General features: G+C 40.3%; 2 protein-coding genes and 2 long non-coding RNA genes across 5 annotated transcripts in view; 3 read left to right on the plus strand and 1 right to left on the minus strand.

Annotated features, from left to right (window-relative positions):
• The first annotated feature begins 1,386 nt into the window (after window positions 1-1,386).
• On the plus strand, window positions 1,387-54,414 carry LOC146304909 (uncharacterized). Its single transcript, XR_014769291.1, has 3 exons — window positions 1,387-1,488; window positions 37,695-37,805; window positions 54,035-54,414. It is a non-coding gene; the product is annotated as an uncharacterized LOC146304909 (long non-coding RNA).
• Window positions 2,108-5,618, plus strand: LOC146304910 (uncharacterized). Of its 2 annotated transcripts, XR_014769307.1 has the most exons (4): window positions 2,108-2,562; window positions 4,038-4,101; window positions 5,238-5,299; window positions 5,498-5,618. It is a non-coding gene; the product is annotated as an uncharacterized LOC146304910 (long non-coding RNA). The 2 variants fall into 2 exon arrangements; XR_014769306.1 differs by lacking the exon at window positions 2,108-2,562 and having other exon boundaries at window positions 3,944-4,101.
• A 3,704-nt stretch (window positions 54,415-58,118) lies between the features above and the next one.
• sox1b (SRY-box transcription factor 1b) lies at window positions 58,119-61,241 on the plus strand. Its single transcript, XM_084713563.1, has one exon. It carries the CDS (start codon window positions 58,508-58,510, stop codon window positions 59,582-59,584), a length of 1,077 nt encoding a protein of 358 aa, XP_084569689.1. The 5' UTR covers window positions 58,119-58,507; the 3' UTR covers window positions 59,585-61,241.
• Window positions 61,242-102,331: 41,090 nt separating this feature from the next.
• Window positions 102,332-144,179, minus strand: part of atp11a (ATPase phospholipid transporting 11A) — a 46,803-nt gene continuing 4,955 nt past the window's right edge. The window contains exons 2-31 of the mRNA XM_084713455.1: window positions 123,960-124,082; window positions 123,402-123,491; window positions 122,778-122,858; window positions 122,488-122,595; window positions 121,526-121,654; window positions 120,718-120,821; window positions 120,552-120,599; window positions 120,379-120,443; window positions 119,628-119,709; window positions 118,173-118,323; window positions 117,889-118,086; window positions 117,690-117,803; window positions 117,538-117,597; window positions 117,279-117,445; window positions 117,125-117,196; window positions 116,138-116,211; window positions 115,868-115,971; window positions 114,197-114,378; window positions 113,565-113,816; window positions 113,270-113,447; window positions 113,067-113,169; window positions 112,158-112,303; window positions 111,875-111,934; window positions 111,629-111,756; window positions 110,824-110,959; window positions 109,303-109,326; window positions 106,465-106,530; window positions 106,212-106,315; window positions 105,954-106,119; window positions 102,332-103,090 (exon numbers count right to left, since the gene is read on the minus strand). Of these exons, the coding sequence (XP_084569581.1) occupies window positions 102,812-103,090; window positions 105,954-106,119; window positions 106,212-106,315; window positions 106,465-106,530; window positions 109,303-109,326; window positions 110,824-110,959; window positions 111,629-111,756; window positions 111,875-111,934; window positions 112,158-112,303; window positions 113,067-113,169; window positions 113,270-113,447; window positions 113,565-113,816; window positions 114,197-114,378; window positions 115,868-115,971; window positions 116,138-116,211; window positions 117,125-117,196; window positions 117,279-117,445; window positions 117,538-117,597; window positions 117,690-117,803; window positions 117,889-118,086; window positions 118,173-118,323; window positions 119,628-119,709; window positions 120,379-120,443; window positions 120,552-120,599; window positions 120,718-120,821; window positions 121,526-121,654; window positions 122,488-122,595; window positions 122,778-122,858; window positions 123,402-123,491; window positions 123,960-124,082 (3,594 nt within the window). The 3' untranslated portion in view covers window positions 102,332-102,811. The remainder of the gene's footprint in view (window positions 103,091-105,953; window positions 106,120-106,211; window positions 106,316-106,464; window positions 106,531-109,302; window positions 109,327-110,823; window positions 110,960-111,628; window positions 111,757-111,874; window positions 111,935-112,157; window positions 112,304-113,066; window positions 113,170-113,269; window positions 113,448-113,564; window positions 113,817-114,196; window positions 114,379-115,867; window positions 115,972-116,137; window positions 116,212-117,124; window positions 117,197-117,278; window positions 117,446-117,537; window positions 117,598-117,689; window positions 117,804-117,888; window positions 118,087-118,172; window positions 118,324-119,627; window positions 119,710-120,378; window positions 120,444-120,551; window positions 120,600-120,717; window positions 120,822-121,525; window positions 121,655-122,487; window positions 122,596-122,777; window positions 122,859-123,401; window positions 123,492-123,959; window positions 124,083-144,179) is intronic.

The following is a 144,179-nucleotide window of genomic DNA, read 5'->3' on the forward strand; positions in this document are numbered from 1 at the left end:
GCCCTGGAGCATTGTGGGAATTCCCTCCTGTCATACACGTTTTTTTTCCCATCTGCATTAGTGTCTGAATAACACTGTTCAGTCTGAATTACAATTGTTTTCTGAGAAAAAGCAGCATTGGACACAGGCTGCTCTTGTGTATGTACAGTACTGTGTGTGTGTGTGTGTGTGTGCGCGCGCACATGTGTGTCAAAAGAACTTTAACAAACAGCTCCCCTGTTTACCATGGCGACGCCGTGGCCTGTGTTCTCCCGTCTCTACGGTAACCGAGGCCCTGAGCTCTCTTATTGGCTCAGCCATTGAACTCCCAGCTAGAGACAAAAGAGAAGGACCCGGCGCTGGTAATTTCTTATCACCAAATCCCATTAGGCTCAGGGTTTTTCACTTTTTTTTTTTTTTTTTCATTAACCCACACAAAAGTAAAGTGGAAATCACCATAGCCAGTCAGCTCAGCCCCTACTGTGAGCCCCCAACAACATGGCTGTGCTCCACGGCGCCGCATTCACACAAGACAGACCTGCAAAAAGTACATTTATAGAAACAATCCAACCTGGAAAATAAAAAGCATTTTAGTTCATCATCACATTAAGCCTGATAGCTTTGTTTCTGCAGATAGATAAGAGTGTTTTAAAGGGAACGTGCAGTGTTACAGCACCTAAATCACACAAAACAATCACAAAATAAATAAGAAATTTAGCTTGAAACTGAAACAAAGCTAAAAATGAGGACAACACTCTAAACTTACTTTTGTTTTCTTTCTGGAGAGGATAAACAGGATTTTCCCACCAGTCTTTCATCTGGTACAGACCCACCACGAGAGTGTACTGGGGGGGGTGGGGGGGGGGCACAGGTCCGCAGCACGCTGGTTGGTCCCTGCAAACAAGTTATTGGAAAGGTTTTAGGTACATGTGCTACAAAAAAGAAACACATGTACATTTTAATTAACAGTCTCTTTGTGTTTAATGACCTCCAGCTCCAGAGCCCATGGACGTGGACGACCCGGAGAGGACAGGCTACATGAAGACGGAGCTCATATCGCTCTCAGAAGTGTTTTTTTGTACTTTTGGTCCAGACATCCGTCCAGACTTCAGGACATGATGCCACTGTCTCCTGATGACTACAAGGCTCTGGCGCAGTACGTCAGTCCCAGAGACATCGACGCTGTGGTGAGAAACACTTAATACTGAGACACTGCTGCTGTCCACAGTCACTGGATTTCTGGATTTGACGACTTTGGCATCGAGGTAGACGCAACTTTAACCCGTTGCTCTGCACTGAATAATTCACCACATCTGTTGCACTTCATTTTTAATAAACGTAGCTGCTTTTCCTCCTCAAACATCGTCATATGAATCAATTAATCTTTTTCTTCTTCTCTTCATGAGTGCAGAGTTTGAGAACCAAAACTGAGGACGATGAGTTTCTTCACTTCATCCACGTCTTCACACTGTACTTTGTTTCAGAGCTTTTCTTTCTACATAGGATCATGTAAGACGCTCTTGAAACTCTCAGATTATGGGATCAGGGACCCTTTTAAGTTTGGACACAGGTCAGAACAGCAACAATGGAGAGACTGAATCCCCATTTGGAGTGGAGGGATGTCCATCACAATCAAACCGCGGACGACCACTGTGCTGCCTTCAAAATCCCTAGAAATAAATATGAAAAAAAAAAAACTTCAATTAAATTTGATTATGTTTAATGATGGTTTTTGGGGTTATGAGATAAATTAATCGATTAGTTGAATTTTGAACATAGATATGATGATTTTGTGGTAAATCAACTTTTATTTTACATATGACCAACAAGAAACAGAAGGGGGAAAATAAAATCCAATCCTAAAATAATTTTGAATACTTTCCATGAAATAACACATATCAGTTGTAGTTTTGCATATTGATAGGGGGAAATAATCCGTGCAACAGTGTGGCCATAACAGTTATGCAAATATTATATGCATTTATTTTCATTTTGCATTTGTGTTATAATTCTTTTTAGAATTAATTAATCTAAGATTCCATTTAAATGAATATTGAAAGCTCTAATTACTATATTTGTTTGTTTTTTAAATAAAAAAATATACATGATGAAACGATTCTCGAAGATCATACAATTTTCTCCAGTTCCTTTGAAGATTGATAAACTTTTCATATTTTGATGCGTCTGTCAACCTGCTGGCAGAGACGGAAGTTGGAGACTCTTATTTTGAAGGCGACACAGTGAAAACTATTTTTAAGTTATATATTGATTTATTGATTGTATATCGGTTCTGCGGCGAAAACCAAATATTATTTAATCATTTCTGTCATTCTCAGGTTCAGTCAAAAAATTAAACGGCGAAAAAGTTCCCTGGCACCCAGACACCCCCTCCCTCCCTCCCCGGGGGGGTCGTGTTGCTCAGGGGGGGCGCAGCGTCGCTCGGTGTCGGCGAAGTGATCAGAGGAAACATCCGAAAATGTTGAAAATTCACCGGATAAAACCTGTTTAATGAAGACGTGTGGAGCACGAGAGGGGAAATGAGACCAAAAGGACGGAAACAACAACAAATACGGATGTTTTGAGGTAAGTCGGAAGCTGAAACACAAACATAAACACAAACAGTGTCGCTGCTAGGTGGCTAACAGCTAAGCTAACAACACCTGTGTGTACATTCAGTTTGAGGCGGATAAACAAACCGCACAGCGGCCATTCCACCCGAATAAATGAAGGAAAGTTAACATTAAAAATGAAGGGGAACTTGTGAGATTATTGTGTGAAGTCACATGTCGTTTTATATCGCTTTTGTCGAGTTTTTCTTGTGTTATTGTCACAGTAATCAACGCCACCTGTGTATGAGTACTGAGCGAAAGCCATGTCCAGCGGAACCTCGGAGCCGCGACAGATCTCGCGAGAGTGACAAACCATAAATTTCCCTTAACGCTAACCAAGTATATTAAACCATAAACCCAGACGAGTTTGTTTTTCTTTTTTAACCACAGCGTTGTCGCCTTATAAAACCACAATATGAAGCATAATTCGTTTATAGAACGTACTCAATAAGGAAACGACATATGCAATTCTCGCGAGAATTACGTAAACGAAGCATTTCCTGTAACGGCGGATGATAAACACCAGTAAAAACAATATCCCTATAGTAAGTCGTAATTATGAGTTTAAATCATAATAACGTATCGTTGATTATTACATTTTCTGATTATTTGGGCCTTTATGTCAGAATTGGCTTTGTAACTAATAATGTGACTTTTTATAATCGTTCTATCTATATCTATGTGTGTGTGTGTGTGTGTGTGTGTGTGTGTGTGTGTGTGTGTGTGTGTGTGTGAAGACATTATATAAGCTGTAGTTTATATATACCTGAGGGTAATGATGGATGATTTAATATTTCACAGCTCTGACAAAATCAAATGTAATAAAAACAAACAGCGCTCAGAATAATAAACAATATTACAAATTTACCATCATGGGCTGCAAAATTTATCATGGTTCTCTAGAAACAAATCATTTAAAAAAGGAAGTCGAGCTTTAAAGAGTCAGAAAAAGTTATTGAATTCTGCCCATTCATAATCCATCAGAAAATTATTATCCTTCTTCTTCTTCTTATTATTATTATTATTATTATTAGTATTAGTAGTAGTATATTGTTTATAGTCTTACATGTGACTTTATATTATGTAAATTATACTACAACATACTAAATAAATATAAATATATATAAAGAAATATAAATATACTACAACTATTTTGTATTTTTGACTTTACTTCTCATTTTTTAAGCACACATTTTTCAGATACTTAAATTACTTCACGTTAAAAATATTACTTTTAGGTTTTTCCTGTGGGAAAATAGATGTAGAAATATTTAAAAAACAGACGTGGTTAACGAGGTCTGTTCTGAAAGATAAAAAAAACTGGAACATGAAACATGAAAGAAAATTGATGAGTACAAATATCCAGTTTTTCTTGTATATACTGAGGTTGGTTTCAATGTGTACAACTCTGAATTCTGCTGACTTCATTTATTTTCTCTTTGATTGTAGATCCTTCCAGGTGGACCGCTCTGCTCTTCACACTGTCTGAGGGAAACTATGGACCAGTCTTCAGGTTAGTCCACTTTCTACTCTTCATTCTCATTATACATACAAGTGGAAATACAGCGGTACAACGGCCCCCACTTCTGACAAGCTCACTTGCTCAGCAGCCTGAAAGCTCAGCAATGTACTGCTGTGAACAGAGTCAGCAATCAAACGGATTTTCAAATCTTCTTCTCCACATCAAAAAAACTTTGTTTGGTACAGACCTCAACAAATACCACATCATCATGATTATAAAAGGTTTATTTACAGGTTTTAAAGCAGTGCTGACTGAGGGGTCAAAGGTCACACACATTGAATGTCACCTCTTACATGCAGACATTTCTCTCAATTCTCTAAATCTCTTTTTTCACTCCGTTTGCAAGATGTCATATGATTAGTGGAAATGATGAGTTTTACATCACAGTTTTCATGTTCGCTGAAGAAAAAAAGTGATGATGTGATATTTATTGATCTGAACCAAACAAACATGTTTTCTTTGACCTGGAGAAGATTTTTACATCAGATCTGACATCAATTTATTCAATTATTTTAAAAGGAAATTTTGCACTTGGACACAAAAGTCTGTCTGCTGTGTCACTGACCCTGATAGAAATACAGGGCTGCAACTAACTCATTACAAATACTCTAATTACTCTAATTAACTCCTTTTTGGCCTACTTGTACTTTTATCAGTAGATTAAGTTAAGACTTTACAAAAAAAAAAAAGAAAATGTGCTTTGTATCATATAAATTGATTAACAATCATTTTCAACTATGATTAAAGGAAAATGCACAAAATCTGTGACCCTTTCTAGAGGTGACTGACATCAACGTTTAGAAATAACTAACACTCTGAGAAGTAGTTTTTTTAAAAAACATTTTATTTACAACTTTTTCCAAATAGACAAAGTTACAGTAAATAAGGCGACTACAAAGACAGATAAAAACAATGAAAAATGATAATACATTAAAAAAAAAACAAGTAAAAACACAAAACTGTCCACAACAGTCCTCTGTTTAGTCTCTGTGCTGCTGTCCCTCACTGCTTCTAGGAAGTGTGCTGTACTCAACACCATCTACTGTAGGAAACACACTGACTCTGGATCAGTCGCTCACACAACCACACTTCAAATAACCTCACTTTTATTTATCTCACACTTGCAGATACGCAGCCTCCATGGACCGCATCTTGGAGGACGACCCAGTGAGACCACGTCTTCACTCTGGTGAGATATTTATTCTCAGTATGACCCACTGTCCCATTATGTTGGACAGAAGGCAGACGTCTCTACGGCTGGTATCTCTCGCCAAAAATATTTACATGGATAAACAGCACTACGGACCAGAGGGAAGAAATGTGTTTTTGACTGTGGGTGAACTGGCCCTTTAAGATTTGCTTTTCACTCCTGTTTGAAATTTTTCAGGCAGACGCCCCCTAGTGGTCCAGTGTCAGAGAACATGTCCATGCAGCAGCTTCTTACATCTTATTAAATCTTCTTACATCTTATTAAATCTTCTTACATCTTAGTTAATCTTCTCAGTGACTCTGTCCTCTGTTGTCGTCTCTCGTCTGGCAGGAATGCACCACTGGGGTGACTTGGAGAATCAAAAATTTTCAACATTTCAAGCTTGCAATAAAGAACAAATAAGTAAAACCCCCTGTTTGTATCTCTGCGGAAACGCAGGAGGAGACACTGTCCCCTCCTGCTGACCCACACCGCCCTCCGCGCCAGGATCCAAATGGACGCCATGGGGGTTCGAACCAGGCAGCGAACTGCCTGCTGGCTCCGTAGCCACAATGAACCTCCACAACGCCACCTGAATCCCTTTGCACTTATACCTTTTCTCCGGGCGCTTTTATCTTTTTACTTTGGCTGTTGGACTTCAAAATTCAGTGAGGGAGATAAGGATCGAACACACGACCTCCAACTCCCAAACCGCCTTCTTACGACCTGAGCTATCGTCTCAGGTGATGAACTTCTCCTCCTCAGAGGTTTTCACTTTCTTCTTTGGACTTTGCTCTTCAAAAGTCAATTAGTCTTGTGAGGATCGAACCCGCAACCTTCAGCTCCCAAACTGTCCTCTTTAAACGTGAGCTATTCGAACGGACAGAGCGGCGCCGCTTCTCACGGGTCTTCATCAATGGTTATGTTTGATGATTGAACCCATGGCCTCAAAACATCTAAACAGGTGTCTTACTCCTTGAACCATCCCACCAAAATAACATTTTTCAAGCCTTTTCTTTAGATGTTGTGATCAACTTCAAAATTAAGTTCCTGTAAGAATTGAACTCACAACCTCAGACACACCAACCAGATCTCTATCCTCCTGAGCTACATCATCTGATGGGTGTGGCCTCTTTCTGAGAGACTTTGACTCTTCTTCTGGCTGCTGGGCTTCAAAACTAATTGTTTTGCTTGACGATTGAACCCATGGTCTCAAAACATCTAAACAAGTGTCTTACTCCTTGAACCAACCCACCAAAATAAAATTTTTCAAGCCTTTTCTTTAGATGTTGTGATCAACTTCAAAATTAAGTTCCTATAAGAATTGAACTCACAACCTCAAAAGTTCTGGACTGTTCCTTTACTCCTTGAGCTATTGTGCTGAACACCCCTGAGCTTCATTTTTCAAGCATTTCACTCTTTTCTTAAGCTGTCAGACCTTAAAATTCATCGAGTCTTATAAGGATTGAACCAGCAACCCCAGATCTGTAAAGCAGCGCTTTAACCTGCTACGCCAGCAGTCAGACAGCTTCAGGTTCTTCCTCAGAGGTTGTGAGTCTTCCTCTGGCTGCTGGGCTTCAAAACTAATCGTTCTGTTTGACGATTGAACCCATGGCCTCAAAACATCTAAACAGGTGTCTTACTCCTTGAGTCATAACACTAAAATAATATTTTTCAAGCCTTTTCTTTAGATGTTGTGATCAACTTCAAAATTAAGTTCCTGTAACAATTGAACTCACAACCTCAGACACACCAACCGGATCTCTATCCTCCTGAGCTACATCATCTGATGGGTGTGGCCTCTTTCTGAGAGACTTTGACTCTTCTTCTGGCTGCTGGGCTTCAAAACTAATCGTTATGTTTGATGATTTAACCCACGGTCTCAAAACATCTAAACAGGTGTCTTACTCCTTCAGTCATAACACCAAAATAATATTTTTCAAGCCTTTTCCTATAAGAATTGAACTCACAACCTCAGACACACCAAGCGGGTGTCTATCCTCCTGAGCTACATCATCAGATGGGTGTGGCCTGTTTCTGAGGGACTTTGAGTCTTCCTCAGGTTGTTGCACTTCTGAACTCATGACACATGTTGAGGATCAAACCCAAAACCTTCTTAACTGTGTACTTGTTCCTTGAGCCGTTCAGTCTGACATGTTCAAGAGCTTTTGGGCTGTTTTGCTTTCTAATGTTTGTAATTCTTGTTGAGCTGAACTGCAGTCGAGATCCTTTATTTTATTTCTTGATTTAAATTATCCAAGACCTGTGTGTCGTCCGCAGACGTTAAAGAGGCCTTCAGACCGAACCAGACGGTTCAGGAAGTGTTGTTAACCACTTCCTGTAGTCCAAGTCCCGCCCCCTCCTCTATAAATCCAATTGGAACCTTCCACTTCCTGTTTGACACTCCGCTCTTCCACCTGGAGTCGACAACAAGTGGAGCACATGGAGCCAGGTCAGTGTGTCTTTTGATCATTTGATTTACCTCCAGAAACGGTTATTTAAAAACACAAAACCAGTATTTGTTTGATTTTCATGTTAAAATACAAGAATTAAAGGCGCATTAAGATTCTGAAGGAAGACGGTTGATCATTGAGTCAAACAATCAACGAGCTTTGACCGGAAGTGATCACTGAAATACAAGGTGTTTTTGTTTGTCGTGGTCGAACAGGAATGAGCACAATTTTAAAGAATGGTTTGATTTTCATTTTCTATCATAGTATCACCAAAAAAAAGAGAGACACATTTGATGCTCTTGTCTTCTTGTGTTGTTAAATTATGGAAGACTGTAACTGTCAAAAAAATTTAATTTAATTTAGTTAATTAATTTAGTTTAGGTTAAATTATTGAATAAATAAATTAACAGCTGAACTGGGTGTTTATGGAAGACTAACTGCCAAAATCAAAAATAAATTAAGTGACTTTAAATGAAAAAAAGGCTAAATTAAGTTCAAAATATGATAAATATGATGAGAAAAATAATCAATTCAGTTAATTAAATTAAGTTAATGAATTTAATTTAAATTAAGTTACATTAGTTGATTTGCAGTTTTATAAGGTTTTATCAGTAATATTTACAGAAGAAAAGCAAAAATAAATGAATAAATTAAAAACAGGCAGGTAACTGAAGAGACATTGATACAGGAAAGATCATTAATGACAATAAAATTGTATAATAGTGTATTAAACCTTCAGATTTTTGTCACAGGGTTAGGGTTACCTGTATTTATTTTAATGTTTAATGAACATTAAAATGTAGACATCCAAAATGAAATGTAAAAAAGATAAGACAGAAATAAATGACTTTGGGGAAAAAATAAATGGGGGGAAATACAAAAAGGAATTACATTTTAAAAAGTCAATAAATAAAATGAAACTTTAAAGGGGAAGATAAATAAATAGGAGAATGAATACAAATGTAATACAGAAGCTGATTAAAATAATCAATTTATGCCACATTTCATCAGTTCATGCGTAAATTTATTTTTAATATTTTTGGTGCATTTAATGGCATATTAATTTATTTATGGTGGAATCCTCCATAGTTATGGATCATAACTGACAAAAATGGATAATATTTTAACTTGATTTAACCTAATTATTAAGTCATTGAACTTCATTTTAATTCAATTCATGAACATAATTTAATTATTTTTTTTAACTTTTTTATTTAACTTAGTCTATTTATTAAGTGATTTAACTTGACTAAGTACTTTAATTATAACTTAAAACTTTAAATAACTTAATTACTTTATTATTTAAGTCATAAATACAGAAGCAAACTAAAACATAAATATCAATTTATGTCACATTTTAAAAAATAGTTAACGTCTAAATTTATTTTTTAGTATTTTTGGTGCATTGAATGGCATATTAATATATTTATTTAGATTTATTTATTTTCCTCCATATGTCCCCAGTGTGGAAGTTAAAGTTAAATTATTTAATAAATAAAATTACAGTCAGACCCACTTTTGACAGTTAAAGTCCTCCATAATTTACAGGACAGGAGGACTGAATGTTCCAGTGTTGTTTTAGCTCAAATCTTCTCTGTGACTTCAGACATATTTATTATAATAAACAGAAAATGATCAAACCATTTTTTTTTTTTACATTTGACAAAGAAAAACAGTTTGTATTTCAGTTTTAAAGTTGGAAGCTGTAGAGAAAATAACTGATCGCTGAATCACTTAATGCGCTTTTAATTTTTGTATTTTAAAATGAAAATGAAATAACTGCTTGTTTTTTTGTTTTTAAATATCTGTTTCTGAAAGGTAAATCAAATGATCAAAAGATGCACTGACTTGGCTCCATGTGTTCCACTTGTTGTCGGCTCCAGGTGGAGGAGCGGAGGACACTGAACGAACATAAAGGGGATGCACTAGAGGGACACGTGTAATTAAAAAACGCAGCGTAAAATTTCCCATAACCCCCTGCTGGTATCTCTCCAGAGGTTCGGGAGGAGACACGGTCTCCCCCCAGCCCCTCTGCAGTGAGGCTTGTGCTCCAGGAACTGGCACCGTGTCAGAATCGAACCAGGCACTACCGGCTCTAGCACGCCCAACCGACGCTAACGACCCCTCTCCGCCACCAGCGTCCCTTCACACTGAGACTAGTTCTCCGGGCGCTTTTATTTCTTCACTCTGGGGCGTTAGAGTTCAAAATTCACCGAGGACGATAAGGATCGAACACACGACCTCCAAGTCCCAATCCGTCTTCTTCCAGCTTGAGCTATTGGATCAGACACTACTGTTAGCTTTCTCTGAGGTTTTCACTTTCATCTTTGGACCATAACTTCAAAAGTCACCGCGTCTCATGAGGATTGAACCCACAACCTCGGAATGACAAGTCAGTCCTCTATCATCCTGAGCTACTCAGTCAGACGGTTGAGGTTTCTTTCTCGGAGGGTTTGAGTCTTCCTCTGGGTGTTGCACTTCAAAACTCAAAGCACTGGTTGAGGATTGAACTCACAACCTCAAAAGTTCTTGACTGTTCCTTTACTCCTTGAGCTATTGTGCTGAACACACCTGAACTTCATTTTTCAAGCATTTCACTCTTTTCTTAAGCTGTCAGCCTTCAAAATTCATTGAGTCTTATAAGGATTGAACCCCCAACCTCAGGTCTGTGAAGCAGCGCTTTAACCTGCTACGCCAGCAGTCAGACAGCTTCAGGTTCTTCCTCAGAGGTTGTGAGTCTTCCTCTGGCTGCTGGGTTTCAAAACTAATCGTTATGTTTGATGATTGAACCCATGGCCTCAAAACATCTAAACAGGTGTCTTACTCCTTGAACCAACCCACCAAAATAAAATTTTTCAAGCCTTTTCTTTAGATGTTGTGATCAACTTCAAAATTAAGTTCCTGTAAGAATTGAACTCACAACCTCAGACACACCAAGCAGGTGTCTATCTTTCTGAGCTACATCATCTGATGGGTGTGGCCTCTTTCTGAGAGACTTCGACTCTTCTTCTGGCTGCTGGGCTTCAAAACTAATTGTTTTGCTTGACGACTGAACCCACGGTCTCAAAACATCTAAACAGGTGTCTTACTCCTTGAACCAACCCACCAAAATAAAAGTTTTCAAGCCTTTTCTTTAGATGTTGTGATCAACTTCAAAATTAAGTTCCTATAAGAATTGAACTCACAACCTCAAAAGTTCTGGACTGTTCCTTTACTCCTTGAGCTATTGTGCTGAACACAGCTGAACTTCATTTTTCAAGCATTTCACTCTTTTCTTAAGCTGTCAGACTTCAAAATTCATTGAGTCTTATAAGGATTGAACCCCCAACCTCAGGTCTGTAAAGCAGCGCTTTAACCTGCTACGCCAGCAGTCAGACAGCTTCAGGTTCTTCCTCAGAGGTTGTGAGTCTTCCTCTGGCTGCTGGGTTTCAAAACTAATCGTTCTGTTTGACGATTGAACCCATGGCCTCAAAGCATCTAAACAGGTGTCTTACTCCTTGAGTCATAACACTAAAATAATATTTTTCAAGCCTTTTCTTTAGATGTTGTGATCAACTTCAAAATTAAGTTCCTGTAAGAATTGAACTCACAACCTCAGACACACCAAGCGGGTGTCTATCTTTCTGAGCTACATCATCTGATGGGTGTGGCCTCTTTCTGAGAGACTTTGACTCTTCTTCTGGCTGCTGGGCTTCAAAACTAATCGTTATGTTTGATGATTGAACCCATGGCCCCAAAACATCTAAACAGGTGTCTTACTCCTTCAGTCATAACACCAAAATAATATTTTTCAAGCCTTTTCCTATAAGAATTGAACTCACAACCTCAGACACACCAAGCGGGTGTCTATCCTCCTGAGCTACATCATCAGATGGGTGTGGCCTGTTTCTGAGGGACTTTGAGTCTTCCTCAGGTTGTTGCACTTCTGAACTCATGACACATGTTGAGGATCAAACCCTAAACCTTCTTAACTGTGTACTTGTTCCTTGAGCCGTTCAGTCTGACATGTTCAAGAGCTTTTGGGCTGTTTTGCTTTCTAATGTTTGTAATTCTTGTTGAGCTGAACTGCAGTCGAGATCCTTTATTTTATTTCTTGATTTAAATTATCCAAGACCTGTGTGTCGTCCGCAGACGTTAAAGACGCCTTCAGACTGAACCAGACGGTTCAGGAAGTGTTGTTAACCACTTCCTGTAGTCCAAGTCCCGCCCCCTCCTCTATAAATCCAATTGGAACCTTCCACTTCCTGTTTGACACTCCGCTCTTCCACCTGGAGTCGACAACAAGTGGAGCACATGGAGCCAGGTCAGTGTGTCTTTTGATCATTTGATTTACCTCCAGAAACGGTTATTTAAAAACACAAAACCAGTATTTGTTTGATTTTCATGTTAAAATACAAGAATTAAAGGCGCATTAAGATTCTGAAGGAAGACGGTTGATTGTTGAGTCAAACATTAACGAGCTTTGACCGGAAGTGATCACTGAAATACAAGGTGTTTTTGTTTGTCGTGGTCGAACAGGAATGAGCACAATTTTAAAGAATGGTTTGATTTTCATTTTCTATCATAGTATCACCAAAAGAAAGAGAGACACATTTGATGCTCTTGTCTTCTTGTGTTGTTAAATTATGGAAAACTGTAACTGTCAAAAAATTTTAATTTAATTTAGTTAATTAATTTAGTTTAGGTTAAATTATTGAATAAATAAATTAACAGCTGAACTGGGTGTTTATGGAAGACTAACTGCCAAAATCCAAAATAAATTAAGTGACTTTAAATGAAAAAAAGGCTAAATTAAGTTCAAAATATGATAAATATGATGAGAAAAATAATCAATTCAGTTAATTAAATTAAGTTAATGAATTTAATTTAAATTAAGTTACATTAGTTGATTTGCAGTTTTATAAGGTTTTATCAGTAATATTTACAGAAGAAAAGCAAAAATAAATGAATAAATTAAAAACAGGCAGGTAAGTGAAGAGACATTGATACAGGAAAGATCATTAATGACAATAAAATTGTATAATAGTGTATTAAACCTTCAGATTTTTGTCACAGGGTTAGGGTTACCTGTATTTATTTTAATGTTTAATGAACATTAAAATGTAGACATCCAAAATGAAATGTAAAAAAGATAAGACAGAAATAAATGACTTTGGGGAAAAAATAAATGGGGGGAAATACAAAAAGGAATTACATTTTAAAAAGTCAATAAATAAAATGAAACTTTAAAGGGGAAGATAAATAAATAGGAGAATGAATACAAATGTAATACAGAAGCTGATTAAAATAATCAATTTATGCCACATTTCATCAGTTCATGCGTAAATTTATTTTTAATATTTTTGGTGCATTTAATGGCATATTAATTTATTTATGGTGGAATCCTCCATAGTTATGGATCATAACTGACAAAAATGGATAATATTTTAACTTGATTTAACCTAATTATTAAGTCATTGAACTTCATTTTAATTCAATTCATGAACATAATTTAATTAACTTATTTTTAACTTAACTTTTTTATTCAACTTAGTCTATTTATTAAGTGATTTAACTTAATGAAGTACTTTAATTATAACTTAAAACTTAAATAACTTAATTACTTTATTATTTAAGTCATAAATACAGAAGCAAACTAAAACATAAATATCAATTTATGTCACATTTAAAAAAATAGTTAACGTCTAAATTTATTTGTAGTATTTTTGGTGCATTGAATGGCATATTAATATATTTATTTAGATTTATTTATTTTCCTCCATATGTCCCCAGTGTGGAAGTTAAAGTTAAATTACTTAATAAATAAAATTACAGTCAGACCCACTTTTGACAGTTAAAGTCCTCCATAATTTACAGGACAGGAGGACTGAATGTTCCAGTGTTGTTTTAGCTAAAATCTTCTCTGTGACTTCAGACATATTTATTATAATAAACAGAAAATGATCAAACCATTTTTTTTTTACATTTGACAAAGAAAAACAGTTTGTATTTCAGTTTTAAAGTTGGAAGCTGTGGAGAAAATAACTGATCGCTGAATCACTTAATGCGCTTTTAATTTTTATATTTTAAAATGAAAATGAAATAACTGCTTGTTTTTTTGTTTTTAAATATCTGTTTCTGAAAGGTAAATCAAATGATCAAAAGATGCACTGACTTGGCTCCATGTGTTCCACTTGTTGTCGGCTCCAGGTGGAGGAGCGGAGGACACTGAACGAACATAAAGGGGATGCACTAGAGGGACACGTGTAATTAAAAAACGCAGCGTAAAATTTCCCATAACCCCCTGCTGGTATCTCTCCAGAGGTTCGGGAGGAGACACGGTCTCCCCCCAGCCCCTCTGCAGTGAGGCTTGTGCTCCAGGAACTGGCACCGTGTCAGAATCGAACCAGGCACTACCGGCTCTAGCACGCCCAACCGACGCTAACGACCCCTCTCCGCCACCAGCGTCCCTTCACACTGAGACTAGTTCTCCGGGCGCTTTTATTTCTTCACTCTGGGGCGTTAGAGTTCAAAATTCACCGAGGACGATAAGGATCGAACACACGACCTCCAAGTCCCAATCCGTCTTCTTCCAGTTTGAGCTATTGGATCAGACACTACTGTCAGCTTTCTCTGAGGTTTTCACTTTCATCTTTGGACCATAACTTCAAAAGTCACCGCATCTCATGAGGATTGAACCCACAACCTCAGAATGACAAGTCAGTCCTCTATCATCCTGAGCTACTCAGTCAGACGGTTGAGGTTTCTTTCTCGGAGGGTTTGAGTCTTCCTCTGGGTGTTGCACTTCAAAACTCAAAGCACTGGTTGAGGATTGAACTCACAACCTCAAAAGTTCTGGACTGTTCCTTTACTCCTTGAGCTATTGTGCTGAACACACCTGAGCTTCATTTTTCAAGCATTTCACTCTTTTCTTAAGCTGTCAGACTTCAAAATTCATTGAGTCTTATAAGGATTGAACCCCCAACCTCAGGTCTGTGAAGCAGCGCTTTAACCTCCTACGCCAGCAGTCAGACAGCTTCAGGTTCTTCCTCAGAGGTTGTGAGTCTTCCTCTGGCTGCTGGGTTTCAAAATTAATCGTTATGTTTGATGATTGAACCCATGGCCTCAAAACATCTAAACAGGTGTCTTACTCCTTGAGTCATAACACCAAAATATCATTTTTCAAGCCTTTTCTTTAGATGTTGTGATCAACTTCAAAATTAAGTTCCTGTAAGAATTGAACTCACAACCTCAGACACACCAACCAGATCTCTATCCTCCTGAGCTACATCATCTGATGGGTGTGGCCTCTTTCTGAGAGACTTTGACTCTTCTTCTGGCTGCTGGGCTTCAAAACTAATCGTTCTGTTTGACGATTGAACCCACGGTCTCAAAACATCTAAACAAGTGTCTTACTCCTTGAACCAACCCACCAAAATAAAATTTTTCAAGCCTTTTCTTTAGATGTTGTGATCAACTTCAAAATTAAGTTCCTATAAGAATTGAACTCACAACCTCAAAAGTTCTGGACTGTCCCTTTACTCCTTGAGCTATTGTGCTGAACACAGCTGAACTTCATTTTTCAAGCATTTCACTCTTTTCTTAAGCTGTCAGACCTTAAAATTCATCGAGTCTTATAAGGATTGAACCAGCAACCCCAGATCTGTAAAGCAGCACTTTAACCTGCTACGCCAGCAGTCAGACAGCTTCAGGTTCTTCCTCAGAGGTTGTGAGTCTTCCTCTGGCTGCTGGGCTTCAAAACTAATCGTTCTGTTTGACGATTGAACCCATGGCCTCAAAACATCTAAACAGGTGTCTTACTCCTTGAGTCATAACACTAAAATAATATTTTTCAAGCCTTTTCTTTAGATGTTGTGATCAACTTCAAAATTAAGTTCCTGTAAGAATTGAACTCACAACCTCAGACACACCAACCAGATCTCTATCCTCCTGAGCTACATCATCTGATGGGTGTGGCCTCTTTCTGAGGGACTTTGACTCTTCCTCAGGTTGTTGCACTTCTGAACTCATGACACATGTTGAGGATCAAACCCAAAACCTTCTTAACTGTGTACTTGTTCCTTGAGCCGTTCAGTCTGACATGTTCAAGAGCTTTTGGGCTGTTTTGCTTTCTAATGTTTGTAATGAGGCTTGAATCCACAACCTCATAAGTGTCCAGCAATCATCTGTCATGTTGAGCTACAGAGTTTCTGTGTCTGCTTCTGAGGTTTCAGGTCCACCTCTGGGTGTTGCACTTCAAAAATGATCACATTGCTTGAGGCTCAAACACACAACCTCCAATCTTCTCAAGACTTTTTTTTTTTTACTCCTTGAACTGTTTAGTCCAATACGCAATAATCTTTCAAGCTTTTGATTATTTTCTTTATACGTCAGACTTGCTAAGTTTTGGGGCTGTTAGGCAAAAAGCCCAAATAATAATAATAATAAAATAAGTTTCCAAAACCAAAAAACTGACAAGCAGGTATTTAACAGGCAGAGCTATTTAATCAAACCTTTAGACTTCCTCTCTCGGGGCTCTTGACTGTTTCTTCTGGGTGTGGGTCTTCAAAAAGCACCTTCTTGCCTGCAGATTGAACCCTGTTGTGCCTCAACAAGGACTGAATCACAAATGACATCTCTAGCAGGCTTTTACATTTAGATTTAGCAAAAAAGCATTAATCATTTAATCATTTGTCAGGTTATGTTTGGGTTTTTGTGAGTGAATATTAAGTTTTGATCAGGCTAAAACGAATTGTACCATTAGTGCAACTAAACTAAAAGTTACAACAAGATACTGGACCATTAAAGGTTTTATCAGCCAAACCTGTGACTGTCCTGATGTTGTTGATGCTCTCAGGTCCTGATCAGACAGTATGAGGCCGCGTGATTCATGTGTGAGTTCATACACGTCTGTAAAGTCACATAAATGTCCTGACTGACTGAGTCAAAGCAGTGACTGGCAGCCAAGTTAAAATGTTCCTTGCAGAATTAAGTGCTGGTTACACAAACAAGAAAAAAAAATCTCATTGGCAGAGAACAACTCCATTACTAAGGGCCAAAAAACAAACAGCAGCTTCCCAAAGAAAATTAAAAACATTTCTTACCAAAACAAAAAAGCAGGCAGCAGGATGGCAGCAGGTACAACACTTCATTCTGTGAGGAACCTGAGGAAGACTCAAAGTCTCTCAGAAAGAGGCCACACCCATCAGATGATGTAGCTCAGGAGGATAGAGATCTGGTTGGTGTGTCTGAGGTTGTGAGTTCAATTCTTACAGGAACTTAATTTTGACGTTGATCACAACATCTAAAGAAAAGGCTTGAAAAATATTATTTTGGTGGGACGGTTCAAGGAGTAAGACACCTGTTTAGATGTTTTGAGGCCATGGGTTAAATCATCAAACATAACGATTAATTTTGAAACCCAGCAGCCAGAAGAAGAGTCAAACCCTCTGAGGAAGAACCTGAAGCTGTCTGACTGCTGGCGTAGCAGGTTAAAGCGCTGTTTTACAGATCTGGGGTTGCTGGTTCAATCCTTATAAGACTCAATGAATTTTGAAGTCTGACAGCTTAAGAAAAGAGTGAAATGCTTGAAAAATGAAGCTCAGGTGTGTTCAGCACAATAGCTCAAGGAGTAAAGGAACAAACCAGAACTTTTGAGGTTGTGAGTTCAATTCTTACAGGAACTTAATTTTGAAGTTGATCACAACATCTAAAGAAAAGGCTTGAAAAATGTTATTTTGGTGGGTTGGTTCAAGGAGTAAGACACCTGTTTAGATGTTTTGAGACCATGGGTTCAATCGTCAAGCAAAACAATTAGTTTTGAAGCCGAGCAGCCAGAAGAAGAGTCAAAGTCTCTCAGAAAGAGGCCACACCCATCAGATGATGTAGCTCAGAAAGATAGACACCCGCTTGGTGTGTCTGAGGTTGTGAGTTCAATTCTTACAGGAACTTAATTTTGAAGTTGATCACAACATCTAAAGAAAAGGCTTGAAAAATGTTATTTTGGTGGGACGGTTCAAGGAGTAAGACACCTGTTTAGATGTTTTGAGGCCATGGGTTCAATCATCAAACATAACGATTAATTTTGAAACCCAGCAGCCAGAGGAAGACTCACAACCTCTGAGGAAGAACCTGAAGCTGTCTGACTGCTGGCGTAGCAGGTTAAAGCGCTGCTTCACAGACCTGAGGTTGGGGGTTCAATCCTTATAAGACTCAATGAATTTTGAAGTCTGACAGCTTAAGAAAAGAGTGAAATGCTTGAAAAATGAAGCTCAGGTGTGTTCAGCACAATAGCTCAAGGAGTAAAGGAACAGTCCAGAACTTTTGAGGTTGTGAGTTCAATCCTCAACCAGTGCTTTGAGTTTTGAAGTGCAACACCCAGAGGAAGACTCAAACCCTCCGAGAAAGAAACCTCAACCGTCTGACTGAGTAGCTCAGGATGATAGAGGACTGACTTGTCATTCTGAGGTTGTGGGTTCAATCCTCATGAGATGCGGTGACTTTTGAAGTTATGGTCCAAAGATGAAAGTGAAAACCTCGGAGAAAGCTGACAGTAGTGTCTGATCCAATAGCTCAAGCTGGAAGAAGACGGATTGGGACTTGGAGATCGTGTGTTCGATCCTTATCGTCCTCGGTGAATTTTGAACTCTAACGCCCCAGAGTAAAGAAATAAAAGCGCCCGGAGAACTAGTCTCAGTGTGAAGGGACGCTGGTGGCGGAGAGGGGTCGTTAGCGTCGGTTGGGCGTGCTAGAGCCGGTAGTGCCTGGTTCGATTCTGACACGGTGCCAGTTCCTGGAGCACAAGCCTCACTGCAGAGGGGCTGGGGGGAGACCGTGTCTCCTCCCGAACCTCTGGAGAGATACCAGCAGGGGGTTATGGGAAATTTTACGCTGCGTTTTTTAATTACACGTGTCCCTCTAGTGCATCCCCTTTATGTTCGTTCAGTGTCCTCCGCTCCTCCACCTGGAGCCGACAACAAGTGGAACACATGGAGCCAAGTCAGTGCATCTTTTGATCATTTGATTTACCTTTCAGAAACAGATATTTAAAAACAAAAAAACAAGCAGTTATTTCATTTTCATTTTAAAATACAAAAATTAAAAGCGCATTAAGTGATTCAGCGATCAGTTATTTTCTCCACAGCTTCCAACTTTAAAACTGAAATACAAACTGTTTTTCTTTGTCAAATGTAAAAAAAAAATGGTTTGATCATTTTCTGTTTATTATAATAAATATGTCTGAAGTCACAGAGAAGATTTTAGCTAAAACAACACTGGAACATTCAGTCCTCCTGTCCTGTAAATTATGGAGGACTTTAACTGTCAAAAGTGGGTCTGACTGTAATTTTTATTTATTAAGTAATTTAACTTTAACTTCCACACTGGGGACATATGGAGGAAAATAAATAAATCTAAATAAATATATTAATATGCCATTCAATGCACCAAAAATACTACAAATAAATTTAGACATTAACTATTTTTTTAAATGTGACATAAATTGATATTTATGTTTTAGTTTGCTTCTGTATTTATGACTTAAATAATAAAGTAATTAAGTTATTTAAGTTTTAAGTTATAATTAAAGTATTTAATGAAGTTAAATCACTTAATAAATAGACTAAGTTAAATAAAAAAGTAAAAAATTGAATTAAAATGAAGTTCAATTACTTAATAATTAGGTTAAATCAAGTTAAATTATTACCCATTTTTGTCAGTTATGATCCATAACTATGGAGGATTCCACCATAAATAAATTAATATGCCATTAAATGCACCAAAAATATTAAAAATACATTTATTTATCTTCCCCTTTAAAGTTTCATTTTATTTATTGACTTTTTAAAATGTAATTCCTTTTTGTATTTCCCCCCATTTATTTTTTCCCCAAAGTCATTTATTTCCGTCTTATCTTTTTTACATTTCATTTTGCATGTCTACATTTTAATGTTCATTAAACATTAAAATAAATACAGGTAACCCTAACCCTGTGACAAAAATCTGAAGGTTTAATACACTATTATACAATTTTATTGTCATTAATGATCTTTCCTGTATCAATGTCTCTTCACTTACCTGCCTGTTTTTAATTTATTCATTTATTTTTGCTTTTCTTCTGTAAATATTATTGATAAAATCTTATAAAACTGCAAATCAACTAATGTAACTTAATTTAAATTAAATTCATTAACTTGATTTAACTTTTTTTATTTAAAGTCATTTAATTTATTTTTGATTTTGGCAGTTAGTCTTCCATAAACACCCAGTTCAGCTGTTAATTTATTTATTCAATAATTTAACCTAAACTAAATTAATTAACTAAATTAAATTAAATTTTTTTGACAGTTACAGTCTTCCATAATTCAACAACACAAGAAGACAAGAGCATCAAATGTGTCTCTTTTTTTTTTTTTGTGATACTATGATAGAAAATGAAAATCAAACCATTCTTTAAAATTGTGCTCATTCCTGTTCGACCACGACAAACAAAAACACCTTGTATTTCAGTGATCACTTCCGGTCAAAGCTCGTTGATTGTTTGACTCAACAATCAACCGTCTTCCTTCAGAATCTTAATGCGCCTTTAATTCTTGTATTTTAAAATGAAAATCAAACAAATACTGGTTTTGTGTTTTTAAATAACCGTTTCTGGAGGTAAATCAAATGATCAAAAGACACACTGACCTGGCTCCATGTGCTCCACTTGTTGTCGACTCCAGGTGGAAGAGCGGAGTGTCAAACAGGAAGTGGAAGGTTCCAATTGGATTTATAGAGGAGGGGGCGGGACTTGGACTACAGGAAGTGGTTAACAACACTTCCTGAACCGTCTGGTTCAGTCTGAAGGCCTCTTTAACGTCTGCGGACGACACACAGGTCTTGGATATTTAAATCAAGAAACAAAATAAAGGATCTCGACTGCAGTTCAGCTCAACAAGAATTACAAACATTAGAAAGCAAAACAGCCCAAAAGCTCTTGAACATGTCAGACTGAACGGCTCAAGGAACAAGTACACAGTTAAGAAGGTTTAGGGTTTGATCCTCAACATGTGTCATGAGTTCAGAAGTGCAACAACCTGAGGAAGACTCAAAGTCTCTCAGAAACAGGCCACACCCATCTGATGATGTAGCTCAGGAGGATAGACACCTGGTTGGTGTGTCTGAGGTTGTGAGTTCAATTCTTATAGGAAAAGGCTTGAAAAATATTATTTTGGTGGGATGGTTCAAGGAGTAAGACACCTGTTTAGATGTTTTGAGGCCATGGGTTCAATCGTCAAACAGAACGATTAGTTTTGAAGCCCAGCAGCCAGAAGAAGAGTCAAAGTCTCTCAGAAAGAGGCCACACCCATCAGATGATGTAGCTCAGAAAGATAGACACCTGCTTGGTGTGTCTGAGGTTGTGAGTTCAATTCTTACAGGAACTTAATTTTGAAGTTGATCACAACATCTAAAGAAAAGGCTTGAAAAATATTATTTTAGTGTTATGACTCAAGGAGTAAGACACCTGTTTAGATGCTTTGAGGCCATGGGTTCAATCGTCAAACAGAACGATTAGTTTTGAAACCCAGCAGCCAGAGGAAGACTCACAACCTCTGAGGAAGAACCTGAAGCTGTCTGACTGCTGGCGTAGCAGGTTAAAGCGCTGTTTTACAGATCTGGGGTTGCTGGTTCAATCCTTATAAGACTCGATGAATTTTGAAGTCTGACAGCTTAAGAAAAGAGTGAAATGCTTGAAAAATGAAGCTCAGGTGTGTTCAGCACAATAGCTCAAGGAGTAAAGGGACAGTCCAGAACTTTTGAGGTTGTGAGTTCAATTCTTACAGGAACTTAATTTTGAAGTTGATCACAACATCTAAAGAAAAGGCTTGAAAAATGTTATTTTGGTGGGATGGTTCAAGGAGTAAGACACCTGTTTAGATGTTTTGAGACCGTGGGTTCAGTCGTCAAGCAAAACAATTAGTTTTGAAGCCCAGCAGCCAGAAGAAGAGTCAAAGTCTCTCAGAAAGAGGCCACACCCATCTGATGATGTAGCTCAGAAAGATAGACACCCGCTTGGTGTGTCTGAGGTTGTGAGTTCAATTCTTACAGGAACTTAATTTTGAAGTTGATCACAACATCTAAAGAAAAGGCTTGAAAAATTTTATTTTGGTGGGACGGTTCAAGGAGTAAGACACCTGTTTAGATGTTTTGAGGCCATGGGTTCAATCGTAAAACATAACGATTAGTTTTGAAACCCAGCAGCCAGAGGAAGACTCACAACCTCTGAGGAAGAACCTGAAGCTGTCTGACTGCTGGCGTAGGAGGTTAAAGCGCTGCTTCACAGACCTGAGGTTGGGGGTTCAATCCTTATAAGACTCAATGAATTTTGAAGTCTGACAGCTTAAGAAAAGAGTGAAATGCTTGAAAAATGAAGCTCAGGTGTGTTCAGCACAATAGCTCAAGGAGTAAAGGGACAGTCCAGAACTTTTGAGGTTGTGAGTTCAATCATCAACCAGTGCTTTGAGTTTTGAAGTGCAACACCCAGAGGAAGACTCAAACCCTCCGAGAAAGAAACTTCAACTGTCTGACTGAGTAGCTCAGGATGATAGAGGACTGACTTGTCATTCTGAGGTTGTGGGTTCAATCCTCATGAGACGCGGTGACTTTTGAAGTTTGTGGTCCAAAGATGAAAGTGAAAACCTCAGAGAAAGCTGACAGTAGTGTCTGATCCAATAGCTCAAGCTGGAAGAAGACGGATTGGGACTTGGAGGTCGTGTGTTCGATCCTTATCGTCCTCGGTGAATTTTGAACTCTAACGCCCCAGAGTGAAGAAATAAAAGCGCCCGGAGAACTAGTCTCAGTGTGAAGGGACGCTGGTGGCGGAGAGGGGTCGTTAGCGTCGGTTGGGCGTGCTAGAGCCGGTAGTGCCTGGTTCGATTCTGACACGGTGCCAGTTCCTGGAGCACAAGCCTCACTGCAGAGGGGCTGGGGGGAGACCGTGTCTCCTCCCGAACCTCTGGAGAGATACCAGCAGGGGGTTATGGGAAATTTTACGCTGCGTTTTTTAATTACACGTGTCCCTCTAGTGCATCCCCTTTATGTTCGTTCAGTGTCCTCCGCTCCTCCACCTGGAGCCGACAACAAGTGGAACACATGGAGCCAAGTCAGTGCATCTTTTGATCATTTGATTTACCTTTCAGAAACAGATATTTAAAAACAAAAAAACAAGCAGTTATTTCATTTTCATTTTAAAATACAAAAATTAAAAGCGCATTAAGTGATTCAGCGATCAGTTATTTTCTCCACAGCTTCCAGCTTTAAAACTGAAATACAAACTGTTTTTCTTTGTCAAATGTAAAAAAAAAAAATGGTTTGATCATTTTCTGTTTATTATAATAAATATGTCTGAAGTCACAGAGAAGATTTGAGCTAAAACAACACTGGAACATTCAGTCCTCCTGTCCTGTAAATTATGGAGGACTTTAACTGTCAAAAGTGGGTCTGACTGTAATTTTATTTATTAAATAATTTAACTTTAACTTCCACACTGGGGACATATGGAGGAAAATAAATAAATCTAAATAAATATATTAATATGCCATTCAATGCACTAAAAATACTACAAATAAATTTAGACATTAACTATTTTTTTAAATGTGACATAAATTGATATTTATGTTTTAGTTTGCTTCTGTATTTATGACTTAAATAATAAAGTAATTAAGTTATTTAAGTTTTAAGTTATAATTAAAGTATTTAATGAAGTTAAATCACTTAATAAATAGACTAAGTTAAATAAAAAAGTAAAAAATTGAATTAAAATGAAGTTCAATGACTTAATAATTAGGTTAAATCAAGTTAAAATATTACCCATTTTTGTCAGTTATGATCCATAACTATGGAGGATTCCACCATAAATAAATTAATATGCCATTAAATGCACCAAAAATATTAAAAATAAATTTACGCATGAACTGATGAAATGTGGCATAAATTGATTATTTTAATCAGCTTCTGTATTACATTTGTATTCATTCTCCTATTTATTTATCTTCCCCTTTAAAGTTTCATTTTATTTATTGACTTTTTAAAATGTAATTCCTTTTTGTATTTCCCCCCATTTATTTTTTCCCCAAAGTCATTTATTTCTGTCTTACCTTTTTTTACATTTCATTTTGGATGTCTACATTTTAATGTTCATTAAACATTAAAATAAATACAGGTAACCCTAACCCTGTGACAAAAATCTGAAGGTTTAATACACTATTATACAATTTTATTGTCATTAATGATCTTTCCTGTATCAATGTCTCTTCAGTTACCTGCCTGTTTTTAATTTATTCATTTATTTTTGCTTTTCTGCTGCAAATATTACTAATAAAATCTTATAAAAACTGCAAATCAACTAATGTAACTTAATTTAAATTAAATTCATTAACTTGATTTAACTTTTTTTATTTAAAGTCATTGAATTTAATTTTTATTTTTTTTTATTTTTTAATTTATTTTTTTTATTTAAATTAAATTCATTTATTTAATTAACTGAATTGATTATTTTTCTCATTATATTTATCATATTCTGAACTTAATTTAGCCTTTTTTTCATTTAAAGTCACTTAATTTATTTTGGATTTTGGCAGTTAGTCTTCCATAAACACCTAGTTCAGCTGTTAATTTATTTATTCAATAATTTAACCTAAACTAAATTAATTAACTAAATTAAATTAAAAATTTTTGACAGTTACAGTCTTCCATAATTTAACAACACAAGAAGACAAGAGCATCAAATGTGTCTCCTTTTTTTTTGGTGATACTATGATAGAAAATGAAAATCAAACCATTCTTTAAAATTGTGCTCATTCCTGTTCGACCACGACAAACAAAAACACCTTGTATTTCAGTGATCACTTCCGGTCAAAGCTCGTTGATTGTTTGACTCAACGATCAACCGTCTTCCTTCAGAATCTTAATGCGCCTTTAATTCTTGTATTTTAACATGAAAATCAAACAAATACTGGTTTTGTGTTTTTAAATAACCGTTTCTGGAGGTAAATCAAATGATCAAAAGACACACTGACCTGGCTCCATGTGCTCCACTTGTTGTCGACTCCAGGTGGAAGAGCGGAGTGTCAAACAGGAAGTGGAAGGTTCCAATTGGATTTATAGAGGAGGGGGCGGGACTTGGACTACAGGAAGTGGTTAACAACACTTCCTGAACCGTCTGGTTCAGTCTGAAGGCCTCTTTAACGTCTGCGGACGACACACAGGTCTTGGATAATTTAAATCAAGAAATAAAATAAAGGATCTCGACTGCAGTTCAGCTCAACAAGAATTACAAACATTAGAAAGCAAAACAGCCCAAAAGCTCTTGAACATGTCAGACTGAACGGCTCAAGGAACAAGTACACAGTTAAGAAGGTTTTGGGTTTGATCCTCAACATGTGTCATGAGTTCAGAAGTGCAACAACCTGAGGAAGACTCAAAGTCCCTCAGAAACAGGCCACACCCATCTGATGATGTAGCTCAGGAGGATAGACACCTGGTTGGTGTGTCTGAGGTTGTGAGTTCAATTCTTATAGGAAAAGGCTTGAAAAATATTATTTTGGTGGGATGGTTCAAGGAGTAAGACACCTGTTTAGATGTTTTGAGGCCATGGGTTCAATTGTCAAACAGAACGATTAGTTTTGAAGCCCAGCAGCCAGAAGAAGAGTCAAAGTCTCTCAGAAAGAGGCCACACCCATCAGATGATGTAGCTCAGAAAGATAGACACCCGCTTGGTGTGTCTGAGGTTGTGAGTTCAATTCTTACAGGAACTTAATTTTGAAGTTGATCACAACATCTAAAGAAAAGGCTTGAAAAATATTATTTTGGTGTTATGACTCATGGAGTAAGACACCTGTTTAGATGTTTTGAGGTCATGGGTTCAATCGTCAAACAGAACGATTAGTTTTGAAGCCCAGCAGCCAGAGGAAGACTCAAACCCTCTGAGGAAGAACCTGAAGCTGTCTGACTGCTGGCGTAGCAGGTTAAAGTGCTGCTTTACAGATCTGGGGTTGCTGGTTCAATCCTTATAAGACTCAATGAATTTTGAAGTCTGACAGCTTAAGAAAAGAGTGAAATGCTTGAAAAATGAAGCTCAGCTGTGTTCAGCACAATAGCTCAAGGAGTAAAGGAACAGTCAAGAACTTTTGAGGTTGTGAGTTCAATTCTTACAGGAACTTAATTTTGAAGTTGATCACAACATCTAAAGAAAAAGCTTGAAAAATGTTATTTTGGTGGGTTGGTTCAAGGAGTAAGACACCTGTTTAGATGTTTTGAGGCCATGGGTTCAATCATCAAACATAACCATTGATGAAGACCCGTGAGAAGCAGCGTCGCTCTGTCCGTTCGGATAGCTCACGTTTTAAGAGGACGGTTTGGGAGCTGAAGGTTGTGGGTTCGATCCTCACAAGACTCATTGACTTTTGAAGAGCAAAGTCCAAAGAAGAAAGTGAAAACTTCTGAGGAGGAAAAGTTCATCACCTGAGACGATAGCTCAGGTTGTAAGAAGGCGGTTTGGGAGTTGGAGGTCGTGGGTTCGATCCTCACAAGGCTCAGTGACTTTTGAAGACCAAAGTTCAAAAACAAAAGTGAAAACCACTGAGGAGGAGGACTTCATCACCTGAGACTATAGCTCAGATCATAAGAAGGTGGTTTTGGAGTTGGAGGTCGTGTGTTCGATCCTTATCTCCCTCACTGAATTTTGAAGTCCAACAGCCAAAGTGAAAAGATAAAAGCGCCCGGAGAAAAGGTATAAGTGCAAAGGGATTCAGGTGGCGTTGTGGAGGTTCATTGTGGCTACGGAGCCAGCAGGCAGTTCGCTGCCTGGTTCGAACCCCCGTGGCGTCCATTTGGATCCTGGCGCGGAGGGCGGTGCGGGTCAGCAGGAGGGGACAGTGTCTCCTCCTGCGTTTCCGCAGAGATACAAACAGGGCGTTTTATTTATTTGTTCTTTATTGCAAGCTTGAAATTTTGAAAATTTTTGATTCTCCAAGTCACCCCAGTGGTGCATTCCTGCCAGACGAGAGACGACAACAGAGGACAGAGTCACTGAGAAGATTAACTAAGATGTAAGAAGATTTAATAAGATGTAAGAAGATTTAATAAGATGTAAGACGATTTAATAAGATGTGAGAAGATGTAAGAAGCTGCTGCATGGACATGTTCTCTGACACTGGACCACTAGGGGGCGTCTGCCTGAAAAATTTCAAACAGGAGTGAAAAGCAAATCTTAAAGGGCCAGTTCACCCACAGTCAAAAACACATTTCTTCCCTCTGGTCCGTAGTGCTGTTTATCCATGTAAATATTTTTGGCGAGAGATACGAGCCGTAGAGACGTCTGCCTTCTGTCCAACATAATGGGACTAAATGTCACTGGGACTGTGGTCCTTAAAGCACCAAAAAGTAGATTCTAAAAAAGAAAAATGAGTGTTTCTCTCCAAAAATCAGGAGGCAGTTACTACTATAAAAGAGTAGTTCTTAGATGAAAGTGCTCACAACAAGGTGTGTGTATTATTATTTTGTTTTTGAAATGTTGAAATGTATTTTTTGGTGCTTTGAGCGCTGAAAGCTAAGTATCATTTAGTCCCATTATAATGAAGAGAAGGCAGAAATTGCTAGGAGCGGTATCCCCAAAACTCTGCAAGTTACAGCAAAAGACTGTAGATGGATAAAAAGCACTACATGCCAGTGTAAGAAATGTATTTTTGATTTAGGGGGTGAACTGTCCCTTTAAGCAAGACTTTTAGTTAACAGAAGGATTGGCTTGAGTGTAAATTGTGTAAACTTTTCACATATGACAAGTTTAAAGGATGAGAATGTAAAATATGTCCACGTGTCGTCCTCAGAGTCACTGCCGACTGCTGACTTGAAGTAAATGTGGTTATTGAATATTGTAAAAACAAAGGTGATAAAGCCGATAATGTTTGTGGATTTGTTGCACGGTTTAATTTTAAATTGTGGCCATATTTTACAGATTGCTCCTTTAAGAAAGAGGCGTCTTAATTGAAAGCATTTTGTGTGCAGCAGTGGGTCATACTGAGAATAAATATCTCACCAGAGTGAAGACGTGGCCTCACTGGGTCGTCCTCCAAGATGCGGTCCATGGAGGCTGCGTATCTGCAAGTGTGAGATAAATAAAAGTCAGGTTATTTGAAGTGTGGTTGTGTGAGCGACTGATCCAGAGTCAGTGTGTTTCCTACAGTAGATGGTGTTGAGTACAGCACACTTCCTAGAAGCAGTGAGGGACAGCAGCACAGAGACTAAACAGAGGACTGTTGTGGACAGTTTTGTGTTTTTACTTGTTCTTTTTAATGTATTATCATTTTTCATTGTTTTTATCTGTCTTTGTAGTCGCCTTATTTCTGTAACTTTGCCTATTTGGAAAAAGTTGAAAATAAAATGTTAAAAAAACAACTTCTCAGAGTGTTAGTTATTTCTAAAGGTTGATCACCTGATTGGCTTCTAAAATTCAGATGAAAGGTTTGGATATGAAGTGAAATCAAACTCAGTACTCACAAAGATTTTAAAAGTAACTAAGTAGATTACATGTTGTAATGCCTACTTAAGTGTGAGTAAAAGTACAGACTTGAAAATGTACTGATAAAAGTACAAGTAGGCCAAAAAGGAGTTAATTAGAGTAATTAGAGTATTTGTAATGAGTTAGTTGCAGCCCTGTATTTCTATCAGGGTCAGTGACACAGCAGACAGACTTTTGTGTCCAAGTGCAAAATTTGCTTTTAAAATAATTGAATGAACTGATGTCAGATCTGATGTAAAAATCTTCTCCAGGTCAAAGAAAACATGTTTGTTTGGTTCAGACCTCAATAAATATCACATCATCACTTTTTTTCTTCAGCGAACATGAAAACTGTGATGTAAAACTCATCATTTCCACTAATCATATGACATCTTGCAAACTGAGTGAAAAAAGAGATTTAGAGAATTGAGAGAAATGTCTGCATGTAAGAGGTGACATTCAATGTGTGTGACCTTTGACCCCTCAGTCAGCACTGCTTTAAAACCTGTAAATAAACCTTTTATAATCATGATGATGTGGTATTTGTTGTGGTCTGTACCAAACAAAGTTTTTTTGATGTGGAGAAGAAGATTTGAAAATCCGTTTGATTGCTGACTCTGTTCACAGCAGTACATTGCTGAGCTTTCAGGCTGCTGAGCAAGTGAGCTTGTCAGAAGTGGGGGCCGTTGTACCGCTGTATTTCCACTTGTATGTATAATGAGAATGAAGAGTAGAAAGTGGACTAACCTGAAGACTGGTCCATAGTTTCCCTCAGACAGTGTGAAGAGCAGAGCGGTCCACCTGGAAGCATCTACAATCAAAGAGAAAATAAATGAAGTCAGCACAATTCAGAGTTGTACACATTAAAACCAACCTCAGTATATATATACAAGAAAAACTGGATATTTGTACTCATCAATTATCTTTCATTCCAATGCGTTCCAGTTTTTTTAATCTTTCAGAAGAGACCTCGTTAACCACGTCTGTTTTTATATATATATATATATATATATATATATATATATATACATATATTTCTGCATCTATTTTTTCATAAGAAAAACCTAAAAGTAATGTTTTTAATCTGAAGTAATCTGAGTATCTGAAAAATCTGTGCTGAAAAACTAAGAAGTAAATAATACAAAATACATTATATTTTTTTAAATGATTTGTTTCTAGAGAACCATGATAAATTTTGCAGCCCATGATGGTAAATTTGTAATATTGTTTATTATTCTGACAGTGAAATTACAGCTGATAAACAGATAAAGTGATACTGAATTGACTGATTGTGTCGGGGCTTATGAACTGTTTGGCAAAATCTTCTATAAAAGCCAAAATATGTTTGTGAAGTTTTTTGATAAACTTTACAAGACAAAATATAAATGAATCCGAATTGCTGTTTGTTTTTGTTAGATTTGTTTTTTGTCAGAGCTGTGAAATATTAAATCATCCATCATTATCCTCAGGTATATATAAACTACAGCTTATATAATGTCTTCACACACACACACACACACACACACACACATAGATATAGATAGAAAGATGATAAAAAGTCACATTATTAGTTTCAAAGCCAAATTCTGAGATAAAGGCCCAAATAATCAGAAAATGTCATAATCAACGATACGTTATTATGATTTAAACTCATAATTACGACTTATTATAGGGATATTGTTTTTACTGGTGTTTATCATCCGCCGTTACAGGAAATGCTTCGTTTACGTAATTCTCGCGAGAATTGCATATGTCGTTTCCTTATTGAGTACATTCTATAAACGAATTATGTTTCATATTGTGGTTTTATAAGGCGACAACGCTGTGGTTAAAAAAGAAAAACAAACTCGTCTGGGTTTATGGTTTAATATACTTGGTTAGCGTTAAGGGAAATGTATGTTTGTCTGTCACTGTCGCGAGATCTGTCGCTGCTCCGAGGTTCCGTTGGATGTGGCTTTCGCTCAGTACTCATACACAGGTGGCAATGATTACTGTGACAATAACACAAGAAAAACTCGACAAAAGCGATATAAAACGACATGTGACTTCACACAATAATCTCACAAGTTCCCCTTCATTTTTAATGTTAACTTTCCTTCATTTATTCGGGTGGAATGGCCGCTGTGCGGTTTGTTTATCCGCCTCAAACTGAATGTACACACAGGTGTTGTTAGCTTAGCTGTTAGCCACCTAGCAGCGACACTGTTTGTGTTTATGTTTGTGTTTCAGCTTCCGACTTACCTCAAAACATCCGTATTTGTTGTTGTTTCCGTCCTTTTGGTCTCATTTCCCCTCTCGTACTCCCCACGTCTTCATTAAACAAGTTTTATCCGGTGAATTTTCAACATTTTCGGATGTTTCCTCTGATGACTTCGCCGACACCGAGCGACGCTGCGCCCCCCCTGAGCAACACGACCCCCCCGGGGAGGGAGGGAGGGAGGGAGGGGGTGTCTGGGTGCCAGGGAACTTTTTCGCCGTTTAATTTTTTGACTGAACCTGAGAATGACAGAAATGATTAAATTATATTTTGTTTTCGCTGCAGAACCGATATACAATCAATAAATCAATATATAACTTAAAAATAGTTTTCACTGTGTCGCCTTCAAAATAAGAGTCTCCAACTTCCGTCTCTGCCAGCAGGTTGACAGTCGCATCACAATATGAAAAGTTTATTAATCTTCAAAGGAACTGGAGAAAATTGTATGATCTTCGAGAATCGTTTCATTATGTATATTTATTTATTTTTAAAAAAACAAATATAGTAATTAGAGCTTTCAATATTCATTTAAATGGAATTTTAGATTAATTAATTCTAAAAAGAATTATAACACAAATGCAAAATGAAAATAAATGCATATAATATCTGCATAACTGTTATGGCCACACTGTTGCACGGATTATTTCCCCTTATCAATATGCAAAAGTACAATTGATATGTGTTATTTCATGGAAAGTATTAAAAATTATTTTAGGATTGGATTTTATTTTCCCCCTTCTGTTTCTTGTTGGTCATATGTAAAATAAAAGTTGATTTACCACAAAATCATCATATCTATGTTCAAAATTCAACTAATCGATTAATTGATCTTATAACCCCAAAAACCATCATTAAACATAATCAAATTTAATTAAAGATTTTTTTTTTCATATTTATTTTTAGGGATTTTGAAGGCAGCACAGTGGAAAAATCACTGATGTTTCAGGTGCAAACAAAATCAAAGCAAAATCAGAACACTGTCTCATGTTCAGTTTGCACTCAAAATAAAATTAAAATCACAAATCAATCTTGAATCTTTTTTAATATCCACAACATACACAGTGAACCAGAGCAGCCTGTAGGGGGCGTTGCTCTGGTGTCTTTAAAGACAACATGTCCTCAAGCAGGATTCAAACCAACACCGAGTTGAAGTTAAGTCTTAGCAGGTCGTCCTCTTCAGCTCAGAACAAACCCGAGGACTGAACCTGGTTCCTCAGAACTTGAAAACAGTCATCTACCTTCCTCAGTCAATGAATCAGAGATACATGAAGACTCTGACTTAAAGCTTTTCACTCTTTCCTTTAGAATCAAACCAAGGATTAAACCTTTAAAACCCCTCAAAGTCCAAACATTGATCTAACTTCTGACAGCAATGAATCAGAGAATCCTACAAAAGAAGCTCCGCCCAAAGATATTCAGTTTCCTGTCAGAGAAACCAGAAAATATTCACATTTAAGAAGCTGGAATCAGAGAATTTTTGACTTGTTTTTCTTTAAAAAGTCACTCAAACCGATTGATTATTATTGATTAATCATTGCAGCTCTGAAGACAATTAGTTAATCATTTTGATTTCTCAAGCAAAAATGTCAAACATTGTCTGGTTCCAGCTTCTTAAATGTGAAGATTTGCTGATTTTCTTTGTCATTTATGACAGTAAATGAAAAGTCTTTGGATTTTGGACTGTTGGTTGGACAAAAGAACACATCTGCAGACGTCACTTCGGGCTCTGGAACATTGTGGTGAGCTGCTTTCACTTTTTTAAATCGATAGTGAAAATAACTGGCAGATTAAACAGTAAATAATTGTTAGTTGCAGTCCTGTATTATAAGAAAATATGGCAGATAAAATCAGAAGGTTAAATTCTTTCTCAGAAAAGTCAAATCAGAGAAGTCTGGAGAAACTAGAGCTCAGTGTTTTAATAATAAGCAGTAAACTGATGAGTGTTTTTTCACATTCAGGTCTCTCCGGTCATCATTTCAGCTCAGTACTACATTTTCCATCTTTCACCTGTCAGCCTTCTCACAGCCTGAGACCCCATTCTGTGTGTGTGTGTGTGTGTGTGTGTGTGTGTGTGTGTGTGTGTGTGTGTGTGTGTGTGTGTGTGTGTGGGACGGCCCCAGCACCACCAGATCTGACACCTCTCAGCATACTGAATGGGTCTGATATACCTACGGCCATAATCACTGCGGTTTCTGCACGAGTGTGTGTGTGACGGTAGGTGGTGGTTATGTGTATCTGCTCGTGTGTGTGTGTGTGTGTGTGTGTGTGTGTGTGTGTGTGTGATAACCGCCTCTATGAAGTCGGATTGACAGACAAAGGCCTAATCGCTCCTCAGCTCCAGCAGCCAAACAGCTCAGAGGAAGTATTGACCCGAAAGCACCATAATCCCCTTCACCTAACACGGGCAATTTCATGTAATACCTGTAATAACACGCATTTAGCTCAAAGCAGTCATCAAAAGAGCTGCGAGCATCTGATTTTGAGAGGTGAGCTGTTTGAATAAAAGGGACCTGAAGAGTATATCAATCTGTAATAACAACATCGTGGCCCGGACTCGCTTTTTTTTCTTTTCAACTCTCCTTATCGCCGCTCCTCTGAATCATTTTCACTCGTGTTCGCTCTGCGTCTTTGTCTCACATCTGTCTAAATGTGCCGCTCACGTTACTTCGCACTTTCAGCTCTCCGGAGTTGTTTTAAAGAAACATATGGAGACTCTCCCACGGTAAAGAAATCTGTGTCAAGCAGGGGTTTCATTTTCTTTTTTGTGCATGTGTGAATAAGTTTTGCCGCTCCCTCCGTTAGACGTGACAGGTTGAAATGCCTTTGTTAGAGGTTCTGTTTGCGCACTACATGTCACTTTTATGTTCTCTGCTGTCAGTAAAGGTCTTTCACCCGCGTTCAAACATCGTGTAAATACTGTACAGCAGCAGCATGAAGGCTGAGGCACTTCAGAAGTCGTACAGAGACATGAACACCCAGCAGGGACAAACATCACTAACAGATTAGAGATGATGTGATGAATTAAAAGAGTGAAGTCTGAACCTCTTCTACTCTTCACCCTAATTAAAAGTTATGAACTAATTACTTGTGCTAAATAAAGTGCACATCTGTGAGCTAAAGAGCCAATCTGGTACTTGGATCAGTGCAGTGTTTGCCAAAAACACTGGGCTGGATATCATGAAAGAAAACAGCAAACCAGATGAGTGTAATTTCTGCAGTTTTTCATTTTGAATGTTTGAATGGTGACCAACACAAAATGCTCTTTTAAAGGTTTGTGTGCTGTAAAAGTTGAAGCACAAAGAAGCAGTGACATGCCTTCAATTCTGGTCAAAAATATAAAATTTAAAAAAAGATAAAATTGAGTTTTTCTAGCCGGACACCACTGAAATATTTATGTTTTCAAACCTCCCAGCTGAGACTCTTTCTTGTGGTGTGGCTGTGTGTTTTGCCGCTGCACACAGAGTGTGTATAATGTGAGGCTTAGCTGGAGAAGTGGTGCACATGATGGAGCACACGGTATTTTCTGTTTGCGTTGCCCCACATACACACAAAGTGCAGTCAAGATCAAGAAAAGAATCACGAGAATGTTGTTGAAAAACATCTCTAAAACACACACCGAGGAGCAAAATCTAGTTTTGAAGATTATTACTAACACTGCCATGTTAAACCCTTAAACCCTGGTGGAGTCCAGCTAACAAATTTAACTTTATCGTCCCAAAAAGGAAAATGTGACGTGCAGCCAGGTGGGAAATATGTAGCCTAAAAATACTGTGGAAGACTCATCATCAGCTGACTCATCACGAGCATTTAGGGAGTTTGATGCAATAAAAATTTCTCACCCTGTTAAACCAAAATGATGTTCCTGAACACGAGATTCTCAAGAAACAAGAGAGACCTGGACATTTTTTTGTGCTCCGTCTGCTCAAGTTCACTTGCTTGCACGCACACACACACACACACACACACACACACACACACACACACACACACACACACACACACACACACACATTTTAGCCTGATTTGATATTCATGTCACAGAGATTAATCAACCTGCTCATCCCTCCACTGTTACACACTGATACACACACTGCAGTGACATGCAGTACCTGCCTCTAGGTGTGTGTGTGTGTGTGTGTGTGTGTGCACGTTTGACAGACAGTGAGACAGGCCTCTATCACCAATCTGCATATTAGCACTGGACCATCCTTTTAATTTCCTACAGCGGCTGATAACCATCTTTGCCTTCTCTCGCCGTCCCACACGCAGCTCACAGATTTCATATGTGTGTGTGTGTGTGTGTGTGTGAGAGAGAGAGAGTGAAATAACTGATGGTATTAGTCAACAACCTTTTCTCTCTGATGCACAACACACACACACACACACACACACACACACACACTCAAGTAGTGTCAGACAGGCATCCACATCCTATTGATTTCCTGATGCCTCTAATAAGTGAAATGATGTGTGAGATATTAAAGGAATGATGTAGAGAGCAGAGAGGAGGAGGAGGCGGGGCCTCAGACAAGCTGCGGGACGTGTTCAATCATAAAACAATGAGACGCACTTTGATAACTGCTGTAACTGTAGTTATACTGTTATAATATATGTAGCAATTACACATGCAAAAATCAGTACAGCAGTTCAGACTGTATATTAAATAGGTTATTAAGTCCCATTTAAAATATGGATGATGGAGTGAAGTCAGTTGTTCCCTCCTCTCCAGACTCAGAGGAAGCTCAGGCAGGCTGCAGGAGCAGGAGCGCAGGACACGTGCAATATTATAAACTGAAAACTTTAAGTTGATCAGCTCTCTACAACTGTCACTTGTCTATCAAGGTAAAGTTACGCCTGTTATCCTGAAGGCTAAAGTCCACTGCTCTGAAAACACACACTCTGAATGATGAGTTAAATGGCTGCCTGTCTCACTTTCTGCCAAACTCCGTTAACATTTTGCTCAATTTAACTTTTATAAACATCTACGCCTTATACAAGATTATTAAAGATTTGTTACGACTCACAAACAGACACTAATTCATTCAGCGAACGTTCAGCATTAATCTGAACTCTAATTAATACATCACATTGTCTTGACTCTTTCACGGTGTGTATGTTGACGGCGTCACCTCTACACCTGCAGTCACAGGCACAGATTACATGTGTAGTCGACGGCTCAGGCGCCCACGCGAAAAGAGTAAAAGATAACAGCTACAGGGGGATGATACGATGGTCAGACCAGAGGAGGAGAGCAGCAACACAGCTGAGAGAAAATAAATAGAAGATTGGACACGGTGTCAAAGCGGTCACTTTTAACTGTCTTCTGTCTCAACCTGCGTCCATTATTACATTGAACCTTTTCGGTTTCAACCACTCAGTGGTGGCGACCCGCGGCAACCGTTTAATGTAATTGGCTGTGGAGAAAACGTGTTTTAAAAACGAGGCAAAGAGAGTCAACAAGTACACACACACACACACACACACACACACACACACACACACACACCTCTGTCCATTAACAGGCTGAGATGGTGTTTTTTTGTTACAGCAGGAGAAGGACTCTGGTTGAAGCGTCAGTGACTTGCAGCTGTAGGAGTGTGTGTGTGTGTGTGTGTGTGTGTGTGTGTGTGTGTGTGTCAAATGTGCTCTCCAACTTCTGAGAATGTGGTCTTTGTGTGTTTGTGTGTATGCAGCCTGGTGGCATACAGTTGAGTTTCTGGGTAGTTTATCAATATTATTTATTATTGTGATATGATGTGATGCTGGAAAGTGTTGCATCACAGTAAAGTGATCTGAATGAATGAACTCATTATGATGCTTGTGATGTAACTCAGATTTGTACATCAGTTTTTGCTGTAATCTGACTAAATGCAACACGTTCATCCGAAACATTTTAAAGATCAGCAGAGTGTGTGTGCGGGTGTGTGTGTGTTGCACGCTACATGATGTTTGTGTGGGTGTTTGTGTGTGTGTCGTATGCTTCATATGGTCACACAAGTGTGTTTGACAGCTCCACAGTAATAATTTTAATTAACTCTGTGAGGTCTAGGCAAGTGGCCTTGCAGCAGCAGTGTGTGTGTGTGTGTGTGTGTGTACTGAGTCACACCACATTGCGAGGAGGCGAATGCTAATCTGCTATTTGCTATTATTCTCAGAGACCTTGGGTGAGACGAGAGGATGGAGGTAGAGACGAGGGTGGGGGGGGGGGAGCAAGACAGCGGGGGAGAAGGAGAAGACGCAGATAGGGAGGTTATGAATGAAGCCTTTGTGAGCGTGTGTGTGTGTTTGTGTGTGTGTGTGTGTGTGTGTGTGTGCATTGGTAGTAGAAAAGAGAGGTGGTGCAAATTAGAGGTATGAGAGGAGAGGGCGCCTGCATGAGAGAAAGAAAGCAGAGTGTCTGGCTCCCATCATGCATCTGCGTCTCACCAAGGTCTCCGACAGAGACACGAACAAGTCTGTCCAACTTTGTCTTCCAGCACAAATCTGTTCGATCAGCTTCAGTATTTGACTGGAAAACGTCCCAGACCCACGATTCAGCTGTAAAAGATGTTCAGCAGTTTTGCAGGTTGTCGTCTTTTCGTCAGCGTCATGTGACTGTGATGTAACGACAAGTTCAAACCAGAGAGGTGCTTCACCCTGTTCAGACTGTCAGGAGTCCATGCAGATAAGAGGTCATGGTGGATGGACAGGTCAAACACAGGACTTTTTTTTACCCAGGAGACCAACGCTGGTGTCTTCAGGCACCAAAACTACTTCATTATTAAGATTATGAAAAGATAATAAAGGTTATATTTTTGGGTTAGATTTGATTTAAGAATTTCACACAGCAGCAGCTTTCTGTCAGATGCAAACTTCCTGCTGTAAAATATAAAAAAAAACCGACATGTGAAGAGCTCAGAAAGTTTTGCAAGTCAAGGGTTACCATACAGACACGAGCGCGGTGGAGGTCTACAGGTCGCAGAAGCTGACTCGTGACTCGAAGGCTGCAAATTCTTCAGATTTGATCTGACAAAGGCAGACTAAAGAAAATAAGTCTCCCTCTGTTCAAGGCTGACGGATGACGGCAATAATGTTGAACAGCTTCATCCGTTTTGCTGCTTTAAACATTTCTGACCATGAAAGAAGTGTTGCATCTTATCAAACTTTAATCTTAACTCCACTCTGCCACAACAGGGATGCCATCTGTCCAGGAGAAACACACATGGTGGCTCACTGACAACAGACACACACAATCCCTCTGCAAAGAATGAGACCCGTTCCCGACGTCGACCATCCATCTCAAAGGTAGGAAACATCAGTGTGTTGTCGAGCTGCCGTCAAACACAAAAACAGCAGCGTTGTAGTGTTGCTGGCCCTTCTTCCTGTAGTTCAACAGTGTTTTGATCAAAATCAGGTTGCTCTCACTTAGAGCCAGAGTGATACTGGATTTCTGGGAGTATTAGGGAGTAATAGTCCAGGTTTTGTGTTGCTGGTTCGTCTGTAAAGATTTAATTAGCCTTAATAAACTCAGACTTCAGTAGCTCGGACAGATCGGTGGACAACAAGTGCTGTTCACTGTTTTTTTCCTGTAGATTGTTGAACTAAAAGACAAAGGAGTGTAAATGTAACATGACGACGAAGGCTCGCTGCGTGAGGATAAACAGAATAGCTGGTGGCCACAGGACGCTGGGCCACGGTTAATGTCAAACACTGTTACGGTCACATGTTTGTATTGGAGCTATAAAATAATACTTCATTCAATTTATCAGATCTGACATTAAAATGGTCCAGTTTCAAGATCGAACTGAAGTCAAAGTACTCAGATCTTCTATCTACCAAAAGTTTTTTTTTTCCATCTCTTTCAGCTTTCTCAAGGCTCAGTGTGTGTGTGTGTGTGTGTGTGTGTGTGTGTGTGTATGTGTGAGCAGCTCTCAATGAGATAAACACTTGAGCTACAGATTCTGTACAGAAGGAAATCTATAATGTTTAATACCAAGGTCAGAGTCATTGTTTTCTCCCTCTGGCTGTTCGCTGTGATACAATAAGTGAATTATTTTCCCTTCAGTGAAGAAAAGTTTCCAATCAGACCGTGCAGCTCGGTGTGTTCCTGCAGCCTGGATGAGGTGAAGTGTCAACACCTTCCACGTGACCCTTAAATCAACAGCTAACTGCTAATATCTGCATGTTTTGTTTGATTACCACAAACGGAATTCAGCTAAATTGAGTTTATGCTCTTTATGAACAGACACATGCAGTAAGCTTTGAAGGTTTACGTTTTTTCTATCAACTACTCATTTAATTCATTTCAGCTCACGAATATAGCAGTAACTTTACAAAACCAGCAGTTCACACGCAGTACCGTCACTGTTCTGTGGTCAGATACAGGAGAACTGAAGCTCGGAGAGTGTGTGTGATTTTATGTTTCTAAAAATACACTTATGTTGTCTGTCAAAGTGAAAGAAGCGTAATGGACATCTTATCAGTGCAGAGTGACAGTATGTGCTACTACTGTACACAGAACGGTGTGTGTGTGTGTGTGTGTGTGTGTGTGTGTGTGTGTGTGTGTGTGTGTGTGGCCCTGAAGGAACAGACTGCTGACAGCACAATGATGAGATGATAATGTATGTTCTTGGTGCTGGAGACAGACAGAATGATGGACACGGCTGTTTCCTCGCTCTTATCCTGATCATCTGTCCAGTTGGACTGACTGAGCAGCGAAGCTCCAGCAGTCTTCACCCTGTTCACACGAACCGGTCGACCTAAACACGCACCTGACACACCATGATGTACAAAACTGAAAATGACGATCACATGATGTCAGGCTCAGATCCTCATCAACATGTTTGAAGGGACAAAGTCGTAAACATATGAAGCTTGAGTGAATTTAAATTAAGTGTTTACATTTTTAGCAGCGCTAGCAGCACGTCTGTGTGTACGGCGATGGTGATTGGCTGGTTGGTCGGTCCATCACTGAAATATCTCAGCAGCTATTGGACGGACTGCCATGAAAGTTTGCAAAGACATTCATGACTCCCAGAGGAAAATCGGCTCTCCTGATTTCTCGTGTCACATTCGCTGTTTTTTCAAAACTCTGCTCAACAGTTTTTTTAAGGCAGTTCCTTCAATATCCAAACTGTCTCCTTATCATTTCACTTTCCTGACAAGCTGAGTTTAGTGTAGTCACTCCCCCCCTCACCTCCTTCCTCCTCCCCTTGTCCTCCTGTCACGCTCTTGATCCCTCCATCGCTGTCATGTCACCGCTTTTATCCCGTCACCCCAAGCAACCTCTCAGTCTTATTGTCCCGCCGCTGCTATCTGCCTCTTTGTCGCTCTGATGAGGGTCAGCGGGTCAGCTGGAGGGCTCGTCATTAGCCGGGGGAGCGAGCGCACGTACATGTGAAGTGTGTCCATGTGTACACAAGATAATAAGGCCCTTTAATGATCACTGGGAGGAAACTGGGACAGAGAGGGAAAGTAGGCAACAAAGCATTCAAACTACAGAGATATGAATGTGTGACGACAAACAAATTACATCATGTACAAGTTGGGGCTCAACATTTTTGAGAAAAATATCTAAATATCTGCTATAATAGATGGAATGATCATTTTTACATCATATTCTTTTTGAAGAACATGATGTGCAGATTAAGGTCATCTCTGAAGCACAATCTTTAATTTGACACATTTCACACCTCCTGCAATTTTCAAATTGCAGGAGGCCATATTGTGATTTTGATTGAATTAATTAATCAATTAACCAAGAAAATAATTGACAGATTAATCAACGATGTTAGTTGCAGCCCTATGACTTGCAGGGGTCACTGTCTGCCCACACAAACAGCACAGCAATAATATGCATTTAGCGATAAATAGTGAAGAAAATCCGCTCCCCGGATGTAAAATGCTGCATAAATGGAGATATTTATAGTTTGGTATTTTTCCTGACACATGGAGTCACACTGCCAGGCCTTTCCCTCTTTCTGTTGCCTTCTATGCTGACCAGTTGCTCTGTCTCTCTCGTGCTTTATCTGTGTCACACCAACAATAGGCACCAATAGGAAACTGCTGATGCCGTCGTGGTCGTAGTAAATAAACAGCATCCAGAGCTGTCGACCAGCCTCCCAGTTTATCGCCCGCCGCTCTCCTCTCTCTCTCTCTCTCGTCTGCGGTTACATTTTGTGCATTTTTGCAGTGAGCCTGTGCAAAGTTAGAAATAAAACAGATCTGAAGATTCATTTAAATCAAACTAAAGTTGAAGCACATGTTGTTTGGAGACACTGTAGGAGTGTGTGTGTGTGTGTGTCTGTGTGTGTGTTGAGCTCACTGGTCTGTCCCTCCTGTTTATTGTGGAATGAAACTCTCGCTGGGTATTGACCGTGTCGCTCCTCTGTGTGTGTGTGTCTTGAGCTTATTGTGCTGGCTGGTAATGAGAGCTGCTTGGCGTGTGCTGCTACCATCGCTGGGCCTGTTTGTTTAGGTGCTGGTGTTCTGCGTGTGTGTATTTACATACATGTGTACGCGTGTGTGTGTTTGGATGCCACTATTTGTTCAGCTTGGCCTGCTTTCTCAAGGTTGCCTCATCGCAGCCAGGAGACAAGTATAATAGTAGTGTGTGTGTGTGTGTGTGTGTGTGTGTGTGTGTGTGTGTGTGTGTGTGTGTGTGTGTGTGTGTGTTTGCCCGGGGGAATAGAATCTAGAGTAAACACACATGTCCGTCTCTCTCCCAGGTGGAGTTGGATGAATGAACGGGCCGACAGTAATATTGACAGGCTAACCACTACTTGTGTGTGTGTGTGTGTGTGTGTGTGTGTGTGTGTGTGTGTGTGTGTGTGTGTGTGTGTTGCTCTAAAACATGGAGGGAAGGTAGAGATGTTTGAGCAGACAGACGGTTCACTCTGTTCTTTTTGTCACCACCAACAGTCGTCACTTCAACTAATTAGAGATCCACTAATAATGATTTTCAAGGCCATTACTAATATTTTTTTTCTTGGATTGAACCTGACAATTACTGACATTTTAGACGCCTTTAAGTCCAAGAGGTAATGGATGTTTGTTTCAAAGTTGAACAGGAAGTGAGTTTTGCAGCTGAGATTTTTTTTGCATTTGGTAAAGCAGCTGTTGAATCAGTGATATTGATTACAGACTGTATCAGCTCCCAAGTATTATGCTGTAGTCAGAAGTGAGAGCCATATTCTGCCTTTATTTTGAACTATTTTAAAGCTCGACTATTTAATCTTTGAAAGAACAGATGACGTCTGTCCAGAAGCAGTTCAACAGTCTCTGGTGGTCTGGTATGATCAGCAGGTTACGGTGGTTGATGTTAGTTTATATTAGATGGATATTGTCTGGTAATGACTCTTCTCTGCCTGTGCTGTTGTTCCAAAACATTTTAGGATTCATCCTGTAATTGTCACTCTTGCTGTTGTTCAACAAAAGTTTCACTTCAGTGTTTTTCAGGACATGGACCTGTCAGCTGATCCAGAGACGGAGCAGAGACCCTCTGCAGCAGCATGTTTGATGTTAGCTGTGTTAGCCTCGCTCTCTGCACTTCAACCAGTGGTTTCTGAGTTGGACGGCGTGTCAAAGTCTCATAAAGTGTCTGTATACTCGAGATAATAATACAACTAATCAATCAATATGTTTTCATAATTATTTTTGTGTAAATTATAAGTTTAAGGATTTTTGTAAACAGGTTGATTTATCTTTGTCAGTAACATGCTGTTTTGAACAACATTCAAAACACCAAGAGTCACAAAAAAGTCAAAAAGTCTACTCAACATTAGAATTTTAAAAAGTTGACTCAGTCATAGAAGAAATTGCTTTTCCAACCTTTGTTTCTGCACAAGAGTAAAGGTTTAGATGTACTTTAGTTATTATAATGCTTAACACATTTCAGGAAGACTTTACCATTTAATATAGAAGGACAACACAAACATTAATGTTTACAAACTGCATACAGCATTATGTAGACTTTAAGATGTAACCTTTGTCATTCAGTTTTTGTTGTGCCGTCTTTGCTGTCTTAGTTAAACTAATGAAAAAACCTAGATTGTGGTCTGATACGCGGGTCAAGGTAGATGCATCGTTATAAAAAACAGAGTTGCATAACGAGATTAAGATGTTGTTCCCTTTTTGTTTCACACAAGAAGTGTTAGAATTATATACCCTGGATCAGTTAAATGAATAATGAGTCATTGAAATTAAAAAACTAGATTTTTGTGTTGGAGGGTGAGAGAAGGAGCAGATAGTCGTGTGTCTCCTGTCTGATGGCAGCAGGTCAGCAGCCTGTGTTGTCTGTCTCTTGGCAGTTAACTTGGTGAACACAGCGTTTTCATTACTGATAGAAAGTTGTGATAAATTGAATTATCATTTTAAATTGAAATTAGCCTTATTACCATGAATATTTTCATACACATTTTGAAGCACTGCATTAGGAGACTGGAGCCCCTTTTCTGACGTAGTGAACATTTAACTCCCATAACTGATCAGCTGTTTTCGCTCAGAGGAGGAAGATGAGGAGGAGGACAATGTGATGCCCATGTTGCACATCTACACTCTTTATCATCTGCAGTGTTTCTGTCTAACTGTCAAGTGAATTTTTGAAATGTTACCAAGGGTTTCCATCATCTGTCGTTTCTTCAGAGGGTGGCGGTTCAGGCTGAGCAGAAGCAGTAGAGGTCGCAAAACAAAATGTCTGAAACAGAACTACTTCTTTGAGGTTTTGTTTCTCTTCCTCTATGTCTTCTACCGTTTATTAACGTAGCCTATACCACCAGCTTCTGTCAAAACTACAGTTTGTGTAGCCTGTTGTTGCAAAAACACTCAATTTGCATTTTTCTTTTTTGCAACATTTCCAAAGTTCGCTTCAAATTCCTTCGACAATTCGACAGAAACACGGCTGCTGAAGGAGTCAAGAGGTGCACTATGGGTAACGGTTACACTAAAATCCCAGACAGAAGAATATGTACTCACTGTTAGCAGTCATTTTACACAGGTTATGCTAAAGTGTTAGCATGTAGCACTGACACCACTGATCTGCTTTTGGAACATTTTCTTCTCTTTAGACAATCTATCAAAGAGTCTACCAGGGTAAACAGGAGAGAGAGAGAGAGAGACAGAGAGAGAGAGACAGAGAAAGAGAGAGAGAGAGATGGTGCATCAAGCTGCTGTGATAACCTCTCTCTCTCTCTCTCTCTCTGTCTCGCGCTCTCTAAAAAGAAAGGGATAAAGGGCCTTTTCTCCATTCCACATGCCAGGCAACTCCCAGCGGCCTCTTTGTTGACACAGGCGCCACAATGGGAACTAAAGGCCTCCCAATGCCTCCCATTATGAGGCTAACCCAGGGCCCAGTCGCTGCGCTGCAGGGTTATCCAGTGCGGGCCAGCCGGCATTGGCCAAAGCCCCCTTGAATATTAGGCTGGATATATAAGACTAACCCCCCCTGCCCCCTGCTGCATTGTTCAGCGTTATTCTGCTCCCACAATGGGACATCACACTTTGGAAGTAATTTTCAAAAAGGGGAAGCCAATCAAAAATAATGGCACTTATTGTTTCTCTTTTGACACACATTGCTGAGCGGCCTGCCCCTCCCTCCTCTGTCGCTTTCTCTGCCTGTGTAGCCCTAAACCCCGGGGTTCATTCACGTCTATTATACGGACAAATTAAATAAAACCCAGTATGGGTCGGAGGGGAGCGGAGAGCCACGCTGGCCGTCGGCGGCGGTGGTGTTGGGAAGAGTCGGGGATGGAAGGAACGCCATGGAGGGGAAGGGAGAGGTGGGGAAGCCAAGAAACGCGGGGGAGAAGGAGGCTTGAGGGAGGCAGACAGGCCCAGGTGGAGGGGAAAAGACATGGATGCTGGGGACATAGTAGGGACACAGTGCAGTTGCTCTTATCACAGTAAGTCATCAGGTAGGGCTTCAGTTTCTGCTGCTGATAGAAACACTGGGTTCTGCTGGGTTCTGTCTGGTAGACAGATCCTGATGGAGAAGTAGTGGGAAACATGCATCTGGGAACAACAAGAACTTCTAAAGAGTTAGTGGAACATCACTTGTGCGCCTGGCATCCATGTCTCTTTCCTCTGTGCTCAGAGAGAGAGAGTGTAGAAATGAGTGAGCCTGCCTCATCCTGGATGGACTGATTTTTTTTTTTTTTTTTTGGATATATGGAGAAAAAGTGCTCACCTTGCCCCTACTGCTCTCTGGATAGATGGCTGCCCGGTGAAAGGAGGGAAGGTATGTTGCTACTTAACAAAGAGGGAGGGCCTTTTGAAGGGTGAAGGTTTGTGTTAGACAGGTGGTTGGAGGTTCGTTGACTAATGCTCAGGTGCATTTGTACTAAATGTTGCTATTTCCTGAGGCCTTCATGTGAGAAGTGTAAGAAATTGGCCTGTGTGTTTAACCTGAAGGTGGAGAATTTCTCACTAGAAGCTGGCCTTGACTGTTAGCACTGCTGCTTATGAAAAGCTCTCTTTTGACCACGATAGACAAGACTGATTTTCACTACATATGCACAGAAACTCTAAAAAACACTTGTATGTCATTGATATATTGATTAAAAAACTATTAAGATAATAGCAGTGACCTGCAGAGACCTACTGTACAGCTTGGATCTGTAGTTAAGGAGAGTTTGGCTGCTTGATGGTTGACCGATGTTTTCTGTCAGCTTAATATCACAACTGGTGCCTGAATTCTGGTTCAGTGGAGAGTTGATCTCTCATAATGATCACAAGTAAGACTATAAAGTTTTAAATATTATGTTTTCTAGTAAGCAACAGTTTGGTGATCTGCAGATCAAAAGATGTCTAGACTGTTTGATGCCAGCTTGTTTGCCTTCTTATGACCTCTCATCACAGGTTACGTCTGTCTATGAGCTGTGAGCAGCAGTCATCAGATCGCTTCATTTTAATAACTTCATTTCCCCAAGATGTTAAACTGATTTGAGAAAGTAAACACAGTTTTGTGTTTTTCCCTCCTTCTTCCTGTCTTGTCTGTCATCTTTCAACTCGGGCTGCAACTAACATGATTATTTTCATTATCAATTTAATCTGTCAGATATTTTCACGATTAATTGTTTAATCTTAATTTGCTTCTTTTGTTGAATCAACAGTCCAAAACCCAAAGACTCTTCATTTACTGAAAAGCAGCAAATCCTCACATTTAATAAGCTGGAACCAATAAATGTTGAAAAATGACTGAAATGATGAATCCATTATCAAATCGGTTTGTGATTAATGTTCTTTAGATCGACTAATCAACTAATTGTTGCAGCTCTTCTGATTTATCATGCAACAGGTTGGGGGAACCTGCTTCAGTGTTGGAAAACACTGGTTTAGATGTCTAGATTAATAAATAAATAAATAAATAAATAAATGTTGCTTCAGCTGTATTTCAACATGTAGCAGGAACCTTCAAATATTTTGCTTAAGTGACTTAAACTGATCCAAATTCATTGACCATTAATTTTCTCTTCTACTGACTGATTGATTAATTGACTAATTGTCGCAGCTCTACTTGAAACCCTTCTGATGTATCATGTGACCCCGTCGGGTAACCTGACCCCAGTGTTGAAAAACACTCGCCTAGACGTCTCGATGAAAAACAAACTGTTGTTTCAACTGTATTTCAACGTGTAGCAGCTCCCAACTGCAGGTCAGGATATGTTCTCTGAAATGCTGTTAAAACAACAGTCATGTGCAACCAAAACGTTCACTTTTCAAACAGATTTACCTGCGTTTTCAGGTAGATCATTTTGATCTGCAGATCATAAAAATCAGCTCTGACTGCTGCATCTTGCTCAGGTGATCGTTATGCAATAAGAGAGGAAAAAGGTTGTAGATAAATGAGCAGATGGATGGATACAGTGAGCAGGCAGATGAGGACAAAAGACATGAGCGGGACAGAAAGGAAGAAAGGGGTAAGATGGCAGGAAGGTGAAGTGTGGGACAGCTGGAAAAGGGAAGGGAAGAAGAAGAAGAAAAGAGGAAGAAAAGGTTGTGAAGGGAGGGGAGGAAAGGGCAGGTGGAGCAGAGCTGCTCTTTGGGGTCTTTGAAAGCAGCAGGTCCCGGCTGGGAGCTTGACCCCATTTAGGATGAGCGAGAGACACCGAGAAGAACTGTTAGGGAGAGAGAGAGAGAGCGAAAGAGAGAGAGGGGGAGAGACTCCTCAGCCGTGCACTTAAAGGCCCTCCTCCCCAGGAAGTCCTCATTCTTCCCAGAGCCCGACACCCCCCACCAACAGCAGAGAGAAGCCAGGAAAAATCCCTCATTTAGGATGAGTGGAGGGAGAGAGAAAGAGAGAGAGGACCCCCATCCTCCTCTGAGGGGGGTCCTCATATCAAAACTTTCCCTCAGCGGGGTGGACACAAATGTCAGCCAGAAGGAAAGGTTTACTGTCTTTTATCACTTTATCTGGATATTGATTTGTGCGAGCCAAGCTTGTAATCAAACCGTTTGACCTTTTCTGCCTTTTGAGATGTTGAATTCAGAATTGAGCTCCATTGTTCAACATGATCTGCATAAAGAAAAAAAAATTAAGTAAGATGGGAAAAAAAAACAGGGTTTCATCAAGTCCACAAGTCAATGCAAGTCTTTTGCCAGTGGTGGAATGTAACTAAGTACATTTACTCAAGTATTGTACTGTACTTCTACTTTACTACATTTCAGTGTTGTACTTTTTGCTGCACTTTATTGAACCACTTTAAGTAGTTAACTGAAGTAGAACTGGTTTAAAAATAATATCTTGATATTTTTAGGCCTGATATTTGGTGATATACAATATATATCTTGATTTACGCATTTTCTAAACAGGGGTTTCGAGATACTTTTTGGAGCTGGATGCTACAGTCATGTCATTTATACTTTTTTCCCCCCAACACAGCAAAAAAAAAAAAAAAAAATCACAATTACTTGTATCTGCTAACTAGCTACATTAGCTTTTCATAGACCAGCTCTGCCATTACGCCACTGACCAAGCTGCAATATTTGACAAGTTGAGAGACAGAATGTGTTGGTTTGATGAATCTCTGCTTCGGCTGACAGAACTTTCTGCCCCACAGACAGAATAATTTTCAGATGTGTCAGTTAAAATCAGCCAGGATGGTGTTGGAGGTGGGGGTTGAGTGGGATTAGCAGTTTCTGACCACTGACGCACACACAGAGGTGTCAGCCCAGCATGTTGAACCTCTCATGTTAACAGTCAGCTGTTTTCTCTGCTGTTGTGCAAAATTGGCAGAATTGTAGGTGTGTGTGTGTGTGTGTGTGTGTGTGAGAGAGAGAGAGAGAGAGAGAGAGAGAGAGAGAGAGAGAGAGACAGAGAGAGAGAGGTAAATGTGCACGCTCCCAGCCAGACAAACATCACTAAAAAAGTTATATTCTGGTTTGCAGTGGCATCATCTGTCTATTTCTCTGTGGCTGAACTGTCCCTTTAATGTGGCAGCATCGTGTGTTATCTGCAGGGAGAAGCTGCCATTAGCTGCAAATACCGGCGTGTATTTTAAGTTTGTACTGTGCTGAGTACATGTACTCTGACAGTTGTGTGTGTTTGCATTAGACAGACAAGTTGGACTGATGCTGATCACTTTGATGTGTTCATTGTGTGTGTGTGTGTGTGTGTGTGTGTGTGTTTGCATTGGCTGGGACTGACTCTACTCCCTCAGAGGGACTATCATTGCTGGTAATCCTCTTCATGGTCGACTAATCTGTTTTCGCCGGGGTCACTCCATCCCAGTCCTCCCTCGCCCCGCCTCTCCCTCCCTCCGTCTCTCTTTCCCTCGCTGCATCCTCTCTCCACCTCACCCCTCCTCAGCAGGGTTCCTCCCTCTCTCCTTACATTATGCAAAGGTCACTTCTCTTGATTCTTTCCTCCTTCTCACCACACTTCCCTCCGTCCTTCCTCTCCCTCCCTCTCTAGCTGCCCTTCTCCCTTTCAGAGCACTAATCTCATTACACAGAGAATCAAAGCTTTCATGTTTACTCCTGTCCATTTGAAAATCAAACTAATAATGAGAGATTAGGGATCTTCTGCCTTTCCTTCATGTCACCTCTGATGATTTGATATTGTGAAGTTACCCGTTACTTTGAGGGGAATGAGATGATCAGAGTGTTGTCAGTTTGGAGTCAGGACGTGAACAGCGTAGCTTTACATACCTGAGCACATATGTACTGAAATCAACAGTTGGTAGTTTAGGGGAGGTTATGTGCTGTAACTATGTCTTTATGAACAAATCCATCCACCCAGTTCCCAAATTTCAGTGGACTGAAATGTCCAAACAATCTTAAATTAAGCTGATTAAGCTGATTTCTTCATTTTAGACAGGCTACCTGTCTCCCCCTGCAGCCAGTGCTAATGCTAAGCTAGGCTAACCAGACTACAGCTCCATACTTAAGCCACAAACATCAACTTGCTTCTTTTTTTTTTTTTCTAAGAGTGAGGTGAGAAGATTATCGAATTCCCCGGTATGTTTAAGTTCATTTTAAAAATGACCATTCCTTGCGCCAAAACTGACGATATCTATCAACAGATTGATATATCAGCTCACTCCTCCTTCCTCCATCTTTCCCTGTCCTTTGTATCCTTATATCCAATCATCTCCCCATCGTTTTCAACCCCTTAGCTTACCTCTGCTCTCACCACTAACAAAACCACAATCAGATTTCTCCCCACATCCTGACACACACATACACACACACAAACAGGCCAACTCAAAACACGTGGTCTAATCATATTTCTTCCTATCTAGAAGCAATCAGTGATAGTGTTGGCTGCTCCCGAGCGCCTTGACAATACTGGCAGAGAGGGAGGCTGCACATGCTCTAATTAAATTAAATGTGTGTGCTGATGTGTGTGTGGTGGTGGTGGTGAGGGGGTGTTACGAGGGAGGGGGAGGTCCAAATAAAAATGTAGCTGCAGTATCAACACTGCTTGACCTGCCTGTAGCAGATGGAAGAATGATGGGAAACAAAGGTTTGATGTGAAGAGCTCAGCTGGAGGCATTAAAGGTCAAAGCAGGATGTTGATCATCGCTGCTGCTGCATTAACATATCATTAGTCTTTTTTTTTTCTTCCAATTATCTGATTTTGCACTAGCATTTCTCTCACGTCACTTGTCAGTGTGTCCTGTCCTTTTTTTTTTTTTTCCTTTTTTTCCCCACCCAAAAAATTCAGCCAATGAATATTTAATTCCTTGTCTGTTCAGTTAAGGTAATTCCAATAATTTTTTGGCCCACAGAATGTGTTTAAAATAATAAATGTAAAAGCTTTCCAGATCCTAGACACGCTCACCACCTCTGTAGTCAAGAATAATCTCCATCACTGGACAGTATTATTTTTTTTATATATACTTTCCTGACATTTTACCTGACATTTGTGTAAAACTGCTGAACTTGACCGTACTAGTACTCCCTCGATGTAGGCAGAGCTAATTCCTGCAGTTAGGAAACAAAATGCTCGTGGCAGCCTTTACTCCCTGAAAAACTCAAAACCTAATTTACTGCCAGACAGACGTCTTCATTGCTCACGTTTTCCTTCACCGTCACTCTTTGCTGATCACTCAGCTAAAGTTACACTCTTTATACTCCACTACTCCGTCCAATCAGTGGTCTGCACTGTTTGCTGCTATTCAAACTACAAATTGAAACCAGAACAGTTAGATACCAAAATATTGTCCCTTGCCTACTGATCCTGCATTCATTTACAGATTTCTGTTTATAGAGACAACAATTAAATACTAATTATTAATCTGCATTCCCAGTAAATACACAGATGTGTATCTCTGTGATGGACTGATAAGCTCTCCAGATGTTTTCTTTGAGAGAACTCTGTACAGAATGAAGCACAGAGAATATGGACAAAATGTGATATGCAGCACTCTGGTCTGGAACATGTCTACACTGTGTTTAAGACATAAAGCCCGTCTGTCTCTCACTAGTTTCACACCATTACTGTCGAGACCTATTAGCGATGAGTGATGTGGCCGTTAATTGTGAAATTACTTGGAGAGAGATGCTGCTGAAAATGACCGGAGGCTTTGTTTACATTACGAGCTCTATTCTGTATTTTTTGCACACATGGAACAGATGTAAACATGTAAGTGCTGTCCATCGAAGAAAAGACCAGCTCAGAATATGTATTCTTGGGCTGGTTTTGTCTGTTGAGTGGGCCATATGTGTATGAGAAATGATAGAATAAATGTCTTGAAGCTCCAGTGTGAGCGCAGACTTCTCTGCCTGAAGCCCGGGCTGTCTGGCAGACAGGCAAAACCCATTAGCAAGGCTCTGTTAGCGATCGTCTTGTAAACTGAGGCCCCGGGCATTCATTAGGCATCAATCAAAGGACGAGGTGCGATGATTAAATGATGAGTGCAAATGCTTAACAGTGTTCGGTACACCAGGCCACTTTACTCTGACACTTGAAAATGGGGGAAAATGGATGGAAGAAAGATGATGTTAGTCTCCATGTAGATGGCTGGAACTGGATGGCTGCAACTGGTTAATTTATTCATGGCAGTTATTAAAGAAAGTGAATTTCGAAACCTTGAAGTCAAAGCTTGATGATGCCTACAAATGCTGGTGGAGCAAAGGGAATTCAGAGTGCTCTCGTTGGCTCTCAGTAATCATTGTTAAATTACACTCAATTTAGGAATTCAAAGACTTTGTTCTTATTTCAAAGCTCAGAAAGTTTCATTTCACGCGGCAACTCCTTCCAAAATGAAACACCAGAACCAAGTCTGGGATCTGTGATACACAAGAAACTTTAAAAATGAGCACATTATAAACTGAAATGATTAGTACTTAATGGACCCTGGGTTAAAATGTCATTTTAAAGCCTTTATTGTTTTAGTGCGAATTTAAACAATTTTTTCTAAGACATTACTATGTATGCTTGGTGTTTATTTGTGGTATTTCACAGACAGAACAGAGCAGCATCACAGGTAGTCGCTGTTGTAGTGTAGCCAATGGCTCAGGCTACACGTGACAAAGAACGCAACTACAGAACGTGTAGTGCCACCGTCCACAACACTGCCACCGTTTTTTTCTCTTTCTCGAGCGGTACATTATTACAACCTCCTCCAGCGCCCTCTAGTGGATATACTACTTAACATCCATGCCAACGTAAAGGACACGTGTAGTATGTAGGCAGTTAGACTGTTTGAAACCAACAGATCTATTTTCATACATAAAGGGGGCATAAATGAGACTTTAGCTTCCTCCCTCAACGTCCTCTCTGGTCTTTGTCTCTGCCATGTTGTCAGTATAGACTGCTAAACCCAGTTCTGGTGCCAGTTCCAGCACTTCTCCCCACCAGTATTCATGTTTAGCGCCTCCTGCCTTGGGCCTGAAAACCTCTTACTCACAACGACCCAAGGTCCTGTGCTAGTTGTGTAAACACAAACACTCCCGTGTTGAGCTCCAACTCCGTACATAGTCAGTTAGCTGCACAGCTAACTGAGCTAACTAACTGGTAGCAGTGGTTAGTGATTACTTTAGCAACACTAACACAGTGCAACACGTGGGCAGTATACTGCACACACACACTACTGTTAGGCAAGGATTTGGGCACAGATGAAGTCTCATGACATTTCTTCCCCAGGGGCCTGTGGGAGGTTAATCCAACCCTCCACCATCCCTTTTACCATCCATCCTGTTCACATCTACACTTTACATTCATCTCAAGTTCTTTCACAGTAAAAAAAAAAAAAGCAGAAATACCTTGAGTGTCTCTGTTGAAAGCATCATAATATACATCAATAGAGATACCAGTGCAAAGCTGCTTGTCAAACTTATTCCATTCCTTTATAAATGGAGAGGAAAATGAGGCTTTCAGAAAATACCGTAATTTCCCAAGAGATGGCAGAGTTCATTTCATGTGAAAAGTCATCAGAACTATAGTCGTATGATTAGATAATATGGCCTGAGTATCTGCTGTTATACTGCGCTAACATTTTACTGTTTGCACTGAAAAGTTTTACTTTACAGTAAAAAAACTTTGCAGTTATTACTATTGTATAAAATTACATATAATTACTGTTTTCATCATCAGTCTGGATGCCGCAACTGTATCCAGGCTTGAGAGGGCTCAACTGTTTTCGGAGCACTTAACATGACATATGTCACAGCTCGCTGTTGTATGTATGTACTGTATGTATGCATGTGTGTGTTGGTGCATGTGTGTTGGTGTAGTGCCTGCTCTGTCAGTGCGGCTGAGCTCCAGTAGAGCTGACAGCTTGCTGTGACAGAGAGCCTTAAACAAACCCACTAGGTCGGCTGCTGCACAGGAGAAATGCCTTTGATTCTTCTGGGCCTGTGTGTGCACGCATGTGTGTGTGTGTGTGTGTGTGTGTGTTTTCATTCGTGACCTGTTGGCTTAGACAATTCAGGGTAAAGATGTAAATAATATCCTTACTGCTATGAAGATACAGATATTTTATACGTAATTATACTTAACGATCATCAACATGATCAGTTTAAAACAATGTAAAACTCACAAAAACCGTCTTTTTTTAGTCTTTCCACTCAGGGTCAAAAATCTACCTGCCCAAAGACACTTTTTACTTTAACTTTATTAGAAATTATTACATAAAGTCCTTGGTGTGGGACTGTATATCCAGCTCAGTTCTGTTCCTCTGTTAAAGAACAATCCCACTGAGGTACGCGGTGAACACCTGCACGTTTTTTGAAACATGATGCACTGCAGTAATCAATTTTGCAAGTGTCTTTACCTGACGCCATTTTCTGGTGAATGCCCTGTTGGCAACTCTCAGATGAGATGAGAAGGAAGCGAGATGTCTTACTCCGGCTCCAGAAAAAAAAACAGAAAAACAATGTGTTTAGTTATGATTTTACCATCTAACCAATCAGGCAAGTGACTTGCCTTATTTAGTTGTAGACTTTTACTTTCACTGGGCAGTCCTTATTGTTGTGTCCTGGACTCTCTAAAAATATGTATTTCTGATTTTGGGGTGAACTGTCCCTTTAGACCTCTGTATCTGAACATCTCATGTATCCTGAGCGTAAACCAAACTAACCCAGAGCAGCAGACGCGCGAACAGCGTTTCCAGCACCGTCCTGTTCCAAACAATGACTGTTACTGTGCTCTCTGGGTATTTCCAGTTGGGCCACGTTCACTCGACTCTGCTGTCAGCTGAAGATCTAAAATGTGGCTGACGCACGACTTACATGTCGTCTTATTTTAACCTCTGTACAGGTCGGGCGCCATGGATTCAGGCCTCGTTTACGTTTACTTGTAGGGGTCATTCAGTTCAGTATTTAACTTATTTTAAGGGTTTTAATATCCCTGACCAAATTTCTACAGAATCTAACTGTTGTTTCATTAAGTATTGTTTAATTACAGAGTGACATTTATTAACCCGCCTCAGTTTGGTTTGTCATAAAGTTTAGCATCTGTATGTTTAAATACAGGAACGAATTATGGTCTGAAACATTTGGATAAATTTTATCAATGAAATGATTTGGTTGTTTTATTGACGGACTTGTTTTACTATCCGAACCTGCTTCATCAGAAATATTTTTTGTTACAGATTCGGACATCTCTGCTTCACGAGCCTCTTTGGGAACAGAACCTGACATGGAGCTGCGTCTGATGTGTCACCGCTGATTTCTGAGGACGGACGAACCCACAGAGGAGTACTTGTTTTGAAAATGCACACCATGTTCCTCTAACAGACCATTTTCACAGCAGCCATTTTGACATGAAACAGTAGTGTAAACACACCAATACTAATTAATGATTTCATATCAATATGGCTGCCATGAAAAACACCTATTAGAAACTGAACAAACCACTTGATCTTCCCTGCTCTTTGTTTAAACTGCATGTTTTTTCTGCTACAGTATACATTCTATATAAAGAGACAGACAGTCACACTGTCTCACAACCACACAGTAGTCTGCACACACAAACACAGCCTTGGTTTCCATCCAGATATATCACAAAGTATAACTCAGTCTGAGGAAATCTGCAAAAGAAAATGCTAACGAATGCTTGTTTCCATCCATTACTGTGATGATTAGGAATTGGTTGATTGAGAGAAGCAGTAGGTGGTGCCAGTTCTACAGCTGGGTGCCACTGCAGAAGAAGAGGCCACAGCAAGATCTGTTTCCACCGTGTGTTGCTTTTATCAATACGCCAATTTTTCGACCTCAGCCAAGCCTTTTGGGATATTTCGAGATCAACGTCTTGCAATTGAAAATGCACATAAAAACAGGTGGATGGAAATGTCCACATCAGCGTCAAAGTCTCCTTCTTAGATAGCCACTTAGCTGCAGCACATTGAGCAGCATGTAAACATACCTTCAGATATCACTTTGGTTTGTTTTTGGTGTGGTCGTTATTCTTCAGTGTCACTGCTAACAGCACACTGTCTGCTTCATGTTTGTTCACTGTGTCTCTTGTTCCCTGCTGGGGCTCACATTATTTTTTATTAATTTAAGCTGGATTTTATTTCAACCCAGTACAGACTACAGTTCCTTCCATCTTCACAACATAAAAAAAGCTGAGTACATGCACAACTTTGCCTTTTTTTTTTTTTTAAATGTGTCACTGAAAGGTTTACATGTTTGAATTTGATGCTATTAAAATCAGAGCTTCTCATGTTTTACTGGATATTATTTGTCTGCCTTATTGCCTTAATCACTTTATAATTGCACTTTTGCTATGCATGTAAACAAGCTTTAATTATGCCATCCTCATCCTCAAACACGGCATGGTTGGTGAAGACTGTCCAAACAAGACCGCAGCTACACTGTTTGTATGATCATGTTTGTAGTAAACTGCTCAGAAATATGTACACAAGACTCGGCTCATCTGGGGCCATTTGAGAGGCCCTCATTACCGCAGGAGTGTAATTCACCTGCAGTCAGTCAGTACGGCAAAAAGCATCACACACAAACCAAGAAACGATAATACACAAAGAGCTGATGCTGGTGTAACTTTCAGTTAACTTATCAAACAAAGCCAACACACAGTCAACATCAGCGCTGTACATGAAACCGTCCAGGAAAAACTTGATCCTCCTGATTGGCTGTCAGTTGAGGCCTCTATAAAATCCCCCGAGTCCAAACAACAGTTAATTCAATAAACATTAGACTGCGACAAAGTTCACATAGGGTTTGCCATGAAATCAATAGATGAATAGAGACTACATTAGAAAATAAAGCAGAGTGTGGTCACTGACAAGATATCATTATTTGGTCATTGTGAAATATTTCTGTCAATTCACTGATTTGATTTGTGCCTCCGCTGGATCTTCTTGCTGCTGTATACTCTGCGTTTCAAAGATACAATGCGCCTGTCTCTGTGAGTCCGTGTGTTTCAGTGCTGGATGCAAAAAGGCGGAAAGAGAGGAGATTGTCACAGTGTGAGCAAAACAGATCATACAAGCCACTTAACAGCACTATAGCCAACTGGTACAAGGCAGCGAGAGGAAAATCCAGCCACGCCAGCGTGCCAATATAGTTTACCAGCTCGCTGAGAGGCGGGCAGCACCTGACAGATGCCACTTGGGAGCATAATCCCAGAGGGCTGAAAAGATCCTCCACATGACGGGAAGCCAGTGAAGCAGGAGGAGACAGGAATACCAAACGGCAAATCCCAATGTGAAATCAGATCGCAATGTTAAATGAAATGGCTACATATTCATCGCACCTATTCCTTTCTTTTTCACTGTGCTTAGACGCTTCATCGTGACAAATACAGAGAAATGGAAGAGTTACATTTATACAAGGCATCTATAAATACTGAGCTATTATTCAGTCAACAAAAAAAAGCAACTAAACTGATGATTCATAATTTGAGCAAAAATGACAAAGATTTTTCTTGTTTCAGACACTCAGACCGTAGAGCTGCAGCTAACAATTATTTTCATTATCGATTAATCTGCTAATTGTCATCATGATTAATCCATTCATTGTTTAGTCTAGAAAATGTCAAAACAAATTGTGAAAAATTGCTGATCAGAATTTCTGAGAGCCCAAAGTGACGTCTTCAACAGTCCAGAACCCAAAGACTCTTCATTTAGTGTCATAAATGACTAAGAGAAGCAGCAAATACTCACATTTAAGATGGTGGAACCAGAAAATGTTTGACATTTTTGCTTGAAAAATGACTAAAACTTAAATGATTAATTATCAAAATAGCTGGACACAAATTTTCTTTTGATCCACTGATTAATCAACTAATTGCTGCAATTCTAGTAAACTGAAAATCTTCACATTTTCAACTGACAAAATGATGATTTAAATATTTCACATTGAGTTCTGGGAATTGCTATTTGTCAGTATTCTATCACAGTTTACTGACAAAACAATTAAGAAAACAGCTGTTTGTTGCAGTTCCAGTAAAATATGGTTTTGTGTATGAGTATTAATATCATTTTTATTATCGGTAGTAGTAGTGGTAATAGTAGAAACAGTACAAGTAATATGTTAACAATTTAAAAACAATAAATTTGAGCCTCCTTTACAGATCACGACAGACTTAATAAAATAATATCTTTCAGGGAAACTGTCTTTTATTCTTCTCATAAAAACAGGAGCATGTAAACCATCCAGGGCCTGAGTCTGCAGGCCTGCAGCTGGTTCATGGTGACCGGCTGCATCACACTTCATTAGTTTATTAAAATCTGAGCATTAAAAACCTGTGATATTTCTAACATTTATTATAGGATTATAACAGTAGTTTTTTTCTATGGAGGGGGGGGTTAAATCTCTCCCTCTTTCTCTCGTGCTCGCCACACAGCTTTGGTGAAACAAACAAAAGGGGCGCTTTGAATGGCACGTGCTCCGGGCGTCAGTCACCTGTTTCCTAGCAACTGGCACAACAGAAAAGCACCTGTGGCTCTGAATAGGAGGCTGTGGAGCCCTGAGTTTCACAAAAAACAGCCAGAAATAAAAAAAAATTACAGAAATATACAGCCTTATTGTTATTGTTATTATTATTATTATTATCATTATTATTATTATCATTGTTATCTATAGATAATAATTAATGAGAGTAATATGCCCCAAATAATCCAATTTACAATCTATAATTTGGTAAGATGAACAGAATAGGCTACTTCAGTATTTCTTCAGTTATTTAGCTCCTAAATCAGCTCTAAATTTAGGCTTTTATTCTGATTATAGCCCACGTATAAGAGCCCATTTTAAAATTCAAATATTGTTTACTCAGTTTGGTCCATTTTGTACGTATTGTTGTGATGATGACGATGATAAAGGCTTATTAAGGTTCTTATGAATCACTCGGCTGTTTTAAATGGCAGCCATGTTCCTTGTTCTAACTTGTTTTCTGTTGCTGTAGGAACATTTCGTTGTCATTAAAGTTTTATTTGCAGTGATATTTTAAAGTATTTAACAATAAAAAAATAAATCAAAGTGAAGTGAAAATATTGTACTGTACTGTAGCCTGCGTACAGCGGAATTATGGGAATTAAAGTGATTACATGTTGTGTGTTTTTTCGCTCCACACACAAAACAGATGACAGAGGGAGTCATTTTTAGGTCTCGCGCTCCGACGTCACCAGAACCTCGAGCCCCTGCATGCAAATCACGTCTGCGCTCGAGCCTCACCATTGGCCGCCTCGCGCTCATTTAGCTGCTGTGAGAGCGCGCGGCAGTGCCCGGCACGCTCCGCTAACTTTTCCCACTCAGTCAGTCAGTCCACACATGTCCACAGACAGATGTCCATGTGAGAGTCGGTCCACAGACAGGTGTGCATGTTTGACTCGGTCCAGCTGCAGACAAAGTAAAGAGCAAACTCTCGCGGATGACAGGAGGACGGCGGAGCGGGGAGGTGTGTGCGTGGAGCAGGTTTCCCTCTGAGTGGATTTCACCCTGAAGACTCCAGCAGCAGCAGCAGCAGCATCAGCAGCAGCTCTTCTTCTCTCTGTCTGTCTCTGTCACTCTTCTTCTTCTCTTCTCTTCCTCGGAGGTTCCCAGCAGCCTGAATGTGTCTGTGTGTCTGACTGAGCAGAGTTGTCCCACAGACCAGGTGAATGTACAGCATCATGATGGAGACGGACTTGCATTCCCCCGTGGTGCCCCAGACCAACCCGGCCAACCCGGGGGGACACACGGCGGGAGGAGGAGGAGGAGGAGGCGGGGGGACCGGAGGAAAGGTCCCCCAGGACAGGATCAAGAGACCCATGAACGCCTTCATGGTGTGGTCCCGGGGCCAGCGGAGGAAAATGGCTCAGGAGAACCCGAAGATGCACAACTCGGAGATCAGCAAGCGGCTGGGCGCGGAGTGGAAGGTGATGACGGAGGCGGAGAAGAGGCCGTTCATCGACGAGGCCAAGCGGCTCCGGGCCATGCACATGAAGGAGCACCCGGACTACAAGTACCGGCCCCGGAGGAAGACCAAGACGCTGCTCAAGAAGGACAAGTACTCCCTGGCGGGCGGGCTGCTCGGCTCCTCCGCGGGTGTGGGGATGGGTGGAGGACAGAGGCTCGAGAGTCCCGGCGGGGGCCACGCGGGGGCCAACGCGGGCTACGCCTCGCACGTGAACGGCTGGGCGAACGGCACATACTCCGGGCAGGTGGCGGCGGCGGCGGCCGCGGCGCACGCCATGATGCAGGAGGCGCAGCTGGCATATACGCAACACCCGGGCACCGGAGCTCACCCGCACCACCCACACGCGCACCACCACCCGCACCACCACCCGCACAATCCGCAGCCCGTGCACAGGTACGACATGAGTGCCTTATCGTACAGCCCCATCTCAAACTCTCAGAGCTACATGAGCGCGTCTCCGCCGGGGTACGGCGGCATCACCGGCTACACCCACCAGCACCAAAGCTCCGGGGTCTCCCCGGTGTCCGGGGCCATCGGAGGGACTTTGGGCTCTCTTGTGAAATCTGAGCCCAGCGTGAGCCCCCCGGTGTCCACCGCCCGCGCCCCGCCGCCGTGCCCCACGGGGGACCTGCGGGACATGATCAGCATGTATCTGCCCACCGGAGAGGCGGCGGGAGACTCCGGTGTCCACAGCAGACTGCACGTGCTCCACCCGCAGCACTACCAGAGCAGCGGCTCCACTCCGGTAAACGGGACGGTTCCTCTGACTCATATTTAAATGTGTACCATAAAAAAACACTCCGACACAACCAAATATTTAACTAGATGTGGGCGCAGATGTGCTGCTGCTGAATTGTAAATTAAGGGCGGTTAGAGCCATAAAATGCAATCACTTTGAACAAACTTTTTTATTGTTCTTTTCATTTTCTCTCTCTGATGGATTCTGTCTGTCCGAGCTAAAGGAGCGCATCCCATTCACTTTGCTCTCTGGAACAGAGCATGCCAACTTTTGACACGATTTAAATTATAATCCGTGAAGGCTGGTGCATTTTGAGGGTTATTTTTCTCCGACTTTTTTTCTGTGGAATTAAAGGCACCAGCTGTGTGTTTGAAGGAACCGTATAATAAATGGAGGGCGGTGTGGAAGATGTGTTTAAAAAAAAAGTTTCTAGGCTGCAATTTAAATTGATTTCCAGTTTTAATGCTTGTAAACATGTGAGTCAGTCGGTGTAATTTGAATTTGTTTTTGTTGTTGTAAGATCTTGTAAATTGTGAATAAATAGGCCTACTGAAAACGCTTTTATGCAATTGTACATAATTTACTGAAATACCAAGCCCTCGTTTTCGGGTTGAAGACGACACGATTTTGCGCTGAGTTTAATAAATTTTCCAAGAATTTTCTTCCATCTTGGAGAAAGAGGTAGATGTGTTCGTGGGATATTTATTTTTACTTTTTGAACAGGCTCATGTAAACTGTTCCTCGTGTATTTAATGTCTCTTTACGTTTATTCGATTTCTGAAAAACTATTTAAAATGCTGAGAAGCTTGTTGGATTGTTGCAGTGAATTTGGTTTTAATGAAATCTGGTTAAAATATAATAATACACTGTTTTCTCAGCGATGCCTTGAAAATATATTATTTATCAGTTGGGCTCTTGATTATTTCTCTTGAGGATAACAGTCTATATTTTCCTTTTCAGTTTGATCCGTCATTTTTTCAAAATACATAAAAAAATAACTTCTAATTCTTAACAGGCATTTTATCACTTTAAATTCAGGTTGATAATATGGTCTTTTAATGGTTAAATGAGAACCAGTCTGAAAAGACAGAATACAGACTATAGGCCTTAATATTTTCCTGAAAATACTTTATTTTCTGATTATTTTGTTCTTTTAAATTTGAGTATTTTGTTTTATATATGGCAGCCTGTAACTCAAAGGCTGCATTTAACACTTGTTGGTTGAGGATTATTTTTGCTCCAGGGAGAAAAATGTACAAAATATTAATCTAATAATGTCCTAAATTGGGGGCAACATTCTCAGTGATTTTAAACTAATGCACATTTTCATGTTTAGAAAAAAAAGATTATAAATTCCAGGAAACACGTACAAAATGCAACAAAAAAACCAAACTGATTATAGGGATATATTTCATTTTCATGAATTATGTTGTGTAATATTTATTATTTTCTCTGTTTTTTTCTTGCATGCTGTGAAAATGCATGAAGATATTTTCAAAAGCTAAATGTTTTTCCCATCAGCTACACTTTCTGTATCCCGTTATTTTTCTGCCCCTTTTTGCCATCTTACCCCAATTATTTTGTTTTGTTTTCCTCAAATTCTAGCACGCTTATTTATCCTCTACGTTTGGCCAACTTGGTCATGCATCAGCTGAAATTTGCTCATTTTCATTATCAATTTACCTGCTGATTATTTTTACAATTAATCTCTTAATCTGTAAAATGTCAAAAAAAAAAATTGTGCACACGTCTTCAAATGTCTTCTTTCGTCCAACTAACAGTCCAGAACCCAAAGACTCTTCAGTTGCTGTTATAAATGACAAAGAAAAGCAGCAAATCCTCTCATTTAAGGAGCTGGAAACAGGCAATGTTTGATATTTGTGCTTTAAAAATGCCTGAATGATTAATAGATTATCAAAATACTTGGCATTTAATTTTCTTTCAATTGATTAATTGATTAATCAGTTTATCATTATATCTTCTGGTATAATATTGCACTTACAGGCCGAGCAAAATTTCTTCTTCTCTCTTTTTTTTTCTGGTAGCTGCCTCAGGGTCACAACCTCAGTAATCTAGATCTGAAGCAAAAAGTAAATCAGACAACAGGAGTATCTGTTAATTCTCCAGCCGGGCCCACTTCTACCCCGCCTCCACCTGGGTCCCTCACAGCCCCTCGAATCTTACCCCATTCCTCACCCTCAAACGCCTGTACCTCGCTCGCTCGCTCTCTCTCTCTCTCTCTCTCTGTGTGTGTGTGTTTAATTGTCCTGCTTGTTAAATTATTTCCTTCTTTAAACGTGATGGCTGAATCAGTGGAGGCCCCGGGGTTGGACGGGCTGCAGGGAGGAGAGGAATGAATGAGCGCAGAGGAGGAGGGAGAAGGCGAGGAGGCGAGGAGGAGAGGAGGAGAGGAGGGCTTTTGTGTTGCAGGAGAATGGGGATTAGTCCTGGTGGCAGCCCGGGGGTCACCCCCAACAAAAAGCCCAGCAAACAACACCCCTGGTTTTATCAGGCTAATTCCCACTCGGGTCTGGACTTAGAAACAAGAGGGCAGCGTTGATGCAAATCATATCTAATAAAGCTGTTTCCATGGATGTCAGCTGGTTAAACTGAAGGTATTTATTAGACGCCTCAGTGTTCCCTAATCTGATTTTTTCCTTTAAAGTTTAAAGTCGTGCCAGATTGCTTTAAATTTTGTGGGTTTGTCTTTGCTCTTTGGGTAAAAACTGATAAAATTCGGATTGATGTGTGAAGGGTTTTATCTTCAGAAATGAAATTTTTATGGCATTCACTTAAATAAAACCCAAGAAATCTGTATAAATATGAGAATAGGGTCATTTTAAAAGAAATAATGCATAAATATGTTGTCTGATTTATGGTGGTTGTTAAAAAAATAATCATTTAACCACCGTTTTATTTGCGTTTTGCTATTGCATGACTGATAATAAATGTGAATTCTTGTTTTCTCATTGTTTTAGATAATTTTCCATCACATTATGATGCATCTAAATTATCCCAGACAGGTTGGCTTTATAGATATATTTTTATTATGATCGATAACTGAATAAAAGATGTGGAGGAAATTTAGGATAAGACTGAAAGGAAGTAAAATATTGTTTGTTCAGACTTCAGAAGACATGAAACGATACTAAAGAGCAGGACTGGAACTAAAGAAGAAAAAAACACACAGGAAAAATGCTGATCACAGTTTCCCAAAACCCAAAGTGACGTCTTCAAATTGCGTCTTTTGTCCAACCAACAGTTCAAAACCCAAAGACTTTTCATTTACTGTCATAAATGATGAAGATAAGCAGAAAATCATCTGAAATCAGCAAATATTTGACATATTTGTTTGAAAAATGACTGTCAATTAGCAAAATAGTTGGCGATTAATTTCCTTTCAACTGACTAATCAATTAATCGACTCATCTTTGCAGTTCTCAGGTAATACTGTTTTGCTGAAAATACAATGACCAGTCATTTATTTCAGTGTAAATCCAAAGTGGAACAAAGTGTGTGTCAAAGAGAAGCAGGTGAGACGCTAACAGATCATCTTTTTTAAGCATTTATGAACTTTACTTCCTGATCAGATGAAAGGGAATTAAAAAGATGAAAACGTTTGAGAGTGAGCAAAGACAAATTTTACTATGAGGGGGAACAAAAAGCTATTTGACCGTTTCATTATTACCCAGATGACTGCAATTAACAATTCATTTCATTCATTATTTTTGATTTTTTTTAGTTGTTTGGTCTGTAAAAAAAACGTTCATCAGTTTCCTAAAAGTCAAGATGACGTCCTCAAATATCCTGTTTTGTCCACGACCCCAAGATACTCAGTTTAGTTTCAGTTAAAAGAAAAAAAACCAGAAAATATTCACAGGTGAGAAGCTGGAATCAGACAATTTAGCTTTTTTTCTCTCTCTCTCTTTTTAATCATCAAAATAGTTGCAAGTACTTTAATAGTTGATAACTAATAGATTAATTGATTAATTCGTCGTAGCTCTAAAGATGATAAACTTCAGTTTTTGTTCAGTGTGATGATGCTGGATTACTGCCTGTTAATACTGTGCTGGTTGGACTTTCTGATCAATAACTCACTAAAGCGCAAGGTTGGTCAAGATTTATCGATTATGTTTGGTTTCAGAAAACGGTGAAAAATGTTGATCAATGTTTCCTCAAAAATCTATATAAAATAATCACATTCAGGATGTGACTCAAACTGATTAATGAGTTATCAAAATAGTTGGTGATTAATTTGATAGTTGATGACTAATCGATTAATCGTTGCAGCTTCCTTTCCTACAGTATGTTTTTTAAGATATTAAATGATGTGATGTGTTGAGGACTGCATCGTGTTTGGCCTCAGTGAAGCTCAGGTAAGAGGAAACACACTCCAGCTCTTTCAATCAGGATCAGTGTTTATAATTTGGGATATTTGTGATCGATCAGCTCAGTCTGCTCCTCTCAGCTCAGGAGGCTCCCAGAGGCCCCTCGCTGAGGGGAGGGGGCTGGACCCGTCCACAGCCGTGTGTCCTCATGTTCAGCCTGGCACATGCTTGGACACCGCTGCTGTGGCACTTCCAACTCCATAACCCCGTGCAACCCCCCACCCCTCTACCCCCACCTCCCCCCCTTCCATCCCGCGTGCTCCCGGTGTCCTAAACGTGGCTAATCGGCATCAGTTTATCACGCCTCCGCATATTTCCCTCCCTCTCCTCCTATAAAAACCCTCACCTCCGACGTTGGACCCGGTTCTGTCATGGGAGATTACGGGGGACCGATTGCACAAGACCGAATGTGGCGCGAGGAGATTAGCCGGGACGCCATAGAAAATAGCAACGGGGCCAACGGATTCCTCGCGAGGGGGCCTTATCGTGCAATTACACGTTGACACGTTTTAACCATTTTTCAGCCTCTTAATCCGAGGGCCCCCTCCCTCCTCCCCTGCCCTCCCCCTTCTCTCTCTCCAAAAGCAGACCTATCGGTGCTGAGGGAGCCTCGCTGCTCTCTGTCTGACTCTCTCCTCCATCACTCTGAAAAAGTCTGCCTCGTTCTCTCTTTTATCAGACGCTGCTAATATTTCTAAACATTTTTAAAAACAGGGGAAAATGACCAAAGAGCTGCTCACTTTGTCTCTGACTCAGTTTCAATAACTTTAAAAGATCCGTGAGGAAAAAAATATTAAAAGTTTAAGAGTTTCAGTGAGGACCACTGATGATTAAAGGGCAATTACACTAAACCAGGGATGCCTAAAATGGGCCAAAACTGAAACTTAATGATGGGCCTATTGTATTGTGTTGTTAAGATGCAAAATGGTACTAGCGTCCCTGCTCCCTTAAAGGGACAGTTCACCCCAAAATCAAAAATCCATATTCTTCCTCTGGTTTGTAGTAGTATTTATCCATCTACTGTTTTGCTGTGAGTTGCAGAGTTTTGGAGATATCGACTGTAGAGATGTCTGTCTTCTCTCCAATATAATGGGATAAAATGATACTCAGCTTGTTTTGCTGGAAGCACCCCAAAAAAATAAAATAAATAAAAATAAAATAAAATAAATAAATAAATAAAAATCGAAAACCAGCGTCTCTTTCCAAAAAACATGACCGGGTTATTCACAGACCTTGTTGTGAGGAGTTTCATGGTAGAATCTAAAGTGATTCTGGTGATTCTACTGCAGAAAAAAAGTAGTTCCTGCATGAAACCACTCACAACAAGGTCTGTGGATTATCTTGACTAAGCGGGTCACGATTTCTGAAAAGAGAAACATCTCTACAGCAAACTTCTCCCAAACTCTGCAGCTCACAGTTTATCAGAGATAAAATATGTATTTTTGATTTTGTGCTGAACTGTTTCTTTAATTGACTGACTTTCAGCACAAAGTGTCTTTCTGCCTGTTGTGCTCAAATTAAGAAAAAAATAATTAATAATTAGGAATTCTACGAGCATTTTACCTAAACAATTTAAACCAGATTAAAAATAGAGTGTAGAATAGTGAAAGAGAAAATCTACACGTATAAAGAAAGAAACTCTCTGCACCAATCAGAACACAGTTTACGACTTAATAAGACAAAACACTGAGCGTCCTGTCACTGCCTCGCTCCTGATGTCTTCAGGACTGACTGGGACACTGATTCATCAGCTGAGACTGCAGCTTTTACTCTACACTGATATAACAGAGTCCAAATTTGATTTTATGATTTTTTTTAGCACTGTAGTAATGGAATATTTAGCTCAATTTACTGGAAATCTACTTATAAACAATATTTTATAATAATGTGAACAGGAATATTTCATGACTTCTGTAATTTAGAGTGAAGATGTGTTGGGATACTTCACTTTAGAAATACTGAGGTCAGATACTGAGGTGTGTGTGTGTGTGTGTGTGTGTGTGTGTGTGTGTGTGTGTGTGTGTGTGTGTGTGTGTGTGTGTGTGTGTGTGTATACACTCCTCCCAGGCTGATAAAACCTCCAAATACCTTGAATAAATACAGGGGGACTTGACCTCACTTTCCTCTTTGGCCCTGCCTAACACTATATTATTTGTACAGAAATAACACTTTTTACATGCGTTCTATTTATTTATTAATTTATCGTTATAATGTTTTGCTGCTTTCTAATGAGCCCGTTCTTCTGTTTATCCTGAACAAACCAGGGTCAAGGTCATGGTAAAATATTGTCAGTCTCTCCATGTACTGTACTGAGTATAGTAGAACTGCAACAAATGTGAGGATTTGCTGCTTTTCTTTGTCATTTATGAGTCTTTGGGTTTTGGGACTGTTGGTTGGACAAAAGAAGCGATTTGAAGACGTCACTTTGGACTCTAGGAAATTGTGAGGAGCATTCTTCACAATTTTATAGACAATTAATAGTGAAAAAAGTGTCGGATTAATGGCTAATGAAAATAAAGTTGCAGTCCTAGAGTATGGAGGGAGAAAACGAAGTGAAGACGAGAGGGAGATAATGAACCTAACCGGTCACAGCGGATGGTCGGACACTGTAGAGCCCGGTTCTGCTCAAGGTTTATGCCTCTTAAAATTTTTCTCACTCAGTAACAACACAAAATGACTGCAGTGTGTCCCCACATACTTCTACTTAATTTCTAACTGTTCAAGCAAATGACAAAAGAGTATTTGTCACGATGAAGTATTAGGATTTCCACTGATGTCCTCTAATCTATAAGCGGTAAAACTCCTCTGTCTCTGTCAATAAAAATCAAAGATGACTTGGTTCTGTTTTAGTTTCAGCTTATGTAAAAACTTTAATTTTTCCCACATGAATCTCAGTGCAGACTTTCCACCGTAGCCACTGCCTTCAGCTTTTTTTTAACGGAGTCACCAGGCATCAAACGGACTGCATGGTGTGTTGTTCCACCATGCTGCTCAATTCAATTAGGGCCTTTCATGACAATCAATTAGGGAGTACCCCCTGGATCTCCCCGGGGGCCTATAATCATCACACACCGTCTGCTCAGACAGACACTGGGGAGCCCCGCCCACCACTAACAAGGACGCTTCAGTGCAACGTAACGGGGCCACTGGGAACCATGAGGAGACAGTTTGTGGTTTATTTCAAGGCATTTTACTTCAGATTATGGTGTTTTTGTCCGTACAGGCTGTGTGTTAAATGTAGATTTTCCCCCTTTGAGTTTTGTTAGTCTGCACCGTCCTCCTGCACAGTGTAAGAGGTTTTACCAGGAGGGCTTTACTGACTGTTTAATTTATTTGCTTTTGGTTTGTGACTATTCTTTCAGCTGGTAATCACAGCCAGAGGTTAAAGCCTTGTTTTCTGATGTGTTACAGACTAAAACCACAATGATTTAATCTTGATTGTAAAATCTGCTTCTTTTTGTGATCACTTTACTGTAGGTTTCACCCAAAACAACACACACACCACAGAACTGCACTGACAATGATTCATTTAATCAGAGGCTAGTTCTAATCAGAGTTTAGCAAATGAGTAAATCCAGATTTAAAATTAAATTTCAGCTCTGTTGCACAGAGAATATAACCAAATAATAAAATAGCCTGTCCTTTAACTTTCTTTAATGAACTTGATTATTTTGCTCAATCCAGAAAGCAGCTATTTTGGAAGTTACACCTTCTATGCACCTTCTTTTGGTGCATAGAGTCAGGTTAAATCATGGTTTAATCAAGATTAAAAATGTATCCTTGTTGGTGTAAACCAGCCTGCAGTGAAACACTCAACACTAATTTAACATTTACTGTCTACTTGAGTGTTTTACTCCATGACATTTCTGTAACAGCTCTTATTGAACTATAGTCAATTTCTGGATAAAATGTGATGAACTGCTGCAGATTAAACAACCAAACAGTATATAAAGTAGTTAAAATGAGTTCAACTACCAGCTACAACATTAAAGGAGACACTCCACTGACTTGACATATAAAGGTCAGTTCATGATGGAGAGCACCACTCAGCCTGGAAAACAGTTCAACCATGTTTTCTGTGACACTACAAGAGCTTTGACAAGTCTGACAAAACAACCCTGATCATATTATAATCTGAAATTCATCATGACAAGTATATGGTTGCATTATGGGAAATGCAGGATCCAGATCCACCGATACCATGGACTGAAGGTCAGGATATCTCACCTGCTGCCTCCATTTTGATCACTCTTTTTCTAATCAGACTCATGCAAGCAGCCCCAGAAGTGCAACACTAAATCTCTGCAGCCGATCCTGAACTCACAAACGTATTAGTAATAACCATCCAATAATCTAACACTCTGTAAGGAGCCTTTCAGCACAAGGAATAGGTTTATCTGCTAGTAAGGTGAGGCAAAATGCACCTGAGAAAAAAGTCAGCTCAGCAATGAAAACCCAAGAGACTTTCAACTCTTAATAAAATAAGAAATAACATATTTTTTTCAAAATGATGCATCTTTAAAATTGATTAGTGAACCTATGGTACAAATGGACTCCACTGGAGCTGTCCAGGTGCTGAAATTAACAAGTTGCAATATACCAGCAGATAATTCAACTACCTCACGTCCTCATGGACCTCACCGAATGCCATTTCCTCTACCTTTAAACCATGTTTCAAGAATCACAATTTTCACTGTTCGTCTTAAAAAAAAAAATGGAGTAAAAGAACCACTGACATGAGAGGACAATAGAAAATCCAGCACAATAAAGAGTTTCAGTATCTCATGATGGTCTAAACTCTGATTCAAAAATCCTGACAGGAAAAACACTAAAACAAGAAAACAGCAATATTTAGAGATACTGAATATTGACAAAAATGTGAGTGACTGGCTGTTTCAAGTTCTGAACAATGGAAAGCAAGGAAAGCTTTAGTGTTTCTACTTTTAAAGCAATTATGAATGCAAGAGCAAAAGTGAGGTCTCCTCAAACAAATTACAGTACTTTTCCTGGAGGGTTCAGGCACTTTGGAGAAGAAAGAAAGAACGAGACCGAGGGGGGAAGAGGAAGAAATGGAAGAGAGCAGGAAACACTAACATGATTACAACTGTAGCTCAGGCTCAGGTAATCACCAGAGTTAAAAGGTCTCCTGCCAGCCCAGAGGCCAACGAACCGCTCTCTCCCTTTCACCTCTGCCGAGGGGAACTCTGTCATTTGCAAATTGCAGGTGAGATCTGGTTCACGTCTGTCCAACCTCGCAGCAGTCTGGCCGCCAAAAACACTGGTCAATTAGTGCCAATCATCAGCAATGGCGCCGTAATTATTTAGCGGTGTTTGACATGGGGAGACCTGTGTGTGCGTGAGTGTGTGTGTTTATATTTTACAGATCTGGGTTTTGAACGGCAAATGCAGACTTATTCTGGGTTGGAACTACAAAAAGACAATTCATGGCCTTTGAACTATGTTTTTCTGACATCTCAACATTTAGATAAACCCTCCTTTGAAAGCCAGATTAGCGAAAATGTTGAATGTTTTTTTTACATGCTTGTGAAACAGAATGAATCTAATGCCTGCTTTTATTATGGGATCTTAAATTTAGAATCTCAGAGTTCTGTTCAAAATGATCTGTAACTGACGCAAATATGTTTCCTCTTCAAAATACCACCTGTTCTGCTCTCTCAGATTGTGTTATCATGTGACATTGAGCATGCAAACAAACTACTTCTAATGTCAGCACGCACCAGCTCTTGTCTTCCAAATTTCAGGGACTGAGGACTCTGCCATACAGCAGTGCTGCTGCAGGAACTGTCCAACACGTGCCAAGCGCTTGTTGACTTCTACAGAGGAAGAGAAAGGATCCCGCCTTGAAACATCACAAACTGGCACAGGATGTGCACGGACCAGGACAAGAAAACTCTGCAGTGGGTGATTAAACATCACCCACAACATCAGACTCAGACAATAACTAAATAAAAAGTAATTTTTGCTGACAAAAACTATGATGAAATCTACTTTGTCAATGAATACAACCAAAAAAAAAAGTCCATCCAATCTCTCGTTTCTTCAACTGAGATTTCACTGACAAATGATTGTGTTATAAAACGACAAGAAATTAACCTTGATACCTTGAACTAATGAGGGTTAATACATTTCATGGCTTTTGCAAAATAGATATCAAGCAAGAGTGATGAAGAATTGATTGATCTAAAACGATGTTGCTATATAATGAAGTCATCTACCTATATATGTGTGAATACCCCATTAGCTGTTGTGCATGTATTTGATTGGTAAAGTTTCTCTTATATATATTCATCTCATTTAAATGTTCTTGTAAAGTGTGAAGGACACGAGTATGTGGGTCTGACAAAGAAGTTGTTAATACTTCAAGTCACCCTTTAAGACTGCTTTCCCTTTTCCATGCACCCTGCAACCGTGTGACCTTCGTGCCATGAACCCAAACACTGCTATTTTTTATTGTTGGGAAAGTTATCATTCTTTTGTATGTTTATATAGTGCTATAGACTTTTCAATGTTCTCAGTTCAGTGTTCTCTGGAGTGTTATGCTCACCATGCAGAGTGAATGAGAAGTTTGCCTTTTGGACAAGGCCTTCATCTCTGCTAGGTAAACTAGTCGCTCTCATGAACGCAGCTTAAGTTTTGCTTGTTAATCAGACACTATGGAGTCCAACATTAAGTTTCAGTTTTGGCCCTCAGAGTGAAAAAGTTTGGGTCTAGCGTAGCTCTAATCCTCCCTTTTGCAATCAGTTTAGTTTAATCCAGAACAGGCTAAATCTATGACTATTTTAAGGTAAGTCTGTGCAAACTGCTTTGAGTTAAAACAGTGTAAACAGTGAATCTGACCCTTTCTTTATCGAGCAGCTTTAGTAACAAAATATGATGCATTTTAGATTGAACTAACCAACAGTGTAAATTCTTTAAATGAGCTCTACCTCAACCAACCACCACATTAAAATGCTACTTAAACATTAATGCATTAATTATGATAATCCTATGTACTGTATACTGTATAAATTCTGGAACACAATGACTTTGCTACAGCAGGAACAGACAGGTTGTAAGGCAGCCAACAGTTTATCCAGATTAACTAAACCTCTTCATGTTGGATTTAACACAGGAACGCTGCATGTACTGTTCTCAGTATTACTAGAAAGTCAGTCAGTAAATAAAATAAAATCAAAGCAATTAATTTGGATAGTGCTACTTTTACCTATAACTAGAGACTAAAACCATAAAATTATTAAACTTTTACAAGTTGGCAGACATACATTGCAGGTACGTTTAAAGTTTAAGGACTTGGACTGCAGTGTGTGATGCTGTTCATGAAAAAAAAAAAAACAACAGAGGAGAAGATGGAACATGAGTGATCTGATGTTTTTCCTGGACAGATCACGACACTCGCTGCTGTTACAGAGACATTATTAAGTATATATTTCCCACCAGTGACCGTACTGACTCCAGCTTTTCAATTGGGCCATGCAGCTTTAGGTATTCGTTCAGTAAAGCGTGTGTGTGCGTGTGTGCGTGTGTGCGTGCGTGTGTGTGTGTGTGTGTGTGTGTGTGTGCGTGTGTTTGGGTAAAACAATATGCTAATCTCCGGCGTGGAGTAGAGGGATTTGCTGTATAAAGGAGAGAGAGAGGAGCATGCTTGTTAGCGATAGCCTGGCTGAAGATTCCTACACACACCCACCTCTCTGATCCACTTCCATAGGCCTTCTACTGTGTGTGTGTGTGTGTGTGTGTGTGTGTGTGTGTGTGTGTGTGTGTGTGTGTGTGTGTGTGTGTGTGTGTATGAGCATGAGCTGTCTCAGTATATGGTTTCATCTATACATGCTTTTCCTGTTTCTGTGTCACTTGCGGATGTTGCATATTGAATATTGATATGCGTGTGTTTGGGTTTGTGTGTGTATGTGTAGGTGTGTGTCTGCGCTGGTGTGTGTGTGTGTGTGTGTGTGTACAGGAGGATGATCTGTGTTGGCAGCCACTAGTTGTGGACTCAGATTAAACATGGAGAAGGATTCAGTCTGAGGGTATTTACAGATTCTCATTATAGCCTCGGAATATGAGTGCACACACACACACACACACACACACACACACACACACACACACACACACACACACACACACACAAACACACACACTAATCTTATCACCTATATAGCTTAATCTGTTTACTGTGATTAGACCAAATTTGAATGTAACATATTTTTACTTTTTTAACCTGGTTTCTTTGCTGAATGTACATAAATGTACAGATCACTGAATTCAGAAAATAAAAACTAATCATGGCAGCTAACTGGGGTTTGTGCAGTGCATGCTGGGATATGTTCCTCTGCCCCATGGTGCAGAATGAGAAAAGGGGGGTATAGAAAGTGAATAAATGTCAGTGAAGACATCATCATAACATAACATAACACAACGCTTAGAGTGTACATTCCTCTGTCTCTGTAGAATATGTAAACCTTATCTGACCTCAGTGCATACATGTACTGAAGCTCCGCTTCATTTTTCTACAAATTAATTTATTTAATAATAAATTCCAATCAGTTAGAAATGATGAATTACACATTTGAATCCAATTTTTTTTCACCTCACTCCTAAACCCAAACGATAGTTTTAATGTCTACACTGCTGCGAGGGTCTGAGTGATGTCATCTGTCCCTGGCTGTGAGCTACAGGTGCCACATGCACCTGTTCTTCTTTCTGTGTATCCAAGAGCCTCGGTGATTTTCCTCTTTGGTGGACTTGGTGTTGAAGTTGAATAGTCCTGTTATATTAAATGTGCCCTAAGAAAACTTCTGTTATGATCTGGCTCTGTATAAATAAAACTGACTTGACTTGACAGAGTATTAAAAACACTGTTTAGTGCAGCTTTAACTGTTTATTCCTAGAAATATTGTTGTCAGTATTTACGTAACCCTCTGAGGTCAGCTGTTTGTTATAAAAAGGACCACAATTTAAACATCAGTGTAAATTAAATTGTGAGGAAGACACCCTGAGAGCCACAGAACAGAAGCAGCAGGTGACACCCAGCTTTCAGGGTTTATGCTCATGTCAAACATCCCCGGGAGGAAACTTTACACAATGCAGCCGTTGTTTAGACACAAACTTTTTCTTGTTTTCTTAAAGTAGACAGCTCGGTCGGTGGAGAGAAGGGGAAGGAGGGGAGCGATGGTGAGGGATGTGGAAGGATGAGAAAAAACAGAGGGAGGGTAGAGCGGTGCTGAAACACAACGGGAGCATCCATCCTTTAACCGGTGGGGAGTTATCGCCTGACGACAGAGCCTTTCCAAACGCTTTAAAAAGCACATTTGAAGATGTATTAGTGCATCCCTGAATCCACTTGCTGCCAATAGGGGGCTGTTCGCTGGGCTTTGTGCGCGTCTCTGTGTATATATGTGTGTGTATGATTTTTTTCTTTTTTTTTTTGTAGCTCCCTCCAAATTCCCTTAGCGAGCGTTGCTAAGGTGCTTTAGGGATGGGATTAGCTGGAGGCTCATCACACATTCCATAACAGAAAAAAAAGTACGGAGAGAAACGGAGAGATAGTGAGGAAGAATTAAAGGGAGACAGAGGAAAGGAGGGAGGAAAGAGTGATGAAAAAGAAATGAGGGACAGACTGGAAAAAAAGAAGGAACAAAGTAGAGTAGGAGGGAAAAGAGACAACAGAAAACAAGGAAACAACTGGAAAAATCAAAAGAAAGGGGACTGAATAATAGAAAACAGAGCAAGGAATTGATTTATAGGGAAGAAATGAAGAGACAAAGAGAGATGGATCAGGGAGTGATAGAGAGAAAAAATGAAGGAGTGACGAAGTGTACAATGACAACAGTGTGGTAACAAGAGGAGACGAGGAGGAAGGAGGGATGAAGGAGGTGAGAAAACAGGAGAAGAAGGAGGGAATGGAGGAGGAGAGAGTAGGAAGAAAGAGGGAAGAGGAGGGGAGTAAAGGAGTGAGCTTGCTGACTGTTGCATCAGCCTGTTAACCGAGGGCAATATGATGAGAATAAGCTGCATAATGAAGCGTGGAGGCAGCTGTAGAAATGTGTCCAGGAAGCCACCTTGTCTCCTCTGCTGCTCTGATGGATTTTCAAACATCACAGCAGTCTGGCAGGTTTTGGCAATCCGGTTCACACGACACTGGAGATTAAAGACGCTCAGGCAGATGAAACTGCTAATCTTCGAGATCCCGGGTTATTTTTGGTGTCATGTTTCTGCGCTGCACTTCCTATCACCTGTCAATCAAACGGTGTGGGCGGCGCTGTGACATCTTTGTCAGATTTTCTGTTGGCTACCACCGCTCACGCTAACTGCTGCAGTTCTTCCAGCAAGGCCTCCAAATTAAATGACAAAATGTTTGCTTGCGATCGCCCTCCAGAACAACAAATAATTGTGTTTTCTGATCTGACAACACTATCAGCAGGACAACATGATTTGTTAGTGCCTTCAAACAACCAGTACAAATCACTGCTGCGACAAAAACTGTCTGTCTGCTTCTACTTGCCCGAAGTCAATTTTCACAAACTGTTTTATTTATTAGAGGTTATCAAAAGTTAATAGTCACGTTTAATTTTAGCTGTCATGTGATTGAGATGCTGTCAGCTCTCGTTATGGCACTCCAGCAAAGTTTTTCACAAACTTGACATGCCTTTGAAAAATGACCCAAATGCTCTCTAACTATCAGCAGACAGTGCAATAAATAGTCAGTAGTTTTGCCCACATCCTCGCAAATGCATTTCCAGCTGTAGTTAAAGCATATTTTAAAATCTTTATGGGATTTCTTTGTACTTCAAACACTTGATGAAGTTTGTCATTTTCCATCCTTGCATAAATGTGCCAGGAGACAATAACAGTCTGATGTTACTTAAAGTGTACATAATGAAAGAGACTATTTTTATTTGTCTGACGTACACAGATGAGGTTGACTCAGATGAAACTCACTTCTTATTAAAATCTCTAAAATCTACTGATTTAAATTAACAAAGACAGAGAGTCTATGTCTTATATTCAGCGTGTCTGCGAGTGTGTGCACTTGTGAAACAGTGGGATAAGGCTAATACCTGTTGGATAGGTGTGGCCTGTTAGATCTCCTGTTACTTGGCCGTCCACTGCAACCTGATTCTACTCTGTTTGGACAAATTGACACAGTGAAGCGAGCTGACAGGCAGCCAGATTTCCCTCTCCGTCCGTCTCCATCTCTCTTTTTCTCTTTGTCTATAACTCTGCATTATCTGGATGCACATGACTAGAATAAAAATATAAATATTCTTACGAAAAAAATTAGGACATAATCATTGGAAACTTCTTTTTTTTTTAGACATTTTAATGCTTGTTTGGCTTAACAGTTTGATAAAAGTAGTAATTGTTGCCCTTTAAATGTTTCTAAAACTTTTCATAACTGTTCTGTCATTCCTCTGTCTTTGTCTCTCTCTCTCTTCTGTATGTCACTGTCTTTCTGTCTCTCTCTCTCTCCCTCCATCCATCCATCCGTATAGGGTTTCCATGATCTCATTATGTGTCTATGAAAAGGGACAGGTAATGCAATCTGGCATGGCGTGGCATGGCGGTGTGTGTGTGTGTGTGTGTGTGTGTGTTGATTACCTGAACGACAGTCAACAGAGTCTCTATTTCACCCACTTATCTCATCTAGAAATAATCATCTAATCAGGCGTCCGCAGACACACACATATATTATATACATTACATGCACAGCTTCTCTGCTGTACAGTTCATGCACAGAGGACGAACAGGCACACACACGATGCAAACACACACAAACATTTGTTAATCCTTTCTTGTGCATTGTCTTAAATACGGCATATTTACATAGGGAAGGTGCTTTCAGAAAATATTAACACAATGAGATTTTTGATATCAATAATGTAAATATAAAGATTAATCATCTAGTAAATTCTGAAACTTACATAATTCTACTGTAATGCAGCCTTTAAATCCAGGAAAAGATGATGCTTTGCAATATCACTGGGTAACAATATCTATCTATTAATACTGATTTTTTTTACAGCAGTACACTGCTTTGCATTTGTGCTGATACTCCTCTCCGCTCTGTCATCCAATAATCCAAACTATCCTTTAAACCAAAGTCTTCACTGTAAATTTGATTTGCTTTTGTCATGAGAACCAGCTTTTGTCCCCCTAAATGGGAATCAAGGCTCCATAATATGACTGTTTGTGCAGCTTTATAGCTTCACAAAGTGAATAATACAGGTAAACACACACACACACGTTTTTCAGCTGCCTATTTGTGCAGGAAGCCTTGTATGAAAACGTCCTTCACCTCCCTCTGCATTATGTCAATAGAAAACAGCTCATGATTCATGTAATTTCATTTACAGCAACTTAAAGAGGTGTGTGTTTGTGTCTCTCCAACATAATGCTCAATTGGCAGGTGCCTATGATATTAAAAATCACATATTGAACGGCAGTAAACATGCGACAGCAAGAGAACTGAAAAATAGATCAATAGTGCCGATGGGAGAGAGAGAAAAAAGCAATGAAAAGAAAGGGAGAAAGAGGGAGGAGGTCGATCGACTGTAGGTTTGACCTCTCTGTGCACACAAAGCCCCCCCTCCCTCAAAAAAAAAAAAAAAGTCTCATAGCCCTCCACTGCTAGGGCATTTTACTGTATCTATTGCCCCCCCAGCTACCCCCCCACCCCCGCTCCCGCGCCCTCTCAGCCACCACACGGCTGGACAGCCGATGAGTTGGAGGCGAGGACTAAAAGCTCCCGCAGGGTGAGCCACAATAGGACTCCTACAGCCAAGGAGAGGAGAGTGCTCTCTCTCTCTCACTTTCTTCCTCACTAACTCTCCCTCGCTCCCTCCTTCACTGTAGGGAGACATTATAGAAGTCATTACTCTGGCCCTCCAAGTTGCCACAGAAGCTTCAGAGCTTTGACCTGGTGTGTTGAGTGTGTGTGTGTGAGTTCGTGCGTGGACGTGAGCCCTGCAGGATGTCTTCCAGCCCCACAGAGTGTGAGATGAGGAGAATTAAGAGTCATTTTTCTCCTCACAGAGTCTTGACTTTTTTCCCCACTGAGGACCAGTTTCACACACTTTGATATGCACGTAAACATGCGCACACAGGCCCGGTGTGAGGTGTATTCATCAAGCTAGGTGAAATCGAATAGCCTAACTAATATGTTTCAAAAAGAAAACAAATGTATAAAACCACATTTTGAAATAAAAACAGCAGACCTGCAGCCACAAGTGTTACTTATTACAGCAACCCAGAGGGTTGAGGACTGACTGGGGGACAAACAAACACAAGGTTTTTTAGATTAAGAAATAATTTACATTTGCCAAATTTACAAAAAGGCCCAAATAATTGAGAATCTGTGTATAACATAAGTTTTAGAGTTTCTCCTAACTCAACAGCTCACAAAATTTGTGATTTTTTTAAGGCAATCTGAGGATTTTCTCCACGTGACCAAGAAGTAGCCTTTATTACTGTTTACTGTGTTTGTAAAAGTCGATGACGAGTGACTATCCACTTTTTTTTTTTGACAATGGAAAACCAGAAACAAGTGAGTGGAGTCAAGATGAGCCATACCATGAAGTGGAAGCATGGCACAAGCTGAATACAAGTGTCTATCCGCAATATTCTTTGACCGTCTACTTTTGTCCAGTCTTTTTAACGTCAGTTTTATGTTATAAATGATAAGTGCACCTGACCCTTCATCCCGAGTTTTACATGCATAACATACAACATCCTGACAGCAAGATGAAGATGGTATAAGACATAGAAGCAGACTGTACTGTATTAGAGAGCTGTGATTGAAAAAGAACATCATGTGCTCTTATAGGACAGTACATGTGTGGTTCATCCAGGTCAGCTTATCTTTGTGCTGGTTCATGCAGACTGCAGAAAACATTTCTGCCTTTGCCAAAATTCCAGTTTCAATACCAGTATAACCCCCAGGGCCAATTAACAAGGAGTGTTAACCATCAATCATTTACTAATACACAGAATTTGATGTGGAATTCATGGCGCCATAATCCAAGGCGAGCGGTTATACAGACGAAGAATGATGTACTAACTCTGTAAAGGACTGGCTTTGCTGTAATAAATTTCAAGGCAGCACCAGTTACAGCCACCTAATCTAAATGTTACAGCCAGGTGAGGTTGGCACGTAGCTTCAGACCAAAGAGAGGCTGACATATCCACATGCAGACACATTTGGCTAAGTGAGGGAAGAGTCACGTCAAGTTCCAGGTTTGACAGGACTTTTTTGGCTTCTTTTCAGTTTAAAGGGAATATGATTGCACTAGACGGCTTGTGGTGCTCAATGCTATAAAAATAATGATAAATCAATTTTAAAAAAACTCAACAGCTATGTCCACAAGTGTACAGCTCAGCCGAGGAGGACGCCACTGATTGCTATCATGAGCCTCTCGTCCCAGCCTGTTCTCATCTGAACTTGTCACATATCTACATTTTGTCAACACTTGAGCGTGACATAGGAGTGCATTTTTCACTCCTGTACTATCACACTCCAACAAAAGTGACAGCATGGATGTAAACATTAATGGAGTTTTTAAGCTGTGTGCCCTCTACTTCCATTATATTCAAGAGAGGACAGACGTCTCTTTTTCTAAACAATCTGGACGGATAAAAAACACAGGTAAGAGGAAAAATATGTATTTTTTCAGTGAGTTAATTCCAGGAGGATTATTTAGTGAGGATGTATTGTTACCGGCTTTTGCAATGTGTCCGGCAAAACTAGACAGTGGCAATCACTGTTGCAAATCATTTCTGATGCAGCAGATTTAAAATTTGGAAACATTAACTCAAGCACCAGGTTTTCTAATTTCTTTCTAATTTCCCTTTTGAGTTTTTTCATGAGGATGCTTAATTTAGTTATGAACAAGCTGAAGTCAGAAATTCTTTCTATCTTTTGAGCTACAACAAAAGAAATCAGTATCACAAAATCACAGTCATCAGTGTCACTGATCTTGATATTATTGCTGTATTTGTCATGTTAAACATCATCATCAGAGGTTTCTGTCTCCTGTTATCACCTCTGCCATCGTCATGATCACAGCACCTTTATTGTCATCCTCATCATCATCACTGCTGTTGTCGTCCCCTTCATCATCCTGACCTCGTCGTCTCCTTCCTCTTTAGGGCCTCTGATTGTTCTGGACCTCTTGTATCTTTTTAGCCTGTGTCTGGAGAGGGCCTTTAGCTTTTAGGCTGAGCGACTGATGGTTAAGGGAGAAACGGGGATAAAAAAAAAAAGGAGAAAGGGACAGAAGAAAGAGGGGAATCAGGATGGAGGCTGTAATAGGAGACACACAGCAGGAGGGCTGTTTACTGTCACTGAAGGAGGACAAGAGAGAGATGGGGGAGTGAGACGGAGGGAGACGGACGAGAGGGAAAGGAGGAAGATTAGGGTAAGATGAATAGAGACGGGCAACGTTTAGGGAACAGACTGCACAGGTTCCATATGGTGACAGAAAATGTTTCTTTATGCTTACAGCATCCTTCTATACAGCAGCATCCTCTGTACAGTAACAAAGAACCTTTATGTAACTTCTTTAAATTGGTCTGGACTAGACTGGCCAGTACGCTCAAAAACATCAGGAGTTTTCACGCAAGCTTTGAGCGGGCGTCCGCTCTGGTGCGAGTGCCGGGTTAGTGCTGAGAAACTGGAACGGTTGAGTAACCTAAAGTCGGATCAAGCTCAATTATATTACATGTGTACTGTACCTTAGATTTGAACAGTGCAACTACGTGACACAAAGTTAAGATCAAGGCTGCAGCTCGCCAACACTGGATGATTGTTTGCACCATGGATGGATTAAGAAGATCCAACATGTTCCAAGATGACACTTCAGTCAAGGCTGTTCATCGGGAACATACATGGAAAGATTTCTATATTTACGTGCTACCTGCACATGCTAGTGTGACTCTGAATAGAAGCTAATATTTGACACGGCAGCCCAAGGCTCTCTCTAAACAGTTAAATCAGAATGAACACTTTTTTATTTCCAGTTCCACATCAAGTGTTGGTTCCTCTGTAGTTTATCTCAACTTTGAACTCTCTATTTTAGCAACACTTTCAGCTCTCTCGCCGACTCTCTTCCTTCCTTTCACTGGTTCAGCTGAGACCAGCAAGTTAACAGCTGCCTGCCAAGGATCTGGGACTGTTCGCGACATGAACTGGCACCTGGTTTATTTTATCAGAGGATACTTGGAGGGTTCTGTGAAGTACCGTGACCAATCAAAATCAAAACCATTTAAACCTGACTATTCAACACCTATGCCTACGACCAGCTGCTCTGACATTTACTGTCAAATGTCCATTTCGCTGAGATACACACACGGATTCCACATTTTGCGCAGACTTTGCCAGGAGCCATGATGGGCATGGCACCAATGTGTTAGGCATGATAGGAACAGCATAAGGCATTGCTTACTGTAATCACATTTTGAGGTTTTCAGGTTTGCCCAAACTGCAATAGATACCTGTCACCTGCACCGCTTCACCTCCCCAGTTGACTGGTGGCTGGATTTGCTTCTTCACTGAAACAATCTGCCCTCCACAAAACACCACAAATAACTCCAGAATTAGACGTAGACCAAGTTCTATTAAACAAGCATTTAATGGTCAGTTAAGAAAGCGATATGCATAACAAGATGTTCCCATATGAGAAAATAATGGACAAGGTGGAAGCAAATAATTTGTCTATGAAGTGACAAATCAAATATTTTTCTTCTCTCGAGACCCCGGAGAGAGAAACAAAAACAAAACACCACTTAGCACTGATTTGGTGATGAATCAGTGCTAAGAAAATGTCTCTATGCTGCATCTCTCTCTAACACACACACACACACACACACACACACACACACACACACACACACACACACACACACACACACACACACACACACACTTTCTGTTTCCTCCAGACTCTGTTGGGAACATTCACACTGACACTAATGTATGCTGCTGCTTTGAAGATAGCTGAGCAATAGAGTCAGAGGGAGGAGGGAGAGACAGAAAAAGAAAGGAAATTGGTGAGCTTACTGCGCTTTCTAGCAATCAATAACAAAAAGTCTTCCAAGAGTAAGAGGAGTCACCACTGACATGTTTAGCTGTAGTTTCTCAGTTAAAAAATGTGTAGGTTCAATGATGCATACCTCTAAAATTCAACATTCAACAGTGTGTTTTCTGTAAAATTTGGTGAATTGGTGTTTCTGTGATGAGTATAGGCAGCTGCAGACCCAGTCAGACCCAGGGTGAGTCTGAATGAAGCCTGGATTATACTCCCACACGGACGTATACACAGACAGCTGCAGACACATAGTGGTTCTGAGACAGAGGAAATAGGCTCTGGCTATAAAATATAGTTTAAGATTAGGGCTGCACAATTAATTTATTATTAATTACTTATGGCTGACTTCAGGTCAGTTTTAGTCCTGTGCAGAACTCCCATCCCACTGAAAGACCAAATTACTGCATACCTCTGATGCAACTTGATTCTTTTAAAGAACTAATTCTTACTTCAGATTAGTCAAGAACGAAGCGAACTTAGACCACAAGCAGGCCAGAACTGAAAAACTGCTGCTTGTATCGTGATTCTGTCTTCTACTACTTTCTAGCGAACTCAGCTGGCAGCGTTGGGAAACTCAGAGAAGTTTTTCAGAGGAGGCCTGTACAGGTCTACAGCCACTACAAGTCAGCGGTAAGCAAGAAGGAGGGCAATGGGAATGGGTCAAGACAAACAGAGAGGAAAAATAAGAAAATAAAAAAGCTGTGCTTTCAAGAAGTTAAGTTAACAATGGACCAACATTTGCACTACCTTCCAAAACCAAGCATAAAAGATTCTATATAACATTTATATAAACTGTCATAAAAAAAAGACATGGTCAATAATGTTGAACTGCAGGTTATCACTTTAAGTGGGTTGTATTATTCCCACTGTGTTTGAAAATCCTTGAAGGCTTGTAGTTTTTAGAAGAATAAAGGAAGAACATTTTTGAAAGGGAATAGATGGCCTTGAAAGTGCTTCACGTATTTTACAATACATAAGCTATAACATACGATTTATTTAAAAGTTATGGAACTTTAAGTTCGAAAGAATGCGCCTGAAAATCAAGTGCCTCCACACTCATACAGACCATGAAAAGATGAATCTATGAATGATGTGGTTTTTGACTGATGCAGCTTACCTGCCAGTGTTAGGTCAAGTGAAAACTGCAGTTGAGGGTTTTAATTTGAAATACTAGATTGTTATGTGAGGCAATTTAGGATTTTAATTTGAAAAACCTGACCGCTTCATGTGTGGCAATTAAGCCGTTTTATATTTATCACACAGGATAGTTTCAACTTTGAATTCCTTTTTATGACTTGGTTAATGATTCAACTTCTAATATACATTTGTAATTTCATCCTCAGCATTACTCCATACTGCCAGTGACAGCTGGTCTGACATGTGTCTAAAAACACAAGGAAAATGTCCACTGTTTAAGGCTGACAGGAGATTTAAATAATTTACCTACTGCTCTGCTGCTCTGAGGGCTGTTTACTAAAAGCATCTTAAAGAGTCGAGCTCACACTGGAGCTGCCACTAACAATCATTTTCATTATCAATTAATATACTGATTATTTTCTCCATTAATCATCAGTTTGTCACAGCCCAGGGCTGCTTCTTCTTTTTACCAAACCAACCCCAGAACAAAAGGCATTCAGTCTACAACAGAGACAAGCAAAGAATATTTTTGACGTATCATTGCACTGCGACTTGCACGGCGCAGCTGCTTCAACCTGCTCCTCATTTTTATGCTAAGCTAAGCTAACCATCTCCTGGCTCTAGTTTCATATTTAGCTTACAAGCATGACAGTGATATCAGCCTCTCAATAAGACAACGAATAAGAATATGTCCCAAAATGTTGAACTATGCCTTTAAACGTGCGGGTTGTCTCTCACAGAATTACGGTATCATAGATTAAAGGGCACTTCCTACTTGTTCACAAAAACACTCTTAACCTCTAAGACTGATCATCAGATAACGTGGCCCGGCTCTGTACCCCGACCTCACTTGTCCACACAAACACTCCCTCTCAAGCTCTCACCTGTCGGCCTCTTCCAGCGTTCTTTACCTGCCGCTGGGACCCGCTCCAACAACTGTCAATTATCCGTAAGCCAATCCCACAAGCGATTGACAAGCCAGTAGAGCCGGGGATCGAGTTCGGTCTCTTGGGGATCTGTGTGTGTGTGTGTGTGTGTGTGTGTGTGTGTGTGTGTGTGTGTGTGTGGAATCAACCAGCAACACTACTAAGCTCTGACTTCAAGCAGCTCAGGTTGACAAGAAGTTGATGGGCTGATAAAACCGCTGTGTGTGTGTGTGTGTGTGGTATAGGCGTCGTTGTCTGAAGACCATGGGAACACATGGACACCGCTAATCCTTTAACTACCATCGAGAGAAAAAAACACACACATGCACACACAACAAGTCAGAATTATTATTTAAGATACTGGCATGTTCTTCATATGGCTTTTGGTGAGACCAAGATAAACGTTCTCAGCTAAATTTTTGCTGGAAAAAGATGATTTCTTGGCCATATGGACATTATGATACCCAGGTTCCTTAATGGTGCTTTCCATGTATCATGCATGCAACTGTTTTCAATGGAGTGATGCCAAAAACAAGACAATGTCAGAGAAAGGATCAAGGATGGCTCTTAACCTCATCTAACAACCTGTATGTGTGTGTGTGTGTATGTGTGTGTGTGTTGGGCGTGGGGCCGTATTTATGTCCTGAGATTAACACTGTAATTATTCACCTTTATTGTCTCCATAATACAGGCCTATCAATCAGGACCTGACTCTGTGTGTGTGTGTGTGTGTGTGTCTTTGACAGAGAACCTGACTGAATGCAGAATCAAAGAGGCAACTTTCAACTGCTATCAGATGACTGCTGGGAGAGGAGGAGGGAGCAGAGGAGGAGGGAGCGGTCAGGATAAGGGAGATTATTTTGTTTTCTACTTTGTGCACTTAGTCGTCCTTGTGGGAGAAAAGAGGAGTGAAAAAATAAACCGCCACTTCTGCTTAAGTACAGAAAAAGGAGACATTACATTTATTTTTTCTGTGTAGTATTGCATTATCCTTGTTTGTCAAAAATCAACAACCGATGGAACAATTGTATGTGTGTGTGTGTGTACATATAAGATTATTTTTGAACAAGGACAGTGTAACACTGTACACATGGCTGAAAGGAAAAGCAACAATGCTAAATTATTTATTCACATGGTACATAAAAAAATTAGACAATCCTTTTCTACTCAGAAATAGTTTGCATGAAAGCGTTATTCTGCCGCCCTTCATCACCTGTGACAAACTACCAGCTGAAACTCTGAGGTGTATTTAGTTCCATAACCTCTTGAGATTTTCTTGACTTTACAGTGTGTTGTTACTTTAACCTTGAGCATCAGTGAGCAATCGAACAAAATAAAGTAGAGACAATGTCGTAAAAGCTATGGTGGAGGAGTTGGGACACAGAAGATGCGTTTTGAGGAGCCTATATTCAAAAGGGACAGTTCACCCTAAAATCACAAATAAATATTCTTCCTCTTCCCTGCAGCACTAATTATGTATAAGTGCTAATTACTGTATTTCATCATCTCATTCCATTATATTTGAGAGAAGCCAGACATCACTACGGCCGAAAAATGTATTTAATGTGTAATCTATTTTTGATAGCCACGCTCTAGAGCATACCCTGCTTTATCTTTTTTTTTTTTTAATAAATGGGAATATAATTTATAAAATGAACTTCGCACTATATTTAAGAAGATCTGAAACTTGTGATTAAGAGTAGGGCTGCAACTAATCATTATTTTCATCATCAATTAATCTGCCGATTAGTTGTTTGGTTTAAAAAAATTGTGAAAAATGTCAATTGTTGGCAATTCATTTGATGATCGATTAAATGATTAACGAAGCTCTAATTGAGAGCATAAAATCATTAGGACACATATTTACTGTGGTCCTTAATCAAGTGAGATGAAGGCAAATTTTCTCATTGATTTCTATACGATCAGACGGTGGAGTCGCCCCCTGCTGCCCATTAGAAAGAAGGCAGGTTTGAGGCACTTCCGCAGTGGCTTAATTTTTCAGATCTGGACGCTACATCCATTTATTTTTTTTACAGTCTATGGTTGATACTGTATTCAGCTCCGCAATCCTTGAAAACTCCCCGAAGGCTAGAAAACTTCGCTAAGTACCACGAACTCCCAGACATGTCCTATTGTCAACAGCTCCACCTTGAGAATAGCAGCTCTCAGAGGCATCCAAGGTTGGAGGAAAAAAAAAATAAAAATAACAAAGCTGGAGAGGCAGAGAGTGGAGGAAGAGAGAGAGATGAGGAAGAAAGACGTGAATGAATGCCAACAAAAGTGAATACAGTTTTCCAAGGCTGCTCAGATTGGATCAATTCAGCAGTGACTGAGGACTGTGAAGAGATGTAAACATGTTAGATGGTGTGTGTGTGGATGGAGTTTAGTTGTATGTGTGAGAGTGTAGGAGTTCAAATTCTGTCAGTGAGGCCTTTGTCTTCGAGTGAACCCGGTTAAATGGAAGGACGAGGAGAAATATGAATCCCCCGTCCAAACCAATTGATTACATGCAAGGTTAGCTACTGTAACAGTAAAATATTACCCACGATACCCAGACAGAGAGACAAGCTAAACAATGATATCAAGATCCTCCATTCTCTGGTTGGGCGTCCTTGCTCCATCACTTCTTCTCAATCTCTTGCACAGTATTACTTTATATTTCTCGGTCTTGGATTTTTGTGTATAAAGATGTCAAGAAATTCTACTGGTATGCACTGGATCTACTTCTCCTTTGAAAGAATTCATAAAATGAACTTTATCGATCAATAAGGTGCTTTTGTGGTATAAACAGTCTAGAAACTTGACTTCTTAGCCCTCGACTTGCCCCTTTAATGACTCTTAAAGAATATGAAGCTGTAGCCAAATAAAGACAAGTTACACTAAAAGCATCACAGAAATGATTTCTTCTGCAAGGACAGCGAAATATAAATCTTTACATCACAAGTTTGACTTCTTACTAAAGTTAATAGATGTTTCCTATTTCAAAACTGTTTTCCTTCAGCGTCTACATGTGAGGCCGCTCTTTGGCCACCAAATATTCCATCCAGGTGGCCCCCTGTGGCATGAAGTTTTAGTCACATACTGCAAAACTGTAGAGCAGGTCTAGACCGTACTCTTATTAAACCAAATATTCCCACCAGAACAAGCACTGACGCGACTTTAAGATGACAACTCTGCAGAAACAGCATCAAGTACTTGTTGCCAGCATTTTTATTTTAAAAGTAAGTAAAAGTAAGTTACAAGTCCCTAGAGGACATTTTCGTTTCCTTTCTGAAGTGCATGCCTTTGGGCATCTCTTTATTCAGGTGTATGAAATCAAAGAGTGACAATGGACAAAATAGAGACTCCTCTCTTCCACTTGTTCTCTGTGTGTGTGTGTGTGTGTGTGTGTGTGTGTGTGTGTGTGTGTGTGTGTGTGTTTTATACATTTTTCTAAGCTAGTATGAATCAGACAGAGAATTCACTGAATTCATTGGAATTGGCTTCTTGCTTTCGTCTTTCTCTGGTTGACCTGGCCTAATTATCCATGTAATGATATAACCCTGGGGGGAAAGGGGATCTCCCTCCGTTTCCCAGACACACACACACACACACACACACACACACACACACACACACACACACACACACACACAAATAAACCGGGCCTCCCCATTCCCACAGAAGACCAAAAAGCCTCCTGCTGAAAGAAGCGATGGAGGGGAATGAATTTCACCTGCTAATTAGACTGGACCCCGCCTCGTATTCACAGCGTGGAACGAGCCATGAGAACAGAAAATCATAGAACTGAGCAGGTAAAGACTGTACGAAAGGAGTTAATTTGTGCATAACTTATTTTAGGAGCGACAAATCCTGTCCAGAGTCGACAGTGTTACCCCGGTAAATCGATAAAGAGGCAGCGTCAACCTGACCTGACATGATGGACACACGTGGACCTTGCAAAACTTTGGCTCCTTGGATTCATGCATGGATTTTGTATTTTTAGCAAAGGTGGTTTTGCTGTTTAAAACTTTGGTCCTGAGCAAAATATGCATTATCAGTCAAAAGTTTGTAATCGCCTGCCACACAAGCTTGATTCAGTACAGTTAAGATGGCTGAGAGGACTACTCTATATTTTTGAATGGTATTTCATGTTTTATAGTTGTAGAAAGTCCTCTTTACAAATAGATGTTATTTTTTTCTACATGGAGAACAAAAAACGGTGTACAATGGTTCCACCAGACTGACAACTGAAAGGGTAGAAAGAGTCAATGATTCCTCTGAGCAATAGTTAAAGCAGAATATAAGAAATCACCAGTCACTGGTAAAAGACTTTAGAAAAGCAATGCTATACCCTAAAAATCCTTGAAAGTGCCTATCAGAATGAAGCCACGTTTTTGCCGTTCACACAGTGGGAATGATGGGAATTATTAAAGTGTGACACATTAAAGGCCTCATTAATTAATGGTGTGGTCTGTGTGACAGTCACACTCTGCTCATACAGGGAGAGAGTCTCCTGTTTAATGTATACATCTGCTTACACGGCTGTTTTGCAAAAGCTTGTAAGTGCACCTGGTTAGTTTTGATCGTTTTAATAGACTTCATCCTTAACAACGGGCCTCCTCCTCCTCCTCAAAATCCAAAACGCAATGTGTTTTTGAGCAACTTTCTGAAACATCCTGCTGATGAAGGAAGTTAACAGAGCAGACATACCGCGGGAGAAACAGAGGGCGTGTCACATTTTTACTACAGAACACACACATCCATCTGCAGGCCTCTGACAGCTCAAACCTTTGAACGGTGAGACGGGTCAGAGCAATTATATGAGATCGATAGCAGCCACACTTAAACACACAGAGTGAGACATCAGGCAGAGACTGTCGGAGACGTACGGTGTGTCTCATGTGTCCAGCTCCAGTGTCTGGGTCTATTTATCACTGGTACAGTTGACGGTAACTGTGTGGAGACACTGTGGCTGAGTTCAGTAAATTAAGTTCGTTATGTCGTTGTGTTAAAGAGTCGAGATCATTTGGTAATAACTTCTGTGATCACTGACAGTGTGTGAGACACATTTTACCAGTGAAAAAGATGATAACTAACCTCCTTCTGCAGACAAAGGGTACTTAGGAGGTAAGATCATAAAGAAAGTGTGTTCTTTGTTTATGTTCTCCAGCTCGGTAGGCTACTCTCCGTTTCTTCGTCAGCTGTTTTGAAAATGCCGGTTTACCTTTTCAAAAGCTACCACCAGGAAAGCAATCCACAAAAACTAAATGATGTGGTTTTTTTTTTTTTCCTGACTGTGTGTCTGTGTGAAATTGAGGAAAAGACACTGGCAGGAGAAACATTCTGGCACGTTTTCAAATAGTGAAACATCTGAACTCATTTAAATGACAGTGGAGCAGAAACAGAGCAAAACGTGGCCTTAACTGGCTTTCTAAAGATGTGCAGAGCTTCAGGTGCAATTCAGCAACTGGATTTATTTGGTGATTTAAAACATTATCTCAGCATGGGGCTTCACTTGTTTGTATTTTTTGCAGACAAAGCAACATGGTCTTAGCTGTATCCAGCTTAGCAGAATAAAAGAATGAACAGTATCAGTCTTAACAAGCAAAACTCACTATTGATGATGTTATCCAGGAAACAAAGAAACTGGAGTGAATACTCAAACTAAAATAAGTTTTTATATACAAAAAAAAAGACCTGGTAATATCATTACCGCCCGCTCCCGTTAACTCTTTTCCTTGTCCTGTCCCAGTACCATGATCAATAGTGAAATTGACTCCTATATCGCCAGATTCCCACGGGAATCCTGAAAAAAACCTAAGTCTCTACACACCAACAATGTATGGACCGTCTCTCTAATGCCACTAGCTGGCCCAGCAGGGCATGTGCACTAAAAATACTACTCTTGCTTAAAAGACATTTTAATACAAAATGAAATTAATTAAAAGAACACAGAGCTGAGAATTAAATTTGATGTCTGAGACAAGACAGATATTATTCAGGCATATTTATAAGCCAACCAATTTTTTCGTGTATCACAGGCCTCCTGTCAATTCAAGAGACTATTATTTCAGAATAATAAAGATCAGTGCAGCGAGAGTGAAGAAGCACATTTTAAGACTGGGCTGATAAAAAGAAGAAAGCTGAATTTAAAGAGCATGAGAACATGATCAAAATCTGATACTGATGTTAAACTGAGCTTTCTCATGTCCAGGAGAAAGAGGCTGGACAAAGAAGAGGAATAATGTTAAAGCAGGATGCCACGCAGCCCTGAGTATTTTAAACTAACGGCTGTTTGTGCTGACAGATGGTAAAAATTTGACCTACAGTGTGTGGAATTAAAGAAACCACTGACAATTTCTCCAATTTAATTTTAAAATTATTTCACTTAAACAAATGACACAAAAGCATTTTGTTGTGTATGTGTCTCTTATCATTACATCTCACCGGATCACAAACAGCACGTCAGGATTAATAAAGTGACAAAAGCAATATTATCAAAAGGAACCCGTGTGGGTTCCTCAAGTTTGAAAAGCACCGAGGCTGAATTCTGCTGCTCCCTCTGCTGTGTGTGTGTGTGTGTGTGTGTGTGTGTGCGCGCGCGCAGGGACAGAGGACAGGCGACATTTATTGACAGCGGCTGCTCCGCTCGATAAGAGGAGGCATAAAATCAATCAACCTGATTGGTGGACAAGAGAGAGGGAGGAGGCGAGATGGAGGGCTGGAGAGGATGTCATACAGTACACAAACAGACGGGTAAATATACAAAAATAAATAGTGGAGGAAGAAGTACTCGGATCCTCTACTGTACTTAAGTAAAAGTACTAATACCACAATGTAGAACTACTCGATTACAAGTATAAATCCTGCATTTAAAATCCTGTTCATGTTAAAGTATCATCAGCTGAATTTACTTAAATTGTTAAAAGTACTCATTTTGCAGAAAAATGGTGCTTTAGAGTGGTATAATAAATGGCATTAATACTGATGCAAGTCTTTAAATGAAACCATCTCAAGAGTTTAAAGGAGAAATATCTCTCTGGTGGAATTACTTACAACTCATAGACATCTGAAATGTGATAAAGGGTGAAGAAGAGTATTAGGGTCAGGGGTAAGGGGAAAAAATGAGGAGGAAGATTTTTAATTTTGCATTAAAAAAAAAAAGACTTAATGCTGAGAATAAAGTCAAAATACTGAAAATAAATTTCGAGAATGAAAGTCAAAAAGTCATGAATAAAGTTGAGATACCATTTCAGGGATAAAATCGAAATTGATTTACTTTGTTCACAACATTTCGACATTATTTTCAGCATGCAAAATCTTTAAAAAATCCTCCTCTTCTCATTTTTCCCCATTTTGTCCTCAGTACTCTTCCATACAATAAACCCAAACTGGACAATAGGACAAAAGGTTGTAAACTACTAGTTTAATATTTATCAGAGTTGTACTTCATAAGCTGATTATATGTTTTTTTTGTCATCCTAGTAAAAAGTACAATATTTCTCTCTGAGATGTAGCAGAGTACAAGTATTAAGTAGTCTAAAATGGAAATACCCAAGTAAAGTACAAGCGCATCAAGACTGTACTTGAGTACAGTACTTGAGGAAAGAGGAAGATGATCAGGTTTCTCTGTAATAGTTTTACACACACTTGGAAACAGAATTGAGTGTCAGTGATTTAGTTATCGGTGAAAAAAAGGGAATGAGTTGGTAGCTAACAGCGGCGCTTGGAAGAACAGCAGGAAAACGTCAGCTTTGTGCCACTGGCACTTGGACTGCATTCAGCACTGAGAGGGGGGATACACGCTAATCAGATTAGTTTGTTTCTGCACTTGTAAGAGTGAGACAGTCAGCAGTGTGATGCAGTCTGCGTCCCATATTTAGCCTCCGCCTCCGCTATCACCTCTCTGCTGTTCACTGCTGGTTCTGGACCATTTAAACCACAGGGGCCACACTGGGGCCAGTTCAATTAACTCCGAAACTAAGTGCTCATTTTAGACAAAGAACTTTCAGACATAAAAAATAAGCATGTTTATCTTGTATTTAAGATTAAGATTCTGCCTCTCACATTTACTGCAAGTGATCACTTATCTCCTTTGTATATATCTACAAACCCTGCTGTACTCTCAGATCCTCTTCTGCTATCCAAAAAAACTACACCATCTGCCCACTTCACTGCCATGACATGACTTGCAACTCGACATGGGCTTCTAATGTTTTGACTTGGAGGAAGTCATTAGTATCAAAGTCTGTTATTTTAAAAGTGTAATAATAATACTAATAATAACAACTTTATTTATGTAGCACTTTTCTTAACAAGGTTACACAGAGCAATAAAAACAGACAAAACAAACATTAAACAAAACATCACAAATAAGGACAAACACCAAGGCACCAGATAAAAACATCACAACAATCACAAAGGTTCAAGGGATAAAACCCCACTGCCTTCAATTAACAATTCACAAAAGCCTTCCTATACAAGGTTTTAAGCAAGGATTTAAAAGCAGCTAATGAAGTAGCTTGTCTGATCTCAGTCTGGGGGCTCTGACAGCAGAGGTGACCGGGCCACCAATGAGTTTGAACCAATCCAACAATCAAGTTGCAGGTTGCAGGAGATTATAACCGGATAATTTCCTTTGCACACAAAAACTTCACAGCAGTCAACAAAAAAACAAACTGCAATATGCAAAAAAGTGTGGCTCCAAAGTTACAAATGAGGCCCTGTTGTTTATTACATTTGGTGAAGGGTGCACTATGAGATTTGTCCAACCTCTTGACACTGAAAAAACACTGACAGATCTTAAACTTTAGTAAGTTTACATCAAAAAATATCAATGCATGTACCAAGTACATGACTTACAGACCCTTATCAATAATCATGGCACGCTATTATAGCCTATAAGGCCTACACAGAGTTACTTAGTTCAGTAAATAGTAATTATCACCATCATCATCATTATTATACAGCACAGTTCAGTAGCAGCTAGCATAACTTCTGAACAGGCTCATTCACAAATACACACAGTCAACAGGTGAGTAAACAGCCAACTGCAGACATTTCATGTTATTCAAAGCCTCGGCGGGCTCTGTGGACAGCAGACAACCCAGATACAGACCATAATAAGACCTCCAATCCGTCAACAACGACACAGCATGGAGTTAAAGCCGCGGCGGGACATTTAAGCCAAAGCAGCAAGCGAAGAAACAAGCAGTCACAGAGACAGAGAGTGTATCTGACTTACTTTGTCGTAGAGTCACTTCTGGTCCAATCTCGTGTCTTTCATGAAGACAAAGTGTCATTTAGCTAGTGTCCATTAATGTCCAGTGTCGACTTGTTGTTTTGACAGTTTGTCTGTTGACAGAAGTCCTCCTCTCCTCCTCTCCTCCTCTCTCTCCGTCGCTGCTAGCTTGTCAATCAAACGCTCGTTAGCTCACATCGTTAGCAACAACATGCTAACCGTCGTCACCGCTGCTGGAAGTTTAACGGTTGTTTCGTCCATTTACAGTATGTGGTTAAATTCCTACTGTTTGTCCTTTGTTCAGAGTGTGACAGGCTTCAAAATTCACTTCAGAGTTTCCTTTCCAACGACGCGTTCGTCCATGTGTCCAGAGTCTCGTCTCAGCATCCGTTTTTCGTTGTTTGATGCTGAACTTATTTTTTAAATGACAGCTACTAGCATCACCTGATAGTAGCATTCATTAAGGGTGCAATACCATGCCTGACCACTAGGCCAGAACGTATTACCCAAGGGGGGCGCTGTTTCGCTCTTTTCGGGGGAAGTCAAACTGGTAAAATAGGGGAGACATGGCAACTCTGCAAGTCAAATAAACGTTCAATTATCAATCATTATTGATTCAGTTGCACATAAGAAAACATATTTAAAAAGGTAAAGTTACTGAGTTGAAGCAACAGCTCTTCAGTCATACTGACAAACATTTATACAGTGAATATTAGCAACACAGTAATAGTGCCATTATTGTCATGTGCAGTATTTCAATATGTTTATGCCTTATTTTTAAGATTAAATAGACTTTACTGATCCCACATTGGAGAAATTCACTTGTTACAGCAGCCTGAAAAGAGTGAGTGATGAATGAAAATACAAATAAAGGAAAAATAACATGAAAAACCATATACATAAATAAACCCAACAGGACATTTTCCCCTGTATATGATTGTAGTCCACAAGATAATTGCACACATGTATTATATTATAGAAAGAAGCAGAAAAGAATGCATGGTATATATAAATAGGATAAATCTATATGTATATATTTAAATATTTTATCAACATTATACTGTATGTTTGGGTGCCTTTAAGTGCCTTCTTTGTTCATAAACATCCATCCTACTTTAAATTAGATAATTCTCTTGTATTTTCATACATTTGCAGTCCTAAGTCTCGACATAAATAATCTGCAGCTTCTGTGTGAACCAGAGAATCCTGCAGTGGCCTTGAGTGAACAGAGGAAAACGTGTGCATTGTGTGTTGTTGTTGTCGCCTATACATGTGCAGTCCCTTAAGCTTTCAGCTAACTAGAAGTCTTTCAGGCTCACATTGTCTTGTCGCATCGTATTGTATTTGATTCTATTGTGTGTCAAGACACTGACGAGAGTGACAAAGACGTGACAGGAGACCGGACCGGGGGACAGATGGAATAAAGTTTCTGCACAATTTGTCTCATTTGGAGGAGACGCAGACTGAAGGTGCTAGAAAATATAATAGAAGTGACAGAGAAAGAAGAAGCTATTCACTGAAAATATATTTAAAATGTTGAAGTCTTCCTACAGTTTCTACGTGTTTGTGGCAATGCCCTGCAGACACTATCTTATCAAGTCTTAAGCTTCCCTGTTAGTGTGTGTGTGTGTGTATGTGTGTGTGTGTGTATGTGTATGTCTGTATGTGTGCATCCATCCTCAAAACATCTCCCTTTAAAAGTCAGGCCGTCATAATGAGAAAGCCCTTTGAACGGACAAAAGAAGAGCAAAAAAAAAAATAGAAAAGAAAAAAACAATGTGTACCGAGTCATAAACAATTGGTGGCAAATAACAGCAATTTCACAGCTAATTCGTAGATTTCACGTGTGGATGCCTCCATCACCTCCCTCCATTTAATGCTGTGAATAGAGAGACACGCTGACATTACAACCACGAGACGAGAATCTGTGTGTGTGTGTGTGTGTGTGTGTGTGTGTGTGTGTGTGTGTGTGTGGAGGTCTTAGGTCTAATGATTTAAGCCTAGTTTGAGTGTCAGACCTACTGCTGGGCACAGAAATGTGCAGGAACACACACACACACACACACACACACACACACACACACACACACACTCTGTTGTTACTACAGGTGTCAAAATGACTAGTTGAGACCTGGTTGCTAATTGGTAATCCAGAGTGCATAATTATAATACACAGCTCATGTAAAGTAATTCCCTACAAAATTCATCTTCTACTTTGGCAAAAAGTTTCCGTTGATTATTTGTTTTGACTTTAAAGAAATAAGCGTCCACACTGCCTTCAAACTGTGAGTTGACTGCATTTAAAAAGAAAGAAAAGTTGAGGTTTGTTTCAAAACAAATAAACTTTCAGTTATTAATCTTCATTAATCCAGTTGTACGTAAAGAAACACTCCTCCAGATCCTGGGGAAAAACTGGATGTAGATTTATTTACTTTCACCTTTTAGGAGAAACCACTGAGGTAGGAGGAAACAGAGGGTGTGCAGCACCTGAGGGGTCTAACCGGGTCAATGCCTGCAAAGAAAGAAAAAAGCCAGCAGCAAATGAGCGCTTCATCTACAGAAAAATACACTCACCTATGAAGCTAAAGCTCGTCTCTAACCTAAAGGGAAAGTCTAACATTTTTTGGCTGAAATGCATAGAGAGATGAGAAGATTGATCGATTGATAGAACAAAGACAGGAAACTAGGGATGTTTGCAAACAGTCATCTGGCTGATTAAATGATACCAGAAATACTAGTCGGTAAATAATTACCAGCAGCAACCACCACAGTATTTTCAATGTAGAAAATGTCAGAATAACCTAACTACATTTAGCAAAGGCATGTGGACATTAACCTGCAAAGAGAGCAGGCTGCTGCTGCTGCTGCTGCTAGCATTGTTAATGTTCTTCACACTTAGCAAACCAATAAGACGCTGGCTGTGAGTGTGAAACTTGTAGACCAGTCAACTAGTCTAAAAAAAAAAATACTTTAAATCCACAGAGAAAGTACTGCTGGGATCATAACCAGTGGAAATAGGGGGAAACTCTCTGGAGTCCTAACAAATCCTAACTGAGAAAAAGCTTTTAACCCCCTTTTAAAAAAGGAAATTGTTGTTTTTATGCTGTGGTTTGTGCACAGATTAAACAAATTAGATTCAGCGTGTTAATAGGGGAGTTTGACAGGTGCCAGGCTCGCTGTTAACCCCCGTTTTCACTCTTTGTGCTAGCTGCTAGCCGTAGCTTCATATCAAAAGTTCTCATTAAACTCCCGGTAAGAAAGCGAATAACAGTTTCCCAAAATGTCAAACTTTTCCCTCAACCTTCGTCTCACACCTGAAGAGGATTTTGCGCCTGACGCTTTACAGGATTACTGTTAAATTCTCAGTCACCTGTTGCTTATTGCAGCTTCAGACAGATAAGTCTGACTCCGAAGTGATATCTACCTGAGTTACATCCAAACATTTCCCTGCCAGTCCCATTTCTGTCTGTGCCTTTTTCATTATATGCACTTGAGTATTTTCATCTTATTGTGGGTGTGAATTTGTCTTAATCTAACATTCTTTGTTACAGCCCTCACAAACACCTACCTCCAAAAAGTGTCTCACTATTGTGCTTCCAACCTGAAGCAGTTCAGGATGAAGGAAGTCTAAATCGGTGTTGAAGAGGTTGTAAAGGACTTGGTTACACCTTAAATTACACCTCCCACCTCTCTATATATTTTAGAATCTATACTAAGTAATACACCATAAAAGTGAGATTTAAGGTAGACACACTGCATATTTATAGTTTAAGTTTTAAGTGTTCAAGTTGATGAAATAGGTGGTAAAACATGAAGACTTTGGTCGTTCTGCTCAGTTTTGAAATGACTGAATGAGTCATTGCAATTTAGCTGCTTAAATAAGCCAACCTGGGGAAGGTAAAAGAGGTCTGTGCAGCCTCAATGACAAACGCACAGCCACTTTTCACCGTCTACTTTTTTTTTTTTCCTCCCTCTTCCCCAGATTTCACCTCTGACAGTCTTGCCCTAGATATTTCTCCATCCTTGTCAGACACACTAGCAGGTCTCATCGGCTGCCAGCTGTGGAGGAAGAGGACGTGGAGATCAGCGCAGATGAGAAGTGAAAAGGATGAAGAGAATCCAATCGATCCAAAACCTCCATCCTAATCTTGTTGACGTCCTCGGATGGTGCAGACGGCAGCCCTCAAGCAACTTTGGGGAACACATTAAATCTAAAAATTATCCTTTTTTTTAAATAAAAAAAAAGAAGCATTTTTTAACTGATGAGCAGTGTAGTTTGAGACAGAACATGCGAGCACAGGTTGGCTGGATGCACACTCTCAAATCTAAACTCATGAAACATCATTTTCATTGTATCTTATCAGCTTAGATACTTAGAAACTCTTCAGGTGTGTTTGATTTATCAGCTCAGATCTTAAAAGGCAGAAGAAAAGGTCTGAAACATCTGAAATGCTCTACTGCATCCTTGTGGCTGATGCATGAAGTGCAGCTGCAAATAAACACTGATGAGACCCAACTAAAAACCCTCATTCCAATTAAGTTTGCACGCTGTGTAAAATGCAAATAAAAACAGAATGCAATGATTTGCAAATCTTTTTCGACCTCTATTCAGTTGAAAACAGTACAAAGACACAAGAGTTATTGCTTTTTTGTACATATGAGCTCATTTTGAATCTGATGTCTGCAACACATTTCGAAAAAAGTTAAGAGAGGGGCTGCAAAAAACTAGAAAAGTTGTGGAACACTGAAAAAACACCAGTTTGGAACAGTCCACGGGTGAAGGTACAGACAGGTTTTGTAGCAACATATGATGTCATCAAGACGACATCTTTCACAGGGACGTCAAGTTCAGAATGAGTGTACATAAAGTTTATCAGTTTGAACATGACATGTCTTCATCCAATTGAATATAGGTTGAAAATGATTTGCAAATAATTGCAATTCTGAAAAAAAAAATAAAAAAATCACTCTTTCAAATTATTACTTTTCCATTTCTGGCTTTTTATTTTCAAGCAAATGTACAGCTCTTTGCCGTCGACAGCTACAGAAATGTTGGCAAAAATCCACAAGTAAATCTTGATATGACTCTGTTAAAAACTGTATATAAAAAGACCCCAAAACTGTACATCAATTAACATAACTACATTTATATATATATATATATATATGTACTGTATATGTATACTGCATCTGAGTACAGCGATGTATAGATACCGTTGGTTATGAGAAATATAGAACACTATACAATAATACATTGTAAAAGAGAAAGATAACATTCTGTTCGAAGGCTGTCAGTTTAGGTGGTCTTGAAAGATAAGGACAGTTAGGACACGACTGATCGGTGCAGTAAGACCTTAAATCCACCGTTAATGGCTTTGAAAGTTTCTACAGCAGAGTGTCGATCATCAGACGGTTCAGTGCAGGGGTGTATCTCAGCTAACGCCGCACAAATCTCTTCAAAGCTACGCGCACAAACACACATTCAGACGTATCCAGTGTTGCGTCGTCACAACCCAGTCCGGTTGTTCGGATACTCGTCTACGTAAATAAGACACACGTCAAATACTGTCTCCAGAGAGTAAAAAAAAAAACAAGGTAACATACACAGAAAAAGCATTACAGTGACTGTCTGTCAGTTATTCATTCATTTATTTAGATTCCACAGTTTTCTCTCAGTTCTCCAACAAGACAGGAGTTTTCCTTTTTACCTCCCTCACAGGGGTAATGGCAACATAATTAGGATTTTATAATAATTCTCCAAAAGAATTAGACTCCCAGATGCCTTTAAGCGCCCAAATCCAGTCAGGTTTCATTAGATAAACTCGAGTTGGTTCAGTTGTATCCCACGATAAAGGATGTGATGGGTTAGTCTGGAGGGATCGTACTTCAGCTCCGAGGCCACATTTGTTGCAATGGTTCATTTACATACAAGGCAATATTTCAAGTTTAGTTTGGTCAAACTCATCTACAGAAGCCCTGAAAGGCAAAATAAACAGATACATAAAAAATGTGTGATCCATTTTTTTTGTCTGATCTAAATTGTTTTCTTTCTTTGTGTTTATGATTTAAATGCTCAGGTAATCTGCTTTTTATTTTGCAGACTACAACCAGCAGTATCAGCACCGATCAAAGTGCTTTTCTAGCCCAAAAAAGACATTAGAGTAATGTTGCATAACTTACTAACACCTGGTGTTTAGAGAGTATGGAGAAATTAAAACTCACCTGGAAGAAATCATCAGTGCTTTTAGGCCTCTTTAGATCAGGAGGTACTGGTGCAGTTCAGCCGCCAGTTCCTAAAATGACTATTACAAGAACAAACACCTGATCCTGACCAAAAAAAGAAGGAAATAACTTAGAAAATTATACTTAAACTTTCTTTAAGGAACTTAACATCTGCTGTTAAGTCATAAATGCAAAAAACACAGAAAACAATTTCGATGAGATTTAGGAAACGGATCACCTGAATGTTTTTTTTCTCACCTGCCTCTCAGGGTTTCTGTACATCAGAGTTGAATCACTGTGTCGATTCGTGGTCTTAGTGTATGAACTCATGAATACTGGCTCATTAAAGAGTTATAAAGAAGCAGGACCGATGTTCCTCTCTGTTCTCACACTGATCTGAAATCTGGGAACGTTTTAGTCAATGATTACTTTGATTTTTTCCTTTTTACATACGGTCAAATTACAAGCGACTGAAAACTGGCTCACGGTTTTGTTTGAAGGACGTGTCACCTTCAAGAACCTGTCTGTCTACAGCTGATTCAGACATTAAATAGGTGGAACAGGCCTTGACTGCATGTGTACATTCAGAGTCATTAAGAACATTAAAGGGTCAGTTCACCCAAAGTAAAGAAGCACATGCAGTATTTTCTCACTTAGAAACCGTCTGCACGTCGAGATGCATCTGAGATTTTTGTCTCCACCCAAACACAGAGGAATTTCATTTGTTAGAGTTTTATCATTTTTTTCCTGTATTTTTTTTAAAACTCATCTGAAGTCGTTGTTTTTCTTTGTGTAGACGCTCAAAATAAAAGAAGAAAATAATAAAATGTGATATGGTGCAGTTATTTTAAAACATTTCTTAATTGAAGGTGCAGAATAATTACTGTATTACCACATATTACATTACTGAGGTATAAAATATGCTCTGGATAATCAACAGACTTCTTCTTCTTCACTTTTTTGCTAGAACGTTTCAATCTGCACGACCAGATTCCGCTACAGGTAAGAGAGTAAATACGCTTCCCCCCCCCCCAGCAGTAATTTAGGTGACATGACCCTTTAATTTGGGGCAAAATTTGCGGATCTGACCACAGAACAATGAAGGAACAGTTAGTGTCATGTAAATATTGAAGTAGAAAAAAACAGAGCTTTCAGAAGCGAGTCACACGTTTAAATAAAAGGAAACATACGCAGAATTTTTAAAAACAAATCCCAGTTTGTAACATTGATCGACAGTTTTTCAACGTCACGTCAGACTGATGATTTCTCTCCAGTGTGCTGAGGAATTTTACACATTATATTATATATAATAGAAAACAGTAAAAATAACATTGCAGAGACAGATGCCCTCCTGGACACATATAAAACATTTGGAATAAAAACAATAAAAAACATATTAAACATAATCCTGAATGTAATTACTTTGTTCGTCGATTGTTTCAGTGCCGTGTTTGTTTCGAATACGTCGTCTTGGACAGTTTACATTCTCCTTTTCGCTCACGTATCCTTTCTCTCAGTCATGCATCCACACACCCATCGCCCGCAGTGCTTTTTGTACGATCCAACTGCCTATAAGTAGTCATAAAGTTACCATAAAGCAAGCAAACACAGATCAGCAGAGAGAGAGAAACTACCACAAGGCACCTAATGTTAAAGCAGCTAAAAGTATCTCTAGCAGCGACAAGGCTTTGGTTCAGAGAAGTCGAGCGCGAAACGTCTTTTCTACTCGTCTCGCTATGATAGATGGATGGATGGATGGACGAGAAGTAGATGAGGAGGATGATGATGATGATGATGAGACGGGTGGAGGCGGCTCTCACAGAGGTAGGAAAACTTCCACATCAGCATCGCTTCGCCAGACGGAGAGTGAGACAAAGACAGAAAAAATAAAAATAAAAAGAGAGACAGCTAGAAAGGACAGAGAGGATAAGTGTTGAAACAGAATTCAAAGACTGCACTGCAAAGGCCTTTTTCAAGGTAGAGAATCTCATTAGACTCTTATAAGGCTTTTAAGAGCATTAGCACAGAGCTATTAGACGCTGACCTCCAAACTCAAATACTTTACAAATACATTCTGTTGACACCATTAGGAGGAAAAACATCTGATATCTGAATTTTCTGCTGCGTGTATTAAGTTCTTCCATTTTATCTACATTATCTGCATGAAGCTCTTAAACTAAAAGCTACTAGCTAATAGGACAGACATGGAGCTTATAAATATAATGAATCTTTTCAGAACTTCTGCGAATTGACAAACTTCACTCAGGGCAGCGGGGTTCAATGACACATCTTAATTTCACTTTTTTTTTTTTTTGGCAGATTCTCCTCCTTAATTTAGTCATGAAACAGTTTTTATCTTTAAAAATGCACCTGCAGGAAGATACCGAGCCGTGTGAAAGAAACAGTCTGACCTTTTGGGAAAGATGCTTATTTACTTTCACTTTAAGTGTTTTTTTTAAGTTTCAACTTAAAGTTTTATCAGGCCGGCTGTGGAGATATGTTTAATTCTACTTCAGTTTCAGTTGATATTCTTTGTTTTTGCATGTCCAGTTTCAGGTTTCATGGCTCTAAGTCAAAGTAAAACCTGTGCATGTACTTAAGGCATCAAGTAATTTGGTGCACTTGATAGAATCCTTTTGTTGTGTTCTGATTATTTCAACAAAGACGTGTTTTTCTATGTGAATTTTTAAGGTGCTTTTAGGAAAGTGAACACACACACAAGAAAACTTAATTTAAACAACATGCATTTAAAAAAAAACACGCAGCCCACGTTTTAAACATTTAAGAACAAGTTGGGGACATTTCTAAAATTCATATCCGTTCTCTGGTTTTAACAAACGATTGACGTACAGGTCGCACACTCAACCTGACACCACAGTGTATCTATCAGCTGTTGTCTTTCTGTTTCTTTGGTAAATGGTCTGAGCGGAGGATAATGTGGTATTTACAAGGTGACATTAAGGCATTAAGAAACAGCTCGGCAGTCGTCACATTTCCAGCCATTTCTACTGGCGACAACAACAAGCCATAAAAATCAATAAAAGATGAAGGTCTACGTTTAAAGTGCTGTTAAGACAATAACACTGCACGCTAACACAGCTGCTAGCTACCAGCACACAGACACTCACACACATCTATCACACCGAACACTCTAGACTACCTACATGTGAATCTGAAAGCTTAAAGGGATAGTTTGGATTTTTTTGAAGTAGGATTTTATGAGGTATTGATCCACAGACAGCGTGTTACCTGGAGAAGCAGCGGGAGCTAAACTGCATGCTGCTGCGGACAGGATCAGCAGCAAAATGTATTTTAGCCATCCACTTATTTCAATAAACTTAAATGCAGTAAATGTATCCATTATATGAGCTAGCTGTGTGTAATAATGGCCACCTACTGCAGGTAATACACTTAATTTGGACAAGTATGTCACACAACCCCACTTCAAAACACCCAAACTATCCCTTTAAGTGTTGGATGTGGGACTGAAGTTGGTCCAGTTTCCTTTAAGAGATAATAAAACGGGAAAAAAGACCAACTCAGAGCCACTTCTCCAACACTTTGGCTTCGCTGCTCTACCACACCCCTGCTTACAGTGCCGTAGGATCTGTTCCCAGAGTCCTAGGGAGTGTTTCGAGATAACAGGTTTGCACACAGGCAACACCAGTTTGTCCTAAAAGGAGGCAGAACAGACAGATGGACAGAAAGAAGAAAGACAGAGGAATGAAGAAAAGAACACGTTTGGTCAGAGAAAGCTCGAGTTGACTTAAGCGCTGTCTTCATCATCATCATCATCATCATGATTATCGTCTTTTAAAAAGTCATATAAATCCTAAATAAGTGGAGTAAAGTACACTTCAGCTGCCAGCTATCGAAGGCGGGCAGATGTAAAGGGCCAGTGCACGTATTTTCAGTGTGACGCTTGAAGAAATCAAAGCTCGAGTCAGTTTGTTGTGACATCTTAACACTGAGCCCTTTGCGCGTTGTGGCGGCGAGCGAGGCCCCGTGAACGGAGTCCTTTCCAGAGCCGTCCCATAGTGCTTTGCGCCATACTTGGCTGCTGACTCTGGAACAGCTGTGAAGGTCACTTTCATTGTAATCCCTCACAGATGGATTACAGGTAGCTCAGTAACATAAATAAAGGAGGTTCAGTTACTTTTGGGTAACTTTACTTTCCAGCTCTGTGAGCAGCGACCTCGTCAGCTTCTGGACCAAATTGATTCCATGATGTATCGGAACATAAGAGCAGAACACCAGACAGAAATAACTTAGACTGAGGTCTCTGGCCCCGCCCCGCCGTAAGCGTGTCCCTGCTTTGAGTGGCGGGAGCCATCTGCGAATCGCAGCAGGGGGGTGAAGGTGCAGTAGTCTGGTGTTCTTTGCCAGCGTGTGAACATGATTTTCTTGCTAAAGGGTTCAGACCTTCGAGGGTTCGGGGCCGGGTGCCTTTGATTGCTCGAGCCTCGCCTGCCAGCCTTGGACGGGGCGTGGAGAGACGCCAGGGGGGTGAACTCGGACAGCTGGCCCTTGTAGAGTTTATCAGCGTTCTGTAAGAGGAGACGAGAGAGGGAGAGATGAAGTAGAAAGTAGTAGAAAATGTGCAGAGTACTGTAGAAGGCTCTTACAAGTGGTTTACACCTGGTATTAACGTGCATCCTGGGTGATCCGATCACAAGAGGACAGCTCTAAGTTGTGTTCAGACGTGTACAGTTATATTTTTCTGTTTAATAATGAAAAGAGGTTTATGAAAATGTCATTCCTTGACATTTTGAGAGTTCATTTTGTTTACATAATGTAACAAACTCATGGTTGAAACCTGCACAAATATATTGACAATCATTGTTTCTTGGGAGTATATCCGGTTCACTGTAACGCAAATTACATGTTTGGGCTCTCCTAATAATTGTGAAGGCATTCACCACTTAAACTAGTAACTGCAATATCCCCAGATTCCCTTTAAAAAGTCACACAACTTTGAGAGTTGTTGAGTGAGGAGAGACTTTATAAACTTAAATGAGAAATCATCATTAATCATGTGTGCCTTCCTGTGAATTGTGCTGGGTTTTTATGACTGCACTATGAGCAGGACACACTCTTTAACTTCCTTCCTTCTCGGAGTTGTCCACTTGCGATCAGATCACCCAACATGCATGTTAACACCGGCTGTAAACTGCCTGGTAGAGAGCAGGTGGATCAGAGACATTATTATCCCAGCGGGCCAGAATTTTAACTGACAGAGGTAGATGAGATTTGTTACTCAGGACTTAGCTAATAGCTCCTCACACTTATAGTAGCATCTGCATATTTTCTTCAGGGGCTCCTAAAGCTCAGATCTTTTGGGGATGATATTAGAGCATGAGCTTCATCTAAAGGGACTGCGAAAGACAAGGCACTGTCCTCTGTCGGTAACCTGAACCTGGACACAACTCTGCCTCACCAGACAATCCAATTGTTTGTATAATTCGATTAATAAAGTATTGTACTGCCTTTAATTGAATTGGCCGGCTGTGATGAGAATGTCTCGTCCACTCTGTTCAGACGCGAGCGATGCAACCCGAGCAAACGAAGTCTGTGACGCCAGACAGCACCGTAAAAAGAAGCAAACCATGCAAACGGAGCCATGACAAATAAACGTGCACGAACGTTCACTCCCTCTGTGAGCAAAGTCTTCTGGCTCTGCAGCCATGCTGAAATGTGTCACTAGAGGGCGCCACAGCTCCACCCAACAGGATGCAAGAGCTTTACACAATACCTGAAGAGTCCAGCTTTAAGATCCTCACACACACACACACACACACACACACATACACACACACACACACACACACTCTCACACACATCCCACGTGTTAGTCAGGTACATCTCTCAGACGTCAAACCTGTAAAACCAAACACCACGGCAAAGTAAAACCCGTCATTGCAGGATGTTAACATCACCCACCACTCCCCAGTCAAACCATTACACACTCGCACACACACACACATGTTGGCGGTGTGTGTGTTTTACCGTGCTGAAGCCCTCTAGGCTTCTGTGACAGCTACTCCATCTAGTAAGGAGTCAGAACTGTGGTAGGCCACGGCCCTGTCAAACCCTCTATTATCTCTCACACGCTGTGGACACACACACACACATCCAGAGACAAACACATTAAGGATCTACAACATAAAAATACACATAACAAAATAAATCACACTTCACGTATGCTGCATTTACACTCCAGGCAGAGGAAACATTACAGATGTGTTGTTTTGTCTCCTCTACCTGCATGTAAATCCAGATGTAGATGCAATGGCATGCACTCAGATTTCATGCAATCAGAGGGAACTTAATACAAAAAAGGAAAATAAAAACAGAAAGAGAGGGTTTCTACAGAAGTTAGAGACAGGAGGAAAGGCAGTGGGTCACCTCTAGGAGGGATGGGTTAGAAACTGATTCTGCTGGAAGTCTGAGACAGCATAAAGATGGTGGAGGGCTCGGAGGCAAGGCACCGACGCTTAGTCTGGAGAAAAGGAGGAGGAGGAGGAGGAGGAGGAAGGGAGGAAGCAGGAGGTCAGAGGGAGGTGTTACAAAGCTCAGAAGATCAGCTGCAGATAGTCAGAAATCTCTGGACAGGTTTCAGGAGGTCAGCTCTCCAAAAATCACATTTGGGAGGAATTTTTAAGGGAAAGGAGCAGTTTAGGATAAATACAGAGTGAAAGTTCAAACCTCACAGCAAACTGTTTGAGAATAAACACATTTAACAGGCAACACATACATGTACAGATGCACATTCCTGACTGATTTTATCAGTGTAATCCAGAGAGGCTGAAACTGGTCCAACAGTCTAATATGGGCTTGGTGGAAAGTCCCCAGCAATCCATGTACTGCACAGAGCCTGGGACAACAACTGTTCTTATCTCTAGTATTTTATGCACATTTATGTAGAATATAATTAATATAATTGTTTTTAGAGCAAAATATATTTTTCAGAGCAGAACAGACACTCCCTGCCTCTGTAGAGGAGCGAAAACTTTGATGGCTGCATTCCTAACTCTGCATTAATTAAATACTTGGAGTGTTAGTTGTTAAAAGTACATTCGCTGTCTCTATCGTTCTTTTTCTATTTAGAAATGAAGGAGCACCGCACACAGACAGGGAGGGATTCACTGACTCACATCCAGCAGAGCCGGGACGTAACCGAAGCCAGCGTACATCTGCTGACCCACAGTCATCAGTTAGACATTAGACGCACCGCTGCATTATTACACTTAATAAACATCATTATCTACAGTATGAAGCTTTAAACAGATACTGAGAGTGAAAGATGCTGAATGTGGTGTAAACAGGGAGCTGAGCTGCATTTGGTCGGGAGCTGGTGAAGGAGTATTTGTGACACTTTCACACTACCAGCGTGTGTGTGCGTGCACCGACCTGTATGCGTTCAGTAGTGGTGGGCCACAGCGCCCTCCAGGTGACTTTCTTCACCACATCTGGCAGCAGACTGGCTGTGATCAGAAGGATGATGCTGAGCCAGGCCGGACCACTGGACAACATCTGCATGAACACGTAGTACATCCTCTGGTAGTTGAGGAACGGCCTGGAGAAGAGGAGAGATTTTACTTTTTAGGTTTCAGGCTTCTACATAAAAACCACACCGTGAGTTCAACTGAAAGCAGTTTTTTTTTTTACCAGATGATTCCTCCCCACAGCAGAGAGAAGACCACGAAGAAAATCAACGAGCCCCAGATGACAAAATGGTTGATCCAAGTCCAGTAATGAGTGTCTAGAGCCAACTGCAAGAGAGAGGAGGCGAGAGATGAGACAGGAACCTTTGACCTGTCAGACTTCACAGCTCGCTGTAATGATGCCAGCGAGGGTTAATCCAGTCCCGCTCGGCTGCTTCTGCAGATGCGGACGCTGTGAGTGTGTGTGAGGGTGTTACCTTGAATGTAACAGTGAAGACGAGCACAGTGAAGACCAGCGTCCCAAATGTCCAGTTTCCAAACATCTGCAGGGGCAAAAGGACAACAGCTGCTGTTAGTGACACACCTCAAATGAAAAAAAACAAACTATTTTTTCATATTTTATTAAATAAAATTCACTTTGAACACCATTCATACTGTTACAACAGCGAACACATCCAGCTTTTTTTTCAGCTCATTGTGTAACGTCACATAACCAGACGTAAGTTCTACACAACTGTCTTTTTTTCTCATCTGTCTGTAAAAATAATGTTTAGTAAATGCTTAAAAACTTTAAATCCACCTGACATTAACATATGGAGACATAGGAGTGCCATAAAAAACAAATAAATCTGTAAGAGAATAAGAAAATAAATGTGCAAATAAAGAGATTTAAAAGGATAAATATGTAAAATAAAAATGTGCATACATATAAAGATAAATAAACGAAAACATAAACAAATGTGTAGCTATAAAGACAACATTTTAATTTAATTTCATATTTATTTCTGTATATATTATAATAATATATATATATTTATTTTTGCCCATGGCGAGCTGATTGACAGCTCGGCCCTTTGACGAACAGCAGAAACATTGGAGAAAAGAAAAAGAGAAAACTAAGGGATAAAAATAAATAAATGACATTATATAACATAAATAAATAAAGACAACACATACAGAAATAGAGCTCATATGCAATAAATAAATAGTTTTAGAAATATACACAGAAATATATGAACAAATAAATGAAAAATTCTTCTGATTATATTCTATTGTTTGTCTTTATATTTCCACATGTATTTTCTTATTTTCTGACAGATTTATTCCTTGTTATGGCGCCCCTATGACTCCTTATTAACATGCATCAGAGGCGACATGACTATAATCAGGTGCATTCGACAGGTAAATGCACTCGGGTCATCCGAGATCATTCCACAGGCCCGGAGTCAACATGATACACAGAGATAAACTGAAGAGCACGTATTCAGTGAGGAATCAATCAATCCAACAGATGGCAGGGAGCTCAGACAGCAACATTCAGGTGAAGAATAACACGTCAGATGGCAGATGGATGGACGGGAAACTGGTGAGGTGAGGTGTTTTTAAATTATTACCAGAAGAACCTGATGGGAAAACATTTTAAATGCGCTTCCTGTACCATTTATAAATCATGTAAATTTGAAACTAGCCAGCGTGAAGCCTCTCCACCACAATTTATACCGAGCGTCAAATGTTTTTGTGTCGCTTTACAGCACAAAATAGATGACTGTGCTTTTAGGCAGCGCTATTACTGCAACTTAACCCGAGCTAAAAGCTTTGTTAATATCTGGGAACGGCAGAAAGTGGAGCGAAAAAATCTATTTTGGCTGCAGAGAAATTTGTTTAAAAGGCTCTTTGTGACTTAAAGCTATGGTTTATGGGAACTGTGGTCATAATTATCAACAACATTAAGTCACAATGCTACTGACATTAGACAGATGCTACACCAAAGTGTCAACAGCTACATGAAGAAAATAAGAAAATCTAATGTCTTTAACACATTAAACACGTCGATACTAGAGAGAGAGACTACAGTATAAACGTTTATAATAATCCTGATATAGTTTCTTTACTAAAATGATGTCCAAAACTTTGAAATTCATGATAGTAACAAAGATTATTTGTCAAAATCAAAACCTTGAATGTGCTGAACGTGACTTATGAATAAATGAAGTTAAGAAAAAACAAAGATGTAAACAAGCATGAAAAGATAAACCTGAACATGTAGACGATGTAATGTTGACGTGATCGTGACAAATGACATGTTGACAGTTGTGACCTCTAACTTATTTCCTAAACCTCGACTCTGATCTTGTGGTTAACGTGATGAACAATCCAGAGTGCCAAAACAAAGCCAGTGGGTCAAAATGTTTGGTTTGCTATTAAAGCAGAATTACAGACCAGGTTATTTATACATAAACTACACAAACTATTAACCAAGACAAGTTACAGTAAATCAGAAAAACTTTCTCAATTATTTCCAGACATATTATCATTTATCACGTAAGAAATTCACACAAACATCTCTGATCCATCTACCAGGACAAACTACTACTGCATAATCTACATTATAGTGATAATACAATCTTTTCTATGCAGCTGTTCACTTCTGGAAACGTACGGCAAATGATTTTTTTCTGCTACAGTTTTTGAGATAAAATAAATAACTCGTCTTCTTTAAAAAATGAATTGCATGCACTGAATTCACTTTTCTCTCTGCAAACAAATCAGAAGCTTCAGATTTTTGCTTCTAGTTGGATGCAAAAATCACTACCAACTATTTTGTGTCCCATCTGGACTCCATCTCTGTTATTTCTTTGCTAATAAGCGTATAAATAGTGCTGATGGTTCAGAGAGTGACCGCAAATGTGACAATGTTGTTCTGCTCTAAAAGGAGCCACATCAGCTGAAGGAGAATTAGATTAGAAAGATGGCCACACGACTCAAATGTCTTGTAATGGAAAAAGGAGTGCAACTGTTTTTCTGCATTTATTCATCTCCTGCTTTCAACTGAAGTTAAAACGTATTCCACACACACACACACGCACACACACAACGCACACAGGATGTATAATTAAGGAGTTGGATCACTATATGAGCAGGTCACTACACAAAAGCCTACAGCCGATGTGTCTACAGCAAGCACTACAGGCTGGACATGAGGCGATCGGTGAACGGGTGATGGGTGGTTTGGTATCAGGCCGTGTGACGGGACCAAACAGGAAATTGGAAACTGAAACTAGGGAGAGATGATAGAGAGACAGGGACAGGCTTACCATCTGTGTGTTGGTTGTCATTAGCTGGGAGGAGGAAAAGAGAAGCAAAAAGAAAAAGCAACACAAAGGTAAGAGGAGAGGAAGAAGAGGAGGAAGAAGGCCAGAAGAAGAGAAATCATAATAAAATAAACAACAGTTTTTTTTTTTGTGGCTGGAGAAGAATTAAAAAAAACATTCAATGCAGAAAAAAAAAGTGAAATCAAGCAACCAAAAGCAATCCAAGAGGTTTCTGGGAGAGTAACACTGCTTGAAAATGAAAGGAAAAAAAAAAAAAATAGAGAAACACAGAGGAAGATGGTGGAAAACCCGCCATGCTGTCGTGGCTTGGATGTGAACGGGAGAACGTCTATCAGCATCTATACGTCATTTTACAAGTTAGAACAACAGCCGTGAAACTTTTTCAGCCGGGGACACAAACTAAAACTGTAATGTGTTTCCTCAAATAGTGACTGGGGTCTTCATTTACTTCAGTAGGCTTTTATTTGAAGCAGATGAGCACTGAGATGTGCCTTTATTTCTCTCTAGTTTTGATCTGCTCTCGTTTGCCCTGTTAAAGTTACTGCAGTATGCTGTTAATACAAACTCAACACTTCAAATTAAAAGCACCGTGACGTTTAGTGGACAGAAGGCAAGGCTTTTAATGTGAAATATTATATCTATTATATAAATATAATATCCCCCGCTTTGTTTTTTTGTGGCCGTTATTTGAGACCCAGCTTTTATTTGAGGAAATACAGTGGTTTCTGTTTTTTGTAGACGTTTTATCATCGTGTGCTGCACATTTGTTGAGAAATAACTGCCAGTGTTGCATTACAGAATATCTATCCAGTATGTAATGATGTAGCTAGAAGTAGTTACTAGTAATTAACTGGTGGAGTTTTATTAAATATCAGGTAAGCAACAGGTGAATTATAAGGAAAACTGACGTTGAAAAAGGCTGAGTGTTACCTGATATTTGGTAAATGATTCTTGTTACATTTACTTAATACTGTACACCTTTACCTTGTGCACCTTTTAAGATTTAATTCCAAAAAATAAAAAGCTAAAAGCCTGTCTCAGATGCATCACATTAATAGGTCACCAATGAAAGCAGCTCTGATTAATGAGTAAAAGCTTTTCCTCCTTTTTTATTACGCAGGTTCAATGTGTATCAACTGCGGCTGAGATTTAAGCCTCAAAGAAAAATATACCTGGTTTATTATCATTACTGAACATAAAACATCCCAGATAGACTGAAAAAGACAAAGAAAAGCAGCAAATTATAGATGTGTTTGGTAGAGAACTGACACGAAGCATGAACCTGTAGAAAATGTACAAAAACTAACAAATTATAACAGGAAATCAAAAACAAAACATGTTCTGTTGAAGCCCATAGTTTAAAAGAACCCTGAGGTTCTATTACAAACCAAAACTGGAACTAGACAATACATGTGGATATTTTTACCATAAATCTTGTCCAAGACAAACAAGTTGTCTGTGATTAAACAAATTCTGGGGCTGTCGGGGACACATGGACGTTACCTGTCCGTTGCTGGTGAAGGTGGTGTTGTCAAACAGGAAGTAAGCACCAAAGAACATCACGATGGCGTCGTACACACCGAGGATGGTCCAATAGATGAAGATGGGCCACCGCAGCAAAGAGTTCTTCGCGATGTCTCTGTGAAGACAAACGGTATCAGTGACTCACGCTGACCGTCTCTCGTACGAGTGATGGCGTTATTGATCAAAAGCTGCCCTTGACCAGAGAGGACTGTAATGAGATATTTTAATTTGATTTAACATGACGTTCATATGGAATAATTCATGAATACATCACTGATGTTGCTGCCTAATAAACACTAAAATACTAAATGATGATTTGTGGGAAAAAATGTACATCTAGTGTGATTTCTGAGGTCACACGATGAGAAAAAGAAGAATTCAGACTGAGGAGAAAAATGCTTTGTCTTGTCATGTGAAACCTCGAGTTTTCAATTAGGAAATGTCTGATCTCCGACCAAACTGAACCCAATCAAAATAAGTTAAAGTGGGAGGTTTCTGCCCTCTGAGGCCTGACCTGAACGTATTGAGCAAACGTCTCCTTTGCAGGGAAGTAAAATCAATAGAAATGGTTTATGCTTGCAGTTTATTAGTCAAATTGATTCAGTGTTCTCTCTGGCTTTTGAAAATACTTCATCCTCTGCTGTTACTTTGCACACCAACAATCCAACGGAGGGTTTTATGATTCAGAACAAATTTGCAGAATAAGCAGCAGGATGCAGTTGTGCATCACACATACACAGACAGATTTTGTATTTATCGAACATTGTTAAATATCACCACTCACCTATAGAGACAGGGATCCTTTTTCAGGATGTCCATGTTGATGTGCTGCTCTATGAGGCTGTAGAGCAGGATGGGCAGCGAGGTGAAACTGATGTTGTACAGAGTCAAGTAGGCTGTATCATACAGCGGCTGGTGAGAAGGATGCATCTGTGTTATTTCTCTCTTTAGTTCCTCGTCATTGTTTGTTTATTTTCTGTGTGTGTGTGTGTGTGTGTGTGTGTGTGTGTGTGTGTGTGTGTGTGTGTACCTGTTGTGAGAAGCCACAGAAGAACTGGTAGAGGAACTGGGGGAAGATGAAACAGACATTCTGCGAAGACAAAGAAGGGATGAAAATTCTTTCTGAAGAGTTAAAAAAAAAATGGAAGTAAATTGATTATAGGAGGGACAGAATTCCCTTTTGTTTCTGTACAAGACAAAAAAGAAAATGAAGAGAAGTTTTGGGTATTCTTATTACGACCCTGAGGAAATAAAAATGTCATTTAAATAAAGGTAAAAACGAATCAATTACATGAATTGAGCGAGCAGAATACCTTGTAGAAGAAGTATTGCACGAGTTCAGAGATGCGTATGTAGTAATAGTGTCCGTGGACGAGCAGCATCTTCTTGAGGTGTTTGAACTTTGGGATGGCGTAGTCGCTGTTCCTCACCGCCTGGCGACCCTCCTTACCCATAATACCTGCAGAGGGTTTGACATGATTAAACACACCCACAGTGGGAAGTATCATGGCAACGAGTAAAGTTAAAGTACTGATGTTTTTTTGTTGTTGTTTTTTTTAAAAGTTCTCTTGTTCACATCCACACTGGGTGATCAGTGCAGGACAGGGCTGATCAACTGGTCCAGATTTTAAAACCCGGGAATGTAGATGGGTAAGACACTTTTCCATAACCTTTTTTTAGCTTTCGGTAATGATAAATTTTACATAAATGTCTGACAGGTGTATATTTTTTCATAGCAAATGTCACACTAGTTTTAATTTTGTCTTTTACATTTGTGTGCATTTGCAACTCTCAAGAGAGATGCAAAGGAAGCGAGATGGTTTGCACATTAGCTGCTTCTATACCCTTTATGTGTAGTTTACTTATTTTGTCTTATCAGATTTAGGTATGCTGGGATAGTCGGAGGTTGCCTCTGGGCCAGATGTGGCCCACAGGCTTCCAGTTGAATAGGCTGAGTGTTGGACTAGTGGCCTTTAGTGAAAAACGACCCAAAACATACAGACGAGGCAACCAGGTGGTCTTTAGAGCCCTGTAAGTCACATAACCTCAACCAAACTGATGATGCATTTAGTACTGAGGCCAAGGTCAGGTCCAGTTATCTCTTAAACATGGAGGAAAGACCTGCAGTTCTCTCACTGCACACATGATGTGGATATAAATAAAGGCAGAGAGTTGTCTGTGTTAATATGAGGTCATTTTAATGGGACGTAGCATGTACTAACCGATGCCAACGTGGGCCTCTAGGATCATGCTAACATCATTAGCTCCATCCCCAATGGCCAGCGTGATCGGGTGCTCCTTTGAGGCTTTGATCAGCTTCACAATCTAGAAAATCAAAAAAGAAATCAACAGCTGCTTCACCTCTTCTCACTCTGCTTGCTTTCTCATATATATACAGTTTAAACACAGGTGTTGTCTGTTGTACCTGTGCTTTCTGGAGCGGTGCCATTCGACAGCAGAGTACAGCGCTGCAGTTGCGGCAGATTTCTAGGAAGATCTCTTTGTAGTTCCCTGAGTTTGAGTCCTCCTGAGCGGGCCTCATCACCGCGGAGAGGGTGGCTCCATCGATGATCAGACCGTAGTCAGTACAGTCACCTGATAAACTGGACAAACACAGGACCTGTCATTAACGAAACACAAAGGCCAGGATCTCCACTTATGCGGCTCCTTCCACCATATTTCATATTTCGACCCCGTCTCTCACAAAAACACCCACACACCCAGAGAAGGTGTCCCTGGTCATGCCTCCGTGCTGCCTCAGGACCGTCCTGCTCAGGTCAAACAGGACGTCATGAAGGCTCTGCTCCTCAGTACGTTTGGTGGTCAGCTCCAGGATCTGAGTGTTGCGGCGAAACAGCTTGCTGGCGTAGCACGTCGCGGCCGCCGTCTCCATCTTATCACCGGTCAGCACCCACACCTTCATACCCGCCTTGTGGAGGGACTCGATGGTGTCCGCCGCTTTCTCCTGGAGCCTGTCGTGACGGAGAGGACAAGAACGCAGACGAGGAAAGACAGAGGGACATTTTAATGACAGTCATAAAGTGGAACAATGCTTGAATCATTCGAACTCTGACTCTTTCTGCACAAGATGAGTCAACTTGCATTGCCCTCTGGGTCAACAGTCCCTTTTAAGGCTGCACTCTAATTGCTTTAGTAGCGAGTGTGTGATCTGAGGGTTGCCCTCGCTCAGGTCGGTTCACTCAGAAGTCGGGCAGCAGCTCGCAATCAAGAGTTAGAGCTTCAGGGTGTTTGAAGTGCAGATATTTAGATCCAAAAAGTGCAAACACTTCACCAAAATGTTTATAATTCTCTGCTTGCATTGCCATCTGGACCTACAGACTGTATTTCTTACCTGTCCTCCACAGCAGTGGCTCCCAGCAGTATCAGGTCCGTCTCGATGAGGTCGTAGGCCTCGGCCAGTCGTTTGTCTCTGTCCTGTAGTGCCAGCTTGGCCTCGCTCAGCAGGTGGCAAACCTCCTGGTACTGTTCTGGACTCAGACGCCGATATGCAACACAAAGAGTCCTCAGACCCTCCTGAAGGAAAGGTTAGAGTCAAACTGGGTTAGACGAGAAAAATCAATAATGAATTTTTTTTTTTTTTTTGCAGGATTCTAAATAAACAGCAAAATACAGATTTTTTTTATTTATTTGCTCGACTCTGGGCTTGAATGTGAGGTTGGTTGGTGTGTGGGCAGCTCTTTCTATTTGAACCTCACGAGTACAACACCCACCACAGAGCTTTTGTGTTTGCACTGAAAGCTGCAAGTGATCTGCAGCTGCAGCACAACGAGTGAGGTTTCACTGACCTGGTTTCCACTGCAGGTTCTACTCACTTTATTTAGTTCATCCTTTATGTGTAAACTGAACTAGAAACTTCATCCTCAGATGCTCTGTGATATGCAGCTCTGCATTTTGGGAACTATTTTGTAATCAGGCTTTGCAGAGTTTTGCATCAAAAGTCCAACGCCCCTGATCAATCTAAGTGTTGAAAATGATAGTTCAGATCATTTGATGTAGGATTGTCTGAGGTACTGCCGGTCAGCACGCACTCAAGTCAGCAACAAAATGTATTTTAGCTACTTAGAAAAGGTCCACCTAAAAAATTTTAATCAATATCAGTTTAAGTGTACGCTACATTTAGGATCACCACTTTACCTTGCAGCCAGACAGCCACTTCTGACAGGAAACCACTGTTACATAAGCCAAACAGGTGTCTCTCTGAACCAACCAAACTCTATAGATGAAACCAGTAATTTTATCTTGCAGGACACAGAAGCTGCTGGTCTACTGCTGCCTCTATCTTCTCATTTGTTTGTGTTGTTGTATGAGTTTGGTGTTTTATAAAGTTAGTTTGGATTCAACTAAGTCACACAATAAGACAAAGGAAGTAACAGATCAAGGTAGTGGGGGACCAGTAACTCCTGTTTTCTGCAAGGTAAAATTACTAATTTCCCCTATGGAGTTTGGTTGGTTTGTAGAGAGAGATATTTGGCTTATAAAACGACAGTGTCCCATCAGAAAAAGCTGCCTAACAACAAGGTAACACAGAGAAAATATTCTAAATACAGCGTGCATTGACCATGGATAGGTACCTCATACACTTCAAATAATCCAAACTATCCCTTTAAGGTGGATTCTTTCATCGGTGTAGGTGGTTCTTTCACAAAAAATGTTCTGATTACATGTCCGACAGAGAGCAGGACTGGAGTAAATGAGATAACGAAATACACGTCGATCAACAGCTGACAGGAAGAACTGCCAAAAAAAAAAAAAAAAAATACAGGACAACTGTTGGATGGAAGTGGGCCATGCTCCACTGATCGACTTCCTGTGGTAACCATGGAAACCACCGTGGGCCATGTGCTGTAACTGTGGAAACCAGTGATGTCGCACAACCTTCGAAACTCTCACAAGGTGAATCATGGGAATAATGTTCCGAGAGAAAAATACTTTCTGTAATTTTGTATATCTGTGTGTGTGTGTGTGTGTGTGTGTGTGTGTGTGTGTGTGCGTGTGCTCTCACCACTGCATTGTGCTCCACCCGAGCTCTGACTTGATCCACCTTGCCTGATATGACCCTGGGGAAGATGGAGGAGTCGGCACCTTTACAGAACAGATAGAGCTCGCCTGCTCACACGCACGCACACACACACACACACACACACACACACACACACACACACACACACACACACACACACGAAAAAATAAAGGGAGAAGAGTGTGTCACAGAGTGTGTAACCGTACCTAACCATATACAGTACATGCATATGAACAGTTTGAAGTGTATTACCAGTGTTGGACCTGACGATGACGCTCATCCTCCGTCTGACTGAGTCGAACGTCAAAACCTCCAGCAGCTCAAACCTGATTTTAAAAAAAAAAACATCACACAAACAAAACGCAGAGGAGTTCATTTCAGTTTGTTTGGTTTCATTTTAGCTGATACCGATCCATTAAAGTACGCCCATATCAGCCCCGGCGACTTCCTCATCACGCAGCTTCGCTATGTTTTAACATTTGAGCGATGCCGCGATGTCATAAAACTCTTTTTCTTTTTCTTTTCTTGATGTTTTGATAAAATCAAAAACGTTGCCAGAAAGTCAGTGTGCTTAATTAAGCGCCAAACAGGAAGCAGCAAACTGGGTAGTCACTTTGGTAACAAATTATTTTAGTAAGTAATCCTAATTTTTTGAAAAAGTTAACCACTCTTTTCCACGCTTAAACTTTGAACAGAAAAATCTGCTTATCTTTATAGATCACAGTAAATGGTTGCTCTAATATTTTCATAAAGCAGGGCTTCGCAGTGAAAGATGATCATGATTGAAGGCTCTATATTACAGGAAGATTTTGATGTAATGAATATATTTCTGCCATCCTTATCTTACACCCCCACAGCTAAAATTATGCACCTAGAGACCTTGGCACTGATCCTTAGACCCTTAAAATCTTATAAAAACCCTTGAAAATCATATTTAATGAACTCAAACCGAGATGATCATCAGTTTGAAAGCTGTGAATTCCAACAATAATTATCTCTGTTCAGGACTGTTCTAAATTTATCAAGAGGGCTGCTGGTTTCACTGGTTACTAGGCTACGACCACTTGTTGGAGTACTGACCTAGTTTTGCAGCACACGTGCAGTTAAACTCCAGTCGCTGCTCTAAATTCATAAACCGCGCACAAAGCGACCAAAACCACAGTAAGTGAGAATGGTAACGTGCTTGAAAGTTTGATGAAGATTGTTTCAGAGAGAATTGTTTCAGATAAACACACTCACCTCTCAATCTCATCCTCCCTGTTCAGAATCTCCATGTGACTGTCCTTCAGTCTCAGGTAGGTGAAACCGAGCCTGCGGCGCAAAGCAGACCACCGTTATTATGGAGGGGAAAAAAATGACAGACTGAATGTTTGAGCGCGAGTGTGTTATTTACCTCTTCATGCCCTCCACCAGCGCCACCTCGTCCGGAGATGACGAGATGTAGAAGGACGTGGACTTGCCCTGGTGGATGCCGTGCTTGATCCCGTCCACCGTCTCCTCCTCCTTCACCTGCACCGTGTGGCACAAACACAGCGCCCGGAAGAACAGCTCCTCGTGCTCCTGCGGCGGACGCAACACAGTGTCACACAACACACACACACACGCACACCCACAAAAACACACGCACGCACTCAAACTGAGGCTGTGCTCACCCTGGCCTCGGGACCTGGCGATGTGTCGATCATGTCCATACCGGCTGCACCAGGCATCACCTAGCAACAACACAAATTCAGCACAGTTAAATGTTTTGCTGCTGACCCCGTCCACAGCAGTTCATTTCTTAGCTCCTCCATCAGGTCGTTACCTGTCCGTTACAGATAGCATGAGGTACGTAAACGTGTCCGTCCACGCAGCACTCGATGAACTCCATGTTGTTCTCCGTCAGAGTCCCTGTCTTGTCTGTGAACACATATTCCACCTGGAAAGAGAGCAGGATTATTGTACTCCAAGTCTTCTTAATCCATGCAGCTACTCTTTTTTCTGTTTTTAGCATTCGCCGCTACCTGCCCCAGCTCCTCGTTCAGGTCTGACGTGTTGACCACGGCTCTCTCCCCCACCTCCTCGTCAAACATCTCATCGTCCCACATGATGAAGTAGGAGCCCAGGAACTTCTGCATTTCCACGGTGACGTACATGGACACGGGGATGATGTAGTTGAAGAGAACCATGAAGGCCAAGAAGTCTGTGAACGCCCTGATCACCTGAGGAACACGAGGAGGAGGGAGAGAATGAGACGGGATGCAGGAGTTTTTTTCCCAGATTGAGGGAACGTGATCGAAAGACTCACAATGTGTCTCTGTCTCTCTGAGTCTGTCCTCTGGTTGTACCAGGGCTCGTCTCTGTTGGGGTCGGCCTGCCACACGTATTTCAGCACCGTGTTGATGAGGGCCTTGCCGATGAGGATGCACAGGTAGACCACCAGGTAGGCATTCATTGACCTGCAGGGGGAGACAGGACCAGTGTTCAGCTAACTTGACAAGGAAGCAATAAAGATATTTAGAACATTTTCTTTCTTATTTCAAACATTAGAAGCAAGCAGGTGGCTTTACAACAAAATAATATGAATTTAGATTTTTGGAGAAACTGACAAAAGCTGACATTCTTTAGAATTTACTAGATGTTTTCTGTTTTCAGATTGGAGCCTCTCTGTCCCAGAGGAAGTTGTGTCTTCTCAAGAAGAGGTTAATGTTTTGGCATAGAGCTGATTAGATCACCGCCAGTAACTGAATTCTATTCCAACGAGTAACCACTATCATGCTCACGTTTCCAAAAAATTGGTCTCATTAGAATGAAATGGCTGCTATGGGGACATGGATACAATACCCAGTCAATTCCAATGACGGTTATGGACATTCATACTGCACACAAAACTGCATGGGATTAGTGAGAGCGGGCACATCTGTAAAGGGGACATACAGAACCTTTCAGTTTTTTTTTTTTCCCCCTCATCAAAATTTAGCCTGACTCTGTGGTGTTATTTAGCCCCCCGCTGATACGGCACCAATCGACGCTTTAGATCATCTAGTTTCACATGACGCCACAATCTTTACTGTAGCTTTAAAACACATGCACACAACCAAACACAAGCACAAACCTGGAGGAGAGAAAAATCAGCAGTCACCGTTTAACATCCCATATGAATAAATAAATATATGCAAATGAACACATGATGCAAGGAATCAAGCATTTGGACACACAAACGCAAAAAATAAGTCTGATCCACAGACAGAAAGTCACAAAGTGCATGGACTCAGAAAGACAGTGCAGAGCAGTTCTGCAGGTAAAAGGTAGTTTGTTCTTGTCAGAATGGATACTTGCATAAAAAGAACAGCTAAGACGAGGCATTTACTCGGAGCCAAGTTTGTTTTGGCAAAACGAAGACAAATACACTTCCAATGACTTAATCAGACACACACTGTAACCAAGTGTAAATGTAATCCACCTACAGTCAGTCATATCTACAGGCCATCTGGATACAAGACGCATGTCAGTGCCAGATGGAGAGAAACTGATCCAGTGAGTGCAGTGAGCCAGAGACACGAGGACTCTCAGTCAGGGAATAATGAAGAGATGGATGAAGGGATCGGCAAAAAAAAAAAAATGTAAATGATTATCTAAGCCAGCATTAACTAACTGAGAAGAAGGATGCTGCCAAAGAGTGTAAAGCGTGCACAGGGGTGTCAATCTATCCAAACAGTTTATAAAATGTACAGAATATGGAAATGAAAGAGAGCGAGCTTACTTTTCCACCGCGGAGCGTTTCTGAGACTTGGTCTGGTAGTTGAGAGCCATCTTGGTTTCCATGCCAGTGTAGATGGCAACCGCTAAAGAGAGGCAGAGGTGAACGCTGAACGTAAGAGTCAATTCTTACACGAAACAAAATCTCAATGTTCAATTACAAGCTTTTTCTTCCTGGCTTGGTCATTCGTCAGGAGATTTAAGCCACCGATGACACCACAAACGACCATCTGTTATCATGTGAGCGAAATTCTACACTCGGATCACAGCTGAGCAAACTGCATCTGCTGAGGAAGACCGTGAGAAGCACGTGAAACACGTTCTCGCTCCCAACTCGTCAAATACGGCAGCTTGGTGACTGGTCTTATACTTCAAACCTCCAGCATCAGTTTTGCACGTGCATGGCAGGAAGACTTTCAAAATAAAGACACAAAAATACTTGGTTAGCTTTGGGAAAATATATCTAACTTACGTAAATTACATAACTTAAGTTAAGATGTACTTAAAAAGAACTCAACATGGACTATTTGTTTCACATGGGACACAAACCCTGACTTCGACAGCCGATCAAAACGTATCACTGGATGGGAACCTCCAAAATGATGCTACAGGGGTAACTTCAGCATCGTTGTTTGAACCACAGGGGCACTAAAGAAGCTGCCGAATTTGAAAGTGGGCTAAAAGCTCTGGAAAAAGCTAGTAAGCAGAATCTGAGTTGAGATAATTTTGTCAAACAGAAGTAAATATATTTTTACCATAGATGTACTCCGTGTTCTTTAGCGTGGCTCCTCGGAGCAGCAGGTTCTCCGATCCTAACGGCCTGCAAACGCACAACAACTCAGTTTTAGTGTTGGACTGATGTTGAGTTCACACTCACAGTCGTATTTTGGAAAAAATCGATTGAGTTATGAGGGCTTGCGGGGGTTACCTGGCTACTGGCTCACTGTCCATGTAGATGTTGATGCGGCCCACGAATCTGCGTAGGACGGAAGTGACAGGAAACAAGTGAGAAAAGACGTGTTTCATTCACTGATTAATTTGGCAGGACGGTTGTTTGTTTTTCAGGTGTGTTCAGGTATGTGTGCTGTACTGACTTGTACAGGTCCGGCTGCGGTTGTTCACATTCTATTGTGGCGTGGATGGAGTCGACCTCCTTCTCTGTGTTGTAAGCTTTGGTGTCCTGAACTGCATAGTATGTCTAGAAGGGGAAGACGGAAGACAAACGGAGAGAATCAGAGAATGTATATGGAAATTTTCAGGGCTTTACTTTGCTGTCAGGCAGCCTTTTCTGACAGGAAACCTCTGTTACATAAGCCAAATATCGCTCTCTCCTAAACAACCAAACTCCATTGGCAAAGTCATCAATTTTACCTCACAGAAAATAGGAGTTGCTGGTCCATCACTGCCTCAATTTACTGACTTAAGCGACTTCAGTTAATCTAAACTCACCTTTTAAAGTGCTGAAAGTCACAGAATGACACAAACATACTAACCAATCGTGGCAGCGGTTGACCAGCAACTCCCATGTTCTGTGAGGTAAAATTGCTGATTTTGCCAGTGGAGTTTTTGAGTTTTTGGAGAGAGCGATTTTTTACTTATATCACAGCGCTTTCCCATCAGAAAAGACTGTCTGACAGCAAGTTCAAGTGGTGAAAATATTCTAAATAAAGCGCTTACACTGATTTTTTGGGTGGCTAAAATACATTTTGCTGCTGACCCTGTCCACAGCAGTACATTGCTTAGCTTCCTGAACTGACAACCAACTGTAGGTAATACATCGACTGTGGAGAGCTACCTCATACAACCTCACTTCAAATAATCCGAACTATCCCTTTAACTTTAAAAAGATAAAACTGTCAGGTTGACTTAAGTGAACGAACTGTTCTGTGCATTAACACACACCTTGTGGCTGCTCTCTCCGTCCAGACTGGCTGTAGTAACGTAGCAGGTCCCGTCGTCTCGAGACGTGGACAGAAGGATGAGGTCGCAGGGAAAAGATTCATCTTCTTTCACAAAGACGACATCACCAACCTGAGACAGACACATAGAAAAGAGGCACGGGTCAAATGATAACTTGATGAGGGATAAAATATTAGAGTCAAACATCGCTCTCTCCCAGCCAGCCAAACTTCAAAGGCAAAATAGGCAATTTTACCATGCAGAACACAGGAGTTGCAGATCTACTGCTGCCTCCATCGGTTAGTTTGTTTGTGTTTTAGGCTAATTCAGATTCACCAAAAGTCACACTAACAAACCGGCTGATCGAGGCAGAGCGACATCAGCAGCTCACGTGTTCTGTGAGGTAAAATTACTGATTTCGCCAATGGAGTTTGGTTAATTTGAAGAGCGCGACATGTGGCTTATACAGCGTCTCTGGATGAAAAACAAACTCGAACATAATACACTCCTCAAGGATGGTGTGTCACTTATCCCGTTAGCATTTGCTAATGCATTTTCTACTAATGCAGTTAGCCTAACAAGCTAACCTCCTGCTTTGCCGACTGTAAACCTCTCAGGTTCAGCCAGCAGTCACAAATATCTGACGGGACAGTTGATCCTGAAACTGATCCTCTGTGTCTGATATTCCAGCTGCAATTTCACTCTCTGAATATATTACATAACATACATTAATGTAACAGTTAAAGCTAGATTGTACTCAAACGGAGGCCTACGCACACCAACAAACACACACACACACACACACACACACACACACACACAGCTTAGCAGCAGGAAAATCCCCTGGCATGAGCCAATAAAACAAATGCACCAAAGGTCTGTTCATGTTAAATGGGGTGAGAGTGACTTATCTGGTGACACACACACACACACACACACACACACACACACACACATATACATACCCTGAGCTTGCGACTTTGTTTGCGGACCACTTTCCCATGCTGCACCACGTGGACGGGACACTGGTTGACAGAGTTGTCTGCTTTGTGTCTCAGCCAGTCCTCATAACCCTGACAGAGAGGAACACAGACAGAGACGTGATGAAGTGTGTGAGTGTGTGTGTGTGTGTGTGTGTGTGTGTGTGTGTGTGTGTGTGTGTGTGTGTGTGTGTGTAGGTTTTTTTTTAGAGGTGTAGTGTTTAATGTCAATGCCAGTAAAGCGAAGCGAAGTTAATTAAACCTGCGGGTCTCACCTGTTTAATGGCCGTGACTGTGATGACAAAGAAGAGCGGCAGTCCGCTGGTGATGGGACTGGTGGGAGTGTCGATGATCAACTGAAGTGACACACACACACACACACACACACACACACACACACACACACAGAATTAAATGACGGACATGGATTTAGGGCAGAATCATGCATCAAAATGACAGGCAGCTTTAAAACGAGGCGCTAAGTAATATCTGACCTCTGCAGGGTGGTAATAAGAAGTACAAAAATATTGATGAACTTAATCCCCTCTTCCATTCTTAATGGTTCTTTTTATTACATTGGATGAAACTTTATAGCTGCATTCGCAAGTCCTACTACAATCCTGAAATATAGTGAGTTCACTTACAGCAACAGTGAAAAAGTTTGTTTAGTTGAGCATCTTTTTAGCTCAGTTTTTTTTTAACTTACTGTATATTTAAGGTATCTAGTGAGCATTGTGGGAAAACAGCACCCTTCAATATGATAAACACGTCAAAATTGTAATGAAAATGTATTAATCAGAACTCTGAGGTACTCTTAAAAGCATTTAATTGCAACGTAAAGTGTGCCATGCATGACTGAAAAGACAGGAAATATATTTACAGAACAGAAAAGTTTTTACCTGAACCAGAAAGATGATGAGAAAGTAGAAGTTGGCGACTCTCCTGAACTGCTCAAACATATTTTTGGGGATGAAGTTCCAAAATGTGTACTGGAAACATGAGACAAAGGTACATTCAGTCAAACAATACACTTCCCCCAGTGTCAGTGTCAGAGTTTCATCAGATGTGTGTGCAAAAGCCTTTAGCGTTGTTGTAAGTGTCATTAAAAACATGGTACCAACGACCCAAGCTGATCTGTCTGATCTGTTAAGTTCCCATCATTGTTTTTGCTCCATTTTTTATGCTTCAGTGAGGAAAAAACTGATTGGCGAGATGAAAAAACTAGTGTAAGATAGGGGTCTGAAAGAATTTGCTTTGTACGCCTATCTTAGACTCTCCTATCTCATCTTAAGATAGGATGTTGTTGCAGGACGACACCCCTTCTGAAACAGTGTCCCATTCCCAACACACTCACAAAATAAAAGTCTGTATAGTGCTACAGTCAAAAACTCTTCTTTCCTGTCATACATCTGTGGTCAGTTATCGATGTTATGTTTTGATCCGTGTGTTTCTCTGACCTTGGAGGAGGTTATTCTGTTGTCTGGGAATCTTTGCTGTATGAAGGCCTCAGTTCCTGGAGGAGGCTCCTTGTGTCCAATATAAATGGTCCTGCTGTCCACCCAGTTCTCCTCACCGACACACTGCAGGGGACAAACGAAGACAAGCTGGCGTGAGCGCACACACGTCTGTGAGTTTCATGTAACGTCAGTTTTTATTTTATATAGCATTTTGTTTTTTTCTACGGGGGGTAAATAAATATATGATGATCCTATACAATCACACACACGCTGTCCAAACACTCCTACACACAGAGAGCAGAACATTGTGCGACACACAGCAACAGATTCACAGACGTTTACAGAGCGGCAGAATGAATGAGTAATTTCTCCTCAATGAATGAGAGCTTTTGTTACCACGGATACACAGACCTGCATGTGACTTAGCCTGGTATGCAGAATGCACACACATGCGCACACACACCCACACGCACCCACACGCACACACCCACGTGGTCACATATACAGACTGGTAAGACACCTGAAGGCCTCTGCTCTTTTTGACATCTCTTCGTTTTTTCCTCTCATTAATTTTCTTTGAAAATTTTAAACTTTACATTCTTTTATTCATATCAAAGTTTACTGAAGAGGACAAGCACGTTGAGGAACTTTCTGCAGCAGGGATCAAACAAGTTTCGTCTGAACAAGTCTTGACTCGGAGGGGTCGAGTCAGTTCTTCTAAAGCCTGCAGCAGTTCAGTTATGTCCAAGCTGTTAACTTCAACGGCAAACGGCGAGCAGACACATTTCAGTTTGCTGGTTGAAACTGCACTTGTCGCATTTTAACAGCATAACATTCGATCAGGAATCAGCAAAGAGGACACGAATGTGAGACTTTTTTTTACTTCACTTTCTGCTCCTTCAGTAACTATTGCTACAGGATACTAAAACTTCAGTTAAATCTTAAACATGCAGGTAAGATCTTTGAGCTTTGAGTGTTTCAGGCAGGTCTACACCTGCACTGGACACACTTTATGACCAGCAGGATTTTGGGAACACACACTGTTCAAGTATTACCTCCATGCAGTTCACTAGTCCTATGAAAACACCAGCTGATCACATAGATTTATTTTCTCTAAAAAATTTCTAAAACCTCTGGATAGAAACACTCTTTAGCTTTAGTAGTTTGCATTTGCAGTTCGCAGGATGTGACAAATTCAGATGGAGTGGGATAATAAAGTTTGACCTGACTTGACTTGTAGTTGTAAAAAATCAAGCCTGCTCAAACTGAGAGGATCCTGTTCAGATGAGGCAAAAGAATAACACCCAAACCATCTGTGTTTCAAGTTAACTGCTTCAGCAAATATCTGAAAATTTCAGCTAAACAAAATGCAAAACTTGTAACTTGTTGTGTCGCTGTCAAACCCCACGTTTTGCAATTTTTGCATACTTTTGTTTTTTTTTTTTTATTATATATATTTAAAAGAACAAGATTATATGACCTGAAATATCATGACATTTCAGATATGCATGCAAATATTATTTAGAACAAAATTCTTGGCCTCTCCACACTGTTTTCTGTGCAAATGCATGCAACAGCTTCTGTCAAACAGTAGATAAAATCCTGTCCAGGGGGCTTTCATGTCACAGCAGGCCGCAGCCATCATTAAGCACCTGGTCATTTTGAACCGAAGTGACCAGAATGAGGGACAGGCCTGCACAAGACACCCCAAATCCCCTGTCTCCCTTTCAGTCAATAAACATTGTCCATGCACGTCTGATGGCAGCTGTCAGTCACAACAAATAAATCTGGTGTTCTTCACTAAACAGTCTGTCCACAAACACACGCAGGCTAATAAGAGGTGACAGTAATCTGTGGGCTGTGAATGAGATTGAGTGTGAAGAGGCTGCACGTCCCGGTTTCTGTACTGTCTCTCTCTGTGTCTCTGTTACACTCACACTCACACACAGACAGTAACCGGTTAACTCACTGCTCTAAGATTACCTTGGTTAAGATGGAGGGCTATTTATATCCCGTGACCTCCAGCTCTTAATGGGAGGGCAAGGAAGGGAAAATGAAAATTGACATGCAAATAAAAATGGATATCTTCGAGACATATATCGTACTCTTCCTCAGCTTGTTTTTTTTTTTTTTTGAGGGACAGTATTGACGCCGGACCGGACTAACTGACTGATGTCTGATTTACAGTGAAGAAGGAGAAGATGAAAACCAGAGAGCGCCGACAGCCTGCCAACTCCGCCGCCCACGCGCCCTCTGATACTGTTCCTCCTCTTCTCTCCCACCTGCCTGCTCCGTCTGCTTCACCTCACACATTTCTTACACACTTCCTGTTAGATGTCTGCATATGGAAACGAGCCATACATACATAGACACACAGGAACACGCGTGCACAGATAATGTATCATCAGTTAAGTCTGATATGAAGCAAATCGATCGAACATATGCAGTTCAGTCTTTTACAGTGAAAGTAGCGTCTAGTTCCTGTCTCCTGCTGGTCCTGACTACACACACACTTCATAATTCATCCTGTTTGCTAGATATTACTGTTTCCCACCTCTCAAATGTGATAATTTGTTGCTTTTCTTGGCAACTGGACTGTCTGCTGGACAAAACGAGACATCTGAAGACGTCACCTTAGAAAATGTGACATTCAAAATCACAATTAAACTTTTATTCAGTGTTTTTCAGTTTTTTTGAGAGAAAACAGCCTGCAGAGTTTAGACCCTTTGCACTCTTTTCACGCGGTGAATTAAGAATTTAATTCGACCAAACCAGACTTGGTGTTTGTTCTGGTGCGTTTTACGTGTTTTTCTGTTTTCCGAGGATTTAACGAGCCGATTAAGCTCGTCTTAGTTCGATAAATGAGAGAAACTTGAATTCAGAAGGTGTACGGTTGTATTTCTCCATTTAAAAAGGAAAATAAGTGTGAGTATATTTAACCTCTTGACACTTTGTTCGCTGGGGGATGAAGATATCGTCAATTGATGGGCTGACGATGGCTACAGCCTTTCTCGTCACATCTTTGTTTTTGGAATCGATTCTTGTTAGCAGGTAGCTAACGATATCTCTAAACTGTACTGTGTGTTGGAGGGAGTCACTACTGTATCACACACAGAGCAGTAAATGATGATGATTATGACATGATTCAGTGTTGATCAGACACGTCGAGCGGAGACAGATGGCCCTGAGAGAGAATCAGTGGGCCTCCTCTCTTACTGTCATCATCTCTTCCATTTTGTCCTTAATGCAGCTTTATTGGTTTTCTCACCTCTTCCCTTTCCATCTCTCACCACAACCTGGATGGCCTCTAAGCCGGCAATCCCTCTCCTATCGATTATGTTTAGCTTTCATCCCGATTCGAGCTTTTTACACGAAAGCCTGTCTGTGTTTAATCAAATAAAATAGCATCTTCACAAAATAAAAGCCGGGCTTATAAAATAAAACTGCCCTGTATTAGCTCGGGCCTTTAGCCTTTGGATGTAACACGAGACTTTCGGCTATTCTGGACCTTGATAATCACTTTTAGCGGCGTTTCATGTTACAGGACGCGGCAGGTTTCAGGGGTGTATTTATAGTTGGAAGGGAAACATTTGTGGTCAGGAGAGAGGGATGGAGAGAGCTCGCAGGCTTTGTTTCTGTCTGTCTCACTCAGCAGCCACATCTACTTTCCTTAAAGCCACGCTGGGAGAAAGCATAGAGCGCGCGCACACACACACACACACACATCCCTGCCACATCAAACATGCATGAGAGCAGGCATACACGAACGACACACAATGTTTAGCTCTGTAGTCACTGGTCCACAGGATATATATAGATGACAGACAAGCCTCACTTCTCCTATTCTTCTTGTCAATTGTGTGACGCATGTGTGTGTGTGTGTGTGTGTGTGTGTGTGTTTTCTCTGCATCTTTACTGAGAGAGACAGATGAGAAAACTAAGTCAAAGTGAGAGAATGTAATTGGGATCATTTTAATGACTTTAAAGTCACGATTTAGGTTTAGAGTTACGTTTAAGAGCTTTAAAGGGACAATTCAGATACTGAGTAAACAGTGAAACATGTTTTAGCCACCTAAAGAAATCAATATTATTTTAAGTGTATGTTATATTTAGGATATTCTCACTGGTTTACCTTGCTGTCAGGCAGCCTGTTGGTTAGTTTGAATCTGAACTAAACTTTTAAAACACCAAAGTCACATAAATGCACAAACAAACTAACAGATCAAGGCAGTGGCAGGCCAGCAGCTTCTGTGTTCTGCGACTTAAAATGACAGATTTCATGAATGGGGTCTGGTATAACGAGAGAGAGAGAGAGAGAGAGAGAGAGAGAGAGAGAGAGAGGGAGAGTGATATTTGGCTAACATAAAGACAATTTCCCATCTGAAAACTCTGCAATACACTGACAATGGATAAATACCTCAAATACCACTTCACAAAATCTGCACTATTCCTTTACGGGAGCCTGAATATAGACAGATGTGCATCGAGCAGGCTGTTTTAAAGAAGTGAAACTAACACAGTGTATGTTATTTTAAAAATGCATGAGACCTTTTTAACTGACAGCTGGATGTTCATTGTTAAGATTACTTTGGAAAACCTTAATGTAGAACAAACTTTTCACTATTTTGTTATTAAAAATTAGGAGATATATGTAAAAGTAACACCTACATCCTAAAGATCTTTATGGCTACGAGTAAAAGAAGTGACACCAAATGGAGACCATGGAAAAGATGACTTAGATTTTTATGTTGCAAAAAATAAAAGTTAAAAAACCTGCACATCACTCAGATTATGAACTTCAGCCATCACATAATCTAAATCTAAACATCTAAAAATCTAAAAATAATGACATAAATCTTGTTTTAAAGGTACCGACATGTTGGCACTTAAGAAAAACAAAAGATCAGAAGTGTTATTTCCCACAGGACCTGAACACAGCATTAGAGAGCCACAGACTGAAGCCCCACTGTGATCAGGAACAGAGGGCCATATTGTAAACAGGAAGAGCTGGACCCACCCACACACACACACACACACACACACACACACACACACACTTCCTGAAACAAGTGGCCAACCTCCCTTCATCCACCCCCCAACCCCAACCGGACCACCAGAGACACAAAGGAGAAAAAGACTCCGTGATCAAAAAAATATTTGCTATAAAGCTCTGGTGGTGAGTCGGTGTGTCTGTTTGGCAGCAGATATCTAATGTTTTACGGCATTACCGACAATTCTGATCGGCAAAGGACAGAATACGTTCAAGACGTCCTCTGAATGTCTCATCTAGCTCAGATTAGACACACCTCTATGTTTGTGCTCAAGGGGGAAAATTAATTCCCACAGTAAACACAGAAAAAAACAGTAAAAATCCATTAGTACACCAGCGCATGACTTCAGCATGACTTACAGATTGACCCACATCAGCAACACACCATCACAGAGCAAATCATATAAACTATTATCATTATTAACCATGATTAACACATTACAACCCAATGCACCTGCACTCCATCGGCTCCCAGTTACTTTTATTGAAAACCGTTCATGGTCTGACTCTTCTCTTTGCTGCATGCAGCAGCTTGTAAGCTCAAGTCCTGAATGGCGGCCTGGTCTGTCCTTGCTGACGTGTGCTGTTTCCACTTTCTTAAAAATGTCCGTCCACATTGGTGTTTTCAGGTCGTTTTTTATAAAGTACACTGTGTGTGTAACTAACTAAATGTATGATTTGAGGGCTGCAATAATAAAATTGACTTTGCTTGGCAGAGAAAACAGAGACGCTGATGTATTTTCAAATTTTGGCTCAGTGTGGATGTACTCAGGTGTATTCTGCGAAGCTTACTGTATGAATTTCAGACTTTAGAAAACAAACGTTATTCAGTCTCTGCAGTAACACCGTAGTTAGCGCTGTGTGATGCCTGGCGAGTACAGATAACATTTACAGGACACTGCGAGCACGAAAGAGAAATCACTGCGACGCACACAAATAACTATTGTTTGTGCGCAGCTTTAAAGGCTGAGCTGTTGTTCCACTGATGACCAATCCCAAAGTATTTTATCTCCCGCTGCAACAGGCGGCGCTGGAAATAAGTCTCATCAAAAGCCACTGCAACCTGCTCGCTGCGATACCGCTGACACACACACGCACGCACACACACTTCCACATCTAAATGCTGTGTCATATATTAAGGGTTGCATGTGCAAACACAGTTGAGTGTGTTATCTCTCTGCCGCCACTGAGCTACGGAGATAAGAGAAATCCTGTCCCCTTCACTAAATCACCAGGCATTAAACACAGACATATAGTGTGTGTGTGTGTGTGTGTTGACTACTGCATGTGAGATTATGTGGAAAATGTTTTGGCTAAAAGGGTGGGAAAGATAAATAAATGCAGGGGTGCAGAGATTGGTAGAGATGCTCAGGCTCAGTATTTAGAACAGAGTGCTTCAGCAGAGCATTTTCCAAAGTCACCACTTTCTTCATGGTCGCTCCCGATGGACTCAAAGTTTAAAAAAGGCACTGGAGCAGATGAAAATAGCAGAGAACACGTACTATCTTCTGTATGCACGCGGAGATCTTGTGCTGTACGTCAGCTGGTCGGCCTGTGGGGTAACAAAGCGATTACCTGCTGCAGAATGTGCATCCACACTGCAGAGGGATGCAAACGATGCAGAGAATTTAAGATTTAATGCTAACCTGCCTGACCTGTGCTGTGTATACTGTTATCTTTATATGTGTGTGTTTGTGATATCCTGATGAACTTCCTGACATGCGTGTGTGTCGGTCTGGGTGTGTGCGTTACCTGAATCACAGATTAAATACCAGCTGTGCTCCCCATCTGTCACTATGTCATCGGCCTCGCCCCGGCCAACAGGCTAGACCAAATAAGATCATGATAAATCCTCATCATCCACCTTCAAACGCCACCATTCCACCTTTTAACCATGACGGTGCGTTCAGGAAAACAGTCAGCAGAGTTCAGAGCGGCGGGGAGAGCGGACGTGATACAGTTCAAAATGCCAACAGTACGTGAATTGCATAATATTTTCTGGGAATTACGATATACAAGCGCTGGATAGTATGCTAGCATAAATATCCCACAATGCACTGCAGCAGTGACGACGATAAACAAGCAAGATTTAACACAAAATTTCTGATCTTCTCATGAGTTTCACACTTCAGTCAGAGCAGAAAACATTCTCTTTTCTATGCAGTAATTTAAGCTGCTTTTCTTAACCGATGAACTGTCTGAAGTCCGTCTCTCTAATTTTCATTCAATTAAAAACAAATGCAGTATCAGCCGAAAGCTGCATCCTTTCATCGCAGACCGCAAATGAAAAAATCTCGAAAATTGTGTCCACACAGTCTGTGATCACAGAATGATTACAGATGTGAACGGTCAGAACAGAGCAGGGAGGGGCAGTCTGCCACCACAAATCCCCGGCAGCGATACCTCTGTGTCGGTTATGTGTCCAAACAAATGCATGAACCTCCAGAGTGACGCTGCTGCGTGTGTCTGAGGAAAGTACGACCACTCTCCACATGCAGGGGAGCAGGACAAGACACAGAAAGCACCTCCAAAAAAGACAACACAGCTCAAGAAAAAGAAAAACTGCTGACTTGCATTTAAAGATGGGATTCCTGCAGGATTACAGTGACATCATGACCAATTTCACCTGACCAGGGCGTGACGTGCGGACTGTGGATTTACGACAAACTGGACAAACTGTGTAACACAAAATAATCTAAGAAAAGTGCTGAAAACACCAAATTAAAATCAATGAATTGTCTAAAGACTAATCCTCCTAAAAAAAAAAAAAAAAACCACGGGAACAGGATGAGATGGGATGGGAGTGAAAATCCACTCCCGGGTCACCCTCCCTGTGGAGGTAAAACGGCGAGCCACTCTGGCATTGACACAGAGGACAGAATACTAATCAGTTAAAACCAAGCCAGTCTATAAAGCAAACTGTGTGTGTGTCTGGGGGATTTAGTGATCTGACCTCTCTAGTTCTCACTGCTTTTGTGCTGTAACCATCCACACACACACACACACACACACACACACACACACACACACAGATAGCCAGAACACATGAGAACACTGCCGGTATTAATCAGAGTCAGCGAACTTTACGATTCAGCGTTTGCACTGGTACCTTTGTGTGCGCAACACCAACTGATAGTCATAACTCTACACCTGCGTGTCCTCACAGGCCCTCATTTCTAAGGAAGAGGGTTAAAAGAGGGAAAACACAGGCAGGATGCTACAATGAGGAAGTCAGTACTCTATAACCACACATGCAAGTATATAATACGTTGCATATTTTTCATTTTTAATGCACTATCACTACTATTGCACCACTTGGTATCAGGTCACTGTATCCGTAGTGCTGCTATGACTGCAACGGTTACCGGAATGGCTGCAACAATTAGCAAACCACTGCAACTCCTCCTCCCGTAACCGCTAATAAAAACACAACAATAGTAATCATAGAGTAATCATCATATCAATCAGCGACTCTGCTAACGATCTGAGCCTCCTGAGCCTGACCGCAGCTGATCCAGTCATTACTGCAGAGTGCCAAACACACGCACTCTACATACCAACACAGCTAAGTCATGCCAATACTAAGTCATCAGATGATTATGTGAGGTGTTAGGAGGGATTTTCACTTAATATTGTTGTTGTCTGTCATATTGTTTGAATATCTGTGATTACCTGTTGAATAAATCAAAGTGTCATGGCTACAGGTGCTGGTAGACAAATAAATAGGCTGAAATCCTATCAAGAGGTTGAATCTAATTAATATGCATTGAACATAAATAATCTCACTTTGTGCTGTTACAGTCTGACACATTTAGAAATATATAGACATGATCCTGCATCTATGATTTGAAGACCGGATGTGCAGGAAAAGTCTAAGGTGAATTTTTGCGATCTTTTCTTTGTCCTCATCAAAATGCACAGGGATTTTTACTTCAAATTTACAATAATGAGGTCAGCAATCCTGTTTTTTGCCCAGAAACATAAGAAACATACTCTGAAAGCCTTCTATAGTCCACTTTTTAATTTATATACTTTATATAGGGAATAAATAGAAGTGATTCATAATCTAAAATGAATCAAAATCTATGTGGCTTCATACTGTAAAGGTCTGAAGCCTTATTGAAAGTATCTGAGTGTAAACAGCAGGACTGCGAACTCTCTGGAGGAGATCATCCGTCTCGGAGATGAAATGGGCTGAAATATCACCTGCTTTTATTACCTATGTGGGTCAGCAGACCACTGTACAGCTTAATGTGTGTGTGAGCGAGTGTGTGAGCGCTGGTTTGAGGATTTAAACTGCAGTGTAACTTGGTTTGTTAAAGGCTTTATATAAAGAATATTATTTATTATTAATGAGCACTTGTTGTGTATGATTACATAAACACCAGGCTGCTGTAGCCTGTTTCTCTATTGTTACTTGGTGCGATGACACAATGAATACACTTTTAATCTTACATACACACGAACACACACCACTCCCACAAGACCAAGCCTTCCTGCTGAATCACTGCTCCCCTCTTTGATAAACTGCTGAAACTGGGAGAGAAATGGGGCGAGAGGAGAGGAGAGGAGAGGAGAGGAGAGGAGAGGAGAGGAGAGGAGAGGAGAGGAGAGGAGAGGAGAGGAGAGGAGAAGGGAGGGGAGGAGAGGAGAGGAGGTGTAACCTCAGTGCTACTGTCAGCTATACAGAGAAATTCATTAGCCTGGTTTTCTCGTAGCAGATCTCAGTGGGGAACTGGGATAATACGGCTGCTTTACCACGCTGCACGCATGACTTGTAGCTCTAGATTAAAATGATACCTCTTTAATGACCCAAAACACACCAGATTACAAATATTCACCGATTTCCTGAGGTATTACATTTGCGTCAGAGTTGAAAAACCTCTGTAGCAGCATTAGTACACCTCTCCTGTGAAAGCCATACTAACAGCATTGCTTGTTATAAACTGCTTAAAGCAGTTATTGCTCTCAGTGAAGTCGATGCAGGATAATGTGGGATAGATGCGTGGTAGGAGGCAGAGCGGCTAATAAGCCGGTGACCACCGCGCCTCTCCTCAGAGCGGGATAGAGGAGCATTGTTGTAGGTTTCCTGTGGATAAGCACAGTCATTCTTCGGATGTCAAGGGAATAAACTTGCACACACACTCATGCTTGCTGCTTTGTGTCTGCAAGGGAAGGAGCGCTGCTGATGGTCACATGATCCCCTATGACTTGACCTAATGCTGCATTCAGGTCACATGGGGAATAAGTGTTGTGCAGGCTTGGTGGTTTAAGCTTTCAGCACTGAAGCTACTGTTGATCACCTGATGACAGTCAGTGCTACATAGGTGAAATCACTAAATTGCACACTATATTTAGAATATTTTCACACCTTTAGTTAGCTGTCAAACAGCCTGTTATATAAACCAAATATCGCTCTCTCCGAAGCAACCAAACTCCATAGGTGAAATCAGTAATTCTACCTCACGCTGGTCTACTGCTGCCTAAATCTGTTCAGTTACTGTGTGACTTTGTGCTTTAAAAGGATAGTTCAGACTCACCGAAGACACAGAATAACACAAACAAACTAAAAGATCGAGGCAGTGGTAAACCAGCAACTCCTGTGTTCTGCAAGGTCAAATAACTGATTTCGCCTATGGAGTTTGGTTGCTTTGGACAGAGTGATATTTGGCTTACATAACAGTAGTTTCCCATCAGAAAAGGCTGCCTGACAGCCAACTAAAGGAGTGAAAACATTTAAATACAGTGTACCCTTAAAGTGGTGGGCTCTTTTGTTTAAGGCGGCTTAAATGTGTAAAATTCAGGCCAGAACTGCCCTGACAAATAAATAGCTCATTCTTTCTACTAAAAGAAAGGGAACTATTTGGAGTTTTTGTTATTAATAGGCCATTATGCAATACTTTTACTGGTCCAGCCCACTTGAGTTCAAGTAGGGCTGTATTTGACTCATGAACTTTGAACATGAACTGTCATGAGACAATAAATGCACTTTTACTATTTCCATTGGCTGGTAATTTTGTATAATTATTGTGCAATAATTTCCATCATCCATGAATGCATCACTGGGAAGCTGCTTTTCACCTTTGCTCTCCATCTCTTACCACTCAGCAGTTAGTGGATTACAAAATTCCAGTGATTCAGCTCACCACGGATGCACCTCACATTAGAAAACATGACCAGAATGACTCAGTGTCACGCTGTGCAGAACGCTCTCGTGAGTCTGGGATAACTGCTGTATTGACAACATCCAAAAATGACCAGAGGTCTGCTAAAGAAGCTTAGGTTTCTCACGAAAATCCGCATGTCAGGTAGACAGAGACACACTCTCTCCCTGAATCAATCTTATTCCAGTAAACGCACGATCAGAAATAATTAGTAGCCTAAGTGGTGAAGAAAGATCTAACTGCATCTGTAACAAAGTGACTGTTCTACTTCACTCAGCAAAACTCTTCAGTTAAACATCTGTGTGAGCGTGAGTGTGTGTGAATACCCAAGTCACACTAAGTGCCTGCATTGATCTGTGGACACTCAGCTCGCTTTAAATAACTTCAACACTGCCACTGAAAGGCAGGAGGCCCAGCTTTTGCAGGGGTAACACCACCGGAGGTTGTACATAAAAGTGCCCCAGCATGTTTTTAAGTATGATCAATATTTTGTTTAACATTTTTTCCCCACATAAAAAGTTAAAGAGCAGTGTCCATCAGGATGGCTACTGTCAGGACGGGGATATACTTGATTTTTAACCATGTGTTTGCATAAAGTTAATTCCTACACAAGCGCCAAACGAACGCAGGGTACACAAGACATGCATGATGCGTAAGCGAACATGTAGTTAAAAGCGAGTTTATCTCCAGAGATTCAGACGAAAATCAGTGATTACAGACTAGGACTGCAAAATTAATTGCAGCATTATCGAAATTCCAATGTGACCGAGTGCAAAATCCAAATTACAGAACCAAATCGCAACAAAATTATAATGAAGCACAACAGTCCAACAGAGTGCCGGTCAGCTCTAACATCTTCTGGTTGCCTAGCAACCTCACAAAGCCTCATCCCACTACTCCATCAAGCTTGAACGGGCAGACACGACAGTGATATCAATGTTCTTGTTTGACTCTGGACATGAAAGCAAATAAGCGCTGAAATTCCTTTAACTCCGGCGGCTACGTCAAGAGAGAAATTCTTTGTCGGCGCTGCACAACATGTGGAGCTTCTACAGTCTCTTCCTGCGCCTCTGCTGACTGCAGGTATACAGCGCAGACATTCATAAGCAATAAATAATTCTTCTTTCATTTTTTTTTGTGTTTTTACTGATATCTGATTTGACTCATCCACCTGCAGGACAAAGCACTTACAGCAGTAATGCATTTATAATATTTGTAGCTACCTGCACTCCTGTGGGGTTTCATTATGTGAGTCAGTTCTGCTCATCAGGCTTTTTTTTATTTTCCTCGGGGTGACGCTGCCATTAGCCGCTGGTCTAGTGTGCACATGTCCTGCCTCACTCTGATAGTGCTTCACTTCCTGCTGTAAAGTAATGCCGTCTGCATGTCTCCCAGGAGCTCGGAGAAAAGCACCAAAACGCTTTCAATACTTTTCATCTTCTTCTTTATTTCCCAACTTTTCATTCCCCGCATCTCTCTGCCATTCGTTAATGGGAGCACTTCTCTGTCTTCCCTAATGTTTGTCCTGCAGGGACACTGCTGCTTAATGGTGTTCATTACACTGTTTGTGTTGCCGGTAAGCATTCCCAGACTTCACACACACCAACACACAAACCACAAACCGAACAAAATGAAAACTGCGTGTCTACTGCTGCATCTCCACAACTCGGCAACAAAATTAGGATCACAACAGTTATTTTCATCATGTAATTTCCCACAACTCAGACTGTTATACTTAGATTGTTTGTTTTATTCCACCAGCAGCCCAAAATCAGATCCATCCAGTTTTCTGTCATATCAGAAAAATGTTATAACTGGTGGCCAAACTTAAAGAGGAATACATTTAAATCGGGATCAAACTACAAAGCATCTCTTAAAAAGTTTATCCAGAGTAGAGCACATTTGATGTCAACTATAAAATTAACCACCTACTATTTTGACAATCGATTAATCATTTTAAGTCATCATAATATAAGTATTTTTAATGTGAATATTTTCCGGTGCCTTTAGTTGTTAATGACAGTCAACTGAATGTCTTTGAACTGTGGACAAAACAAGAAGTTTGACTTTTCTCACATTTTATGGACCAAACAACTAATCAAATCATCGAGAAAATGATCAAATGAGAATAATCGTTAGTCGCAGCCCTAATGAAACAACATATGTCAGCATGTAGACCTAATCTCTGCAGACAGATATCTGCCACCGAATGCAAAATCTGCAGGCAAGAGACAAGATTTTGGTATCAGAAGCGTTTTGTTTTCAGATTGGATGCTTTTCTAGAATTTATCTGCATTCATATTTCTCAACTCTAACTCCATTCTTGTGTCTCAAGCTGCTAATCAGACAGATGACTGAGATGAGCGGTGCACAGAAGAGGGAGTCTTGGCCCAGATGTCAGAGACTGAATCCACGCAGAATCCAGAGACTGGTCAACCTGAGCGCGCTGTCATTAGCTGAGTGATGTCACTTCAGGGTCGTAAAGTTCAAGATGTACTTTTGATGCCACAAGTGGAACAGGAATTGCAGAAATGCAGCTTCACAGTTCAGAGATGAAGACAAACCACCTACAACATTTCTGTAAACTTGCCTAAAGTCACCTAAAGACTGAATGAAAGAAAAACAAAAGCAACATGGAAGTGAAATAGTGTGAGAAATCACAGTTTTACCTGAGTCAGCCTCTTCATTCTTACAGCCTAGCAGTCCATTCAAACACTGTCAGAAAATAAAGTCATGCTGCTCTTTCTGTCTCTGTCTCTGCCTCCATTACTTCTCTGCTCTGTCTGCCAGTTGAACTGACTGGTGGCTCCTGTGGAAGCCTGGTCGGTTTTGCTGGTCTGGGCTCCGGGGGACTTTAAATCGATCACATGATGATCAACTGATACAAAACTGCATTCAAATCCTAATTCCAGCCCTCCTCTCTTTGTTTCCATTCAGCCTCCAGTTTAACTTTTGGAAAAGCTGAAACAATCAAGTATCGGTGTTTCCTGACAAGCTGATAGTAAAAAAAAAAAAAGTCCAATGAAAAGGATGTTTGCTTCATCTCATGTTACTCTTCTTTCCTCCCGAAGACCAAAACAAACTGGTTTCTTAAACTTTTCATGCAAAAATGTCAGAAAAGTCCATTTCAGCCACTGACACCTGAAGATTACCTGTTTGTCTGTTTATTATCACATTAAACTGAATATCTTTGGGTTTTGGACAGACAAAACAAAACATTTAGACATCATCTTGGACTTAACGAGACTGGGATGGACATTTTTTCACTATTTTTTGATATTTTATAGACGTTGCAGCTCTAGATCGAAAACAAAACAATCAACTTTAGTCTTTGTTCTTATTTGAAAACTGCTAATAAATAAAACAAAAATTAACGGTAAAAACCTGCTTTGTATTAATCATGAAAATAATCGTCTTGGGAGAGACTTTTTTCAACTGACAAGGTTTTGACAATATTAATTAACTGGAGAAAATAATCAACAATAAATGCGATATCCATATGATTCTGTTATTCTATTATATTATTGTGCATCAATTAATATAATTCTGTGCTTTGTGCTGTTTTCAGTTCATTTCCCTTCAGTTCAGTTCAGTTGAGCTCCGCTGCTCCCCGCTCTGTCCTGTTCATGGTGTTTCATTGTCACATGTCCCCATGAATCCTGCTGCCCTTCCATGTCACCCAGGAAGACAAACACACACACACACACACACACACACACACACACACACACACACTCTCTCAATGTGAGTGTGAGAGGGCGCAAGAGAGGAGAAAATGACTATATGGTCAGTTTGTTCTTCGTTATCTTCCTCTTTCTCTTCGCTCACTTCTACCTCACTGTCTGAATCTTCTTTCCGTTCTTTAGATTTTGTCTCTCATCCATCTTCCATTGATTCTTTCTGTCTGACGTCCGTCACAGTGTAATGCTGTCAGAGTATATGAGCTATTTTATGATCAATAAGAGGAACGACACACAGACTGGAACAAATAAATTCTTTTCCCATCCTTGAACTGCCTGGCAACAAGTGTGATTATCACATCTCAGCGGGGGTGTAAAGAAGAGGGACGAGGGGAACCTAATGGCATCATGTGGCCCTCATGAGACCAGTCACCTGACCGGGGCCGAGTACCGTGGTGGAAATGGATTCCTAGAAGTTATGAGATCTCTGCAAGATCCTCGCACTTTCCAGCTGTTTGAAGTTAAAAGAAGTGCAAGTTTTTGTCATGCATGGTCACAATTACAGCTGCAGGAATTTATTTACACTGCTGTAATGCACTCGGCGTCTCACAGGGCTGCAGCTCCAACACAAAATAATTGATCATGAAATAAAGTGAAATTACTCACTGAACAGAACGCACTTAAAATATACACAAATGCACTTCACCCCCGGTGTTGGCAGAACACCACGCCGGTTTGATGCACAAATCCTGGCAGAAAGCCAGTCCGCCGAGCCCTACATCCACTCCACTCCTCCCACCAGTGATAGACTCAACTATTTTATAAGACGCTGCTGCAAGTCTGCTTTTATTTACAGCATGTGAATCTTTAAGACCACTTAAAACTTCGCAGGAAATTTTCTGTACAGCAACAAGAGTTCTTCCTCCTTACATATACAGGAAATAGAAAGCAATGCACGGTCAGAGGGAAAAAGTTGATGCACTCCATGATTTCCTCCAACATTTAGTCGACTGCACCACTGCAACATCTGTGCTGATAGTTACTAGTTTAACAGCAACGAAAAACGCAAACCAGACTTTATTACAGCAAAAAATATTGCAAAGTAAAAGAGATATTCACCAGCTTGAGCTACAGTATCTGTGAAGATGTCTTATTGCAATAAAAAATTACTTATATACAATTAAAGCAGGGTTCCCTTAATCAATCACTGGGAACATCATTGTTTTAAAAAAACAACTAAATTTTGCTTCTACCAGACAATATCAAATGTATTTTTTCCTCCTAAATCAAAGCTTTATTTGCACAGTAACATATTGCATATTCTCTGAGAGCATCATATAGCCCATGAAACATACAGCGACGTAAAACCCTACATTTCATGACCAATTAACCTGTCAATCATGATTGATTAATCAATTTGTTGTTTGGTTCATAAAATGTCAAAAATATAAATGCAAAGACAACGTCCTCAGAAACCAGAAAGAAAACCAGAATATTGAGAATCAGAGAATTTTGACTTTTCCCTTAAAAATAATACTCAAACTGATCAATTGATTATCGCGTGTTCTGGACTTTTGCTCCTGAGTTCGTGCCTTTTGCCTCTAACTTCGTGCTGTAAATCAATTTTGTAGGGTCGGCGCCTAATCCTGCCTGCTGGCACACAACGTAAAAAGTACTGCTGGGTTGCAAATTTAGCAGAGGCTTCTTTTGTTTGTGGGAATTACACTAAAATATTAATGTGGTGATTATTTATTAATGCTAAAATGCTACACACACTGAGGTACGTTTAAATGATTTTGTGTTGTCATTTGGGTTCATCCTGATCAATGCTGCACTCAAAGACATACGAACGTTATTCTCCTGTGTTATCCTTCTTCTAGTGTGCGTATATAGTCCTGTACTGCATCTTTAAGTGTGTTTCTATCAAATTCTCAGGGGCCTTTTTGAGAACCACTTCCCAGACAGCTCTACTTCTGCTTTATATAGAAAAGCCTCTGTTCTCAGGTCACATGTCCATCATATACTGCAGAATAATAACAATTTTTTGAGGCAAATTTATACATCTATAAGGATAATTTTGGCTCTGATGTGACAACATGTCTTCTCAGTTCATCAGAGACGTGTCATTATATCTCACTGCTCTGGCAGTCAGAGCAGTTAGACAGAATCACAGTCATCTGCTGCCAAAGTGCATCGATGATGTTACAGAATAATCGATGCTTTTTCACGTCCACGAGTTGTTGAGTTTTGAAATCACTTCAGCGCTCAGCAGTTTCGACTTAATACCGAACGTTCACAACCCGCCGCCCCGTATCATCAGCACTTCCAGGCAATAATAACGCCGGTTTGTATTTTGTCGCTTGGCAACAAATGCACCTTCAGGAAGAAGCAACTGGATCTTTTATAAGTTGCTGTACTACAGCTTGTTACGGGCCTCCGAGCTGCAAAAGTGGCTTCGCAAGTGCTCCCTTTGGATGTCATTGAAAAGCTTTTAACTCTGCCTCAGGAGAAACTGCAGGAGCTCCGTGTTCTGTAATAAATCAGCCTTTTGTGAAGGAAAACAAGCTCAAATGTCAGTATTATTCTCAAAAAAAATGAAGATAAGATGAATGCAAACAAGGATGAGTCCATCCTGTGACTGCAAATACAGTGTTTTACATTCTGTCCCAGTACAAACTATGTGTATATTCTCCACAGGACATTCAAAATTAAAGCATAAAGCCTTTCTCTTGATCAGTCATGTGGATCTGTGACAGAAGTCTGAAGAAATTTATGAACTGATGTGTGAAACTTCATTCACTTACTGTCATAAAAGTCAAAGAAAATCAGCAAAGCTTCACATTTAAGAAGATGGAACCAGAAAATGTTTAACATTTTTGCTTAAAAATGAATGAATGATTGATCAGCTATCAAAATAGCTGGCAGCTAATTTCCTTACAACCAACTAATCAATTAATTGTTGCTGCTCTACTTGGATACATCAGAAAGAAAAAGGCCTTTCTTTCAGCACGGACCACTGACAGCTAAACAAAAAGTTTATAAAATGCAAAAGAAAAAAGCACCAATCTTTACGGGACTAATGACGTCAACCAAAAGCGACTGAGAGCAAGAGTGCTACAACCAATAATCCAATAATCAATAGTTCTACAATGATGCGAATGTATTAGGCAAACAAAGTAAAAAGAGCGGGGAAAGGGGGAGATGTGAGGACTAAATGGAAGAGAGAGAGAGAGGTGAGGTGGGGGGGGGGTGATGTCTGCAGAGTGCAGCGTCAGCATCTACATGTAAGAAGAGGGGGTGTACATTCTCACTTCACTTCACTTTTCTTCCTCCCCCTCTCGTTCTGACGTGAGGGCCGTGGGGAATGGTGTGTTCCAGCAGCAGCAGCAGCAGCAGCTATCATTCCCTCAGACAGGGGGAACATTAAGGTGTACCTGCCCCCCTCAGCACTTTCGCCGGCACCCCCGGAGCAATGTTATTATGATGACCCGAGTTCAAACAACATCTCTCTCTGTCTCGCTCTGTATCGGTCTCTCTCTTTGGATAGAGGCCTCTACGCACCATTAACCCCGGGCCATCCATCATCTGTCTCCTTGTTCAACGGGCTGTAATACACTGTTAATGTTGCCGCAACGACACCGATACGAGCCCTTAATGGAGCTCACGCTCTTCAGCAGGTACTGCGTGGGCAATGTGAGGAGATCAACTTTTAAAAAGTCATGATACAGGACTTTTATGTCTTTTATGTATAAGCAGATAAGTCAATTAAAAAAAGGGAAAAAACAAATCTTTAAAAAGCAGCTTTAGACTTTACGTAGTGGTGCTCAATCTGAGGGGTCATGACATGATTAACAGAATCTAAATGGGAAAAACTGCTTCATTTTTGTAGATATTTCTCTGATTTCTGCTTACTTTTCTTCTCATTTACTGGATACTTTCGTCTCTTCAAGACTTCAAGAATTATTCCCATAAAAAAGGGAGAAAAAAATCACACTTTTACCTTTGAGCGCCTCGGGGGCACTAATGATTAGCCCATTAGCACCACAGGTGGGACTGACGCCCGTGTCAAGCTGTTGTCAAGCTGTGAACCGGCTGACATCACCGATGACTGCTTGTCCTCAACCACTGAGCTTTCTACCATCATAACATTATGACTGAAAAGCTATCTGTGTTTTCAGTCGTGTGTCCCCTCAGAGTCGGTGGCGAAGTCGTAATTTTAAAGTCGTTTTCTTAGCTTAGCTTCCTCAGTATAACTAACTAGCCAGCTAGTCAGAGGCAACCAAGTTACAGACATGTGGTTTGTACTTGACTCGCCTCTCAAAACCCTGGCGAAATATAAATCACACAAATCTGCAGAATATTATTCGACTTTAGAGTTTATGGATGCAAAATTATATCATAAATAAACTCTTTGACTTTGATGTAGCTGAAAATGTTTATTGTAAAAGTTCTAATGTTTAAAATACTAGAATAATACACTTATCTTCCTTTAAAGTGCAAATGGAAAATGATGCAATTTTTCCCAATTTATATTGATTGTGTCTCTGTGAATTCCTGTTCATCAGTGAGCTCTATGGTTATTAAATTAGTAGATAAATGTCTAATTTACTTCTCACAATTCACCTTTGTTTTGTTTGTTAATGCTGTTTTATTCCTGCCTCATTTTTCATTTTTGTTACAGTTTCATTAGTTGATTGATATTTAACTCATGAATCGTCATGTAAACAAATACAAGGTGACTGCGAGACGTGACTGAAAAGCGAAGCAGCAGTGAAACAATCCCAGCACGGAGTGGCTTAGTGAGAGCCTGCAAATCCTTTTTAGGTAAAGAGGTTAACCCTGGTGCACTTTGTGGATTGTGGACAGTATGGACGAGCGGGTGTTACATGATTAGCATGAGGCTGAGGGGAAACCTGCTGCTGTTGGCACACACACACGAGCACGTTCTTAAAGCCATTATGCAGCTTCACAACAATGTGGCCGTCCTTCAAAATAAAAGACTAAAAAGTAACCTGATTCAGTAACTTTTGATGCACGCAATAAGCCATCAAGTTGGTATGATTTCAACATAATTAATGACATTAATCTGTTCCTGATTTTTTCCTGGGCACCCCGTGGAATCCCCTCAAGCACCCCCGGGTGTCCCTGGACCCCACGCTGAGCCGCCCCGCTGCGGAAGACTCTATAACAAGCTACACAAACGTCAGTCCACACTGTCAGTCGGCCAGTCTGCTTATAAATTATTGACAGCTAGCCCGAGCCAAGAAGTTCATGTGATCCGCTGCCCTCTGCGTCACCTGCCTACTACTGTATTCCACCGCCCCAC

This window comes from Lutjanus erythropterus, chromosome 24 (genome assembly GCF_056507025.1).
Source record: "Lutjanus erythropterus isolate fLutEry1 chromosome 24, fLutEry1.hap2, whole genome shotgun sequence".
Classification (NCBI taxonomy): Eukaryota; Metazoa; Chordata; class Actinopteri; order Lutjaniformes; family Lutjanidae; genus Lutjanus; species Lutjanus erythropterus.

Coding starts and splice junctions, on each gene's coding strand:
- sox1b (XM_084713563.1), top strand. CDS start 58,508: ATGTACAGCATCATGATGGAGACGGACTTGCATTCCCCCGTGGTGCCC.